General features: G+C 40.1%; 2 protein-coding genes and 1 non-coding gene across 4 annotated transcripts; 1 reads left to right on the forward strand and 2 right to left on the reverse strand.

The window, feature by feature from the left end:
* Positions 1 to 30925: 30925 nt before the first annotated feature.
* On the reverse strand, positions 30926 to 97110 carry RMDN2 (regulator of microtubule dynamics 2). Of its 2 annotated transcripts, XM_065927389.1 has the most exons (11): positions 96809 to 97108; positions 91354 to 91821; positions 73758 to 73932; positions 71936 to 72038; positions 69809 to 69869; positions 60852 to 60927; positions 57844 to 57921; positions 50171 to 50269; positions 43846 to 43899; positions 43679 to 43759; positions 30926 to 31288 (listed from the first exon to the last, which is right to left on the reverse strand). In XM_065927389.1, exons 2-11 carry the CDS (start codon positions 91803 to 91805, stop codon positions 31235 to 31237), a joined length of 1233 nt encoding a protein of 410 aa, XP_065783461.1. In that variant the 5' UTR covers positions 91806 to 91821; positions 96809 to 97108; the 3' UTR covers positions 30926 to 31234. The 2 variants fall into 2 exon arrangements, with proteins under 2 accessions (XP_065783461.1, XP_065783462.1); XM_065927390.1 differs by lacking the exon at positions 50171 to 50269 and having other exon boundaries at positions 96809 to 97110.
* On the reverse strand, positions 89269 to 89601 carry LOC136162973 (large ribosomal subunit protein eL27-like). Its single transcript, XM_065927387.1, has one exon. It carries the CDS (start codon positions 89599 to 89601, stop codon positions 89269 to 89271), a length of 333 nt encoding a protein of 110 aa, XP_065783459.1.
* Positions 97111 to 127233: 30123 nt separating the features above from the next.
* On the forward strand, positions 127234 to 127306 carry TRNAC-ACA (transfer RNA cysteine (anticodon ACA)). Its single transcript has one exon. It is a non-coding gene; the product is annotated as a tRNA-Cys (tRNA).
* Positions 127307 to 144179: the final 16873 nt, after the last annotated feature.

Consider the following 144179-nt stretch of genomic DNA (forward strand, 5'->3'; position numbering starts at 1 on the left):
GACTACTACCAGCAGCTATATGCCAATAAAATGGACAACTTGGAAGAAATGGACAAATTCTTAGAAAAGTATAACTTTCCAAAACTGAACCAGGAAGAAATAGAAGATCTTAACAGACCCATCACAAGCATGGAAATTGAAACTGTAATCAGAAATCTTCCAGCAAACAAAAGCCCAGGACCAGATGGCTTCACAGCTGAATTCTACCAAAAATTTAGAGAAGAGCTAACACCTATCTCACTCAAACTCTTCCAGAAAATTGCAGAGGAAGGTAAACTCCCAAACTCATTCTATGAGGCCACCATCACCCTGATACCTAAAACAGACAAAGATGCCACAAAAAAAGAAAACTACAGGCCGATATCACTGATGAACATAGATGCAAAAGTCCTTAACAAAATTCTAGTAAACAGAATCCAACAACATATTAAAAAGATCATACATCATGACCACGTGGGCTTTACCCCAGGAAAGCAAGGATTCTTTAATATCTGCAAATCAATCAATGTAATACACCACATTAACAAATTGAAAAATAAAAACCATATGATTATCTCAATAGACGCAGAAGAAGTCTTTGACAAAATTCAACATCCATTTATGATAAAAACTCTCCAGAAAGCAGGCATAGAAGGAACATACCTCAACATAATAAAAGCTATATATGACAAACCCACAGCAAACATTATCCTCAATGGTGAAAAATTGAAAGCATTTCCCCTAAAGTCAGGAACAAGACAAGGGTGCCCACTCTCACCACTACTATTCAACATAGTTTTGGAAGTTTTGGCCACAGCAATCAGAGCAGAAAAGGAAATAAAAGGAATCCAGATAGGAAAAGAAGAAGTGAAATTCTTGCTGTTTGCAGATGACATGATCCTCTACATAGAAAGCCCGAAAGACTCCACCAGAAAATTACTAGAGCTAATCAATGAATATAGTAAAGTTGCAGGATATAAAATTAAAACACAAAAATTCCTTGCATTCCTATACACTAACAATGAGAAAACAGAAAGAGAAATTAAGGAAACAATATCATTCACCATTGCAACAAAAACAATAAAATACCTAGGAGTATCTACCTAAAGAAATAAAAGACCTATATATAGAAAACTATAAAACACTGATGAAAGAAATCAAAGAGGACACAAATAGATGGAGAAATATACCGTGTTCATGGATTGGAAGAATCAATACTGTGAAAATGAGTATACTATCCAAAGCAATCTATAGATTCAATGCAATCCCTATCAAGCTACCAACAGTATTTTTCACAGAACTAGAATAAATAACTTCACAATTTGTATGGAAATACAAAAAACCTCGAATAGCCAAAGTAATCTTGAGAAAGAAGAATGGAACTGGAGGAATCAACCTGCCTGACTTCAGACTCTACTACAAAGCCACAGTCATCAAGACAGTATGGTACTGGCACAAAGACAGAAATATAGATCAATGGAACAAAATAGAAAGCCCAGAGGTAAATCCACGTACCTATGGACACCTTATCTTTGACAAAGGAGGCAAGGATATACAATGGAAAAAAGACAACCTCTTTAACAAGTGGTGCTGGGAAAACTGGTCAACCACTTGTAAAAGAATGAAACTAGAACACTTTCTAACACCATACACAAAAATAAACTCAAAATGGATTAAAGATCTAAATGTAAGACCAGAAACTATAAAACTCCTAGATGAGAACATAGGCAAAACACTCTCTGACATAAATCACAGCAAGATCCTCTATGACCCACCTCCCAGGATATTGGAAATAAAAGCAAAAATAAACAAATGGGACCTAATGAAACTTAAAAGCTTCTGCACAACAAAGGAAACTATAAGCAAGGTGAAAAGACAGCCTTCATAATGGGAGAAAATAATAGCAAATGAAGCAACAGACAAAGGATTAATCTCAAAAATATACAAGCAACTCCTGCAGCTCAATTCCAGAAAAATAAATGACCCAATCAAAAACAGGCCAAAGATCTAAACAGACATCTCTCTAAAGAAGACATACAGATGGCTAACACACACATGAAAAGATGCTCAACATCACTCATTATCAGAGAAATGCAAATCAAAACCACAATGATGTAGCATTACATGCCAGTCAGGATGGCTGCTATCCAAAAGTCTACAAGCAATAAATGCTAGAGAGGGTGAAGAGAAAAGGGAACCCTCTTACACTGTTGGTGGGAATGCAAACCAGTATAGCCACTATGGAGAACAGTGTGGAGATTTCTTAAAAACCTGGAAATAGAACTGCCATATGACCCAACAATCCCACTCCTGGGCATACACACTGAGGAAACCAGAACTGAAAGAGACACATGTACCCCAATATTCATAGCAGCACTGTTTATAATAGCCAGGACATAGAAGCAACCTAGATGTCCATCAGCAGATGAATGGATAAGAAAGCTGTGGTACATATACACCATGGAATATTACTCAGCCATTAAAAAGAATTCATTTGAATCAGTTCTAATGAGATGGATGAAACTGGAGCCTATCATACAGAGTGAAGTAAGCCAGAAAGATAAAGACCAATACAGTATACTAATACATATATATGGAATGTAGAAAGATGGTAACAATAACCCTATATACAAGACAGAAAAAGAGACCAGATGTATAGAACAGACTTTTGAACTCTATGGGAGAAGGTGAGGGTGGGATGACCTGAGAGAATAGCATTGAAATATGTATATTATCAAGTGTGAAACAGATCACCAGTCCAGGTTGGATGCATGAGACAAGTGCTCAGGGCTGGTGCACTGGGATGACCCAGAGGGATGGGATGGGGAGGGAAGTGGGAGGGGGGTTCAGGATGGGGAGAACATGTAAATCCATGGTTGATTCATGTCAATGTTTGGCAAAACCGACTACAATATTGTAAAGTAATTAGCCTCCAACTAATAAAAATAAGGAAAAAAATTTAAAAAAAGAAAGAGAAAAACAAATACCATACACTAACACATATATATGGAATCTAGAAAAATAGTACTGGTGAAGCTATTTGCAGGGAAGTAATCTCTATTCCCGCAGATGTAGAGAATGGACTTGTGGACACAAGGGGGGAAGGAGAGGGTGGGACAATTGAGAGAATAGTATTGACATATATACACTATCATGTGTAAAATAGTTAATGGGAAGCTGCTGTATAACGCAAGAAGCTCAGCTCAGTGCTCTGTGATGACCTAGAGGGGTAAGTTGGGTTGGCTCTATCTTGAGCACTTCCCTACAATTTGGATTTCTCCAAATTGGGGTAGGGGTGTGGGAGACTCAAGATGGAGGGGATATGTGTATACATATGGCTAATTCACATTGCTGTACAGCAGAAGCCAATATATCATTGTAAAGCAGTTATCCTCCAATTTTAAAAAATGGGAAAAGAAGAATTACTAATCAATTTCAAATTGCAATGCTTCTCTTAAAGAACATGAGGAGCAAGTCATAAATAAAAATCATAGGAATAATCATCCCACATGAAATAAGAACTTATTTCAGTTTCTTAAGCTCATGTCTTTTAAGCAGTATCTTGCCTTCATAGAGTGCACCCAGCTTTTTAAGGTCTTTTTACTTTTATTACCTGGCTTTCTATTTATGTAGATCCTACAGATAATAACATGTATGCCTGCATGCTAAGCTGCTTCAGTCGTGTCCGACTATGCAACCCTATGGACTATAGCCCCCCATGCTCTTCCGTCCATTGGAGTCTCTAGGCAAGAGTACTGGAGTGGATTTCCATGCCCTCCTCCAGACAGATAATAACATAAATCATCATAATCCAACAAAATAACATGTTATTACAGCAATTCGATAGATGTGGAGGTCAAAGCAATCATTTAGAGCTGTACAGCGAAATGATTCTTTGTTCTAACATTAAGAAATAAATGTGGATTTCGTACAGAATCATGTTTTCTTTTGGTCCCAAGTTCTTAATGAGAAGATCAGGAGGTTTGTTAGAAATTGATCCATGGTAGAATATCCTGGCCAACTTTTTGCCCAACTAAAAACTAGCTTGCATTCCAGGCAGGCAGGGCATAAGCACTATGGACTTTTTAAGATTCCACAAAAATATCTGAGATCTGAAAATAATGTGCTGGGTGGGTTACATTGCTGGCTTTTTCAGGAACATTCTAGGGGAATCACAGAGATTTGGGCTATGTGAGTGGATACAAGTTAGGAGGTGTACAGTCGAGGGAGACATTTTTTCAAAGCAGGTGATTCTTAAGGATGTGTGTTTGCAGGACACAGGGGTCCAACAGGGAGTGAGGAGAGGGTGAAGCAGGACAGAAAGGAGTTGGTTGTAGGAGTCACTCCCTGAGAAGGCACAGGGGGTTAGGGTGCACGGGACCAGGGATGCTGTGCTAAGTACACAAAGTATATGTAATGTGAGGTGAAGAGGTTTCTTCAAATCTTTTCTCTACCAGTTTGTAGAAATGTGTGGAATCAATGCAAGTTAACCTTTGTCAGTGGCTGTTCCCACATGTGTAAGATGGAGGGAATAAGCTTTCAAATTCAATGATTATGAATATTCAAGTAAATAAAGCATGCAACCAGTTTAGCACAGCTTTTGGAATAAAGTACCACGTGTAGATGTTAGCTCCAATAGGAAGAGTAGCTATTATTATTGCTAATATGAGGCTGGGGAAGCAAGATGACAAGACGTATAAATCATGGTGTCTGCCAACAAGGAATTAAAAAGTTGTGAGAATTATGAGAAAAATATATAAACCACAGTAATACAGAGCAGAATTAAGTCATTGTTGCCACAGCCTCCACATTTTGCTCTCATCAGGGATGTCAAGGCCAGTGAGGACTGGCCGGGGTTGGGGGGCGGTCATTTCTGAGGACCCAGGACTGAGTCCTTAGGTGCCCACTTGTTATTCCTCTTTTTTCCTTTGCAGCAGGAGGGATTGGTCCACTGTTAGGGCTTCATGACTCTCGCCAGCCTCTAACCTATGATCCTACCTTGCCCTCCCCCAACTCTTCTTTCCACTGCTCTCCTCTTCCTTCCCCACAGAGGGAGAGGGCAGCTGCTCCTAAGAGGCTGACTTTCCAGGTCTGATTTGCCCAGGGCACCAACTCACAAGCAACATCCCCTCTTGCTGTGAAGGAACTGGCTCCGTTTGATAAGCAGGTTTCTGGGTAGGAAGATGAGTCCGTGTTCTCTATATTCCACAGTCTAGGGGAAAAATACAAAACACCCGCAAGGTACTTAATGTCAACGAGCAAGCTACTCAAGATCATCAGCTAAACTTTATTTATTTTATATCCTTCTCACTTAACATCAAACTTTCCTGATAGCTCAGTTGGTAAAGAATCCGCCTGTAATGCAAGAGACCCCTGTTCGATTCCTTGGTCAGGAAGATCTGCTGGAGAGGGGGTGGGCTACTCACCTTGTGGCTCATCTGGTAAAGAATCTGCTTGTAATGCAGAAGACCTGGGTTTGATCCCTTGGTTAGGAAGATCCCCTGGAGAAGGGAATGGCTACCCACTCCAGTATTCTGGCCTGGAGAATTCCATGGACTGCATAGTTCATGGGGTTGCATAGAGTTGGACACAACTGAGCGACTTTCACTTTAACATCATGCCTGAGAGGAAGCAGGTCCTCACTACCTGTTTGTTTAATCAGAATGAGTTAATTAGTCTTTGTGTTCAGTCGCTCAGTCATGTCTGACTCTTTGCAACTCCACAGACTGCAGCACGCCAAATTTCCCTGTCCTTCACTATCTCTCGGAGCTTGCTCAAACTCATGTCCATTGAGTCAGTGATGCCATTCAGCCATCTCATCTTCTGTCATCCCCTTCTCCTCCTGCCCTCAATCTTTCCCAGCATCAGGGTCTTTTCAAATAAGTCAGTTCTTCACATCAATTGGCCAAAGTATTGGAGTTTCAGCTTGAGCTGAAACTGTCCCTCCAATGAACACCCAGGACTGATTTCCTTTAGGATTGACTGGTTGGATCACCTTGCAGTCCAAGGGACTCTCAAGAGTCTTCTCCACGGTTCAAAAAGCATCAATTCTTTGGCATTCAGCCTTCTTTATGGTCCAACTGTCACATCCATACATGACTCTGGAAAAACCATAGCTTTGACTAGATGCACCTTTGTTGGCAAAGTAATGTCTCTGCTTTTTAATGCAATGTCCAGGTTTAAGGCCAGATATTAAAATCTACCATTGCACTGCAAATTGATCTCAGGCTCCCAACTCATAGCTTTGTACTTGCCCTTGAATCTTAAGTTGCAATGGATTTGGTGATAATAAGCTAATGCATAACATTTTCTTACATTTTTTGTGAAAATTAAGTAGTGTAGTACATAAAACATGCTCATTATGAAGCTTTTGACATAGTATGCAATCATAGTGGTTATACCAACTGTGTGACTTCAGCCAATCTGTTCATTAACAAAATGAGAATAATAATACCTCTCTCACAACTGTAAAGCATAAGATCATACAGGCCTAGTGAATTTAAATGAATGGTTCAAGTTCATACAGATGGTTATTAACGGGCCAGAACTCAAGTCCAGACTTAGATTATAAGTGTTCAAAACATGATGACTATTAATTATAGCTATTATTTCTCTCTATGTCTCTTCCCACTCACCCACCTGAATCACACACACACACACACACACACACACAGAGTTATTCACAGCAGTGAAAAAATTAGATCCTCACTCTTCCTACCAGCTTGCCTTCCCATCCCTGGGCTTTAGGGCTGGCATTCTTTGTCTTCCCACTCCCCCAACTTGAAACGGCTTCTTGCTCTTTGTCCACTGGGTGCCAGAACATAATTCTTCAGTGAAGAGAAGGGAGCCTGTGGGGAGAATGGCATGAAGGTCCAGCAGAGAGAGACAGAGATGCTAAGAAGCTGAAAGAGGGGACACATAGGGATTGCAGTCTGTGTGATCAGGCACTGTGCTGGGCACCCTGCTGTTCCATTTAATCCTCATAACAAGGCCTGACCTTTGACATCCTGGGGCACATGGTGACACTGGAGATGTTAGGGCCGTGGGAGAACAGGACCAGTCCAGCATCCTTTTTTGCTGTCCTTTCTAACCCCTCAGGTAACCCACACGTCCGCCTCAGACACAGGATGATTTTCTGGCAGTGGAGGAAGAGGAAGTCTTCCCTAATCTGTCCTCAAACTTAATTCCTCCATGCGTGGAGGCCAGGCCTTTTAGTTAACAAGAGTAAAAGGGAAGGTGGATGCTTCCATCAAAACAAAAATAGTAATAATATATCAGAGGAGCAGAGCATGTAGATAGGAGGGACAGTGTCTCTTAGTAAAGGAAGATGTCAGGGCTTCCAGTGAAGAAGTGAGAACATGCAGTGCCCCCAGGGGTGCTCAAGAACAATTTAAAGACCTCATGCCAGCCTCCATATATGGCCAGTCAATGGACTTTGGAACCAGACAGGTCTGAATAAGAATCACATTTCTGTGATTCTCTTGCTGTGTGACATTAGATCAGTTAACTATTCACTCTGGGCAATAGTTTTCTCATTTGTATGATATAAGGACAATCTCAAATGACTAAAATTCTAAAAGGCAACTCTAAAATGAACACTGTCCTTTGCAGGATTAAAGTGATATATATAAAACATTGAATAGCACCTGGCTTTTAACCCTTGCTGAGACAATATAATTATTTCATCATCACTTACAAAGGAAAGTTACACGGCTCAAAATAGCCTGGAGTTAAAACTCCCCTCCAGGTCCTCCCCACCATTCTATGCAAAACAAAGAACTCTCTCATGCGAAGGAAAAAAATGGACATTAAGGTTGATTACGCTTCCAGCGGGTCCCAACCTCTGGCTGATCTCCAGAATTCCTTGCCCCAGCCATTTAAGAGATAACTACTCCGAAAAACCTTGGAGAAGAACAGGTCCCCTTAAGACAGTAGATTTCCACATATATGCCTGTATATACTTACTCTTCTCTTGGGTTAATGCAGCAGTTCACTAATCCGACTGCTGCCCCTTCTCACCTCATTAAAGGTGATCTGTTCGTGTAAAGTGCCGGTCTCGTTCTTTTTCCAAACCTCGCCTTCTCTAACTCCCTTACCCTACAACTTATGAAACTGAAGTCAAGTTGAGCTCAGAGGAACTCCATGCTCTGTTTGGCATCCAGGGGGCTTACCTCAATGGGACCCATGGGCCTGGCCCTCCTAGTGCTGGGAAGGGCAGGGTGGGTACGCAAGATGCCAAGGCATGTCCACAGATATGGACTCCAGAGTAGGATCAGGTGAGACCAAGGTGTGTCTGCTCCTACCTGTCGAGAGTATACCTATTGGTCTCAACCCTGTGGGCTTATGAGAATTCCAAGTGTAATGAACTGCCCCTCCATACCGATTCCACAGGACTTGAGGCGCCTGCTATACGGCAGATTTTATTCTAGAGGCTGTGGGTACAAAGATGTGTGGCTTCTGCTTGGCGGCACCACAGCTCAGGAAGATGAAAGGTGGACATAGACCTTGCTCCCAAACGCTGAGGCTCTGACACTAATGGCGCAGGCGGCCCTGCAGCACAGACAGTGGTGAGCAGCCCTGAACCATGCAGGAGACAGTCCCGAATTTTCCAGAAAACAGTGTACACAATGCGGGCATCAGTTTTCTTCTTGGCTGTTTACCCTAGGTACCGAAACCACTGAACCAGTAACACGGAACTGGACTTACTTGATTGTCGGGAGAAACCAAAAACACCCTGAAGGGGAGAGGGGCAGAGAGCCTGGTGCAAAGAAAGATTGAAATTGGCAGCTGCCCTGCCTCGCCTGATGCTCCCAGGGCTGCTGAAGGGCGCCCACCACTAAGGCAGACCCGGCTGAGGCAAGTCCCCAAGGTCCTCCTCTGGGCTTGGGGGAAGGGGTTGAGGGATAGCAGAGATGGGAAGAGGGCAGGGAGGCAAAAAGAGCCCTGGGCTATGCTTTACTTGGACACAACAAGTAAAGGCAACAATTGCCAGTTTTCAGAGGCTTCTGAAGCTTACAAACGCCTGAAGGTATTACATTTTTAACTTTTCTTAAAATTCTCCTTCTCTCATCATCTCCTAAAAGTGCCGGATGTGACTCTCAGTTTGGGCAGCCCCTATAGTCCAGTCAGATCACCCTCAGGGCACTCATGTCTCATCACCTATAAAACGGGCATAGTGACCCTGTGAGAGGAGGATACAAACCAAGGGCTATAAAGCATTTCACACAGCATCTTCTACCAGCAGTTTGTAGGATCCCTTCCTTGGGTTTCTGCCAAGCTCTCCAGACCCAACAGGAAATGGAAAACAGATAAAACAATAAATAAAAATAATCAGATAAAACAATGTGAATTCAGGAACATCTTACTCGGGTTTGGAACTATCTTTTAAGATCTAGTGAAACCAAGAAAACTGGCATGGGTTCACTCTCTGGTGTGTGTGCAGCACAGTGCTGGGGCAATAGAACATGTGAAGGATTGGAAAAACAGCTCCTCTCCCAGGATTCACAAAAAGTCCTCTGCGTGCTGCCATGCACTTCTTTGGGGGATTCTGGGCAGTGAGCTCAGGGCTGGGCCTGTTTCTAGAGACAGTCACTAAACAACCAGAATCATCAGTCAGCACTTAACCAAATTCTTATCTGTGGGCAGTATCAGTCGTGACACAGGGATGCAGGGATAAAAAACAATGTGGAAACATCTAGTGAAGATATGGAGAGCTGGAAGATTCTCTGTCCCTCCAGGAGAGAAGCTGAGAAATATTCTCCATTTCTACACGCTTGTTATTTTATGCACGTTTATTTAATCTTTCTAACAAAATCCTGCAGAGTAGGAATTTTTATCACATTTTACAACAAAGAAACTAAGGCTCGAAGAGCTTAAGTCACTTGCCAAAGTCTGGATTTGAATCTGAGTCTGAACACAGAACTTTTTTCTCTCTCCTGCTTCCTTTCCCAAGAAGCCTGTATTTCTGGGAAATAAATGAGCTCCAGGGATAAGGCAGCACTTTCCCCATGTTTTTTTTTTTTTTTTTGTGTGTGTGTGTGCATGACCTCTTCCTACTTTTTCTCTATAAATAGATAACAACGCCACAAGAATCCTAGAGGCAGCCCTGGTCATCCTTGCACTTGGGTCAGCACGGTGGATTTTTGGCTGAGTTGCTTTCCCATCAGGCTTTTCCAGAAAGAGTCCTGCATCTAACAGCTCAGTACAACACATCTCTCAGGCTCTGATTTCTCCCCACAGGAACCTGAGATTCTATCTCTCTGTGTGTTATCAGACCACTAAAGAGTTACATGTGTCAGCAGAGAAAAAGAGCGTTTGATGTGAGCTCTACCCTGTTCTGGCTTGAGCCTTGTGTCTTTCATCAAGTTCCACAGGACACCTCGCTGCCTGCCAAGATCAAGGCAAATGAAGCAGAAGGCTCTCTGGGTAAATGCTCCTTTCCAGGACCTGAATTTGGACAGCAGCAAAAGATGCTGATTATTCCATGGTTCTTACCCTTCACTTGCTTTGGGAGAGGGTATCTGAATTCTTGCTGGGTCTGATAGTCTGTGGCTCCTTTGGAAATAAACAGTGATAACAGCAAATTGAGTGCACATCACAAGTACCAAAGTGAACGATTACCTCCCATCAAAGTTTGCAAACTGTACCACACTTGTCATTTTACCTCCTTCTTATGTGAACTCTATGAGCTGGGGACAGCAGGCAGAAGTGTCCCCAGCAACAGATAATTGGCTTAATCAAAATCAGGTGGGAGTCACACTGGGCTCCTGGCACGGATGTCCTAAAGGATATGAATGTCGCCGGATGACATAGCACATCTCTCCGTGATGAGATCTCCATGGTTCTCTAGCATAGGCAGCTCTTTATCTTCAAGTTGGGTGTCCATCAACAAGGGTCCCCTGGGTGTGTGCCCTGCTAGGCTATTCTTTCCCTCCCTTCTCCTCTCTTTTTCTACCTGTCCTTTTCAATTCAGAGCCTCGGTTTCCTTCCTGGTTGGTATCTTTCCCAGTTGAGTTATTCAGAGCTAAAGAGCGTGTGGACTTTTCAGGAAGAGTTACAGTGTGTAGCTGCAGATGCAGCCGTGCACACTCGGAAGGTAAGCCTCTGTGTAACACGGCTGGGACCCTGAAGAGGCTCTGAGCATCACGCCGCTGCGCGAGGGCAGATCTCAAGATGCTGCTGCCTCCTGCTGGTTAAACTAGATCTAAACCAGCCGCTTAATTTTACAGTCTATCTTCACATACTCCTTTTTCTTCCAGGGACTCTTTTTTTTTTTTTTTTAATTGAGGTAATGTTGATTAATAACATAATATTTCTACTTCTGTATACCCTACCACATGCTTACCACCCAATGTTTATTTTCCATCCATCACCATGCAGTTGACCCTTTTTACTCAATTTGCTCTCCTTTCCCCTGTTCCTTCCCCTCTGGTCACCATTGCTCTGTTCTCTGTGTCTACATGTTTTTGTTCAGATTGTTCCTTTATTTTGTTTTTATTTGTTTATTAGTTTTTAAATATTCAACATATCAGTGAGATCATGTGGTATTTGCCTTTCTCCATCTGACTGGTTTCACTTAGCATAATAACTTTAAGGTCCATCTGTGCTGTCACGAATGCAAGACTGCATCGTTTTTCTGGCTGAGTAGTATTCCAACTTCTTTTTTTTTTTTTTATTTTTCAGTGGGTTTTGTCATACATTGATATGAATCAGCCATAGGTATTCCAACTTCTTTATCCATTTATCTGTTGATGGCCTGGCGGTCATTTTTGAATGATCCATTTTACACACCACTTTTATCACATATTAAATTTGAATGTGTATTTGGATGTATTTATGACCTTTCACTTCTGTTTCACTGATCTGTTTACCTACTCATTCACAATACTGCATTAATTATCATAGATTTATCATTTTTCACATCTGCATGGTATGGTTGCCTTTCCTTGACTGTTTCAGAATTTGCACAAAGATGCTTGCTGTTTGTTTTTCCGTTTGAATTTTAGAACACAAAAAAGAGTCTTGTTGGTGCTTTAATTGGAATTACACTAAATTTGTAGGTTTACTGAGGAATATTTGTTGACTCTTAGGATGTTATCTCCTTAGTCAAAATACACTATATCTTTCTATTTATTCAAACCTTTGGAATGCTTAGACTTTTACTTATGTGAAAGTGAAAGTCACTCAGTTATGTCCAACTCTTCATGACCCCATGAACTATACAGTTCATAGAATTCTCCAGGACTTTATACTGGAGTGGGGGGGGATAGCTGGCCCCTTCTCCAGGAGATCTTCCCAACCCAGGGATTGAATCCAGGTCTCCCACACTGCAGGCGGATTCTTTGCTTTTGTATCAGGTATGAAACTTATATATTCCTAGATATTTGATTTACTGTGGTACTGGTAAATGAGATATTACCTTTTATTACATCTTCTATCTGCTTTTTATTTGTATTGGTAATGGCTATTGCTTCCTACACATTAATGTTTTAGTGTACTAGCTCAGTAAATTCTCTTATTACTGAAAATAGTTTTGAGCTTAATTTTCTCACATTTCTCATGCATAGAAGTTTATTTACCTACATAAAGGATGATATTTATTATTCCTTGTTAATATATTAATTTCAAGTGTTGTATTGTAATTAAAGTATCTTTTCTAATTAGAGATAATACTTCCAAAACAATATTAAATAGTAGTAGTGATAATGTCATCCTCATTTTGGTTGTGGCTTCTGTACAAATGCTTCTAAATTCTGTGTTCATAAGCACAATGTGCTGAGATAAATATCTTTCATCCTGTTAAGAAAGTATCCCTTTATTTATGCTTTGCTAAGAATTTCTCTTTTAATCAAGAAAGGAGGTACTCTTACCCTTTAAAATGTTCTGTATGCTCTGTGCTTTATCATGAACATTTCAGTAGAGTATATATTACATAATTAATTAATTACATAATTCAGTTCAGTTCAGTTCAGTCTCTTAGTCATGTCCGACTCTGTGACTCCATGGACTGCAGTACACTAAGCCTCCCTGTCCATCACCAACTCCCGGAGCTTGCTTAAACTCATGTCCATCGAGTCAGTGATGTCATTCAGCCATCTCATCCTCTGTCGTCCCCTTCTCCTCACACCTTCTATCTTTCCCAGCATCAGGGTCTTTTCCAAGGAGTCAGTTCTTCACATCAGATGACCAAAGTATTGGAGTTTCAGCTTCAGCATCAGTCCTTCCAGTGCATATTCAGGACTGATTTCCTTTAGGATGGACTGGTTGGATCTCCTGGCAGTGCAAGAGACTCTCAAGAGTCTTCTCCAACACCACAGTTCAAAAGCATCAATTCTTTGGCACTCAGTTTTCTTTATAGTCCAACTCTCACATCCATACATGACTACCGGAAAGACCACAGCTTTGATTAGATGGGTCTTTGTCGGTAAAGTAATGTCTCTGCTTTTTAGTATGCTGGCCAGGTTGGTCATAGTTTTTCTTCCAAGGAGCAAGCGTCTTTTAATTTCATGGCTGCAGTCACCATCTGCAGTGATTTTGGAGCCCCAAAATCTGTCACTGTTTCCAACACTGTCACTATTTCCATTGTTTCCCCATCTATTTGCCATGATCTTAGTTTTCTGAATGTCAAGTCTTAAGCCAAATTTTTCACTCTCCTCTTTTATTTTCATCAAGAGGCTCTTTAGTTCTTCTTCACTTTCTGCCATAAAGGTGGTGTCATCTGCATATCTGAGGTTATTGATATTTCTCCCAACAATCTTGATTCCAGCTTGTGCTTCATCCAGCCTGGTATTCCCGCATGATGTACTCTGCATATAAGTTAAATAACCAGGGTGACAATACACAGCCTTGACATACTCCTTTCCCAATTTGGAACCAGTCTGTTGTTCCATGTCCAGTTCTAACTATTGCTTCTTGACCTGCATACAGATTTCTGAGGGGGCAAGGTAGGTGGTCTGGTATTCCCATCTCTTGAAGAATTTTCCACAGTTTGTTGTGATCTACACAGTCAAAGGCTTTGGTAGCCAATAAAGCAGAAGCAGATGTTTTTCTGGAACTCCCTTGCTTTTTCGATGATCCAGCAGATGTTGGCAATTTGATCTCTGGTCCCTCTGCCTTTTCTAAACCCAGCTTGAACATCTTGAAGTTCATGGTTCACATACTGTTGAAGCCTGGCTTCATGTACTGTTGAAGCCTGGCTTGGAGAATTAATGTAATTCTTGGAGAATGAATGTAATTTTAAATTAAATTTATATTATATAAGTATCCGTTAGAAATTATATTTATGTATTTTATATATGTTATAAATAAATGTAAGTATATTGGGAGATGTCAATTTTGTTAAATGTTTCAAACATGATTTTCATTATTCAAGCATTATATTAAAATATTAACATTTAACTCATATGATTTACTCTTTTATTTACTCTTTCCCTTTTTTTTTTTTTTTGGTCTCAGCACACAATTTGTGGGATCTTAATTCCCTGACCAGGGATTGAACTTGGACCCTCAGCAGTGAAAGCTCAGAGTTCTAATCACTGGACTGCCAGGGAATTCCCTACTTTTTCCTTTTTAATGCAGAAGGGACTTCAAGATCTTGAAGGTTTTATGGATCATTATGGATATTGATTATTTTATTGGTTGATGGAAGATCAGTTAACTGAGGCTCAGTCTTTGAAAAGCCTTAGTTTGCCTGTGAAAAAGTCTAAATTTTGTGGTCCTCTCAATGTCATCCTCTATGTCAGACAGTAACACTGTGCTCAAAATCCTTCAAGCTAGGCTTCAGTGGTATGTGAACCAAGAACTTCCAGATGTACAAGCTGGGTTTAGAAAAGGCAGAGGAACCAGAGATCAAATTGCTAGCATTTATTGGATCATAGAGAAAGCAAGGGAATTCCAGCAAAATATCTACTTCTGTTTCATTGACTATGCTAAAGCTTTTGACTGTGTGGATCACAACAAACTGTGGAAAATTCTTAAAGAGATGGGAATACCAGACCACCTTACCTGTCTCCTGAGAAACCTATATCCAGGTCAAGAAGTAACAGTTAGAACTGGACATGTAACAACAGACTTGTTCAAAATTGGGAAAGGAGTACAAAAAAGCTGTATATTTTCACTCTGCTTATTTAACTTCTATGCAGAGTACATCATGAGAAACGCTGAGCTAGATGAATCATGAGCTGTAATCAATATTGCCAGGGGAAATAGCAACAGTTTTCGATATGTAGATGATACCACTCTAATGGTAGAAAGTGAAGAGGAACTAAAGAGCCTCTTGATGAAGGTGAAGAGGAGAGTGAAAAAGCTGACTTAAAATTCAACATTCAAAAAACGAAGATTATGGCATCCAGTCCCATCACTTCATGGCAAATAGAAGGGGAAAAAGTGGAAACAGTGACAGATTTGATTTTTCTTGGGCTTTGAAATCACTGCGGACCATGACTGCAGCCATGAAGTTGAAAAACACTTGCTCCTTGGAAGGAAAACTGACAAACCTAGACAGTGTATTAAAAAGCAGAGACATCACTCTGCTGACAAAAGGTCCATATAGTCAAAGCTATGGTTTTTCCAGTAGTCACATGTGGTTGTTGAAAGTTGGACCATAAAGAAGGCTGAGGGCCAAAGAATTGATGTTTTTGAACTGTAGTGCTAGAGAAGACTCTTGAGAGTCCCTGGACAGCAAGGAGATCAACCCAGTCAATCCTAAAAGAAATCAGTCCTGAATATTCACTGGAAGGACTTATGCTGAAGCTGAAACTCCAATACTTTGGCTACCTGATGTGCAGAGTCAGCTCATTGGAAAAGACCCTGATGTTGGGAAAGATTGAGGGCAAGAGGAGAAGGGGGCGACAGAGGACAAGATGGTTAAACTGCCTCACCAACTCAATGGACACGAATTTGAGCAAACTCCAGGAGATAGTGGAGGACAGAGGAGCCTGGGGTGCTGCAGTCCATGGGGTCACAACGAGTCAGACATGACTTAGTGACTAAACAAAGACAACAAAATGTCAGATGGTGGTAGTGAAGCAGCAGGACACTGGGCCCCCTGGACCCACAGCTCCCCACCATGTAGGCACCACAGAACGACAGAGGCCAGTTTAGAGGGTGAGCTGTGGGTCTAGGCCCAGCCCCTCTGGCTCACGTGAGACACAAGTAGTGTTCCAACTGAAAGATGCTCTTCCCGGCAGTGTCTGGGTGGGAGCTGATACACCTATGTGCAGACTGAAGAGTGGGAAGCAACCAGGTCTCATAATGACCCACAGCTTTAGCACAGCGGGACTTCCTGTTGGAGCCACTGCCAAAAGTCTTCCTGAGCAGATGATTCTGAAAAGTAAAGAAACACTAGTATTCTCTCTGGTCATAAAAAGGAAAAAGATAGCTGGAGGGATAAACATCTCAACCAACAAATTCTTTTTATGGGATGTCTGGCTTTCTGCAAATTGTTACTGAACCAAGACACATGTTCTTTTTGAATTAATACATGCGGAGCAAAAACTCAAAACAATACGCTGATTTATTTCATAAAGATAATTTCCAGGCTAACTGGTTTGTTTTACACTGTCAACAAGAGAAGGGAGTGGGTGGGGAGGAATCTCGTAAAGTGCTGGGGATAAAAAGTTTGGGTTCACATGAAATCTAGAGTAAGTTCAATCTCTGTCTCTCTGTCTCACTCTCTTTAACGAAAATCTCCAGGGGATCTTCCTGACCCAGGAATTGAACCTGAGTCTCTCGCACTGTAGGTAGATTCTTTACCATCTAAGCCACCAGGGAGCCCCATGAAAATCTAGTTTATTTTTGGAAAGTATTTATCGAGCACCATGGAAACACAAGAGCTTCCCTTGTAACTCAGTCGGTAAAGAATCTGCCAGCAATGCAGGAGACCTGGGCTTGATTCCTAGGTTGGGAAGAGTCCTGGGAGAAGGAAATGGCAACCCACTCCAGTATTCTTGCCTGGAGAATCCCATGGACAGAGGAGCCTGGCAGGCTACAGTCAATGGGGTTGCAAGAGTCTGACATGCCTAAACCACTACCATGGAAACACAGAAGCAAGATAAGATGTTCAATTCAGTTCAGTCCTTCAGTTGTGTCTGAATCTTTGCCACCCCATGGACTGCAGCACGCTAAGCTTCCTTGTCCATCACCAACTCCCGGAGTTTGCTCAAACTCATGTTCATTCACTTAGTGATGCCATCCAACCATCTCATCCTCTGTTGTCCCATTCTTCTTCCACTTTCAATCTTGCCCAGCATCAGGGTCTTTTCCAAGCAGTCAGTTTTTTGTATTAGGTGGCCAAAGTATTGGAGTTTCAGCTTCAACATTAGTCCTTCCAATGAATATTCAGGACTGATTTCCTTTAGGATTGAATGGTTGGATCTCCTTGCAGTTCAAGAGACTCTCAAGAGTCTTCTCCAACACCACAGTTCAAAATCATCAATTCTTTGGTGCTCAGCTTTCTTTACAGTCCAACTCTCACATCCATACATGACTACTGGAAAAACCATAACTTTGACTTTACAGACCTTTGTTGGCAAAGTAATGCCTCTGCTTTTTAGTATGCTGTCTAGGTTAATCATAGCTTTTCTTTCAAGGAGCAAGCATCTTTTAATTTCATGGCTGCAGTCACCATCTGCAGTGATTTTGGATCCCAAGAAAATAAAGTTTCTCACTGTTTCCATTGTTTCCCCATTTATTTGCCATTAAGTGATGGGACCAGATGCCATGATCTTAGTTTTTTGAATGTTGAGTTTTAAGCCAACTTTTTCACTTTCATCAAGAGGCTCTTTAGTTCTTCACTTTCTGTCATAAGGGTGGTGTCATCTGCATGTCTGAGGTTATTGATATTTCTCCCAGCAATCTTGATTCCAGCTTGCGCTTCATCCGGCCTGGCATTTTGCATGATATACTCTGCATATAAGTTAAATAAGCAAGGTGACACTATACAGCCTTGACATACGCCTTTCCCAATTTGGAACCAGTCTGTTGTTCCATGTCTGGTCCATGTCTGGTTCTAATTGTTGGTTCTTGACCTGCATACAGATTTTGGAGAAGGCAGGTCAGGTGGTCTGGTATTCCCATCTCTTGAAGAATTTTCCACAGTTTGTTGTGATCCACACAGTCAAAGGCTTTGGCATAGTCAATAAACAGAAGTAGATGTTTTTCTGGAACTCTCTTGCTTTTTTAATGACCCAACAGATGTTGGCAATTTGATCTCTGGTTTCTCTGCCTTTTCTAAATCCAATCTGGCTTGAACATCTGGAAGTTCATGGTTCACGTACTGTTGAAGCCTGGCTTAGGGAATTTTGAGCATTACTTTGCTAGTGTGTGAGATGAGTGCAATTGTGCGGTAGTTTGAACATTCTTTGGCATTGCCTTTCTTTGTTATTGGAATGAAAACTGACCTTTTCCAGTCCTGTGGCCACTGCTGAGTTTTCCAAATTTGCTGGCATATTGAGTGCAGCACTTTCACAGCATCATCTTTTAGGATTTGAAATAGCTCAGCTGGGATTCCATCACCTCCACTAGCTTTGTTTATAGTGATGCTTCCTAAGGCCCACTTGACTTCACATTCCAGGATGTCTGGCCAAACTCCTTATTGCCAAATTCAGACTTAAATTTAAGAAAGTAGGGAAAACTACTAGACCATTCAGGTATAACCTAAATCAAATCCCTTATGATTATACAAAGTGGAAGTGACAAATAGATTCAATGGATTAGATTTGGTAGAGAGAGTGCCCAAAGAACTATGGATGGAGGTTCGTGACATTGTACAAGAGGCAGTGATCAAGACCATCACCAAGAAAAAGAAATACAAAAAGGCAAAATGGTTGTCTGAGGAGGCCTTACAAATAGCTGAGAAAAGAAGAGAAGCTAAAGGCAAAGGAGAAAAGGAAAGATATACCCATTTGAGTGCAGAGTTCCAAAGAATAGCAAGGAGAGATAAGAAAGCCTTCCTCAGTGATCAGTGCAAATAAATAGAGAAAATAATAGAATGGGAAAGACTAGCGATCTCTTCAAGAAAATTAAGAGATATCAAGGGAACATTTCATGCAGAGATGGGCACAATAATGGATAGAAATGGTATGGACCTAATAGAAGCAGAAGATATTAAGAAGAGGTGGCAAGAACACATAAAAGATAAGATGAGGCATATTTTAATTTATTTAGGGAATGAATACATGTGCATATGGAGTAGGTAACAATTCAAAAAAATTTAATATTGAATAACATTATCAGTGGCATTGGGTTTCCCCCCCCGGTGGCTCAGAGGTTAAAGCATCTGCCTGCAGTGCAGGAGACCCGGGTTCAATCCCTGAGTCGGGAAGATCCCCTGTAGAAGGAAATGGCAACCCACTCCAGTATTCTTGCCTGGAGAATCCCATGGAGGGAGGAGCCTGGTAGGCTACAGTTCATGGGGTCACAAAGAGTCGGACACGACTGAGCAACTTCACTATAAGTGGCATAGACTGTATTGTGAGAGGTCACAGAAATCAGGAGTAGTCATGAGCTTGTATCAACAGTGGTTCCTATAAGCAGAGAATAGCAATGGAGGAAGAGGGATGGACACATGGTTTATATTTCCCTTTTCCCAGCAATGTGTCAGTGCCATAGGCTCAATCTACCTGCTCAACATTCAATGCAGGCAATTTCTGAAAGTCTGCTTGGATGGTCTCACCCTGGGACAAGAGGGAAATCACAGCTTCTGTCAGATTTATTATGTATTGCCAGCATTAAGGCAAGAAAGAAAAAGTAACAATCTGCCAGCAACTTACAAGGATACTTTTGGCTATGGTATTATTGAATTTAGTATCATGAAGCTAGTCAGAGTGATTGAGTCACAGAAGGAGATACCCAATGAGCACAGAATTGCGGCTCAAATCACTAGTCATGATTAAAACCACAATGAGATGCTGCCACACATCCATTAGAACAGCTAAAATGCCAAGTATTGGTGAGGATGTAGATAACTGAAACTTTCAGACATTTCAGTGGGAATGCAAAATGGTGCAAGTGTCTGAAAAACAGCACGGCAGTTTCCCTTAAAGCTAACAGACACTTACCAAGTGACACAACTATTCCTATTCTAGGTTTTTACCCCCACCCTCCAATAAAACTTCCCTGGTGGCTCAGACAGTAAAGCGTCTGCCTACAACGCGGGAGGCCCAGGTTCCATCCCTGGGTCAGGAAGATTCCCTGGGGAAGGAAATGGCAACTCACTCCAGTACTCTTGCCTGGAAAATTCCATGGACGGAGGAGCCTGGTAGTCCATGGGGTCACAAAGAGTCGGACACGACTGAGCGACTTCACTTTCCAAATAAAAACACATCCTTAGAAGGACTTCTACATGAATATTCAGATCAGGTTCATTCATAATAACCCCAAATTACAAACAACCCCAGAGAGGCTGCCCACTCCAGTACTCTTGGGCTTCCCTTGTGCTCAGCTGGTAAAGAATCTGCTTGCAGTGCAGGAGACCTGGGTTCCATCCCTGGGTTGGGAAGATCCCCTGGAGAAGGGAAAAGCAACCCATTCTAGTATTCAGGCCTAGAGAATTCCATGGAGTGACTTTCACTTTCAGACAGGTGAATTGATAAACAATTTGCTGCATATTCAAGCTATGCAATATTACAGCAACAAAATGGAATGAACTATTGATATACCCACTCAAAAAAAAATATTATAGATGAGTCTCAAAAATGTCCTCGATGAAAGAATGAGCTCATTTATTCATTCATTGTTAAGAATAAGTAACCTATAGTGACAGGAAGCAGATTTGAGGTTCCCTAGCCCTGGGCCAGGTGAGATTGAGTGGGATGGGACACAAGGGAACTTTCCTGAGCGATGCACATATTTTATACCTTGCTTGTGGTAGGAATGACACTGGCATAAACATTTGTCTAAACTCAGCAAACTGCACTTGAAATGATTGCATCTGGTTGTACATAACTTATACCTCAATAAAGGACCGAGGCTGAGTCAGAGGCTGGCAGCAGTAGGTCACTGTGTGCGTGGTTAGATGATTCTTTTGAGACCTGACTCAATCCACTGGCTCTTCCCTTGATCTAGAAACTTCAGCTGGGGTCTAGCTAATTAGATTCAGAAGAGTATTCTCTCCCAGGGCCTGTATGTCCCCAAGAGGGTCCCTGCTCCGAGAGCACACCCAGTCCGAGAAGGAGGAAGAAGGTCAGGAGAGGATGTGCCGCTGTCTCTTCCACATCCCAGCGAGCTGGTCTCTTTATAAAGGAAACCAGTGTTAATGGTATCTAGCTGAGTTTGGGAAAAGTCCAAATAAACTTACCCCTCACACTGAGATTATTTGGCCAACTCAGTGAGCCAAATAAAGCAGTCCATGTTTAGGGGGGGGTTGCAACTGTGAGATAGGTCATAATCTCCATTAAGTAAGCTATGAAATGTAAATTATAGTTATGGAACAGTGAAAATTCACATATTTGCATCAAAATTAAAAGGGAAACAAACTATGACTATGAGCATCATCTTTTGGAGAAATGACCACAACCAGATGTAAGTAAATTATACCCTAAGGAGAAGAAGGCATCTTTCCAGGCCACTGCCATGAATTTATCTTAGACCCTAAACTCCCTCTCCAAAGCCCATCTTAAATAACTGTTTTCCCATCCAATGAACCATCTCCTTCACTGTGGGAAATTCGTGTACATTTTTGGCAAGTTAGCAATTAAACAAATTTTAAGAAGTCTATCTTTGTAGACATCTACCTTTTTAGCTGCTTTAATCACTTGGTTGGTAAATGAAAACAAAAGGAAATAGAGTTAGTTCCTGCAGGATGTTAAATCTTATGTGGTTTAAGATGGATTGTGTGGCTCCAATTATGATGTCTTTCATCACTGCACAGGCCCAGGCTGAGAGTCAGGACACAGGGGTCTGGTCACTGCTCACTCTTGAACTCGGTATGTGAGCTCCATCAAATCTAACCTTTGTTCCAGTTTCTTCCATGGTCAGAGGAGGATGGCAGCATTTTCTCAATCTATCTCAGCAAGTAAAAAGCTTTCATTGAAATATTAGGCATGAGAACACTTAGAAAAATTAGAAGTTTAATATGACTATAAAGCATGGCTTGTTTTGCATTTAAAAGAAAACTTTTAAAATGTTATAAACATGATACGTGTGCTATCACTATACATATATGTTGTAAGACCACGTCTCTCAAGCAATAAAAATAATAGGTCAACTTTTTATTTTTCCAATCCATTAGCAATGAGCCCAGGGGCCAAATATTCTCCAAAACAATAGGTACTTCTGCCATGCTGTCAGGGATGGTACTTTAAATCATTTTAAGCTCCAGTTCCTAGTCCCATCACACCCCAGCCATGAGGAGGTCCCAGGAAGCCTTGAAACCCAGATCATGATGGGCCCTAAGCAGGAGACCAAGCAGCTGAGGAGTTACTTTATTGCTAAAACAACAGACCAGAAACTAATGTCTAGAAATAAAATTAAAATTAAAAAAATAATAATAATTGGGTCATAGAAATGCCACAATGCCTAATCCTAGTATGTGGTCTGTATTTCATTGAATGAAGGTTAGGGCAACCAAAAAAAAAGAAACTAAAATTTAAAAAAATTCTGTACTGTCTTTAGGAAAGTGAGAGCACCTTAAATTTGTAGTAGAAAGGTTGGTCTTGGCATTGCCTGAGGCTTGCTGCCTCTTGTCTGGTCCTTGACCTGCCTCCTCTCTTTGCTGGCTTCTTCTCTCTTTCCCTGCTCTCTCCCGTCACTTCATATATGAAGGCAGAAATTTTTTCCCTTTTGGGAGCACTTTGTCAACCCATCTCAGCAAGTAAAAAGCTTTCATTGAAATGTTAGGCATGAGAACACTGTGATGGATGTGGTGGGCGGGAGGGTCAATGGGCGACTTCCAGCCTGCACGTCAGTGGCCCCAGTGACAGCTCGCTCCTGGGACCTGCACTGAGCTTCAGACCCTGGCTTGGACTCCAAGGAGAGGATGTGAACAAGGTGCTGCTTGGTCTCCTGTCTAGGGCCTACCGTGATCTGGGCTTCAAGGCTTCCTGGGACCTCCTCACGGCTGGGGTGTGATGGGACTGGGAGCTGGAGGCACCGAGGCTGGGCAGAGATGGGCCACCCACTGCCACGGGGCCCCCCAGGCCAGCTCACAGCGCTTCAAGGGTGGGAGTCCTCCCAAGGCTCACTCACCCTGGGGAAGCTGTGCCGCCGAGGAAGCCATCGCATGCCATTTGTAACAAGAAAGGAGGCTGAGAGGGGCATTTCTAAACCATCCAAAAGGAAAAATATTAATACATGTCAATCACTCATGCTAGGCGAGAGACCAGTGTAACTATCCTATACCCTTTCTACAGACAACGACATTAAAAATTAACATCTTATGACAAAAAGAACAGAGTATGTGACAAAGTACAGGGAACAATATCCCAGAGATGTGCCTCAGAGTTCATAAATAATAATGACATGTTATTTTTCTCAATTTTTTATATTTGTGGCATTTGTCAGCTTTTAAAAGTTCGTAATTTGTTGTGATGTCTCTTTCATTCTAAATAAAGTTACTTTCATACCTAATTTTGTATTTTTCTATCCTTTTCCTTGGGCTTTCCAGGTAGCGCTAGAGGTAGATACCACATTGCGCAAACTTGAGGCACACAAACTTGGATCAGTCCTTGGATAATTCCATGTTAGCTCAATGTACATGTGATTAATTACGATTATTGGGTACCTTGAGCTCCTAGGGTTGAAAAACGTTAAGGAACTAAATGCATTTCAAAGAGACAAAATAAACAACTAAATGGTAGGTTGGCTGGAAAATCACTATGTTCATGACTGGTATCTTTTAAAAATGAGAACAGACTGTGTTAGGCACCAGATGATTTCCACACTACACCACAGTCTGCCAGATTGGAAGGGGCTGGCTGTCCAATGAGGGCTCTGCCAGAGGCAGAGTTATGTGGCATTAATAATTTCTAATGCCGTTTCTACCTGCTGTTTCAACAGACTATTTTCCCAATCAGGTTTCCCAATTTAAATTAGGAAATGTAAATATAAAGTATTTAAGAAGGAGGAAAGATACAATTTAATTATTCATATGAAAACTTTATGACCAAAATTTAAGAATGTTATATAAAAACAAAAAAATTATCTCAGAGTTCTAACCAAAGTCCAATTAATTAATTTCATAGTGCAATTGCTCAGTTTGCTTTATTTTATAGAATAGACATATTTGAATGTTATAGAAACTTCTTTAAAAAAATAAAGTCAATATATTAGAGTCTGAAAAGTGCCACAGTTATTACTTGCCAAATTAACAATTTCTGTCTTTCAAAATCCAATACATGGACAATGGATATGAATGAATCAGTTGTTTTCAAGATATTAGTCAGCAGGAAGAAAAGGACAGTGGTTCCTGAGACACAGGTAATAAAGTTAAGCCCTACAGTTGCCCCAGGTCACTATCTGGGGAGAGTTTCCAGGCAATGGTGCATAGTAGCTGCATCTCCTTGAGTTGAGGAGACAAATTAATCAACAGGATGCCAATCAAAATTCTGGGTAGATTTTTTGTAGAAACTAAAAAAAAAAAAAAAAAAAGAAATCTAAAATTCATATGCAAATGTAAAGAACTTAGAGTAGTCAAAAAGAGTTAGCAAAGGAACAAGCTTGGAGGAATATCTGATTTCAAGACAATAGAAAACTAGAGTAACTAACCAAGGGTGGTATTGGCATTATTACTGATAACAGATCAGTGGAACAAAATGGAAAGTACATAAATAGACCCACATATATATGAAAGGCTGATTTTTGACAAAGGAGCAAAAGCAGTTCAGTGGAGAAACAATAACCTTCTTAGATGGTGATGGAAGCATTGCAAATCCATTCACACAACAAATGAACTTCAATCCATAACTCAGGTCAGATACAAAAATTAACCTAGAATAGGTCACAGATTTAAATGTAAAACCAAATAATAAAAAACTTTTAGAAGAAAATGTAGGAGAAAATCTTTATGACCTTGGATCAGGCAAAATATTTAGATACAGCACCAAGAACAAGATATATGAACATATAAATTGTCTTATCAAAATAAAAAACATTTGTCTTGTGAAAGACACTAATAGGGAAGACAAGCTACAGGGAGAGAAAACACTGGTGAAATCCGTATCTAATAAAAGGCCTCCATTCAGAATAGCTAAGAACTCTCAACATTCAACAAAAAAGAAAACCAGCAACTCAGTTAAAATAATGGGCAAAAAATATTGAATGACACTTCACCAAAGAAGATATACGAATGGCAAATAAGCACATGAAAAAAAGCTCACTATAATTTGTCATTAGGGAAATGCAAATTAAAATCCCAAGAGTAGCAGCTAAAATGCAAAAGACTGACTCTATTGTACAACACAGGGAACTGTATTCAATATCCTGTAATAATCTATAATGGAAAATATGTAACTGAATCACTGTTGAATACCTTAAACTAATATAATATTGTAAATCAACTATACTTCAGTAAAAAAAAGACTGACCATAGCAAGTGTTGTCAAGAAGCTAGAAAAAGTGGAACTCTCATACACTGCTGATGAGACTATAAAATGATACTTTGGAAAACAGTTTGACAGTTTTTAAAAATGCTAGATATAAATCTACCATATAATTCAGCCACTCTCTGCTTAAATATTTATCCAAGAGAAACAAAAGCATATGTCCATTTTAGTAATTTATATGAAGATTCATAGATGTATTTCTAATAATCAAATACTGGCAACTGCCCAAATGTTCATTAATAGGTGAATGGAGAAAAACAACAACAAAACTGTGGCACATGTAACAAAATACAAGTCAGGAATAAAAAGGAATAAACTATTGTTACACACACTTAGACAGCATATTGAAAACAAGAGACATTACTTTGCCAACAAAGGTTTGTCTAGTCAAGGCTATGGTTTTTCCAGTGGTCATGTATGGATGTGAGAGTTGGACTGTAAAGAAAGCTGAGTGCCAAAGAATCGATGCTTTTGAACTGTGGTGTTGGAGAAGACTCTTGAGGGTCCCTTGGACTGCAAGAAGATCCAACCAGTCCATCCTAAAGGAGATCAGTCCCGGGTGATCATTGGAAGGACTGATGTTGAAGCTGAAACTCCAATACCTTGGCCACATGATGCGTAGCGCTAACTCATTTGAAAAGACCCTGGTGCTGGGAAAGATTGAAGGCAGGAGGAGAAGGGGATGACAAAGGATGAGATGGTTGGATGGCATCACCGACTCAATGGACATGAGTTTGGGTAGACTCCAGGACTTGGTGATGGACAGGGAGGCCTAGTGTGCTGTGGTCCACGGGGTTGCAAGGAGTCAGACATGAGTGAGCGACTGAACTGAACTGAATGACATCAGTGAATCTCAAAGTAATTATGTTGAGTAAAAGAAATCAGACAAAAATGAGAGTACATAATATACAATCCAGTTATATAAAAGCCTAGAAAATGCAATTACTAGTGACAGAAAACAGATATGTGGTTGGGGATGAGGGGGCGGTGTAGGGAGAGTCAGGAGAGAGGGGTTGCATTATCTTGCAGTGATGGTTTCATAGTGGTATATACATATATCTCAAAACATATCAAATTACACACTTTGTGCATTTTTTTGCATCTCAATTATACTTCAACAAAGCTATGTTTAAAACATGATTTGACTTTAGGCATGTAGAGCAAAATATAGGTTTGGGAACTGTAAAAAAATCATAGAACATCAAGATATTAACCATATTTGGTTCTACAACGTGACCTTATCTTTAACTGTGAAGTGAAATATTCTTGTTAACTGCCCAATCAGAAGTTCATGCAGTCCATAAGGAGGCTCTCCCCCTACACACAGAGCAAGTGGAATGAGTCATTTAAAATAAGTTTCACCACTCCCCCCTGTTTCTCTTTCCTTATCTTGTGGGAGAAGGTGGAAATATAAAACACAGATTTAATATAAGTCAGGATGCACAATGGGCTTCCCAGGTGGCTCAGTAGTAAGGAATCCGCCTGTCCAAGCAGGAGATGTAGGTTTAATACTTTGGTCAGGAAGATCCCCTAGAGAAGGAAATGGCAACCCACTCCAGTATTCTTGCCTGGGAAATCCCATGGACGGAGGAGCCTGGCAGACTACAGTCCATGGGGTTGCAAAAGAGTCAGACATAACTAAGCAATTAAACAACAATATGCACAATAGGTTGTTGGGTACTTAACGATGATACCAGAAAATGGGTATCAATACCCAAAAAGTAAGTACAAGGAAAGATTTTTCCTTGCTCTCTTCTTTTCCTTCTTTTAAAAAAATTTTTACTGTCCCTCTGTACCATCCTTTTTTAAATACCCCCCTTTTCCTTTCCCTTTCTTTCTTTTTTTTTTTTTTTTTTTTTCTGTTCTCCTTCCACCTTCTTTTATTCCCACATCCGCATGTTTGTTGGCAGGATTGTTCAGTGGCTCAGACCACTGCTCGGACTCGAGCTGGCTGCCCAGTTCATATCTAGTACTGTGTCAGGCATGGTATCTAGAAAAATGGCACTGATGAACCTATCTGTAGGGCAGGAATAGAGACAGAGACTTGTGGACATAGTGGGGGAAGGAGAGGCTGGGACGAACTGAGAGAGTAGCATTAACATATATACAGTACCACGTGTAAAACGGATCGCTAACAGGACGCAGCTGCATAGCGCAGGGAGCTCGGCTCAGGGCTCTGTGATGACCTAGAGAGTGGGAGAGAGGCCCAAGAGGGAGGCGATATATGCAAACTTACAGCTGATTCATGTTGTTGTATAGCAGAAACCACCACGACACTGTAAAGCAATTATCCTCCAATAAAAATAAAAATAATACCCCATGCTTCAGATCCCCCATCTGTAAATGGGCTGTTTTTAAAACTAACTGTTTTTAGCAGGGCTGCTGTGAGGATGAAATGAACTAACACAGGGAAAACACTCAGAACAGGTAAAACCGTGCAAGTGTTACCATTTTCAAAACTCTTTCCCTCCCTCCCACTTCCCTCTTCCCCGCCATCAACACCAGACACATTGGACTCCACTCAGTTCAATGGAAAAGGCCCTGAGCTCAAAGAAGTGTGCAGAAGGCATGAGGTTCCAAGACCTGGAACCTGGTCCTGACTCAGCCACTCACCAATTTTCTGGCCCTGTCTGTATTGCTTATGCATCAGAGCTAAACTGTTTACTGGTAAAATGAAAAGGCAGGTCTAGAAGATCTATGGTCCCATCCACCTAACACATCTTTTTATCATTTAAAAGTATGCAAAGATTAAGTGAAAACCTTTTTGACAACTCTCAGGCACAACAGAGATTTTCATTTACAATGAAGGATATCCAGTACTTAGTAAGAAAGATAACATGGCAGATTACCCAGACACGACAATTGTTAAAATTTTAGCAGAACACTGAGTTACATTAATGTTTTACAAGAAATTATAACATGCCCCTTAATATCTGCAGAAATTGAAAACATTCAAATGTTCTGGATTGGAACTCCCCCTTTCCAAATCTGTACATGAAGTCTCTTGAAAGTATAGGAGTTCGTGTACTTCGTGGTGGAGGTTATATCATGGCCTTGGCCTTAGTGACCTACCAGGAGAAATCATTTCAGAAACTCTCTGTAGCTATTCTGTCTACTTCAAGGTCAGTGGAATGAGTGGTGAGTGAGCAACTACAGAAAGGAGAGTTCATAATGGTTCACTTTGTGTGAAATTCATTGGAGTTTAAGTGTAATAACCTACATATAATGTCGCCATCCAAAAATACCACTCAGCTTTTAAAAGTGGGGGGAGGGTGGATTTAATGTGGAAATTGTCCTTAGCTGGCTTCACACATACATGCTTTGATTATAAACCTGATGAAGACTAACTATGATCAGGCAGCAAGGCTCTGATATTAATTGGAAGAGGATATGGTATTACCACGATGAGGAGAGAAATTTCCTCCATTAACATCCTACTGAGAAATTTGTCAAATGTAGCAGAAATTCACAATATTTTCAAAATTCAAATAACTTTCAGAAAAGTTACACTCCTGTTGGGTCAAGTCCTTATTCAGAAACTTATCACTCAATTGAGAGACATCAATTTGTCCAATGAAGGCATTATGGACTACAGGGACCAAATAGGACTTTTGTTAAAACAAGTGAGATTGATTAGGCCTTATGTTTCAATTATGATCCCAAGTCCAACCATTACCAAAGAGTGTTCTTGTAGTTTCTCGTAATTCTTAGCTGAAGTCTCTGTACCACTTTCTGCTGGCTTCCCAGGTGGCGCTAGTGGTACAGATCCTGCCTGCCAATGCAGGAGACATGAGACATGGGTTTGATCCTTGGTCAGGAAGAGCCCCTGGAGGAGGGCATGGCAACCCACTCCAGTATTCTTGCCTGGGAAATCCCATGGACAGAGGAGCCTGGCGGCTACAGTCCGTAGGGTCGCAGAGTCGGACACAACTAAAGTAACCTAGCACACACACGTTGCTTGAATGAGCTGCTCCAGCAAAGCTTACAAAGTGACTAATTCTACATTATTTTCTGCTGCTAGAATCACCTGTCTCAACTTGCACATTCTCCTAGCTGTTTAGAGACAGCCAGTGGTAGCTTTTGTGGACATAAGTGTACCTGCAAAACTCTTGTCTCTTCAGCTAGTAGTGTCAGTGTTAAACTAGTTGTCAGAGTTTGGGCACGAATCAGTTGGGCTGATTTAGGTATCTTGATGGGTTGTTACAGACGATGAAAGGGAGAAACTAGCTCAGTTTGATGAACTGGTATTACTAGAACAAGGCTTGAAATTTAGTGTACAAGTGTGTCCATGCATTTGGGATAGCAAACAAGCAATTTTTGACCTGATTTCCAGGATAAGGCTGGTTAAAGGGTAGTGGGGAATCTATAGATCACTGCTAGTTAAGTTCAATTGAAAAATCCTTTTAACTATTAAAAATTGGGGAATTTAGAAATAAAACACAACTCCACAAAAATATGAACGTTTTCAATAGATGAATTTCTATGCACATTTTCATAGAGTTGAGATCATGTGCATGTATTATTTTGTCTTGTACTAGAACTTAAGATGCTCTGCGCATTTCCCTGTGTCATTTTTGAAATTATTTTTAATGTCAAAAATATTCTATTGTAGTTATATTCTAATACGGTTAACTGCTTTATTGCTGTTCTGTTCAGTTCAGTTGCTCAGTTGTGTCTGACTCTTTGTGACTCCATGGACTGCAGCACACCAGGCTTCCTTGTCCATCACTAGCCCCAGGAGCTTGCTCAAACTCATGTTCATCAAGTCGGTCATGCCATCCAACCATCTCATTCTCTGTCATCCCCTTCTCCTCCTGCCTTCAATCCTTCCCAGCATCAGTCTTTTCCAATGAGTCAGTTCTTTGCATCAGGTGGCCAAAGTATTGAAGTTTCAACTTCAGCATCAGTCCTTCATTGAATATTCAGGACTGATTTCCTTTAGGATTGACTGGATTATTACCATTATACATAGGGTTTTGCTGTAAAAAATAATGCTGTTATGAACATTTGTGCATAAGTGTACTTTTTCACTTTAAGATTTTTTCTGTAAAATAAAATTATGAGATAAAGAGTTTATATATTTTTAAGGCTCTGGTTAAATTTTACCAAATGTTTGGTCAAAATGCTCTCCCAGCAGCAGTGTATGAGAACGGTCCAACTTGTGGCATCATTGTCAGTACTGAATGTTTCTTTAAAGGAAAAACAGTCCTTACTATTTTGATGATAAAACAGTAACCTATTATAATTTTCTTCACATTTTAAAAATTACTAGTTATAGTTCCCCCTTTGTTTTCTCTTATCAACAACTTGTTTATGTCCTTTGCCTTTCCCCCCTTTTTCTACCACATTAATAAAATTGTTTTGTAAAGTCTCCATTGAAGCAGCAATAAAACACTCACTAGAGTTCATTTTATTGAATTGATTTAAATATTTTATTTAAGGAAATATTCTGAAGACTATAGTTCATTATTTATAGGAAAACTATAAAGCATACATGTTTAAGTAGTGACATTATAGGAAATAGATTTCTCCAAATAACATAATTAGTTTTATAGTGCTACCAGTGGAATGCATCCTGCAGAAACATGGTTTTACCTTCAGATCTGAGCACACTGCCCTTATATCAAAAAAGAAAAAAGGATAATAAAAAAAAAACACAACCTTGATTAAACTTTTAGTAGACCACATCTGATTTGTTGAAGAGCAAGTTCTTTTATTTACCTCTTCAAGGAAGTGCTTATTTTTTTCACCTCTTTCTGAGCATCTTTATCCTATAAAGAAAATACAAATACACAATAAAATTTCATACTTCACCCTGATAATCTAGGTACTTTGAAATAGACTTGTTGAACAAGGGGGTACTTTTTCAAAGACCATCACAAAGAAACCGTGCATGTCTTAGGACCAGGTATGACTTGCATCTCTGAGAACATGATAGGGAGAGCTATTTCCAGGCTCTTTCTCCAGCTGGTCTGGGGTGGTGGATACAGGAAGCAGAGCCCCTTCTGCGTAAGCTGACACGCTGCATCCATCACCGTGTTAATGATAACATTGTTTTCTTCTTCAACTATAACGTGTGGAAAAGGTCTGAGTCTTAGCAGCAGAATTTGAACAACTCTGAGATTCCTCTGTAAGATCCAGACAAGATTCCATGGTAAGATCCAAACTACCTATTTTTTATCAGGTAATTTAAGATTTAAAATCATGTAATGTGTTTTATAGGACTCCATGTGTGTTATTATTTCCTTAAAACAAGTGTGGAAGTTATGAAGAGTGGAAATAAATTCAGATGATAGGGTGCTCCCATGCATTTTTTGTGTTTAACAGACACCAACCACCTATCAGAAAGGGTTTAAGGAGTGTAACATATTTAAAGAAAACAGAGGAGGAAAAATTGGACAAAGTAGATTTTGGAAGCAGTTGTTGGCTATATTTTTTTTTTTAAAAAACTGGAAGTTCTTCAATAGTTTTAATCATAAGCTTTAATACAGTGATTCTATTGCAGTGACTGATAAACTAGAAGTCTACCTTTTATCAAATCAGTATTTTTGAAGACTGTGAGAAAATATGGCTAATGAATCTAGGTGAGTGATGCATTATTAAAAAGAACTAACAGAAAAGCCATAATTCAAGGTTAACTTTGTGATCCTTGGGGTAGCTCAATGCCTGGCACCAAGAAAATTCTAGTGAAGTGAAGTCGCTCAGTCATGTCTGACTCTTTGCGACCCCATGGACTGCATCCTCCCAGGCTCCTCCGTCCATGGGATTTTCCAGGCAAGAATATTGGAGCGGGTTGCCATTTCCTTCTCCAGGGGATCTTCCCGACTCAGGGATTGAACCTGGGTCTTCCACATTGCAGGCGGATGCTTTACCCTCTAAGCCACTAGGGAAGCTCATTTAGAAGATTCTAAGTAAGTGCCTATTAAATAGGCAGTTGACTACCAGAGCTCAGTAACAATTTCTCAAATCTAGGAACCAATTTCTTACAGACAAATGATGTAGATGAAAGAACTGTTTCAATTAAATGCCTTAAGAAATAAATATACTCAAACTATAATAAAAGGTTTAAAATTAAGACCATGGTTTAGCAATATCTGCCCTCTGGGGGCATCACAAAGAATTCCTCTAATTCCTACCCAATCCAACTGCTAACACACTCACACACACACACACACACACACACCCCTTCCTTTTTTTTTTTTACCTCTTCCCAGGGCTTCCACCCCAGTCTTTAATTAATTTACTTTTTTTGGTGTGTGGATAGAGGACACTGGCAGGGCCTCTCAGCTAAAACAAACAAGAAAACAAAACAAAACCCCAGCTAAAACCACCACCTCCAGTCATGCTTTCTTGTCACTGCCTAAAATGCACCCTGTTCAGACCATTAATCCTCTTTGGCACTCACCCCAATACTGCTCTTCTATGCGCTCTCTTTCCTGACTCAACCTCTCACTTCTCCCCCTTTTCCCAGATAGAGCTCCCTGGAACTCCTGTTAGAAAACTTGCTTTGAGGTCATATTTGCATAACCAGCAATGTATTTGCTCAGAGAATATTTTTGAGGGGAGCTCAGGAAGAGAATGAGGGAGTGGTTAGGGCCAATGGTAGAGGGTAATTGCCCTTGATTGTTTCTCATATTTGTTAACAAACTCCTGATCACTCTCTTTTTATTTTACTTTTGATGACTTTAGCATCTTGGTCACTCTCTCCACACTGAATTCTACCACCACTGTTGGAGACTTCACTGTTCCCATGGATTGTATATCCCAGTCTTGCAGAAGGGTGCCTCTCCATATTTTCTTCCACTCCCCATGAGCACACCCTGGGATGTGTCAGACCTAAAACTGCTCCATCTCTGAGACAGGGATCTTGTTCTCTAAACACTGCTTATCCTTGAGGGTCATTTACCTATCCATCTCTTCTCTCAAGAATCCAACATTTCAGTCATACTATACTTGCTGAAGCTGAAGTTCCAATACTTTGGCCACCTGATGTGAAGAGCCGACTCACTGAAAAAGACCCTGATGCTGGGAAAGACTGAGGACAGGAGGAGAAGGGCATGACAGAGGACGAGATGGTTGGATGGCATCACCGACTCAATGGACGTGAGTTTGACCAAACTCTGGGAGATGGTGAAGGAAGGACAGGGAAGCCTGGTGACCATGGGGTCGCAAAGAGTCATACACGAATGACTGACTGAAGAACAACAATACACTTGATAGAGTGCTTTTTCACATCATAGTTATCAGTTCCAAGCCTTTGTTAGTTTTCTAGTATTTCATAAAATACGGTGTGTATACCACCCACACTGGTATCATCTGGGATATTTTAATTACTTATAAAGTATGCATATTTGTCCATGTTTTCATTTACCCTTGCCAAGTAGGTATGTATTTCAACAATAGAGTAATGAGAACACATTTTTTTATAGGCTTCATTTTTCAGTCACATTAAAAGGTGTTGTCTGATTAAACAAAGTCTTTGTAAATATGTTTAGAGTTGTATAAAAAATGGAAACTGATTAATTAACAGTGATATAATAAAGGAAAACATCTCATACTCAGCATAATGTTTCATGACTTTTAAAAAATTTATTATTTATTTTATTTTTTGGCTGTGCTGGGTCTTCGTTGCTGCATAGGCTTTTCTCTAGTTGCAGGGAGTGGGGGCTACTTTCTAGTTGTGGTACATGGTCTTCTCATTGCGTGGCCTCTCTTGTTGCGGAGCTTAGGCTGTAGGGAGCAGGGACTTCAGTAGTTGAGGCTTCAGGATTCAGAAGGACAGGCTCAGTAATTGTGGAGCACAGGATTAATTGTTCCACGGCATGTGAGATTTTCCCCAAGCAGGGATCAAACCCATGTCTCCTGCACTGGCAGGCGGATTCTTTACCACTGAGACACCAGGGAAGCCCCATTTCATGATTTTTTAAAGACAAACACCCATGTATTAGAATTTTCATCAAAAACTCTTATTAATTTCATTGTTTATTACATCTCACCAAAATCTGTATTCAACATTTCTAAGAATGCATCATAGTTTTACATCTTTACATGGCATTATTTTCAGTAATACATTTGGCAAAAGTCTAATTATATGTTGAATTTTGTACTAAGGTTCCTGACAGGTTCCCCCCTTCCCGAGTATGAATTTTCTTAAATAAAATCCAGATGAAGGCATTTCTACAATGACTTGAGGCCTGAGGAATTCTCAAGTGTAAGAACTTGAAGGCTGACTAAAGCATGATCACCTCATTCATAACACTGAGAGTGCCTGACACAGTGAAAATCTTCCCATGTCCTGGAGCGTTGCTTTATGAGTAATGGGTTTCCCATGTTTATTTCACTGAATTGCTTCTCCGACATGAACTATCTTGTAGTTTCCAAATGGCCTTCTCCTCCTGGTAAAGACTTGTTGCTTCCCTTCCTGCTTGACGCTGAGTTTTCTGTAAGGCTTGAGTGTTGGCTGACGGCTGCAGGGTTTCTCCACTCTGTGAGCTCTCTGCTGTTTATAAAGGTTGGTGCTGAGACTGAAGATTCCTCAACATTCATTATATCTCTAGGGTTCCTCTCCGGTGTATGTTGTTTCATGATAGCTAACGTTAGAGCATCAACTAAAGGCTTTACCACATAGATGATATTCATATGGTTTCTCGGCAGTGTGAGTTCACTCATATCATTTCAAAGAAGAATTATTACTAGAGGCATTTCCATAATGATCACAAAGGGTTATTCTCTGGTGTGAGTTCTCTGGTATGAACAAAAGGTAACTCTTTGGCCAAAGTGTTCCCCACGTTTGTTACAGTTACAGGGTTTCTCTAATGTCACCTAACATGTGTTGTTATTGCTGAGCTGTGAGTGAATACTTCCCCATTCTCATTATGTTCAAAGAACTCCTTTCCAGTGTGAAATCTCTGCTATTGATGAGAGGTTGTTAAAGGTTTGCCCACATCCATTCATCAACTCATTCATTCACATATGAATTCTATGCTGATCATTCAGTGATAACTTTTAGTTAAAAGTCTTTGCCACACTGGTTACATTCAAAAGGTGTGTTATTCTCCTGCAGGTACACATGTCTTCTCCTTTGGATTGAGGCATGTTCACTGCACAGCTATTTGATTAATTGTGAGGCCTTCATTATGCTTCAAGCACTTGATATTTGCCCATATTTATGCAAATGTCCTTTTATAAGAACCCAGGTTATTGTTTTGAGTTCAGGTTACTCCTTTCTTCCTCAAATTCAAACTATTTACTCTGACAGTGGAGGTGAAAATTAGCTTTAAGGGACTAGATTTGATAGAGTGCCTGAAGAACTATGGATGGAAGTTCCTGACATTGTACAGGAGACAGGGATCAAGGCCATCCCCAAGAAAAGAAATGCAAAAAAGGAAAATGGCTGTCTGAGGAGGCCTTACAAACAGCTGTGAAAAGAAGAGAAGCGAAAAGCAAAGGATAAAAGGAAAGATATATCCATTTGAAAGCAGAGTTCCAAAGAAGAGCAAGGATTAAGAAAGCCTTCCCCAGTGATCAATGCAAAGAAATAGAGAAAAACAAAAGAATGGGGAAGACTAGAGATCTCTTCAAGAAAATTAGAGATACCAAGGGAACATTTCATGCAAAGATGGGCTCAATAAAGGACAGAAATGAAATGGACTTAATAGAAGTAGAAGATATTAAGAAGAGGTGGCAAGAATACACAGAAGAACTATACAAAAAAGATCTTCATGACCCAGATAATCACACAATGGTGTGATCACTCACCTAGAGTCAGACATTATGGAATGAAAAGTCAAGTGGGCCTTAGGAAGCATCACTACAAACAAAGCTAGTGGACGTGATGGAATTCCAGATGACCTATTTCAAACCCTAAAAGACGATGCTGTGAATGTGCTGCACTCAATATGCCAGCAAATTTGGAAAACCCAGCAGTGGCCACAGGACTGGAAAAGGTCAGTTTTCATTCCAATCCCTAAGAAAGGCAATGCCAAAGAATGCTCAATCTACCACACAGTTGCACTCACCTCACGTGCTAGTAAAGTAATGCTCAAAATTCTTCAAGCCAGGCTTCAACAATACATGAATCATGAACTTCCAGATGCTCAAGCTGGTTTTAGAAAAGGCAGAAGAACCAGAGATCAAACTGCCAACATCCGCTGGATCATCAAAAAAGCAAGAGAGTTCCAGAAGAACATCTACTTCTGCTTTATTAACTATGTCGAAGACTTCGACTGTGTGGATCACAACAAACCGTGGAAAATTCTTCAAGAGATGGGAATACCAGACCACCTGACCTGCCTCCTCAGAAATCTGTATGCTGGTCAAGAAGCAACAGTTAGAACTAGACATGGAACAACAGACTGTTTCCAAATAGGAAAAGGAGTACGTCAAGGCTGCATACTGTCACCCTGCTTATTTAACTTACATGCAGAGTACATCATGAGAAATGCCAGGCTGGATGAAGCACAAGCTGGAATCAAGACTGCTGGAGAAATATCAATAACCTCAGATATGCAGATCCCACCACCCTTATGGCACAAAGTGAGGAAGAACTAAAGAGCCTCTTGATGAAAGTGAAAGAGGAGAGAGAAAAAGCTGGCTTAAAGCTCAACAGTCAGAAAACTAAGAACATGGCATCTGGTCCCATCCCTTTATGGTAAATAGATGGAGAAACAGTGGAAAACATTATTTTTGGGGGCTCCAAAATCACTGCAGAGGGTGACTACAGCCATGAAATTAAAAGACGCTGACTCTTTGGAAGAAAAGTTATAACCAACCTAGACAGCATATTAGAAAACAGAGACATTACTTTGCCAAAAAAGGTCCATCTAGTCAAGGCCATGGCTTTTCCAGTGGTCATGTATGGATGTGAGAGCTGGACTGTGAGGAAAGCTGAGCGCCAAAGAGTTGATGCTTTTGAACTGTGGTGTTGGAGAAGACTCTTCAGAGTCCCCTGGGCTGAAAGGAGATCCAACTAGTCCATCCTAAATGAGATCAGTCCTGAGTGTTCTTTGGAAGGACTGATGTTGAAGCTGAAACTTTAATACTTTGGCCACCTATGCAAAGAGCTGACTCATCTGAAAAAACCTTGATGCTGGGAGGGATTGGGGGCAGGAGGAGAAGGGGACGACAGAGGATGAGATGGTTGGATGGCATCACTGACTCGATGGACATGGGTTTGAGTAAACTCTGGGAGTTGGTGATGGACAGGGAGGCCTGGCGTGCTGCAGTCCACGGGGTCGCAAAGAGTGGGATACCACTGAGCAACTGAACTGAATGAACCCTGACACTAGATGGCTCCTTCCCACAGATATTCTGCATGGAAGTTAGGTCCTAGCTTTTAAGACTTCAGCCTAGACTCTGGCCTTGGGCAAGCCCTTTCTCTCCCCCACCCCAGCTCTTCCCCTTGAACTAACTGGGCAGGCATATCTTATTTTCAGAGCTCCTCCCCCAGGGAGATCCAACGACTGATGTTCTCCATCAGTCATGTCTCTGTATGGCTTCCTCTGAGGTGGGTCCAGCAGGCTACTCTCCCTAAGTCCACAGCCATGTCCTCAAACGTCCTCATTTCCTGTGGCTGCAATGCCAAGAACTCAGCCACCACCTGCCTTTCTCTGTTCTCTCACCCAGGGGCCATTGGAGCGCGAGGCCCGCAGGGCAGAACCCAGTGGACAGACTGAGCCACACTGATAGTGAGTTTGCTGTCAGCACCCTCTGCAGCTCGGCACTTTTTTCTCTAGAAAAAGGCCAGGAATTCATATTTTTAACAAGCCTCCCACAACTTAAGAAAGTCTTAAAGATTTAAATGACTGGGTTTAAATTCTAAATCCTTAGAATCTCAGTTACCTACCAGAACCTCAAGAAGTCTTTTCTTAGCCCCTGGTTCAGGTTGCAGGCCCAGTTTTATTTTCTCATAAACTCCGTGCTTTCATCTCCACTACACTCATCATACTTTATTGCCATTACTTGTTCAGTGCCTGCCTTCAGACTATAGAATTCATGGTGGCAAAGAAGGATCTGCTTTATTTCTCACTGTATTCCAAGCTTCTGACTGAGCAGCACCATATTTATAATATAAATGAGTAAAGGTAATTTTTTTCACTTACTCAAGCACATACATTTAAAAATACAGATTTGTTTGATCTGAAAGTGTCAGAAAATATTACACTTTGAGGAAATACATCAATGCTGTCTACTAAAGACTTCGGATAAATAAGAGAGAGACTTATTTATACTAAGCCATTATACTCTTGGCATTTGAATAATGATTTATCAAACATCAACTTTACTAGACTGCATACTGGTTAAAAATGACTGATCCCAAACTGATGCTATATCAACAGTTATTTTAAGAAAATTAATTACAGTTCAGTTCAGTTGCTCAGTCGTGTCCAACTCTTTGTGACCCCATGGACTGCAGCACGCCAGGCTTGCTTCTCCATCACCAACTCCCGGAGCTTACTCAAACTCATGTCCATCAAGTCATAAGTTTCTTTTTTTTTTAAGACAGCATATTAAAAAAAATTAATTACAAGGAAGGCTAAAAAACTTCTTTAAGGTGTTTTTTATATAGCTAAGGCCATTAGATACTGAGAAAGCTTAAGAAATTATATATATATATATATATATATATATATGGAGAATCCCGTGGACAGGGGAGCCTGGTGGGCTGCTGTCCATGGGGTCGCACAGAGTCGGACACGACTGAAGCAACTTAGAACAGCATAGCATACTTTAGAAATAATATATTTTTAATGCAGATAAACAGAAGGTAAGAGACAAAAGAGAACAAATTGGAGTACGTAAACAGAGTGACACTTCCTACCTACAATTCAGGAAATGTCTGTTCAGATAGTGGGAAAGTATCCACTCCAAAATGGCCTTATCAAAAAAAAATTCTTAATGTACAAGGAAGAATATATTCTCCAGGCAAGAACAGCACAGAAGGTAATGTACAAGAAATACACTTACATGAGAAAAAGATAGGCAAATACAAATTTCTAACAAATGAGACCCTGGACAACATTGCTGGATTCCCTACAACAGGAAGACAGGTTAGGAGTTGAGGACTAACTATACTTTCTAAACTTATATGAAAAACCGATAGTCTTAACTAAGATAATTAAATATGAGATCTTAATTAAAACAGAACTTAGAACTGAAGATATTTAAAGTAGAATTAGGATTTTAGGGAATTCTCTGATGGCCTAGTGGTTAGAATCAGTGCTTTCACTGCCAGGGCTCTGGGTTCAATCCCTGGTTGGGGAACTAAGATCCCACAAGCTGAGTGGTACAGCCAAAAACAAAAAAAATTTAGGATTCTTTTTTTACTAAGAGTGGTTACTAAGGAAAGTGATGATTATCAATCTATAGAGCAGGTTGTAAATAAAGCCCAGGACCTTAAACTACAAGTAATTTCAAAGACAACTATATCACTTGCTTTAATTTCTTCTTCCTGTGGTTGTTTCTGGTACATTGTATTTATTGTCTAAAAAGAGTTTGTCTTAGAGGAGCAATGAATGTCATTTCAAAGTTTTATAACATTGTTAGTTTTTTTTTCTTTACTGAATTAGCACATCCCTCACTGAAACACAAAATCTTACACAATGTTTTTTACAGAATGTTTTTTGAGCTTTCTCAGGTTGCTCTGAGCCAGTAACTTGGACACTTCCTCTGGGCAAACAACTTTCAGGCCACTGAGGTCATCATTATTTCACTCAGTGATCATTCTCACACTGTCTCAGACACAGGAATCCCTTTTACTTTAAAAGAAGGAATGCTTCCCAGGACCTGACATTACCTTTCTAGGGTCAAGAAAAGTCCACATGAATAATAAAATACCATAATTTCAGATCCTGGAAACATAAAGCAGCTTACATGCACGAATCTGGGCTCCAGAGGCCCGAGAGCTGACAGTCCCAATATTAAGTGCTGTGTGACGAGCTCCAGGCTCCTTGATAAAGACAGAAGTCATTTCACGAATATCTGTGATGCCAAGAAGAGGGTAAGAGTGCCACGGAAAGAACCACAGATGCTATGCAAGTTCACAACAGGGAGAGAAAAACGACGGCTGAGCTGCCTTTGTTGTAATGAACGCCAAAGCTAGATATGTCGGAAATAAATAACTGGGCCAGCGAAATCACTGATGGGATATACTTCAACTTAGAAAACCTTTAGAGAGAGTGGATACTACAGATAACTTGCCTCATTCTAGTTTCTAACTGAAAAAGAAATTGAGATATTCCTGACAGTATCTGAACCATGTTAAAAAAAAAAACAAAACTAGGAATATAAATTACTGGAAAAAATAAGTAATGTGGGAGATATTTGCTAATGCTGTTTTGCTTATTACATAAGTAGTTCCACATGGCCCAGCTTTCTTAGCTACATTTATTACTAGCTCAGCTGGTAAAGAGTCTACCTGCAATGCAAGAGACCCTGGTTCAATTCCTGGATGGAGAAACTCCCCTGGAGAAGGAATAGGCCACTCACTCCAGTATTCTTGGACTTCTCTGGTGACTCAGACAGTAAAGAATCTGCCTGCAATGTGGAAGACTTGGGTTCGATCCCTGGGTTGGGAAGATCCCCTGGAGGAGGGCATGGCAACCCACTCCAATATTTTTGCCTGGAGAATCTCCATGGACAGAGGAGCCTGGGGGGCTACAGTTCATGGGGTTGCAAAGAGTCGGACATGATTGAGTGACTCAGCACAGCACAGCTATTTAGTATTACTGTTAGCACTACTCTTTTTCTTTTGTAAGGTATTAGTCTTTGGAGCCTTCCTACCAATACTTATGGAGTCCTTGTTATATGCCGGGCACTACATTTAGCACCAGGAAGAGAGTGATGAATGAAAAACACCTAGTTGCTACTTTCATGGAACAACCACGCAAATAGCTACAGAATCACAACCATGCCAAATGACAAGAAGGAAAAGCATGAGGTACCTTCTTGCCTGAGAGTGCCAAGGGAGTCTTTCCTGAAGAAATGCCATTTATGGTGAGGCCTGAAGGATGAAGGAAGTGTGGGGGTGGTTTGTAAGGGAATGTTTCAGAAAGAGGGAACAACATATGCCAAGGGAGCAAGGTGGGAGGAACACAGCGCAGAGGAGGAGAGAGGGAAACTATGAAGCTTGAGAGACTGGGAGGTGCCAGCCCCGAAAGGGATGCTAAAAATTCTGAACTGCATCCTAAAAGCAAAGTGTGTTCAAGAAAGGAAGTGACGTGTGAGGTTTATGTTTAATTTATGGCTTTGGCTGACACTGAGAGCCAACAATGACGGAGCCGGGGCAAGAGGCTATGAGACCAGCTGGGAGGTTTACATGATTGTAGCTCAGGTGAAAGAGGACGGTATCCTGCTTGGAGGGCTGGCCGGAGAGTGAGATGCGTAGAGAGAGAGAGCACACATGTAGCTGGATGACTCAAGGCATGTTTTAGAACGACTCTGAGAACTTGGTGACAGGGGAGACATCTGGTTTGGAGGGCTGAGAGACAAGGAAGAGTCAAAGAGAATTCCCAGCTTTCCTAGTTAGGGGGGTGGAGGTGCCACTTGCTAAGAGGGGCAGATGGAGGAAGAGCGGATGCAAAGGCCTAATGATGAGTTGAGTCTGAGATGTCTGTGAGTCTTCTAAGCGGAGATGTCAAGCAGGATGTTGGATAATCAGGTCTAGACTCAGAGGGGAGGTCTAGAGACACAAATTTGAGGATCCCTGGTAGGTATGTAGCATTTGAAGCCATGGAGGATAAGTTTGGCTGGCAGGGAGGAGGAAAGGGAGAGAAGACTTAGCAACCAAGGATCAAACTCTGAAGCTCATCAATTTGGCCCTCTTGTGAGAGCCCTAAATGTCATGCATAGATACTTGCATTTCACACCATTATCATATTGCATTTTAATCTTGTATTCTAATAAGAATGCATAGGCTTCCCTGGTGGCTCAGCTGGTAAAGAATCACCTGCAATGTGGGGGACTTGGGTTTGATCCCTGGGTTGGGAAGATCCCCTGGAGAAGGGAATGGCTATCCACTCTAGTATTCTGGCCTGGAGAATTCGATGGACTGTATAATCCATGGGGTCGTAAAGAGTAGGACATAATTGAGCGACTTTCACTTTAACATTCTAATAAGAATACATAGACACTTAGTTTAAAATGACTGCATGTAACCCAAACTGGCATTGCTCAGGAGAGATGTGAAAGACAGTAGGGTCCTGACCACTAAAAAGGAGCAAGCAACCCGGGGGTACACAATCTGTTTTCTGCTGAAAAAGTTACACAAACTGTCTTCTGGAGAAAGAGGGCTGTTTTCTTTCCAGGTGGCTCAGTGGTGAAGAATCCGCCTGCTCATGAAGGAGACACAAAAGGCGCAGGTTTGATCCCTGGACTGAGAAGATTCCCCTAGAGAAGGAAATGGCAACCCATGCCAGTATTCTTGCCTGAAAAATCCCACGGGCAGAGGAGCCTGCCCAAAGGGTCACAAAGAGTTGAATGAGAACAGCACAGCACATGAGATGGGAACCGGAAACATTTATCTGTTTCTTTTTGTTCCCACAATACCTGTATACAGGAACACAGACCGAGCTTGTTAATGCTGTGAAATCCCTAAAACTTAGAGCACATCCAGAATTCTGAATTAGTGGGAAAAAAGGCAAGAAGTAATACGACTGCTTCTTTTTCATTAATGGTGTTCAAAGACGGAGAAAATGTTAGTACATATTTTCGGTCCTCTCCACGGCCTCGGACAGTCAGAGCCTGCTGGGCCCTGGGGACTGATGGGACCACTGCGTGGACCCTCCTCCTGCTGTTGGGGCGGTGGCCTGTCTAGCTTGCTTGCTGCCTCCCGCAGTGTCATCACCAGCTCTGCAGAATTACACCTTCCTCCAACCTTTCCCTGGAGCCTGTCTTACTCCCTGCTGTGTACCACCCAACGAGCATCACGGTATCTTAACTGCTAGCCCACACCTGATTTTCATGCCTATTAAAGATACAAGGGGTCTCCTGGTGAAGGGTTATCTATAGTAGTTTTTAAAACTTCACAGTACATGTTAAATCCAAGTTAAAATCTTCGAGGATAGGAAAAAAACCTCCAGATGTATCTGAGCCACTTACTGATAGTTGAGGCTGGAACTGTACTAATAAAATAAACAGTACTCCTTGTTACTGTGTGGACTTACCTCTTTGGTAATACAAGGAAGCAACACCGCCAAATTACAGAACTTCACAGCATCGTCGATTTGATTAAGATCGGCATAACACTAGAAATGAAAAAAAAATAATATGAAGGGCAACACATTTTTGTGCAATGGATTCAAAGTGATCTGAAAACAGTGATCTTCATTACCTTGGCCATGAACATGTAATTGGACTTAGAAAATGCAGGCTGTAGTTCTTCAACCTGATTTTAAGAGAAAACAGAAAAGAGACTATCAGGGAAATATTAGAATAAGTAAAAGAGATATATTTCAATAAATCAGACATTAACCAAGTTACCCTAAGAATTTAGGTTGGTTGTGTCACATCTGAATCATTTTATCAGCTCAAGTATCTTTTGGGTGGAAATACAGCTTTTGAGCTTACCCATTGAAATGGGATTATTACTGTGGTCATAAAGCTTACAAAGCAATGAGATACTTTAGGATTTGGGGATCACCTTGTATCATCTTCCTCACTTCCCCTTCTCTATCCTTTCTTTTTTTTCTTCCAGGGGCCAAACAACTGGTGGTACAGTCTCCTCAGGACAAGTCCCTACAATCTCCTTAGGAAGCAGGAGTGCAGTGTGACTGGTATTTCACGGCAAGCATCTTCCACTACATTAATATTTGATTTCTGATGATTTCAACACATTCTGTACGAGCTGAATAATAACAGGCCCAAGTTCTTTTAAATAAAAGGCAGATGCTTAAAATAACTAGTTGAAGTGGCAAACCACCTTGCAGATTTTAGTTACTGGGTATTATAAAGTTCTTTACGCCTCATCTGCTAGTGTCTCATGTACCAGTTTCTTTTCTTTATCTCTGGTAAATAAGAATTTCGCCAGATGTGTGGTGTTGCTACTAGAGAACTCTTCTTAGAACCTAAGTCTGTCTTTGCATTGGAGCCAAATTTTGCTCTTATGAAAGTCTATGCCAGAGGCTCCCAGGCTGGGACCCTGACCCCCAACACAGAAGAAGGCAGAACCCAAAAGGAGGATGCTTTAAAAAAATTTTACAAATACATGCTTGTTTTACAACTTATAAATACTTCAGACATATTCAAAATTAAAAAGTGAAAGCTTCTCTGTTCCAATTTTATTCTCAATTATGATCTATTTTCCCAGGGGTAACCACTATCAACAGTTTGACAAATGCATCCTACAGACCTTTAAGTAGAGGAACTCCCTGCCTCCCACCTCCCACCTCCCCACTACTCAAGATGACTGATTTCTGAAAAAAAATTTAAACAGGACCATTTCCTACTTATTGGTCCCAAACTTTTTTTTTCCCTCAACGTATCACAGATACATTTTTGTGTTCACATACACAGATCTACCTCATTGTTTCAATGAGCTGTATTTCATACTGCATATACACTATAATTAAATTAAGCATCACCATTAGACACTTAGACTTATTTTTCACTATTACTAACAATGATCAATGTACATACTTGCTCCTATATGCCCATGTGCATGTAATTATGTGTGCAGGAGAGATTCCCAGAAGTTGGATTTCTGAGTCAAAAGATACATACATTTTAAGGATGGATAGAGGTGAAAGCAAGAGCTAGGGTTCTGAGGAGTGTTCCAATACCTTATGAGAGCACATCCCTTGTAAAGGCCACTTATTCTCTCCAGAATCCAAGAGAAGGGTCCTGGGAGGAGGAGAAGGAGGACAAAATCTTTTGGGCTGGGAAGCCAGACTAGGTGTAACTCTTTAAGACTGAGCAGATGAACAGTGTGTGGATCTGGCCTAGAACCTGCTAGTGAAACACCGGAGTTGCCGACAGACTGAAGGAAGTTACTGTTCATCCTGGCCAAAGCCTTGAAAGTTCAACAAAGCCATCCATGGTGCCAATGGGTTCTGGTCCTCCTGCTTCTTCTCTCTTGTCCAATTATTTCCATTTTAACACTTTGAGTTAAAACAAAATTATGTAAAGCATTTATCTTTCAACTAAAAAATAAATAATTTTTTTTAAAAGCTGTGGTTTTTCCAGTAGTCATGCATGAATGTGAGAGTTGGACCATAAAGAAGGTTGAGCGCTGAAGAATTGATGTTTTTGAATTGTAGTGTTGGAGAAGACTCTTGAGAGTCTCTTGGATAGTAAGGAGATCAAACCAGTCAATCCCAAAGGAAATCAACCCTGAATATTCATTGGAAGGACTGATGCTGAAGTCGAAGCTCCAATACTTCGGCTACCTGAAGGGAAGAGCTGACTCACTGAAAAGACCCTGGTGCTGGGAAAGACTGAAAGCAGGATGAGAGGGTGAAGGACAGGGAAGGCTGGTCTGCTGCAGCCACGGGGTCGCAACGAGTTGGACACGACTTAGTGACTGAACAACAACAAAGGAACACAGGCAGGCTACTAACAATACTTACATCCTAAAATGGAGCAGATTCTGACCTTTGCCAAAGGCATTAGCTGCATAACAAGGAAAGCTGGGTCATTCAATAGAATGTTTTAATTAACGGGCAGTTTCTATCATGTTCTTTGAACTATGCCATAACATCTGGCAGAAAATACTGTACTTGCTTACTTCATCTTGGTCATCCAAGTTCCCCAAAGGCAGGAGCTGTGATGGTCATTTCTGTGTTCCCTTCATTTGGTATTAGGTATATGCTTAAAAAACATTGCTGAATAAATTAGCTTTGTTTTAAAACATCTCATTAACTCATGCAGCAGCTCTCTGTCATATCAAGTCACAGAAGACAGCTCGGGAGCTGGTGAAACCACTAAGGAAGATTCGGGGATCTTGTGACTGCAAACAGTGGGTGACATCAGGATGGCCAAAATTGCCACACCTGTCTTCTACACACACCCCCATCCAGGAGTCTCCAACACACCATGGGCTGCACATGAAGGACCTTGAGAACTTTAAAAACAGGTCAAGCTCTAAAACCACGTTATACCACAATTCCAATCACAGGTATTTACCTAAGAAAATTTAAAACATGTCTACATAAAAGTTTGCCTATGAATGATCATAAGAACTTTGTTCATAATAGCCCTAAGCTGGGAACAACTCAAATGTCCATCAATAGGTAAATGCATAAGTAAATTGTTGTAAATCCATGTAATGGAATATTACGAGGCAATCACAAATACATTCAATAAATTGACTGCATCTCAAAACATGTAGAGCAAAGGAAGCCAGATATACAAAGTACTAAAGCTATGATTCCATTTATATACAATTTTAAAACAGGTAAAGTGGTGTATACTAATTACATAAGTATACAAATTTGTCAAATTTCGCAGAACTGTACACATAGAATGGGTGTATCTAACTGTATATAAACTCTATCTTAATATATTCAGATATTCTGAAATAATTAGTCTGGGTTGTAGCCTGGGTTAGCATTTTTTAAAGCTCTCCAGACAATTCAAATGTATCAGCTCTGTTCAGTTCGCCTGGACAAGGTTATAAACCACTGACTGAGGGAATCAGAATTTTGGATGAAGTGGGAAGCATGCTATATCTTAAAAGAATCCCAACATGGAATTTGCAGATGACTCTTGGTCTCAAACCACCTCCCTAGATGTTTTGGGGCTATGGAGAACCAGATTTCGCCAGTTATATGCAAAAATAACAGCAATATCAGCAATATTTACTTTTAGTCAGAGCACTTAGTGTGTGAGACCATGGGCCAAGAAAACTACATGTATTATTTCGTGTAATTTTCACAAAAACAAAATTAGGTATTATTATGCCTATCTTACTGATAAAGAATTTAAGGTTAGGAGAAATAAACAAACAGGTCCATGTCATATTAACAGTAAAAGTCTCAGGTCTTAAACTGTCTGATTCTAAAACTAGAGCTCTCTCTCTACAGGAGCGCATTGCCTGGCTCTGGAGCTGTACCCCTGTGAACCTCTTTGGAGGCATGGAGTGGGGCAGGACTTCTGTTCGGACTAGGGGAGTGCAGAAACATGGAGTGTGGGAGCCACGGTTTGTGCTGTTTCTTTTTCCCCGCCTGTCCCCCCAGGTTTCTCAGGTCCCCCACAGCCCTCAGCCCTCGAGGCTCGTCGGTACCCTCGTGTGCCGCAGTAAACATGGGGTGACGCACTCCTGATGCCTTCTCACCGTCTGACAAACGCTGTGGAACGCATTTCAGACCATATCCAAGTCATAACTGAAGGATGAGGTCCTCAAGACGGTTTGACGAGGTGTTGACAATGAGGGCTTCCCTGATGGCTCAGACAGTAAAGAATCTGCCTGCAATGCAGGAGACTCGGGTTCAACCCCTGGGTGGGAAAGATCCCCTGGAGAAGGGAATGGCTACCCACCCCAGTATTCCTTCTTGGAGAATTCCATGGACAGAGGAGCCTGGCGGGCGACAGTCCATGGGATCTCAAACAGACGGACACAACTGAGCGACTAACTTTCTTTGCTTTTACATTTTAATGAAGTTAAAATTCTTTGAGCCTTTATTTAGCACTTATGAGGTCCTGGGCACTCTCTAAGCAATTTGCTTGGATTAACTTATTTAAGCTTCACAACAACACTATCATCTCCATGTTATTGATTAAACTGAGAAAGATATTAAGTAACTTGCCCAATGTCAGTCAGCCAGTAAAAAGCAGAACTGGGATTTAACCAGGTGGTCTGGTTTCAGAGTTTATACCTCTACATCATTGTGCTTCTTACTTACTTTTGATTTTATCTGTGTAATACTTCAGGTGCAGAAGCACCGGAAGAACTTTCGTTCCATGTCCTGAAAACCTGACCCTCTGATTATAACTCTGATACCATCAAAAATGGGTTTAAAGCTCAAGTGAAATTTTTGCTAATGAACATGTGATTAGTCACTTAGTTGTGTCTGACTCTTTGTGACCCCATGGACTATAGCCCTCCAGGCTCCTCAGTCCACGGGGACTCTCCAGGAAAGAATACTGGAGTGGGTAGCTGTTACCTTCTCCAGGAAATCTTCCCAACCCAGGGACTGAACCCAGGTCTCCCACATTGCAGGCAGATTCTTTACCAGTTGGGCCACCAGGGAAGCCCAAGGATACTGGAGTGGGTAGCCTATCCCTTCTCCAGAGAAACTTCCCAATCCAGGAATTCAGCCAGGGTCTCCTGCATTGCAGGCTGATTCTTTACCAGCTGGGCTACCAAGGAAGCCCCATGAACATAGCACCTTTTATAAATCATTTTAAATGCACGATGATCTATATCCTTATAAAATTTAACAAGGGAGAACTAATTCTTGATGTTAGAAAGAAGCTGAAGTGATAATACATTATCAGACTTCATTCATGTCTTTGACCTGCCATTGTGTGACACTGGAAAAAGTTACATTCCTGATGTCTTGATTCCCTTTTTTATAAAAGAAAAAAGATCATACTAAATAAAAAAGAAGAAAAATACAGCCCTTGTACTTGTATATCCATACTTTATCCCACTGGGTACAGGCTTGATTTCAGAATATTTATTTTTTCAAAAACTACTAGCCATTGTTCAGAGAAGTGCAGTATATTTGCTATCTTAGAATATATGATTTAAAAACTCCTTCTTGGTTCTACAAAATTGAGCCCTAAAATATACCAAAAAATACTAGCCTTTGAAATATATTTGACAACACTGTTCGGAGCCTGATTTTCTCTATATTGTTACAAATCTCAAGTAGGCAGGAGGGAAAAGAAAAATCAGTAAGATTCCATAATTGGTTCCAGAGAAAAATGAAGAGATTAGCTCAACAGCAAGTTGGTTAAATGTGTGGATATATTACACATTTTCATGTGTGCACATATACATATTACTATTTAGAATTTATCAGCAGAGCAATTGTACATTTTAGGATGGTAATGAAAATCCTGGTTTGGTCTGATGCCCCACGAAGGTTCCATAGAACTGTCTACAACTCAAACAGTAACTTTTAAAATAACTCATCTTCTTGGCAATTTCTAGTTCTTTAAGATTAAACTGGTTCTATGTTAGGATAATCAGGAGTATTTTGGACCAAGTCTAATAATCAGGAGGGCTTCCCAGGTGGGCCCAGTGGTAAACAATCCATCTGCCAATGCAGGAGATGCAGGAGACACGGGTTTGATCTCTGGGATGGGAAGATCCCCTGGAGGAGGAAATGGAAACCTACTCCAGTATTCTTGACGGGAATATCCCATGGACAGAGGAGCCTGGCAGGCTACAGCCCATGGGGTGTCAAAGAGTCAGACACAACTGAGCAACTGAGCATGCATGCTTTCTAAAAATTAGGGCATGAATGCTTCTGTACATAAACAATCTGGAGAGCTACACTGGATTTGGCAGTAAGGGCTGCCATACCTAGGACTTACCACATAACTATCCTCTAAGAAGTAGTTTGAACATGTCAAAATGAGGACACAATCTGGGGCTCCAGTTAGAGGTCTACACATGGAGAACAGAAAGATTTCCTTGACAGGAATGGTAGGCGGGCCTGATGAAGACAGGAGCCAGACTGACATTGAAATAATGGATAGGCAAAACATACCTTGAGGAAATTTTGCAAAGCTTCTTGTACAGTTGAGGATGGTATATTTCCAAACAGAGTAGCAGCCATTTTTCTCTCAATCCAGCTCAGTTTTGAGACCTGCAAATATACAGCAACATCACTCAGACAGTTGACCACCTTTTGAATGAATAACCTCTCCTCAGATGCATGCATGTATGCACATATGTAGGGTATGCATACAATATCAGGCTGTCAGTTTCAGTTCAGTCATTCAGTCATGTCTGACTCTTTGTGACCCCATGGACTGCAGCATGCCAGGCTTCCCTGTCCTTCACCATCTCCTGAAGCTTGCTCAAACTCATGTCCATAGAGTTGGTGACACCATCCAAACATCTTATCCTTTGTTGCCCCCTTCTCCTGCCTTCAATCTTTCCCAGCATCAGAGTCTTTTCAAATGAGTCAGTTTCTTGCATCAGCCAAAGTATTAGAGTTTCAGCTTTTTTCAGCTTCAGCATCAGTCCTTCCAATGAATATTCAGGACTGATTTCCTTTAGGATTGACTGGTTGGATCTCCTTGAAGTCCAAGGGACTCTCAAGAGTCTTCTCCAACACCACAGTTCAAAAGCATCAATTCTTTGGCGCTCAGTTTTCTTTATAGTCCAATTCTCACATCCATACATGACTACTGGAAAAATCATAGCTTTGACTAGACGAACCCATGTCAGCAAAGTACCGTCTCTGCTTTTTAATATGCTGCCTAGGTTGACCATAGCCTTTCTTCCAAGGAATAAGCGTCTTTTAATTTCATGGCTGAAGTCACCATCTGCAGTGATTTTGGAGCCCCCCCAAAATAAAGTCTCTTACTATTTGCATTGTTTCCCCGTCTATTTGCCAAGAAGTGATGGGACCAGATGCCTTGATCTTAGATTTTTGAATGTTGAGTTTTAAGTCAACTTTTTCACTCTCCTCTTTGACTTTTATCAAGAGGCTCTTTAGTTCTTCACTTTCTGCCATAAGGGAGGTGTCATCTGCATATCTGAGGATATTGATATTTCTCCCAGCAATCTTGATTCCAGCTTGTGCTTCATCCATTCTGGCATTTTGCATGATATACTCTGCATGTAAGTTAAATAAGCAGGGTGACAATATGCAGCCTTGACATACTCCTTTCCCGATTTGGAACCAGTCTGTTGCTCCATGTCCAGTTCTAACTGCTGCTTCCTAACCTACATACAGATTTCTGAGGAGGCAGGTCAGGTGGTCTGGTATTCCCATCTCTTGACGAATTTTCCAGTTTGTTGTGATCCACACAGTCAAAGGCTTTGGCATAGTCAATAAACAGAAGCCGATGTTTTTCTTGAACTCTCTTGCTTCTTTGATGATCCAGCAGATGTTGGCAATTTGATCTCTGGTTCCTATGCCTTTTCTAAATCAGCTTGAACATCTGGAAGTTCACAGTTCATGTACTGTTGAAGCCTGGCTTGGAGAATTTTAAGCATTACTTTGCTAGCATGTGAGATGAGTGCAATTGTGTGGTAGTTTGAACATTCTTTGGCATTGCCTTTCTTTGATTGGAATAAAAACTGAGTTCTGTGGTCACTGCTGAGTTCTCCAAATTTGCTGGCATATTGAGTGCAGCACTTTCACAGCATCATCCTTTAGGATTTGAAATAGCTCAGCTGGGATTCCATCACCTCCACTAACTTTGTTCATAGTGATGCTTCCTAAGGCCCACTTGACTTCACATTCCAGGATGTCTGGCTCTAGGTGAGTGATCACACCCTCATGATTATCTGGGTTGTGAAGATCTTTTTTGTACAGTTTTTCTGTGTATTCTTGCCACTTCTTAATATCTTTTGCTCTGTTAGGTCCATACCATTTCTGTCCTTTATTGAGCCCATCTTTGCATGAAATGTTCCTTTAGTATCTGTAATTTTCTTGAAGAGATCTTTAGTCTTTCCCCTTCTATTGTTTTCCTCTATTTCTTTGCACTGATCATTGAGGAAGGCTTTCTTATCTCTCCTTGCTATTCTTTGGAACTTTGAATTCAAACAGGTATATATCTTTCCTTTTCTCCTGTGTCTTTCACTTCTCTTCTTTTCTAAGCTATTTGTAAGGCCTCCTCAGACAACTATTTGGCCTTTTTGCATTTCTTCTTCTTGGGAATGGTCTTGATCACTGCCTCCTGTACAATGTCACAAACCTCCGTCCATAGTTCTTCAGGCACTCTGTCTAACAGATCTAATCCCTTGAATCTATTTGTCACTTTCACTGTATAATCATAAGGGATTGGATTCAGATCATGCCTGAATGGTCTAGTGGTTTTCCCTACTTTCTTTAATTTAAGTCTGAATTTGGCAAGAAGGAGTTCATGATCTGAGCCACAGTCAGTTCCCAGTCTTGTTTTGCTGACTGTATAGAACTTCTCCATCTCTGGCTGCAAAGAATATAATCAATCTGATTTCAGTATTGACCATCTGGTGATGTCTATGTGTAGAGTCTTCTCTTGTGTTGTTGGAAGAAGGTGTTTGCTATGACCAGTGCGTTCTCTTGGCAAAACTCTGTTAGCCTTTGCCCTGCTTCATTTTGTACTCCAAGGCCAAATTTGCCTGTTACTCCAGGTATCTCTTGACTTCCTACTTTTGCATTCCTGTCCCCTATAAAGAAAGGACATCTTTTTTGGGTGTTCTAGAAGGTCTTATAGGTGTTCATAGAACCGTTCAACTTCAGTTCCTTCAGCATTACTAGTTAGGGCATAGACTTGGATTACTGTGATATTGAATGGTTTGCCTTGGAAATGAATAGAGATCATTCTGTTCTATTTTGGTCATGAATCAAGGTAAATTGGAAGTGGTCAAGCAGTAGATGGTAAGAGTGAACATCAACATTTTAGGAATCAGTGAACTAAAAATGGACTGGAATGGCAAATTTAATTCAGATGACCATTATATCTACTACTGTGGACTAGAACCCCTTAGAAGAAATGGAGTAGCCCTCATAGTCAACAAGAGTCCAAAATGAATACAATATAATATATATAGATATAGATCCATGCTATATACACGAGAGATATAACCTTTATGGTATTAGTATCTTGCCTTCCTTTTTCAATAATTCTAACCATGAGCTAAAAGCACTGGTCACCAAACCAATTTGAAATAACTCTTAAGCAGGTTTGTGTCCAAAGAAAGGCAGGAGGGTGGGGGTGGGGAACAATGCTGATCCTGTTCGTTCACATGATTCTTGACTGTGAGATGATGAATAGTATTTCTTTGTACACAATACAGTAGCTGCAGGACTCTGCCTTTGCCATGCTCCCAACCAGACCGGAACGCAGCAGCTCAGAAATGTAAACAGGCCAGGGTTCCTCAATCCAGAAGGAGTGTGCCGTGAGGGCCTGGTGTATGTATTTACAATTCAGGGGAATTTTTTAAAAAGCAACAACCACCAGAATTAAATCTCATGTTGTCATTTGTTTTTTGCTTTCTTTTTAAATTTTTTCACTTTTAACAAATATGAAGAGCAAATATATAATATAAAAGATTAAAGGGATTCAGGAATGAGTACTTAAAAGGGGAGCTACGCTCTCCACAACCCCATCAAGTGCCTTCCTTCGTAATGCCATCTTCAAGGGTTCCAGGTAGCCATTGTTTTGTTGTTGTTCAGTTGCCCAGTCATGTCTGGCTCTTTGCAACCCTATGGACTGCAGCATGCCAGGCCTCTGAGGTAGTCATTCAGTTCAGTTCAGTTCAGTCACTCAATCGTGTCCGACTCTTTGCAACCCCGTGGGCTGCAGCAAGCCAGGCCTGCCTGTCCATCACCAACTCCCGGAGTTTACTCAAACTCATGTCCATTGAGTCAGTGATGCCATCCAACCATCTCATCCTCTGTCGTCCCCTTCTCCTCCTGCCTTCAATCTTCCCAGCATCAGGGTCTTTTCAAAGAGTCAGTTCTTTGCATCAGGTGGCCAAAGTACTGGAGTTTCAGCTTCAGCATCAGTCCTTCCAATGAATAGTCAGGACTGACTTCCTTTAGGAAGGTAGCCATTAACCACTATTTTTTTAAAAAAATTATTCTATAAATATTTTATAATCACTTCAAATGGAATGTAACCTTTAAGAAGTGTGAATTACTATGTTGTACATCTGAAACTTACATAATATTGTACATCAACTATAGCTCAGTTTTAAAAAAAGAGGTACAAACTATTGGTATTATGTACCTATTAACATATGTAAGCTATAAGGATACACTGTATAGCACAGGGAATATAGTCAACATTTTATGATAACTTTAAATGTAGTATAATCTATACAAGCGACTTCCCAGGTGGCGCTAGTGGTAAAGAACTTGTCTACCAATGCAGGAGACGTAAGAGACTCTGGTTAAGTCCCTGGGTCAGGAAGATCCCCTGGAGGAGGGCAGGACAACCCACTCCAGTATTCTTGCCTGGGAAGTCCTATGGACAGAAGATCCTGGTGGGCCACAGTCCATGGCATCACAAGGAGTCTGACATGAACCAACTGAGCATACACGCACAATCTATAAAAACTACGTTCACCATGTTCTACACCTGAAACTAAGACAGTAACTGTAAGTCAACTATACTTCAAAAAGAATACTTCCCTCCCCCCAAATTATTCCCTGGCTTTTCTACATAATGTTACTTTATTGCTATGCTTATTTTTGCACTAGAAAAAGAAGTTATGTTGTTCATCTTCTTTGACTTGTTTTCTCTTAACATTATAGGTTTTAAGAGTTCATCTAGAGCAATTGAAGTTCAGTTATTTAAACAACTGTGAGACAGTCCATCATTTAAACATACATCAATGATTTTTCATCCACCCTTTTTTTCAGTGGACATTTGGGTCTTCTTCCATTTTTTTGCTCTGAGAAACAAGGCTGCTACAGCCATTCTTAAGTATCCTTCTAAAGCACATTTGTAAGAGTTTCTATAGGGTGGGTACCAGTGTCACACAGTAAACAAGCAATCAAATTCAAGAGATAATACCCAATTGTTTCTAAGATGGTTATATCAATCTGTGCTCCCACAACAATGTAGGAATTTCTGTTACTCCATATTTTTGCAACATCTCATATTAATAAAGTTATCAAATAGGAATAAAATGGCATCTCCTTATTTATCATTTCCTATTATTTCTAATTCAAGATTTATGGTTTTTAAGCTGTTTTATTTCTAAATTTCTAATACTGATACAATTGCTTTTTGATCAGAAAACCTGTATGATATCAATTCTGACTTGCTTCATGATCTCATGTAAGGTCAATTTTGTAAACATTTTGCATATGCTTGAAAAATGTATGTCCTCTTTGGCTAGATACATGGTTTCAACTATGATTACTAGATCAAAATTATTAAATGTAAGGCTCCAATCAGTGTTTTAGATACTTACTAGTACTTTTTTGTCTCTTGTTCTATTAATTATCAAAAGATAATTTCTTTAGCAGTGCCTATCTGCTACTAAATCCTTCCACTGAATTTTCTTTTAAACACAAATAATATGCTTCTTTTTAAAATTTATTTTTAACTGGAGGATAACTGCTCTACAGTGTTGTACTGGATTTTGCCGTACAACAGTGTTAATCAGCCACGTGTATACACATATCCACTCCCTCCTGAGCTTCCCTCCCACTCCCCCACCCCATCTCACCCCTCTGGCTGTCACAGAGCACTGGGTCGAGCTGCCTGTGTTACACGGCAATTTCCCACTAGCTATCTACTTTACATAAGGTAATGTATATAAAAAGCTGTATGTACAAGTGTATATAAAAATGTTACATACAAAAATATACATAAAAATTGTTTCTTTTTTTCATATCTACCTGATCATTTTTGTAGTCTCATGTTCTCTATCCATTTTCCCCTGATTCATTTTATTTTTAGGAACACATTATATGGGGCTTCCCTGGTAGCTCAGCTGGTAAAGAATCTGCCTGTAATGCAGGAGACCCCGGTTTGATTCTTGGGTTGGGAAGATCCTCTGGAGAAGGGACAGGCTACCCACTCCAGTATTCTCGGGCTTCCCTGGTGGCTCAGCTGGTAAAGAATCCACCTGCAATGCAGGAGATTTGGGTCTGATCCCTTGGTTGGGAAGATCCCCTGGAGAAGGGAACAGCTACTCACTCTAATATTTTTGATGTACATAGATATATCAAAAATTGTTCCATCTTTTTCATATCTATCTGATCATTTTTGTAGTCTCACGCTCTTTATCCATTTTCCCCTAATTCATTTTACTTTTAGGAACACAATACATAGATAGCTGTTGAATACTCTGCTTAATACTCTGTATTCCATGTTTCCAAAATCTGAAGTCCTTTCAGATGTACCTCTCTTCTTTCTGTTCATTTGTTCTGTTGACTGCCATTTATGATGGCTTGTTTCCTGTATGTATTCTGTTATTTTTGACTATGATATGAGCTCAACTCTGTAGGAATGTTCTAAGGCTTGTGTGTGAAGGTACAATCCTCCAAGGAGGATTAGCATTAGCTTCTGCCATTTGCCTGTGGCATGAAGATCAGGTTCCATTTGGAAATAAAATTTTCCTTCTTGAGTTTTTGGGTTTTTTTTTAAGCCTAATCCAATAGTGTACATTCTAGCTCCAGGCTCCTTTGAGTCTGGGTCAATGATTTTTAAATCAGGGGAGTCCCTTACCGTCATGACACTATTTTTAAAAAAATATTTAAAACTGGCACAATAGAAACTGCTTACTCTTAAAAGGATGAAATGTGATAAGAAATATAAAGTATAAAATGCACACATGGCATACACAGCAGGTGCTCATTAAAAGTAAAACCTCCTGCTTTATTTCTAATCCTCTATAAGCCACAATTAAAAACCTTAATCTTCTGCCTACCCCAATTTTCTCATTCAGAAATAGCATTTCTCTTTGGGGCAATTTTTCATGCAGCTGTTAAGATACACTTTCACATTCTGTTAACTTTCTGTAAATGAGTGTCATTTAACCACACTGGGTCTCAGACTTACCAGCTGCTTTTATTTACTTCTATACATCTTAGGTTCCCATGTAAATTAAGTTCCTTGAAGATAAGGATGTTTTTTTATTTACCTTCTGGCCAGTGAGAACATAATATATGCTCAGTAAACTCGGATAAGTGAAAAAATCCTCTCACAAAACAGAGAGCAGTGCATCAATATAGGGTACACGGGTGTAGGTGGCTGATCACCATCTGAGAAAGCGCATATAAAGGGAAACACTGACTACTTCTAGGGAAAAGGGAAAGGCAGTAAAGAAAAAAGACATATACATTTACAAACTCAAACAGTGTATGTGGCCTTTCCTACTGGCTCAGCAGTAAAGAATCTGCCAGCAATGCAGGTGATTCAGGAGATGTGGGTTCAATTCCTGAGTCAGGAAGATATCCTGGAGGAGGGTATGGCAATCCGCTCCAGGATTCTTGCCTGGAGAATCCCATGGACAAAGGAGCTTGATGGACTACAGCGCATGGTGTCGCAAAGAGTCAGACACAACTAGAGCAACTGAGCATGTTGTATGTAATGCAACATATATTTATATAATACATTAAATTTATCAACTCATAAAATATGCATTGATTTCACAATTTTCTCTATAGCAGACACTAGGTAGAACAAGCGTAAGCCACTGAAAATCTATCATATAATCATAGTATATTCATATAAGATTTATAGATAGAAGCAATCAACTTACAGCATAACAGTATCTTCCCTTGAGGTAATACAAAAAGGGTTCTTCAGGTAAAAATTCGATTGCTTTATCTAGATGTTCCTGAAAGAAAATTAAAAAAAAAATGTCATCTCCCAAGTCTCAGGCAGTGTTGAATGACACTCTACCTAGCAATTTCAAAGGGACTTTATGATGCTGTTTCCTCCCCCTCTTTATCATTAATACAATTAAGCTTATCAATAATTCAATCATCAAAATGCTCACAACTACAAGTGTGATTATGATTTAATAAGGTTACAGAGGAAGTCACTTTAAAAAGAGAAAGCAGCCAAGTTGCATTTTTGTCTGCCCATGACTTGCTACCCAATACTTCAGTTCAGTTCAGTTCAGTCGCTCAGTCGTGTCCAACTCTTTGCAACCCCATGAATCACAGCATAGGCCTCCCTGTTCATCACAAACTCCCGGAGTTTACTCAAACTCATGTCCATCGAGTTGGTGATGCCATCCAACCATCTCATCCTCTGTCGGCCCCTTCTCCTCCTGACCCCAGTCCCTCTCAGAATCAGGGTCTTTTCCAATGAGTCAACTCTTCGCATCAGGTGGCCAAAATACTGGAGTTTCAGCTTCAGCATCAGTCCTTCCAATGAACACCCAGGATTGATCTCCTTTAGGATAGACTGGTTGGATCTCCTTGCTGTCCAAGGGACTCTCAAGAGTCTTCTCCAACACCACAGTTCAAAAGCATCAATTTTTCAGCACTCAGCTTTCTTCACAGTCCAACTCTCACATCCATACATGACCACTGGAAAAACCATAGCCTTGACCAGACAGACCTTTGTTGGCAAAGTAATGTCTCTGCTTTTTAATATGCTGTCTAGGTTGGTCATAATTTTCCTTTCAAGGAGTAAGCGTCTTTTAATTTCATGGCTGCAATCACCATCTGCAGTGATTTTGGAGCCCCCCAAAATAAAGTCTGACACTGTTTCCACTGTCTCCCCATCTATTTGCCATCAAGTGATGGGACCAGATGCCATGATCTTAGTTTTCTGAGTATTAGGCTTTAAGCCAACTTTTTCACTCTCCTCTTTCACTTTGTGGGTATAACGGAAAAAAGAAGAGCAGAACTAGGTGATAGAAGAATCTACCCACTTGACATTGTCAAATGGTTATAGGGAGCTGGAAAACAAAAAACTCTTTGCCCATCCTTACAATTATTGACCCTGAGGGGTTATTTACTGAGTGAATATAACTATTTGTTGTTGCTGTTCAGTTGCTAAGTCATATCTATGCTTTGTGGCCCCATGGACTATAGCATGCCGGGCTCCTCTGTCCTACACTGTCTCCTGGAGTTTGCTCAAATTCATGTCCATTGAGTTAGTGACACTATCTAACCATCTCATCCTGGGCTGCCCTCTTCTCCTTTTGCCTTCAGTCTTACCTAGCATCAGGGACTTTCCCAATGAGTCAGGTCTTCGCATCAGGCAGCCAAAGTATTGGAGCTTCAGCTCCAGCATCAGTCCTTCCAGTGAATATTTATGTTTAATCTCATTTAGGATTGACTGGCTGGATCTCCTTGCAGTCCAAGAGACTCTCAAGAGTCTTTTCCAACACCACAATTCAAAATTATCAATTCTTCAGCACTCAGCCTTCTTTACGGTCCAACTCTCACAACCACACATGACTACTGGAAAAGCCATAGCTTTGCCTATACAGACCTTCGCTGGCAGCGTGGTGTCTGCTTTTTAATATGCTCTCTAGGTTTGTCTTAGCTTTTCTTCCAAGAAGCAAGCATCTTTTCATTTCATGGCTGCAGCCACCATCTGCAGTGATTTTAGAGCCCAAGAAAATAAAATCTGTCACTGTTTCCATTGTTTCCCCATCTATTTGCCATGAAGTGATGAAATCAGATGCCATGATCTTAGGTTTTTGAATGGTGAGTTTCAAGCCAGCTTTTTCACTCTCCTCTTTCACCCTTATCAAGAGGCTCTTTAGATTCTCTTCACTTTCATTAGAGTAGGTTCATCATATCTGAGCTTGTGTATATTTCTCCCAGAAATCTTGATTCCAACTTGTGATACATCCAGTCCAGTATTTCACATGATGTACTTTACAAAGAAGTTAAATAAGCAGGGTGACAATACACAGTATTGATGTACTCCTTTTCCAATTTTGAACCAGTCAGTTGTTCCATGTCCAATTCTAACTGTTGCTTCTTGACCCACAAACAGGTTTCTCAGGAGACAGGTAAGGTGGTCTGGTACTCCCATCTCTTTGAAAATTTTCCAGTTGCTGAACCACACATTCAAAGTCTTAAGCATAGTCAATGAAGCAGAAGTAGATGTTTTTCTGGATCTCCCTTGCTTTCTCCATGATGTAACAAACGTTGGCAATTTGGTCTCTGGTTCCTTTGCCTCTGCGAAACCCAGCTTGTGCATCTGTAAAGTTCTTTGTTCACGTATTGCTGAAGCCTTAATTGAAGGAGTCTAAACATAACCTTGCTAGCATGTGAAATGAGTGCAATTGTATGGTAGCTTGAACATTCTCTGGGATTGCACTTCTTGGATTGGAATGAAAATTAATCTTTTCCAGTCCTGTATCCACTGTGACTATAACTACAGGCACATTATAAATAATGAGTACACTCAATACTTATTTTACTCATTTATCATGGCAAACTTAAGTCCTACATTGAATTCTACTCCTCCTAACAAATTAATTTGTAGAAAATGTTAATGAATTAATTCCAGCCATGTTTATGATGTAGGTGAGCTCACGACCAAAAGGCTAGTAAGACTCTGCCTTTAGAAAAACAATACTCATCTATTTTGTGATTTCAGGTTCTATAATAATAATAATGATTTTTAATCAATCAAAGAGCTTGATTCTTTTTGGCACAGTACTTTTAAAGACCGACATTTCATTTAAGTAAAAAAGATGAATTCCTAGAGATAAATTTGTTGAATAATTTGATTTATACTTGTTAATGGAACATTAACAAGCTACATTAAAACATTTTTAATATCAAGAAATACCTTGAAGCGATATCCATAGTTAATTTTGTTTTGTAAGCCCTCAAACTCAGATACATAGCCACACAAAACTGCATACCTGAAAAGGATAAAAACAGTGGACACTGTGTAAACTTTTAATGAAATATGAAATTTAACATTTAAAAAATATATCTAAACTATTCATTAATATTTAACAAAAGTATTCATATAGATATGAATGGAAGGACCCTAAAAATAATAAATACTTGACATAAACATGAGGCCAGTTTCCTCATCAATAACTGGGGATACTAACACCCTCTATCTTGTATATGTGTTGTGAGGGTAAAATATCTAAAACGTAATTGCTTAGAATAGTACCTGGCATGAGTGAGTTTCTCATGATGAGCTGCTGCTATCACAATCATCAACATCAAAGTCACAAAGAGACTCTCAGGAAAGTCTAATCAAATTAAAAGTACTAAACTGAAAAATATACTGTGTCAACAGATTCCTGTTTCTTTTTCATAAAAATAAAAAGTTCACGGTTCCCTTTAATGTCATTTGAAAATTAAAATAAGTATCATCACTAAAAACAAAAACTAATACAAAATTTTTAAAAATACTAAAATCAAAAATAATTTTAGATTATGTTTTTTCAAAAATTTCCCATGCCCTTCAATCCTTCCTTGGAAACACATTACTACAATATTGCATCTCATGAATTCTTTCCTTTTTTTCCATTAGGAATATAAAATTTACATCAATAATTACATGACTATAAATTGGATACAATATTTGTTCAGCAAACTGCTTCCTCTAAAAATTGGGCATATATTACTTTTTACATTCAGACTATTTCTGTACAAAAGTATTTAGAGTTTTTCTGTCTGAGGCAAAATATTCATTTACTTAAATATCAGTATTTCAAAAGTAGGTCCTAATTTTCATTTGCATTTTCATAACTGAAGTGGAAATGCAATTTTGGGTATTATTTATCTTGATTGTTTCTGTGTATACACATGTGAACTTTAAAATAAGAAGGTGAAGAGAACAATTTTCTTAATTTAGAATAGTCAGACCATTCCTGGACACAGAAGATCACACAATTCACAACAACTTATGCACAACCAATAAAATGGCCACTTTTCAGTTATAACTTTTTTGACCTCTTAATTTTCATTAGAAAATCAATAATGTCCTAACAGTAAAAGCAAGAGTTAGGACAAAAGCAACCTATTAAAGGTGAGCTGAGAACTTACCTATGTTAGGAGATACTACTTAAATTACTATATTTTAAAACTATCTTAAATTACTATAATACATTTATCATAACTGTTGTTGTTTAGTCACTTAGTCGTGCCTGACTCTTTTATGACCCAGGGACTGTAGTTCATCAGGCTCCTCTGTCCATGGGATTTCCCAGGCAAGAACACTGGATTGGGTTACCATTTCCTTCTCCAGGGGATCTTCCCAACCCAGGGATTGAACCTGCATCTCCTGCATTGGAAGGCACATTCTTTACCACTAAGCCACCTGGGAAGCCCAACACAACTGTAGCAATATTGATATACAATACTGAAAAATTTTATAATGAACCAATATTAATACATTATTGTTAACTACACTCATGCTTCCTTCTAATTTCCAGCTGTTTTTTCCTCATGTCCTTAAATTTTGACATTTTTGTCTCCATCCCTCCTTTCATATTTATCCCTGTTAATTCACATATTTTTTAGTATCTCTTTCCCATGTGAAAATCTTTTAGTTACTCCTGTCATCCATCATCCACCCTGTTTCTCCTAATTTTGTGCCAGTTGCAACCTTTATAAGAATACCTTCCATATCTTCACCCACTGAAAAAAATGACTGAACATACTAGTGTCTAAGATTCAGATCTGGAATGATAGAATAATTATATTGTCAACAGATATTCTGTTGAATAATTGAGGCTCAAACCATTCTCACACCACAGGTAACCCAGAATCTTGCCTGTATTTTAACATTGTCTCCAAGAAGATTACAGGTGAACTTGTTTTCATGCTTTCCTTAAATCCAGACAATTAGCTTAATTTCCCTACTCTATCCACTAGCAAAGAAAAAATAGATCATGTCACATTTTTAGAAAAATCTATGTTGGATCTACTTGAACTTCATCATTCACAGAACACCCAACCAACTATTTGTGCTGGAGTCAAAGGAAAAGATTCGATGTTCACTGATCTACAGTGGTGGAATAAATCTTCTGTTTTCTGAAAAATCAGTAAAGCTTATGCACATCTGATCTAGCTTTTACAGAGTTCTTTCAGCACATTCTTTACAAGTCACTCTAAGTGAAGGGGAAAAAAAGGAAAAAACATGACTTATGAAAACCATAATATGAAATATGTGCATTTTCTCTTATAAATAATCTGTCACCAGAGTCTTATGCTTTTTTAAGTCTGTTTCTTTAAAGTCTAAAGTATTATTTATCTTCTTACAAACCATAAATTCAAAGTTCACCTGACCACTTTTCCCAAAAGAATCATCATTTCTTTTCTGGCAATCAATTCCACCTATAACTACATGTATGTGGTATATATGTTGTTCTTTTTGATACTGTTTATCTTGAAAAATGTAATTTAAAATTTTACTTTGTAAACTCTTAGATTGATGGGAACAAGTAAGCAACTATACACAATATGGTCTATGGCCTCCATCTAGAGGTTGTTCTAACTATATTTGCTTTAACAAAAATTCTATATTTTCTTTGCATCTATAGCAAATATTTTAATAATTGACAAGCAGCCCTGTCTCAACAACTAGTAAGCAACTATTAACTCAACTCCAAGAAGCTTCTGATTTAGGGCCAATGCTCTTTATACTGTGAAAAAGCAGAGGAAGAGTAATGTAAAAGATGAAATACTGAGTATATACAAATATAAGATCTGGCTTTTATTTTCCCCACTTACTGTGTGACCCTTGGTTACTAATCACAACACCACATGGCACACACATATACCAGCCTCCACACACAAACACCATACACACAGACTGCTTTGTTTACACTTTCCATAAAATGGAAACAGGTTGTTCTGTGAAACACATGCATGTGGATATAATTTGTGAACAGTAGAGCACAATGAATATGCAAGACATTATTTATAATTAAGGTCAGGCCTGATTAGCTAACAAACTGCGAATCCATTGGTAATTTTGCTCTCTTGATTCTAGAAGTATTTTAGACTGGTACAACAAAAAGAATAGAATTTTACAGAAAGCTTATGTAGCTTTAAAGTTACAAGGCAATTTCATTTGGAAAATATGAAGATGAAAAACAAATTTTTAAAATAACATTTGTTTTTTAATTATTCCCTTGATATCAATCCTTTATGAAATTATTCCTAATGATTGCTCTTTTATTTCAAATTGAAGGCTTATAAACCATCACAGTGGAGAAGGCGATGGCAATCCACTTCAGTACTCTTGCCTGGAAAATCCCATGGACAGAGGAGCCTGGTGGGCTGCAGTCCATGGGGTCGCACAGAGTCAGACATGACTGGAGCGACTTAGCAGCAGCAGAAACCATCACAGAACCCTGTAAACCATGGGTCAACAAACTTTCGCTTCAGGGTTAGGTAACAAACATTTTAGGCTGTGGGATCAGAGAGTCTGTTACAACTATTCAATATCATTGCTATGTACAATGCACAGGGATGGCTGTGCTCCAATAAAATTTTATTTACAAAAGCAGGCAGTTGCATTTGGCCTGGAGGCCATGGTTTGTCATTTATACTAAATGAATGAGAAAAAGTCTTTTTTTTTTTTCTTCATTTTTCTTTTGTTTTTTATTTTTTAATTTTTTTTAATTTTTATTAAATTTTATTTTATTAGTTGGAGGCCAATTACTTCACAACATTTCAGTGGGTTTTGTCATACATTGACATGAATCAGCCATAGAGTTACACGTATTCCCCATCCCGATCCCCCCTCCCACCTCCCTCTCCACCGGACTCTTCTGGGTCCTCCCAGTGCACCAGGCCTGAGTACTCGTCTCATGCATCTCACCTGGGCATGAGGTGATCTGTTTCACCATAGATAATATACATGCTGTTCTTTTGAAGCATCCCACCTTTACCTTCTCCCACAGAGTTCAAAAGTCTGTTCTGTACTTCTGTGTCTCTTTTTCTGTTTTGCATATAGGGTTATCATTAACATCTTTCTAAATTCCATATATATGTGTTAGTATGCTGTAATGTTCTTTATCTTTCTGGCTTACTTCACTCTGTATAATGGGCTCCAGTTTTGTCCATCTCATTAGAACGGATTCAACTGCATTCTTTTTAACGGCTGAGTAATATTCCATGGTGTGTATGTACCACAGCTTCCTTATCCATTCATCTGCTGATGGGCATCTAGGCTGCTTCCATGTCCTGGCTATTATAAACAGTGCTGTGATGAACATTGGGGTGCACGTGTCTCTTTCAGATCTGGTTTCCTCAGTGTGTATGCCCAGAAGTGGTATTGCTGGGTGATATGGCAGTTCTATTTCCAGTTTTTTAAGAAATCTCCACACTGTTTTCCATAGTGGCTGTACTAGTTTGCATTCCCACCAACAGTGTAAGAGGGTTCCCTTTTCTCCACACCCTCTCCAGCATTTATTGCTTGTAGACTTTTGGATAGCAGCCATCCTGAGAAAAAGTCTTAACATATTGAGGAAAATTCCAGCAGAATAAGATATTTTCATGATATTTTATTACAATTGACTATGGAATCAATCAACCTAAATTTCACCCATTGTTTCTCAAACCAAAGTTTTAATTTTTCTTTTCCATCAGCCTAAACCTCTACTACTGTATTTAATTGAATGAGAATTCTTAAATCTAGTAGGTACATCACAATAAATTCTAAAAATTAAGATAAAATTGACTTTTGAATTTATTAAATTTTATTAACTGACCAGATTTTAATTGTTTTTTAATTAAAAAGTCATACTGAATAAAAAAATCATGTGAAACACAAATGGATCAGTACTCTGTGTGTTTCTGTGTGTATATGGATAAGATTTCCCTCATGGTCAAATATCACCATTATAAATAAGGTATTTGCGTGTGAGCTAAATTGCTTCGGTCATGTCCAACTCTTTGTGACTCCATGAGCTGTAGCCTGCCAGGCTCCTTTCTCTATGGGGATTCTCCAGGCAAGAATAGTGGAGTGAGTCACTTCCAGGGGATCTTCCCGACCCAGGGATCGAACCTGCATGTCCTGCAGCTCCTGCACTGCAGGCAGATTCTTCACCACTGGTCCACTGGGGAAGCGCAAATAAGGCAGTGAGTACACAACAAAAGGACTTCTCTAGTGGCTCAGTGGTAAAGAATCCACCTGAAATGCAGGAGCTGCAGGAGGCATGGGTTTGATCCCTGGCTCGGAAAGATCCCCGGGAGAAGGGCACGGCAACCCACTGCAGTATCCTTGCTGGAGAATCCCATGAACAGAGGAGACTGGTGGCCTACAATCCACAGGGTGGCAAAGAGCTGGCCATGACTGAAGCGACTTGGCAAACATGCACACACACAACAAAAGTGAAAATAGATGAACAAAGGAGAAGCAGCCAGATTAGTGGAAGACAGGTTGGGAAATACACTAAGGAAGAGTTAAGCGTAATCTGTCCTCACACAGTGAATTTTAAAGTGTTTATGATGCCTTCAGGGAAGATTCAGGATTGTTCTTGTATGGAAATTTGGAAGTTCACACTGATAAGTGTCCTCAAGTTGAGGATTAACATCAAATGTACCTTTTTAATGTGATTCTTCACTGACACAGATGGCTGCATGGAAGAAGGAGGCCTTCCCTGGCGGTTCAGACAGTAAAGAATCCACCCACAGTGTGGGAGACCTGGGTTCGATCCCTGGGTTGGGAAGATGTTCTGGAGGAGGGCATGGCAACCCACTCTAGTATTCTTGCCTGGGGAATCCCCATGGACAGAGGAGCCTGGTGGGCTACAGTCCATGGGGTTGCACAGAGTCATACATGACTGAGCGACTAAACACACACAGCACATACGACAAGGCAGAGGACACCAGAGAAAGAGGAAGCAGAGGCTCAGAGTTAAGAGTAGGGCTTGAGTATTCTTTCTGCATCCAAATCTGGCTAATCAGCACCCAAACATTTACAATACCAAAAGAGATGAAGACAGTGTAGCTTGATCAGTAGAAATTCCTTATGGTTATACTAAAAACGGAAGAAGAGAGTACCTTAACACGTATTAATTTATTAATATTCAGTTCAGTTCAGTTCAGTCGCTAAGTTGTGTCTGACTCTTTGTGACCCCATGAATCGCAGCACGCCAGACCTCCCTGTCCATCACCAACTCCTGGAGTTTACCCAAACTCATGTCCATCGAGTCGGTGATGCCATCCAGCCATCTCACCCTCTGTTGTCCCCTTCTCCTTCTGCCCCCAATCCCTCCCAGTTCAGGGTCTTTTCCAATGAGTCAATTCTTCACATGAGGTGGCCAAAGTATTGCAGTTTCAGCCTCAGCATCAGTCCTTCCAATGAACACCCAGGATTGATCTCCTTTAGGATAGACTGGTTGGATCTCCTTGCTGTCCAAGGGACTCTCAAGAGTCTTCTCCAACACCACACTTCAAAAGCATCGATTTTTCAGCGCTCAGCTTTCTTCACAGTCCAACTCTCACATCCATACATGACCACTGGAAAAACCATAGCCTTGACTAGATGGACCTTTGTTGGCAAAGTAATGTCTCTGCTTTTTAATATGCTATCTAGGGTGATCATAACTTTCCTTCCAAGGAGTAAGCGTCTTTTAATTTCATGGCTGCAATCACCATCTGCAGTGATTTTGGAGCCCCAAAAAATAAAGTCTGACACTGTTTCCACTGTCTCCCCATTTATTTGCCATGAAGTGATGGGACCAGATGCCATGATCTTAGTTTTCTGAATGTTGAGCTTTATGCCAACTTTTTCACCCTCCTTCACTTTCATCAAGAGGCTTTTTAGTTCCTCTTCACTTTCTGCCATAAGGGTGGTATCATCTGCATATCTGAGGTTATTGATATTTCTCCCGGCAATCTTGATTCCAGCTTGTGCTTCTTCCAGCCCAGCATTTCTCATGATGTACTCTGCATATAAGTCAAATATGCAGGGTGACAATATACAGCCTTGATGTACTCCTTTTCCTATTTGGAACCAGTCTGTTGCTCCAGGTCCAGTTCTAACTGTTGCTTCTTGACCTGCATATAGGTTTCTCAAGAGGCAGGTCAGGTTGTCTGGTATTCCCATCTCTTGAAGAATTTTTACAGTTTATTGTGATCCGCACAGTCAAAGGCTTTGGCATAGTCAATAAAGCAGAAATAGATGTTTTTCTGGAACTCTCTTGCTTTTTCGATGCTCCAGCAGATGTTGGCAATTTGATCTCTGGTTCCTCTGGCTTTTCTAAAACCAGCTTGAACATCTGGAAATTCACAGTTCACATATTGCTGAAGCCTGGTTTGGAGAATTTTGAGCATTACTTTACTAGCGTGTGAGATGAGTGCAATTGTGCGGGAACTTGAGCATTCTTTGGGATTGGAATGAAAACTGACGTTTTCCAGTCCTGTGGCCACTGCTGAGTTCTCCAAATTTGCTGGCAAATTGATAGTGTTATGCAAAAAAAGGAAGGTTGTTGGCTATAGAAATAATAGCCAAGACCCTCATATACTGGAGAAATGACCTTAAAGATATCTACCAGGATGTTAATTGCAAAATAACCTTCCTCCTAGAATTCTGGCAGAGGCACTAAGGGTACAGAACAATACTTTATCTATTAGGTACGCCAGTTCCTAAAGCAAGATGTTCATCCATGCATGACACATGCACGAGTGAAATGACTCACAAGTTCTGCCAGGCTTAGCTCTTCATCCATCTCCAGGCCATCTAAGAGAAGGCAAAGAATTCTCTATAGCAGAAGAGAGCTGGAGGGGGGCAGATTTCTTCAAATAGAATTGCTAGTGTACTTGGGAGTCTTGTCCCACCTTTCATGGGAGAAAGAACGGGCTAGGCTTGTATCTCATTTTAAGCCATGTGATAGCAGCTTCAAAAGATTTGCTCTTATTTTGGCATGTCCCTTAGAGTTTGTCCTTTAGTGTTTGGGGGACATAAAAAATGTTCTGATTCCTGCCCAGGGAATTTTAAAATGAGAGTTTGTGAGTGGTGCTCCCCCTGCTGGTGGCAATATAAAGAAACAGGTCTGTTTTGAGAAAATGGATTGCAATTTTGAATTGGTGGAGGAAATAAGAATTTCCAGGATAATAAACGTGGACCTGCAGAAAAGAAGTCATTTTAAGAGAGATTTTGCCTAAAGCATCTCAGAATAATAAAATAATACCAAAGAGGTGCGGATTTCTGAAAACCTAGGTCGGAGAGAAGGGTCATAGATAAATGTATTACTAGCACCTAACATACCTATATTGCTGGGGAGAAAAAATAATTAAGGAACTGAGAAATGCTGCAAAAATGCAACTGTGAGTAAAATGAAGTGCTAATTAAAAGCAATCTATTTCTTCTTGTGTTTTATAATTCTAAATATACAAAGGATACAAAACAAAACAATACTCTCAAGAATAATTTTTTTGTCCCAAGGATACCCACCTACAACCATCCAACTAATTAAATTTCCTTTGTTTGAGTTTTCTTATACTAGAAATGGCTTTTCTTTCATTTATGGAATGTGTATACCTTGTCATCAAGGTATAATAGCTGATGTGCTTTTATTCTTTGAAGCATTCTCCCTACATTTCATTTAGAAACATGACATCATTTTAGCATTTGTTTCCAAACAAAATCTTATATAAATATAATTTAATTAGAATTTATCATATTCAAAGTTATTGGACTTGGTAGATTCAGTTATGAAATATTCAGTGAAAGTTTATCTTAAAAACATTTAAAATATACATACTGAAAAATACATGAAAAGAAACAGAACAAGAACAATTACTGCATAAATTCTATGTACTTACCATAGATGACAATATCCATTCTTGGGTGCTCTCATAATAGCTTTTTCACCTAATGTCTTTCCTGAAAGATAAATGTACTTACAGTTTGGTACCTTCATGTGAGTTGGTAGGGGGTAAATTATTGAATTAAGTCAGTAGTTTCCAAAAGTATGGTCCCAATACCAAAAGTCATTACCCAGAATCTTGTTATAAAAGCAAATTTGGGGCCACATGGAAGATTTACTTGATCATAACCTCTGAGACATAGCTATCTGCATTAACTGGCCTTTAGCGGTTCTGATGCAAATTCAAGTGTAGACTCACTGGACTAAGTGATTTGACCAAATGCAAAAGAAGTCATTCAATCATTATTAATAGCCATTGCTTTATAATTAACTCAACCAATATTTATTGAGTACTTTCTAAATGTCATATTATGTGAGCCAATAAAAATTCAAATAAAACACAATTCTTGACCTCCAAGAATTCACTGTTCAGTAGGCAGCCGGTATATAAACAAAAAAATTATGTGTAAAGATAAAAACAAGGTTAAAAAGAGCATAGCAGAGAATGGAGACAGCAACTCTATCTAAAGAGGTAAGGGAAGGTGTCCCAGAGAAGCTCTTATCTAATCATTCATAACAGTGAACACATTCAGTGCATCAATAATTCCCCTAAATAATTTTACTTCATTTTAGAATAACTTTTAATAATCTGTTAATTTCTGGATAGAGGTTTGTTTAAACCACATTCTCAAAATCTTTCTCAAAAAGCTGCTATTTTATACAATCTCCTTTTCTCTGCTCTATTATTTTTTTTGCTTGAAGAGCAATGATGTGATCCAATGATCTGAAAAACGCTCTTCTAAATAAGCAGTTTAGATAATCTTTATAAATAAAAATCTTTTATTCTAAAATCATTCTCCTATCTGTTAATTTGTTAAGGTGGTATTCTATAGCTCTCTCCATTAAGAGAACTACCTGGAGTATAAATCTACATAAATTGGAAAAAATTAAAAAGCAGTCTTTTAAAATAACAACTGATATTACATTGTGGGCATATATTAGAAGAGTTAATAACTTGATAACGAGTGCTTGAAAAACATAAATATTTTTAATGTATAAACATTAAAAACTAAATCAACATCTTACCTACATTACCAAGTGAACAAAAATAGCTTTGAGGGCACTGCCATAAGCCTAAAATAGAGGCGATTCCACGGCTCTGAAAGTATAAAAGGGAGCCAGGTAGTATACATACTGGTTTTGTAACCTCACTGATGCAGCTTCAGCCTGAAAAGAAACCTATTTCCCTTAAAAAAATTTTTTTATTTTGTGGTCTATTTGTGTCCATCACTTAATCCTGAAAGTTACAAATATGTTCTTTTAGATATAAGGTTCATATTTGATTTGCAAGACAGTCATAGGACTTCAACAGATGTACTGCAAAAATGGGACACCACAGATAGCAGGTTAGGAAAGAATTTTGTACTCTCCAGGGATCAAATCTTCCCTCAGTATAACAAGTTCAAATATACTGTCATGAGGAGCAAGAGTCAGCAAACTCTTCCTCCTTCATACTGAGTGCCCATGCCCTTCAACTCCAGTCTCCAATTTCCTGGCTCCTGGGTTCTTTGCCAGGCACTTATTACCTGTACACTGAATTACAATTGCCTGTCTCTGTATTGATCTTGTCAAATCATTTGGCATTCTGGCTGTTATTCTTTTGTTGTTACTTTAGAAAACAGGATGGCAATAATGAACAATCATGGCCTCATCACTCTGCTTAAACAATTGTCAACTCAAGGCTTACCTTGTTTTACTGAGATAAATTTTGAAAAAACATTAAAGTCTGAGTAGTTATTTCTTTGTGGCACCTGGAGTTCTATGTTATAGGAAGCAAGAAGGATTATTTTAATTTTTGGTGAAAGACTACTATTATTATTGCTTCTCAAATTATTACCACTTAATGTATCATCTTTCTATGATTTTATAAATTTTGAAAGCATGGAATTTGAGTTTTTCAGTTGCCTATCCTAATATGCTCAAATATTTTTAGAGACCATATACTGTTATCTAAAAATTCATTCGTGGTTTACTATAATAATGATTACTACCTGAGAATAATTAATATTCACAAAATACTTACCAATATTAGCATAATGCTTCTTTTCTTGTGTATTTGTAGATAGTTCATACATGTCTCCATAAGCACGAGCAAACCGCCAAATAAACTCTATTTCATCTCTAAACTGAACACACAGAACTGCCCATTAGATAAACTTTGTAATGTGACTAAACTACTGCAACATTTTAAAAAATTAGGTAGGTAAACTGGTACTTAGAAATGACTGTATTCATGGGCATATCACACTTTAAATTCAAATATTCATGGCTATAAAAAAATGTAGATCACTATATTCACGGTGATCTAATGTAGTGTTACATTTGGGTCTTAAAAACCAATGAATATTATGTAGACACTAGCTCCACACTATGAAGAAGAGAAAATTGATAGGTGTTAGAATTTATAAATTCTCTCTGGGTGGTAGTATCCTCTCCTTGCTCTCCTTTCTAACTTATCTACTATCAATATGATGCCTCAATGGGCATTTCAGATAATATCTGTAAGTTACTAGAGATTATATATATTCAAAAGAGCAGTCACTTTTTTTTTTTTTACCTAAATTACCTAAAACACAACCCTAGAGATTTAAAAACTTTTGAGTTCATGTGTTTAGAGTTTCTAAATCCTTAAAAGTTAGCCTTAAATTTCTCATGGGAAAGAAGATTTATAGATCTTTGTGATATTGCAAAATCCTTTTTTCCCCTTTGGTGGTTGTGGTGGTGGTGGGAAGGATGAGCTTTGTCAATTCAGTCCAACATTAAACATTGAAAAATGATTACTGGTAGAAATACAGTGGAATACTAATGACTTATATTAATAACTGAAAGATAGTGAGCTTAAAGTGTAGCTTTTCCTCCCTTGAGAAGCAGTACATCTTGTTCTTTATCTGTTATAAAATATTTAAGAAATACATCAAATTGATAAAATCAATGTCAATCTGTATAATCAACGGGATCTCTGGTTCTCATTTTTATGACCTTTGAGCCTAATGAACCCTTCGTTGTTGTTGTCGTGTCTGACTGTTAAGTTGAGTCCAACCCTTTGCTACTCCATGGGACTGCTGCAAGCCAGGTTCCTCTGTCCTCTACTATCTCCAGGAGTTTGAACAAATTCATGTCCATTGTGTCGATGATGCCATCCAACCATCTCATTCTCTGTGGCCCTCTTTTCCAACATCAGGGTTTTTTCCAATGAGTCAGCTTTTCCCATCAGGTGGCCAAAATACATATTGGAGCTTCAGCTTCAGCATCAGTCCTTCCAATGAATATTCAGGGTTGATTTACTTGAGGATTGACTGATTTGATCTCCTTGCTGTCCAAGGGACTCTCAAAAGTTTTCTTCAGCACCACAAGTTTGAAAGCATCAGTTCCTGGATGTTCAGTTTTCTTTATAGCCCAACTCTCACATCTATACATGACTACTGGAAAAACTATAGCTTTGACTATATGGACTTTTGTCAGCAAAGTGATGTCTCAACTTTTTAATGTGCTGTCTAGGTTTGTCATACCTTTTCTTCCAAGGAGCAAGCGTCTTTAATATCATGGCTACAGCCACCATCTGCAGTGATTTTTTAGCCCAAGAAAATAAAATCTGTCACTGTTTCCACTTTTTCCCCATCTATATGCCATGAAGGGATGGGACTGGATGCCATAATCTTAGTTTTTTGAATAAACTTTTTTATTTACTTTTAAAACAATTTTAGTAATATTATAAAAAAAAATTTACACCAGTCATTTAGCTTTTGTAAACTGTGACACAATTGCTGTGATCATAACATGAATGGAAGAGTAGATTAAATAAAAATTAAAACTATACAAACAGGTTATTACCACATATATCTTACCTTTTCTTTGTGGTCACAAAGCAGCTCAAAACTCTCCACTTTTCTGGACTCATTCACTCGTAAATTATCAGCCATCTGAATAAGGGCATCTAAATTTAATTCCTCCACATGAGTGTTAAATGCCTTAGGGACTGGAAAACTCTGTTCTTCAGTGTCAGTATTAGCTGTAACATACCTAAAATTGCAGAAATAATCATCAACTCTCTAGAAAGTTATACTCTAATGGCCAGAGAGATCCTTTTAAAATGTAAGTCAAATCATTCCACTCTGAGGCTTGAAATCCTGCAATGGTACCTCATTTCACTCAGAGAAAGCTCATGTACTAATCCCCGGAGGAGGGCATGGCAACCCACCCCAGTATTCTTGCCTGGAGAATCCCCATGGACAGAGCAGTCTGACGGGCTACAGTCTGTGGGGGTCACAAAGAGTCAGACATGACTGAGCGACTAAGCACATTTTCTAATAACCATCTACAAAACTGGATGAGGTTTGCCTCCCACCTCAATCGACTCTCTGATCTTGTTTCCCAGCACATTTCTCATTCAGTCAGTTGCATGCTGGCTGCCCAGCTACTCCTTAAACAAGCCAGGACATTCCTACATGAAGACCTTTGCTTTCTGTTCCCACTGATGGGATGATGATGCTCTTCCTTCAGTGCTCTGCTGCACTCAGTCGCTCAGTCGTGTCCGACTCTTTGCAACCCCATGGACAGTAGCCCACCAGGCTCCTCTGTCCAGGGGGATTCTCCAGGCAAGAATACTGGAGTGGGTTAGCACGCCCTTCTCCAGGGAATCTTCCTAACCCAGGTCTCTCGCATTGCAGGTGGATTCTTTACCATCTGAGCCATAACTCACACCCTCACCTCCTTCAAGTCTCTGTTGAACGTCAACATCTCAATATAGCCCATCCAGACCACTTTATTTAATGTTGCAACTACCACTTCACAACCCACATGCATTTCCTTCACCAATCTCCCTTATCATGCTTGACATTTTTTTTCTGTAGTACATACTGTCTTCTGATACACTGTATGTTCTACTAACCTACTACATGTATTATTTTTGTCAGGATCTCTCCCACTAGAATGCATGCTCCCTCACAATATGATCCTTAAAACAATTCTTTGTTTTATTAATTGGTGTCATCAAGTGCCTAGAACAGCACCTGACACATAATGGATACTCACTGGATATTGCTGAATGAATGATATAGAGTTGGAGGCAGTCAGTATATATATATATATATATATATATTAAACTTGGAGGCAGTCAGGTATATATATATATATATATTAAATTAAATTAATTAATTTAATTATATAAATATATATATCATGTATTTATATATACATATGTATATACACACATATATTCACATACACACACATATATATGTGTGTATATATATATATATATATATATAAAAATTTGTGGTTCAAGATTATATTCTAACCCTCAGCTTAGTTGTTAAAAATTCATGCTACCTCCCACATTTCCTTTTTGGTGGCATATAATGCAACAATTTATTTTCATTTATTCACACATTGCCTTGTTCTAAAAAAGATCTTAAGGAACTATATAAGGATATATAACACAGAAAAGAATGAGTTAGAAGTGGTGAGAAAAGATAAAAACAAAGTCAAATGTGAATGAGGCCCTTGCTAAAACACACATAAATGTGATTTTACATCTTCTAATAGCTGAAGCAGTCACAGTCTCCAGCAGATACTAACAAAGAGAAAGGAAGCAAGTTCTTGAGAGAACTACACCTATTTTCAATGCTGACTCAAATAAATTTCCTTCAAAGTCCTTATAAAGAAGACACTGTATAAATGATACTCAACTTAACAACATTATTAATGGCAACTTCATTCTTCTAATTGCTCAAACCAAAAATTTAGAACCATCCTTGACTTCTTCGTCTCTCCTAAGCAACATTCAGAAATGTCTGTTGTTTCTGTCTTCAGAATACATCCAGGATCCAGCTACCTCTCCCCACCTTTACCCACTACTCCCCTGGTCTAGACCAACACCAGGTTGCCTGTATTAATGCAATGGCCTCCTATCATGTCTCTCTGCTTTAGTCCTTGACCATTATAGTTTATTCTCAACATGGGAGCCAGAATGGTCCTCTAAAAAGCTGAATCAGATCATGTAACCCTTTGCTCAAAACCCTCCAATGGATGACAAAATCATAGTAAAAATGCTAAGTCCTTAGAGTTATCTATAGGATCCTTTATAATTGAGTCCAATACCTCTGACCTCATCTCCTATCACTCTCCTGCTTGATGAGCACTCCAGGAACACTGGCTTCCTTCCTGCTTTATTATCTTTGTGTTTGCTGGTCTTTCTGCCTGGTATGTTCTCCACTGAGTATCTATGTTAATTTACCTCCTCACCTGTTTCACACCCTTATTCAAACATAATCTTCATATTATGGCAGATGCTATGGTTACCTACATAGTGCACATTAAGAAACCTACAAATTGTGGGAGTAACAGAGTTTAGCAAGTTGGCTGCATATAACACTAAAATATGAGTCAGTTTCATTTCTAATATATTAGCAGCAAAAAGCCTAAAAAACAAAATTAAATAAAATATTTCACTTATGATGATCTCAGAGAATGTCAGACACCCAGGAATAAACTTAATAAAACATGTAACAATTCTATGGAGATGATGATAAAAGATATATTAAAAACTGTTTATAAAAGAACCTAAATTCATGAAAAAATATATCATGTTCATGGCTACAAACAACTGATATTGTAAATGAATGAATTCTCTCTAGATTATAGATTCAGTGTAACTCAAATTTTATAAACCTAAGAAGAAATTTCATACAATTTAATGAAATGATTCTAAAAGTTACAAGAAAAGGTAAACAGCCTAGAATAGTCAAAGCACTGTTAAGAAAGAGAGCAGGGAGAGAAGACTTATCTCACCAGATATTAGACCTATCTTTGCAGCTACAATAATTAAAGACAGATTTAAACTGGTAAAAGGATAGATGAGTAACTGAAAACAGAAGAGTCAAGAAACAAACTCATACGCAAATGAAAAGTGTGCTACAAGACAGATATGGCATTTCAGATTAGTCTTGCTTTAGCAGGTGGTTTCACAGATGTTTAGTATACTGTTTATAATAGCAAACTAAATAAATGAGTTAAAGTGGCATATGCATGGACCATTAATCAGAGTTTGCATAAGCTAGACACAGTTTTTAGTATAATTCTATGCACCTGAGATACAGTAAGAAAATAATAACCAAAAGAAAGTAACTAGTTTAATATCAGACACTATTATTTAAACTAAAACCCACCAACAGTACACTTTAGAAGGGTGAATTTTATGTTATATGAATAATATCTCAATAGAGATGCTATTTTTATAAGAAAAAATTGAATATTCTATATCTATTAAGTCAGAACTTGTATGTTTATTCTAATAGCAAGAGAGAGGGAAAACAGAATAGCTATATAGAGAGCTCCATCAATATATGCAAAGAATTAGATTTACTCAAATTCTAAGGAATAAAAAAAGAGGAAACATTATTTAAGTAATTTTATGAAGCTAGTAAAACTAGTGCCAAAACCAAATAAGTATAGTAAAATAAGAAATAAAAATTATAGGCCAATTTCACATATAAATTTTGACACAAAAATCCTCCAGAATATCAGCCAAAAAATTTCAACACACATGAGAGAATGCATCATAACCAAATTGAGTTTATCTCATGAATTACAAGGACAGATAAAGAAAATTTCTCTAGTATAACAGATAAAATGAGGAAAACTATATGATCTTTACAGTAGTCACCAAAATGTTTTTTCAATAAATTCAATTCCATTTCAAGACAACAGAAATACCAAACCCATAAACAAGGAACAGAACTTCTTATAATAGAATATAAACCCCAAACCATGATACAGTTCACATATAATGATGAAACATTATAAGCATTCTCTTTAAAATCAGAAATAGAGGATATCCAATATTGTTGCTTCTATTTAACAGAGTACTGCAGGTTCTGTTAGCACAATATTAAAAGAAAAACAAAAAAATATGTAAGAATTGGGAAATAAGAAACAGAACTGGTATTATTTGAAGATTATTCAATAAAAATAAAACCTAGCTCCCTTCACCCAGCAAGAACACCACAAGAAGCTGTCTGTGAACCAGAAAGGAGGTTTTCACCAGATACTGAATCTGCTGTAACCCTGATCATGAGCTTCCCAGCCTCCAGAACTGTGAAAAAGAAATTTCTGTTGTTTATAAGCCACCCATTCTATGGTACTTGTAGCAGCTCAAACAGACAGACAGTATTCAGTATTTAAATTGAAGGAAAATCTAACAGAATTTACAGATGAGTAAATAAAACTAACATATATGATCAATTATCCCCATGGACAGAGGAGCCTGGCAGGCTACAGTCCATGGGATAGTAAAGAATCAGACACGACTGAGTGACTAAGCACACAGGTTCCTATATCTATAGAACAAGTTTAAAAATGTAATTTTATAAAATATAGCTTTTATGTACTATAGGACTATAACAGGAAAAATACACAGTATCCAGGAAAAAGTTCCACAAGAAGTTTGTAAGATTTTTCTATAGAAAATTATAAAATATCATCAGAGAACATTAAAACATGTTTAAATAGATGGGAAAAGATGTCATATCCACTGACAGAAAAACTTAACTTTAAACCAATTTCATATGGTACCAAGTGAATCTATAGTTTTAACATAATTCCAATCAAAACCACAATGGTATTTTCCTATGAACTTACCTGACTCTAAACTTAATATGGAAGCACAAGTGTAAAAAGAACCAAACCATAACTCAAGGAAATAGACAGATTCAATGCAACCCCAATCAAATTACCAATGACATTTTTTACAGAACTAGAACAAAAAATTATAAAATTTGCATGTAAACACAAAAACTCCCAATAGCTCAACCAATCTTGAGAAAGAACAATGAAGCTAGAGGGATCAGGCGTCCTGACTTCAGAGTACACTACAAAGCTACAGTAATCAAAACAGTGTGTTACTGGCACAAAAATAGACATATAAATCAGTGGAACAGAACAGAAAGCCCAGAAATAAGCCATGCACTTATGGCCAATTAATTTACAATGGAGGCAAGAATACAAAATGGACAATAACCAGTCTCTTTAATAAGCAGTGCTAGGAAAACTGGACAGCTACACGTAAAAGAATGAAGTTAGAACATTCTCTAACACCATATACAAAAATTAACTCATAATGGAATAAAGACCTAAATGTAAGACCAGATACTATAAAACTCCTAAAAGAAAACATAGGCAGAACACTCTTTGACATAAATTGCAGCAATATTTTTTGGGAGGATGTATCTCTAAAGTAATGGAAATAAAAACAAAAATAAACAAATAGAACCTAATTAAACTTGAAAGCATTTGCACATCAAAGGAAACGATAAAGAAAAATGAAGAGACAACTGATGGACTGTGAGAAAATATTTGCAAACAGTGCTACTGACAAGGGATTAATTTCCAAGATATACAAATAGCTCATTCAGCTTAACATAAAATAAAATAAAATGAAATAAAAAATGGGCAGAAGACCTAACTAGACATTTCTCCAAAGAAGATATACAGGTCACAACAGGCACATGAAAAAATGCTCAATATCACTAATTATTAGAGAAATGCAAATCAAAACTACAATGTGATATCACCTCACACCAGTCAGAATAGCTATCATTAAAGAGTCTACAAGTAATAAATGCTGGAGGTGGTATGGAGAAAAATAAATCCTCCTACACTGTTGGTGGAGACTTCCCTGGTGGCTTAGAGGGTAAAATGTCTGCCTGCAACGCAGGAGACCCAGGTTCAATCACTGGGTTGGGAAGATCTCCTGGAGAAGGCAATGGCAACCCACTCCATTACTCCTGCCTGGAAAAATCCCATGGACGGAGGAGCCTAGTAGGCCACAGTCCATGGGGTTGCAACAAGTCAGACACGACTGAGCGACTTCACTAGAGAGATTACACTGTTGGTGGGAATGCAAATTTGTGCAGCCACTATGGAGAACAGTATGGAAGTTCCTTAAAAAACTAAATATTGAGTTACCATATGATCCTGAAATCCCACTCTTGAGCATATATCCAGAGAAAACTCTACAGCAAAAAATCACTTTACTATACACTTGAAACAACCACAAAATTGTAAATTAACTGTACCTCAAAAAAAATTTTTTAAAGAGAAAAAAATAAGAAGAGCCAACATAATTTTAAAGAACAGATATCAGGACTATAATATAGAGAATAAAGCAATGGTAAATCAGTGTGGTATTGGCATGACAACAAACAAAGTGGCCAAAAAATCTAAGAAAGAAAACAACTAGCCTAGTCTCTTCTCCACATTAAAAAAAACCCACTCAAGTGCAAAAAAATTGTTTTCCTACTGTGAACAGGAATCATCTACTTATAATTGGGCATTATTAAAAATTATGAGAAAGTTTTAAAAGCAAATTTTAAAAATAGGGCCTGGGAAATAAACATGCCTGGGAAAATACACAACACACATACTGACTTTGTGTTAGAGCTTAGGTATCTACTGGGGGCCGAAAAAAAAATGCATTTCATAGGTTATCTAATGTCTAACAATCTTTTAACACTTTCAACAGGCCTGGAAAAAGTCTGCCCTCAAATGTCAAATTTACTTACAAACATTCATCTTCTAATAGGACTTTTCTGGCTTATTTTCTGCTCCAAATTTGACTAAGAATTGTGCCATTTTATGTATCTCTTCATTGTTGCACAATTGACTCCTTGCTTTAACAGCAACAATAACATATTTGCAGGCATAGTTGTATTATTTAAACAGAAAATGACATTATTTGCTGTGAAAATAGTGTATTTATAGAAATATATCAGTAGTGAGCTGCATTAGAATATGCAAAAACATGCCTGCCTTCAGTACTGTGGCCTCTCTCCATATCAGGCATTCTGATTTAGTTCCCTTTGCCTAACCTTACCCACACACACCTCACTGCTCCCACTTTTTTTTAAAGATACATACTAAGAGAGACAGATGTCAACAAGATGATAAACTGGAAACTTTAGGCCCTCATCCCTCCATGCAAACATGAAACAAACAACAGACAGATTGAAACAGCTTTGCAGGAGATCTAAAAAGTACTCAAGGATTTGCAGCCATCAAGAAAAACCCATACTCAAACGGCAGAAAACTTCACAGTGTTTTCACTCACCCTTGCTTCACCCTTCCCTGGTATGGCACAGCCTGGATGGGAAAAAGTCATGCAATTCTCAGCTCCTCAGCTCCTCTCAGCATTGTTTGCAATGCTCTGGCATGTTGAAGGGCTTTCGAGAAAACTAGTTTCTGTTTAGCTTTCCTTAGAGTTCAGGCAGAAATGAAGGCATAATATGGGCATCACATTAGAGGTCAGTGAAAGCTGTGGCAATCACTGTGACACGTGAGAGCTACAGAGGGACCACAGACTAATGGATGCCTGGGCACAAGAAATTATGGGGAGAGGAATATTATAAGACACCTAAGCTGCCAAGAAGAACAGAATGAGATTCTTATTGAAAAGATATTTTAAAATAGTTACGTATTTGGGGGAAAGCACATACTCAGGCCCACAGAAAATTAATGCCAAGGAAAGACCTGAGAAGCCCATAAGCCTTCGTATTGGGCTAATGAGTGGGTCTTCCCGGTATACAACCAATCTGCAAATCTAGAATAGATGACTATTTTTGCAAAATGTACAATTTTCAACAAAGGATCACAAAGAATACAAAGTTCAGGAAAAGACTGCCCTTCAAATGAACAAAATAAATTTCCAGAACCTGACCCTAAAGAAATACAGCCTTTGTGCTTATGGAGACAACAATTTTTAAAACAACAGCCTTAAATATGCTCAAAGAGTTAAAGGAAAAAAATGGAGAAAGAACAAAAGGAAATTGGGAAAATATATGAACAAAAAGAGAATAAAAACAAAGAGCTAGAAATTATTAAAAAGAGGACCAACAGAAATTCTGGAACATAAAAAGCAGTAAGTAGAGAAATCCACTAGAAAAGATCAAGAAAATACTTGAACAAGCAGAAGAAAGAAGTAGCAAATTTGAAGACAAAACACTTAAAACTATTGAGTCTGAAGAGTCAAAAGAAAAAAAGAATAAAGAAAAGTGAATAGAGCCTAAGAGACTTTATGGAACATCATAAATCAGGCCAATATATATATAATAAGGGTCACAGAAAGAGAAGAAAGAAAGATGCAGAGAGCTTATTTTGAAGAATAACAGTCAAAAACCCCCCAAATTTGAGAAAAGACATGGATAAAGAAACACAAGAAGTTTGATTAACTCCAAATAGGATGAACTCAAAGAGATTCACACCAAGACACATACTCAAACTGAAGGACATTAAGACAAATCATAAAATTCTTGAAATCAGCAAAAGAAAAGCAAATCATTACCAAAAAAAGTGATCCTCAATAAAATTACCACCAGGTTTCTCAAAGGAAACCTTGTAGACCTAAAGGCAGCAGGATGATATATTTAAAGTGCTGAAAGAAAAAGTATCAGCCAAGAAGTATATATCCTCTTAAAGGAAAACTGTTCTTGAAAACATGATAGAGAAATTAAGGCATTCCTAAATAAACAAAAAAATGAGGATGCTCATTACCTCTAGATCTGCCTTACAAGAAATGGTAAAGGGAGTTCTTCAAGTTGAAACAAAGGATATTAGGCAGTACTAACTTGAAGTCATGTGAAATTACAGTTTTCCGGTAAAGGTAAATAAATATGTTGTTAAATATAAAAATTAACATTATTGTAATTCTGGTTCATAACTCCATTTTTATTCCTTTACAGTATTTAAAAGAGAAAAGTATTATAATAAAAAAGAAAAGTATAAAAATAATGATAAATCTAGCTAACAGCTATACAACTATATAGATGTAATTTGTGATATCAATAATATAAATGGGGGAGTGAAGATGTAAAGGAGAAAGCTTTTATATACAGTTGAAGTTAAGTTGGTATCAGTCTAAAACAGATTGCTATTACTTTAGGATGTTATTCACAATGCCCATGCTAAACACACAAAAATATCTATAGAATATATGCAAAAGTAAATGAGAAAGGAATAAAAAATGTATCACCATAAAAAAATTAAGTCAACACAAAGGATGGGAGTCAGGAGGGGAATGAAAGGACAACAGGGTATAAGACATATGAAAAACAAATAACATAAAGGCAGCTACTAGGAATTACTTTAAATGTAAATGGATTAAATTCTCCAATCAAAAGACTCAGGTTGGTAGTATGGATGAAAAATCAGGATCAACTGGAGTCTATAAAAGACTCACTTTAGAACTGAGGACACATATAGGTAGAAAGTAGAAGGATGAAAAAAGATATTCAATGTAAAATAATATCCAAAAGAGAACACGGGTGGCTATGTTAATATCAGATAAAATCAACTAAGTCTAAAACTTATGAGACAAAGAAGAACATTTTATAATTATAAAAGATTCAATTTAACAAGCATATATAACAATAATAAACATATATGTAATAAACATTAGAGCTTCTAAATATATGAAGCAAACATTAGCATAATTGAACCAAGAAATAGACAGCAACATAAAAATATAAAACTCTTAAGAGAAAACATAGAGGAAAAGCTTCATGGCATTGTATTTGGTAATGATTTCCTGGATATGACATCAAAAGCACAAACAAAATAAAAAATAGATAAACAACTTCAAAATGTGTCAAAGGACACAATCAACAGTGAAAGGCAACCCACACAATGGGATAAAATGCAAATCAAAACCATAAAGAGATACCACCTCACCCTCATTAGGATAGTTATTATCAAAAAACCAAAATAACAAGTATTGACAGGGATGTGAAGAAACCTGAGTCATTTTGCATTTCTTAGAGAAATATAAAATGGTGCAGTTACTGTGGAAAAAAGTGGAAGTTCTTCAAAAAAATTAAAATAGATTTATTATATGATCTAGTAATTCCATTTCTAGGTGTAAATCAAAAGAACTGAAAGTAGGGCCTGGAGGAGATATTTATACACCCATGTTCATAGCAGCATTATTCATTATTCAAAAGGTAGAAGCAATCAAAGTAAGCATCAATAGAATAAGCAAAATGTGATACATACATACAATGGAATACTATCAGCCTTAAAAAAGGAAATGCTGACACATGCTACAATATGGATGAAACTTAAGAACATTATGCTAATTGAAATAAGCCAATCACAAAAAGACAAATATTGTATAACTCCACTTATAGGAGGTACCTAGAAGAATCAAATTTACAGAGACAGAAAGTAGAATAGCAGCTGTCAAGAGGCTAGGGGAAGAGAGGATTGGGGAGCTATTGCTTAATGGGTATAGAATTTCACTTTTGCAACATGATAGATAATGATGGTTGTACAACAGTATGAATATATTTAATGCCACCAAACTTAAAAATGGCTACAAAAATGAACTTTGTTGTGTGCACTTCACACAACAAAAAAATTAAAATAGAAAAAAAGTATGATACATTAAAAGGTAAAAAACATGAGAGTAAAATTATCTTAGTACAAATGATATTAACTTAGGGGGCATTTTATTATAACAAATAATTGAAAATAATTCAAATTTGTTCCCTCTACAAAAAACAACCATTTTCTACATATTTTTAATTCTTATATGACTTTCCATTTGTTATTTTGATAAACCTATTTATAAACTTTATCAATAGAATGGAAAAAACTAAATATTCAATTCAAAAATAAAATTTTGGAGACATGTTTTAAAATAAAAATTTTATTAAATTTTTTTTAAAAATAAAAATTTTGGAAAAAATCTAAAAATTTTCACTTTAGAAAATAGTCATAAAAATCTCTGATTTAGAGTTTTCTGAATTCTCATATACATACACAAATGTGTATTAAAACTATTTAATTAAAATATCTCGTTTCAATATATTCTATTTCTGACAGTATGTTTTTACTTATGATCTGATCCTTGTGTAGTATAAAAACACTGTCTATCAGTGGGATGTCTAGCATGAGAAATAGGGCTAGGAAGGCCGATATAAATAGGAATTAGTAAACTAATATAGATATATAGATTATATAGGAATACTATTTTAATGACTAAAGTAGAATAAAAGAAGATGTTAAACTCTCTAAGAATGTAATACATTTAGAAGACCTATTATCAAAACTTGATGTTATTTTCAGACCACAAAAGCATTACAACAGCAACTCAGAAAACTGGGACTAGGCAGTTGGTAAGCAGTAAATCTTTTAAAAGCCTGAAACAGATGAATAATCTTTGACTTCCATATTCCAATGTTAATAAACTATCTTTAAAAAATACAGAAAATAATGTTAAATTTAGACTGAAATGTAGAAATCTTTTTCAGAAAGTGCAGTGACGCTTAGCAAGGGAGACTTCTTGAAACCTGAGCAGTGATTTCTACAGCCTATATACTCTGCCTGCAGGGAGAGCATCTGGTTTGAGCTGCCCTTCCAAGAGAGGGTGAAGTCTAAGGTGACCTTATTTTAGGAATTTCATTAAGTGAAGATTTGTCTTCATCTTTAAATGAGAGAGCATTGTTTTCGTCTTCAAAGGGATCTGAGGTAACTTCATTTTGAGGTAGTGCAAAGCCACTAGCGTTTTTTATAAAATGAAGTAAATTCAACGTTATTGAGAACAGGACAAGTTACACTTTGAGAGGGATGCTGTTGAACCATAGCTGGAGAAGTGTTTCTACTGTGACTTTGAGAAGTGGGATAAACAGAATTGCTCCTTAACTGGTCTCTATCTTGAATATCATTGTCAATTCCATGTTGTTCAGAGGAATAGGAAATAATACTTGGAAGAGTAAGCATGGTTCCTTTGCTTTGATGCAAGATAGCAACAGTGTCCCAACCAGCAGAGGAATTCATTTTTGATTTGGAATTCATAAAATAGGTAGTGTTACATTCAGGAGGATAAGAGTGTATATATTTTTCAGCACCAGTAATATTCGAGTTTTTAGAAATGATTTCAACTTCATTTGGATTAAATATGCATGAACTACTTGCATCAAAAGTACTAGCATTCTCATAGCAGGAAATTATGCTTAGTTTCGGGGTACAGAAAATACTTCTGGATCTAAAGCGAAAGTGTTCTGAGGGCAACTTTAAATCACTGAAGCTTCTTTTTTCTTCAGAATCAAAGTTAGCTCTACTTTGTACAGAATGAAAGGACATACTGCTTTTCTGAAATTTAGGAAATAAAGAATGTCTTCTTTCAAGGAAATCTGGGTAAAAAGGCATATTTGATGAAGACGAGGAAATTTTACTTCTTTTACGTGAAATGCCTTTAAGCATCGGAGAAGGACGAGCTGCTTTAAAATCAAGAAATTTTGTCGGTTGAATAACAGAAGAGGCTCCACGATGCAGGAGGTCTGAAGTAAGTTGATCTGCGGGACATTTTGGTTGGCAGTTCTGGTCCTCTTTGCAGCAACTGGAGTGAGAAAAGTGTCAAATGAGGAAAAAAGAACAGGGAACACAGGTGGAAACCTGCCAAGCGTCCTGAAGAATAATAGCTACCTTATCAATATGGAAACAGGGAATAAGAAATTAAGACAGGTGAAGTTGATGGTTACCCAGATGTACCCCCAAAGAATGCCTAAGTCTAAAAGATTATTTCTAACTACTTACACGGTACCTGCCCACTCTACTAAACCTTGGGAAGATAAATGGAAAGACTCAGGGTGGTAGGCAGAAAGAAAGGTCAGGGAAAAACATAATAGAGGGCACCACAGCAAAAGGGTTCCCTGTAGGCAAACGGAGAATTTCCTGTTTTGAAAATAATTAAGTCATAATATCTGTTTGAGACTACTGAACTAAGAGATTTGAAGGAGTTGATAAGCACAATAAACTTATACCCCACTGGCTAATGCTATTTTAAAATATTAATCATAGATAAAGCAGAACTTCTCTGGAGAGAATATTTCAGATAAATATCCAGATATTCAGTCACTGTGGGAAACTAAAGGAAGCATTAAAGTTTGGTTTATGAATATTTCAATGTTCTTTAGCACATGAAACATATGAAGACGTGTTTTGTTTTCTTTTTAAAGACTTACCTTAAGCATTTTCCCATATTGAATTTAATACAAAGCAAATCTTTCCCTTCCTTTCTAAGCCATCATCCTTAGCCATAAAAATGTCCTGTGTAGGTGGAAGAGGTTAGATGCTGAATGCTTAAGCTGCATATAGAAGTAACATGGCAATAACACAGAATATGATGATAGCAGATTCTAGAATCTAATGACATCAGTTTAAAATAAAATTGTTCTATGGCTCATCTTTCTGAAAAACTGCAATTCATGTGACTGTGGAATGTGTATTCTAACTTGAAAGCTAAATTTATCTTGGCAATAAAGCATGGCATCTGATTACATGGACCACATGCACAGATTATGGAGATCTGCTGTTATATTGTAACCCATTTAAAGGCAAGATTAACAAAACTATTAGAATACCATCCTCTTCCTTTTGCACCTATGACATAAAACACTCCCTCAACAAGCTTCTCCATATCCTGTATACTGTAATACTATATCTTGCTTTTGTTCCCTTTCTAACAACCTTCTTTGGGAAACCCTTGAATAAATCCCTTTCAAAGCTCTCTAATTCTCACCATACCACTGTCAGTTTATAACCCAATTTTACCCAACATTCAAATGAATTGATCTGTTCCTGTTTCATGGTTGCTGGCAGGAGACACACGATTCTTGCATAAGAGACAGAGGACTTTGTTACTCACAGCAAATTATGCAATGTGATCACCCGCTTATTTATGTTGGTTCTCCTTGACCTCAGGACCCACAAGGGCAATGCGGAGAGCCCAGAGACTCTTAATATCAAGTGAGCTGCGTTTCAAAGAAGGCACCACCATGCTCAGGGAATCCCCCACTTTCAGAGCAAGCAGTAACCAAATCTGTTCAATCTGCTGTTAGTCCAGGAGGGAGACACTGCCTCATTCTTCAGTTTCTCCTCACAAACCAGAGAATGGCCTGGAGACAGAGGCCACACCGACCTTACACCCATCACAAAAATGAACTCAAAATGGGCCACAAGCTTAAATATAAAATGTGAAACTATGAAGCTCCTGGAAGATAACATGGGAGGAAACCTAGATAAATTTGGCAATGACTTTTTAAATACAATACCAAAGGCATGATCCATGAAAGAAATAACTGATAAGCTTCTGCTCTGAGAAAGATAATGTCAAGAGAATGAGAGGCTACATACTAAGAGAAAGTATTTGCAAAATACTTGCAAAGACTATTTCCCTTGAAAAGGGACTGTTATCCAAAATATACAATGACCTCTTAAAACTCAGCAATATAAAAATGAACAATCTCATTTAAAAAAGGGCCAAAGACCTTAACAGATACCTCACCAAAGATGCACAAATGGTAAATAAGCATATGAAATGATGTTCCACATGATATGTCATTAGAGAAATATAAACTAAAACAACAATGTAATGTTACTACCTACCTATTAGAATGGCCAAAATCCAGAACCCTGACAACACCAAATGCTTATGAGGATGTAGAGCAGCAGGAATTCATTGCTTATGGGAATCCAAAATGGTACAGCCACTTTGGAACACAACTGGAGGCTTTCAACATAACTAAACATATACTTACCATACAATCCAGCAATTATGCTCCTTGGTATTTCCCCAAACGAGATGAAAATTTATGTCTACTCAAAAACCTGTACATGAATGGTTATTGCAGCAGTTTTCATAATTACTAAAACTTGGATGCAACCAAGAAGTCGTTCAGTGGGCAAATGGATAAATTGTGGTATATCCAGACAATGGAACATTATTCAGTGTTAAAAAGAAATGTGCTATTAATGCACTATGAAAAAGTATAGAGGAAACTTAAATACATATTACTAAGTAAAAGAAGTCAAATTGCCTACATACTGTATGATTGCAACAATATGACATTCTAGAAAAGGCAAAACAGTAGAGAAAGTATAAAGATCAGAGGTTGCCAGGGGTTAAAGGGGAGAGAGGGATAAACTGGCACAGAGGATTTTTAGGGCAGTGTAAGACCAGCAAGAACAAATGGTTCTTCTAGAATACATGAGTTTAAAAACTAGATAATTCTATTAAGTGAGCAAGGCTGTATGGCCCATGTAGTCTCTTAAAGCCCAAAAGAAATGGACAAACAATGAATTTTATTATGGGGTATTACTTTAACCTAAACTGAAATAAAATCTAATTTTTGAAAGGGAGGTTTCTAAAGCTTTATATAACACTGTGATACAAATAATACCTTTTTTCTGGCCTGGGGTGGGGTGGGATTTAATGACTGAAGAAGACAGACAAAACTGAAGCTTCTGGGAAAACTATTTGTTCTTGCTGGTCTTGTATCTAGCCTTGAACTTGACCTTGGCCTCTCATCAGGCTTTGCATTTGATAGCGCGGTCTCTCAAGATATCCTTGTTGCTAACCGTTTTGTCCAAGGGGATACCCACAGAGTACATTGTGGGCCTGAGGTGATTATAATGATAAACTTTCACGGAAGACTTGATCTTTGACCTCTTGGCGATTTTCTTCTTGGCCATGGCAGCTGTCCCTTTGCAGGGAGAGCGATTAGTTCCAGCCACCAGAGCACGGCTGTGGGGTGTGTCTGAGCTGCTGTCATCAATGTTCTTCACGACGACCACTTTGTGTCCTTTGTAGTGACTGGCCAGGGCCAGCATCGCGTTCCCAGGTTTCATGAACTTGCTCATTTCGGCAGCTAGCACTCAGGACGACAGCAGAAAACTAAATAATTATTTTAAACCCATGGTTTGATAGAGCAATACAAGTAAAAGATTGACAGCCTGGGATATTGCAGTCCAGGGGGTCACAAAGAGACGGATACGACTCAGGGACTGAACAACAACAAGCATTGATCTCAAAAGACTTGATCAATCATTTACATTTCTTCTTGTATGAAATCACCTTTAAATCCCTTCTCCTTGTTTCCTTTCTCTAGATCCCTCCTCCTTCTCCAATTCTATATTCAGCAGATCGTCTATTAATTTAAGTAATAGTTATTGTCATCTGCTCAGCTTTCCCAGCGGTTCAGCAATAAAGCATCTGCCTGTAATACAGGAGCCACAGAAGATGGAGGGTTCGATTCCTGGGTTGGGAAGATTCCCTGGAGAAGAGAATGGCAATCCATTCCAGTATTCTTGCCTGGAGAATCCAAAGGACAGAGGAGCCTGATGGGCTATAGTCCACAGGGTCACAGAGTCAGATATGACTGAAGTGACTTAGCACATACACATGGTGGTCGGCACAAAAACAGGTGTTAGGAATACGATGATGAAAACATAGGATCCTTGCCCTAATGAATTTCAGACTATGTTACATTCACTAGTGCATCTTTACTTACTTTCCTATTTTACTCCTTAGAAACACTCAGTCAGTCAGTCAGTTCAGTCGCTCAGTCATGTCTGACTCTTTGCAACCACATGAATCATAGCATGCCAGGCCTCCCTGTCCATCACCAACTCCCGGAGTCCACCCAAACTCATATCCATCAAGTCGGTGATGCCATTCAGCCATCTAATCCTCTGTCACCCCCTTCCCCTCCTGCCCCCAATCCCTCCCAGCATCAGGGTCTTTTCCAGTGAGTCAGCTCTTCACATGAAGAGGTGGCCAAAGTAGTGGAGGTGGCCAAAGTACTGGAGTTTCAGCTTCAGCATCAGTCCTTCCAATGAACACCCAGGACTGATCTCCTTTAGGATGGACTGGTTGGATCTTCTTGCAGTTCAAGGGACTCTCAAGAGTCTTAGAAACAACAGTCAGGCACAATTCCGTTTTTTCATAAATCATTTGTTTTTCCCCCAAAGGATATTATTCATGCCTTGACTTTAGAATCCAATGAATTGTCCCATGAAAGGATGGAACTGAGTCACTTGTACATTCTCAACTCTTTTTAGGTCTGTACTGCCCAATTCAGTAGCCACTGGTGTCATGTGTCTGTTCAATTTTAAATTAATTACAATAAAATGAGATTAAAACTTTTCAGTTCCTCAGCTGCACAAGATACATTTCAAGTGCTTAAGTGTTACACATGGCTTGTGGTTACCATACTGGGCAGACAGATTTAGATCATTTCTATGATCACAGAAAATTTTATTAGACCACTTATTGGACAGTTCTTAATTACATAAGGGGTCAGAAACTGGTCACATTTAAAAACAGGTTACATGTTTTGGCAAACGATCACTGTCTTCCTCATACTCATGTGACACCACCAGCACTAGTAAGTTACTTATATTCTCTTTGTCAAAGAACTCTAAACTAAAATACTGACCTCCATTGAATATGGTTTTAATTATAACATAGCCAAAATAATCACTCCTTTTTATGGCTTGTTATCAAATAGTAACAGCATATGCGACTGCGAATGTATAATGAAAGTATCTAAATAATAGCAATACTGCAATAAAGAATCAATTTAACATAGAAAACATTTTAAAGAAACTTACCCTCCCTCACTTTCCGCTTCCTCTGAACTATTACTTGTTGCTGAACTCTGAACTGTGGCAAGCCTTCTTTTTCTAGCTCTGTGCTGAGGACTTATTTTGTGAACAGTTACCTTCCCTCCAAGTTCACCTTGTATATACTCCTCCAGCTTTGGAATGGCTTCTTTAAGAACTCTGATTTCCTCTTTGAGTTCTTCCATATTTGTCAGTAATTCATTTAACTTCTCCAGTATCTGAAGCTGCCTTCCTTGAAAGATCGCTGTTGTTCCTTGGCCACTAGGCATTTCATCTTGCAAAGTCATCAAATCAAGTGAATTACCCAGAGAAAGAAATTTAGGTAAATCCACTGCTGTCCTTGGTTTACGAACCTTGTGAAACCACAAAAGCAGCAAGCTGATTCCAGCAGTTCCCACCACAATGCCAAGTATCATTTCTCTATTTATGGAATGAGGCATTTCTCAGGTTTTGTTTCTAAAATTAAAAAAAAAAAAGTAAATGAACGTTATTTTTGTCTTTGTCGAGGACGAAAATACTAGTTTTTTTTTTTCCCATCAACAAAAATCAAGTCTGCATTCTCACAAAAAATTTAATAACACTTGATAAATCACAAACTAAAGTAAATTATGAGTAATTGCCTCTATATGGCAATTACTATCTGGGTTTCCCCAGTGGCTCAGCAGTAAAGAATCCACTTATAGTGCAGGAGATGTGGCAGAAACCACGGGTTCGATTCCTGGGTCGGAATGATCCCCTAGAAAAGGAAATGGCAACTCACTCTAGTATTCCTGCCTGGAAACTCCCATGGATAGAGAAGCCTAGCAGGCTACAGTCCATGGGGTCGCAAAAGAGTTGGACACGACTTAGTGACTAAACGACAACAAAAAACCAAATTGCCTCTATAATGTATGCGGGTGAGTAGAAATACTACCTTTAAGGATATTACTGACAACCAGTATAAAGTATCAACTTTAATTCAGAATCTGTATTCTATACATCTGATCTGAAATTTACTCTTTGTCATGTATTTTTAAAGGGTATGATAGAGGTAAAAGCATCATTATAAATTTCTGAAAAAAACTATTTAAGAATTCAAATTATGCCTAACTGTATCTGAACCTCTTATTTGTATAAAATTAACTTCGTGACGCTACGCACTGTAGCTAGTGTGCTAACATCTAGGTTTTACGTAATCTTTCAGGAAAGCCCAAGAGAAAGCTTTTCCTTAGCATCTAGTTCACATTCTGTACTCCAATTTAGAGTGATCAACAACATTTTAAAATGGGCTTTGGGATATATAATATAAAGTTTTGGCATATGTGTACCCACTTCATCTCTGCTTTATTCAACGTGGAAAGCAGAGACACTAATGAATGTGCAGGCTTCACCTCCTTTCTTCTTCTGACCAGGAATTCTTCTGCTTCTCAGTCATAGTTCTACTTCTGTCTGAGGCCTTAATGCTTTTATTTTCTTTCAGATGTTCACTTCTTTTTAAAGTAACAAAAAACTCATTTCTTTGACTCCTTCCTACTTATGAACTTTCACCATTTTGCATCAAAGGCCTGAGCTCTGGCCCATCTAATTCCACATAACATCAGCTACTTTGACAAAATGCACCATAATCTTTCTTTACTTTATCCCCTCTTCACTAGTTTTATGACTTATCACTGTTCTTAAAGTCAGAAGGCCCCTAAAGGAAAACAACAATATAAATCTTTCTGCCACATAAAGTTACAGCAAGAAGTTGTCATCTCTAAACCAGGAAGCAGGCCCTCACAAGATACTGAATCTGCCAGTGCCTTGATCTTGGATTTCTTAGACTATAAAATAATGAGAAATAAATTTTTGCTGTATATAAGCCACCCAATCTACAGGATTTTGTTATAGCAGTCTAAATGGACTAAGACATGATCCAAAAAAAAAGGACTAAACAAAAAACCCAAGTAGAGCCTATAGGGTAGTATCAAGCAGTCTAAAACATATATAATTAAAAGGAAGCAGGGGTACAAAAAAAAAAAAAACCTTAAAGGAAAAATGGCCAAAAAAAATTCCAAGTTGGCCAAAGCCTATAAACCCAAAGATCCAAGAAGATCAACATAATCCAAGAAAAATAAAATTAAACCAAGGCCAAACATTATTAAAATGCTGAAAGCTGGTAATAAAGAAATCTTAAAAGTAGCCAGTGATGGGGGTGGGGGGAATTACTTACAGAGAAAGAAGATAAGATTACAGCAGACAGTGTCTCAGAGATGTCACCTCAGAAACTAATCAAGCAAGAAAACAATGGAGTGACCCTTTGAAAGTGCTGAAAGAAACTTTCAACTTGCATTTCTATACCCAGTAAAATATTTTTCAAAAATGAGGGTATTTTAAACAAAGAGATTTTAATATACTATTTTAAATATTATTTAAAATAATATTTATTTTAAATATTGAACTATTTTAATATTTTACAAGACTATTTTAAATAAAGAAAAGTTGAGAGAACCCATTACCAGCAGCCATTCACTATAAGGAATGCTAATGGGGTTCATCAGGCAGAAATAAAATGATAACCACAGAAATTTATGGTTCTATACAAAGGATGAAGAGCACCAGTTGTGGCAAACATGGCAAAATATAAGTCATTTTTTTCTCATTTTAAGATTGATTCATTAAACACTTGCTTATTACAGCAAAAATGACAGTAACATCCTGAGATTTTTATCAGATGTAGAAGTAAGAAAGTAGCATAACAATGGCACAAAGGATAAGGGAATGCTCAGTCGTGTCAGACTCTTTGAGCCCCCATGGACTGTAGCCTGTCACGTTCCTCTGTTCATGGGATTCTCCAGGCAAGAATACTAGAGTAAGTTGCTATGCCCTCCTCCAGGGGATCTTCCCAACCCAGGGGATCAAACCCAGGTCTCCTGCGTTGCAGGCCATCTGAGCCACCAGGGAAGCCCATCACTATCTTTTTAAGCAAAAAGTATTTTTACCTAATCATTATAAATATGAACTCTAATTCTAACCATCTGTCCACTCCCATCCTATGTAGGAAACATGCCAGCAGCAGATTCACACCAGTTTGTAACTTTACCTAAAGTTGGAGGTAATTATTATCAGCTGGTCGATTTTATTTCAACAAAAAAATATATCATAAACTAAATTATTTTAAAAGTGTATTACAAAAAGGCAACAGATGCAAGAAAAGTCACTATATGTTCATGATTTAATATTTACATCACATCTAATAATCACTGGGCGTCAAGCTTGACCATTTTAGCTCTTTCTTGTCAATACAAAGATTAATGCAGGCTGTTCACATGCTGACATTGAGGTCTATTAAAAGAACTCTTCTTATTGATTGCTTTCTTGACTCATTCCTGCTGGGCCTTCTTTGAACTTTACATTAAAAAAACATAGCCTCATTTGAATTATTTTTTAATTTAATAAGTAAATAAATGGAAGTCAAGATCTACCAAGGAAGATCTTATTCCTGAGATGGTACCAGGTTTTAACAGGTGAGAAAGAGTTATCAAATTCTGTTTGACCCTTTCTTTAGAAATTATACCAATCCCACATTATCTCTTTGAGGCAGGTCTTACTATTATCTCTTCTGTGCAGATAAGCAAATGGAGGCACATAGCTGTCAAGTCATTTACCCGGAGGCTACCCAGCTAGGAATGAGAACTGTTACCCTTGATAACTCCCGGTCCTGTTGCATGATGAAGATTCAGAAAGCATCCACAAGGACATAAAGGAGAATTGCTGAGTGGGCAGAGATGTTCAGAACTGAAATACGACTTCAGAACCATGAAAATCAACTGGGAAAAAAGCTAGAATCAATGCAGCAGGTATTGGTTTCAAATAACCACAACTAGAGAATAATAGTTCACACTATGTCAGAGTTTTATATCAGTATAAAATGAATGTGCTAAGTCAATTAATTTGAAAAAAGGAGCTCATTAAAAAGAGTAACAGAGGAGAGTAATAGAACACCTGCTTGCCTGCAGTATTTAATTTCAAAGTTAATATTACATCATTTATATAACTTTAATATTTAATTATCACATTAGTAGTAGACACTTGCAGTTTATTATAAAAACAGAGTAATTTCAAAATATGTTGACTAGGGAGTTGCCTAGCTGTCCAGTGGTTAGGACTCAGCACTTTTGGTCCAGTGGTGACGACTCAGTGCTTTCACTGCTGGGGCCTCCCCTGGTCAGGGAACTAAGATCGCACAGAAGAAAGAAAGAAAGATAAAGAGAGAAAAAAAGAATAAATCTTGGTTTAAAATACAGATACACATATATAGAGAGAAATTAGACAATCAGATTAATCAGATGCTAAGTATTATTCCTGCCACATGTTTCAATTTGTAAGGTGCTAATAATAATGTACAATAAGATATAATTTAATTATTCGTATTTAAAATTAATAAGTAATACATAATCAAAGATTATTTGCAGAGATGAGAATTAAGAATTCTGTTTAAATAGTAAATCATCAAAATGTTGATTCTACAGAAACTTCTACATTAAAATTCCTTTGTAGAACATGTCATAAAAAATTAACTTCAGAAAACATTTAATTTTCATGGTCTAGTTTCAATTAAAATTAACCTTCAGATATGGAAAGTATGCTTTACCAAGTTATTTACAATGCTTTCAAACAATATTTAGCATATACATTCACTTAGTTCATCAGCAGATGTAGCGGGGAAATACATAAAATACAGAACTCTGATAAACTCGGAAGATGGATGAAAACTTGTGCAAATCAGGTTAAAGTACACAGTACGGGTTACAAGTGACCACGAGTTTTAAGCTTAAGGGAATTCTCTGAGACCTTGAATTAGCGATTAGATTCCCCACAGCGACCTGGATAACTCGATACTTCTTAAGTGAATTCTAATACTCCTATTTCATTCGGCTTTCACTTTTTTTCTCCTATTTAATAATTCTTTATTTCGGGCTCCCTGATGTTTGGCTTATTTGCAAATGTTTGTCGAACAAAAAATCTAGCCTTCATTTTCTGTAAAACAAGTAGAGAATCCGAGTTTGCCAAAACAAAACAAAAAACGTTTGCCGAAGGCTGAAAGATAAGAAAGACCCAGGGAGCTCAAGTGAGAGGAAGGCAAGTGTCTCCGGCGGAAACAGCTGGGTCTGCTGCCTCCGCCCGGCTGCCCGCTCCCCACGCACCCCAAGCCGGGGGCCCGCGCGGAAATACTGGCGACCTCTGGGGTCGAAGGCGGCGCTGGAGGAAGCCGCTGTAAACCCGCTCTGCGGCCCCCAACATACACAGCACCGCGGGCCAGCGGGAGAATGCCCACCAGCAATGCGGCGGCCGAGAGGACGCCTGCACGACCCGGAAGTGCGGTGGCCGCCGCCGGAAGTGCCGCCTGGGCCCTGGGCTCTCGGCCCTTGCCCGCGTCCTACCCCGGCCGGCAGAGACGCACACTGCCAGGCGGCTCACGCACCTGTTTTCGCGGCGCTGGTCTCTCTGCCGTCGGAGACCTGGGACCTGCTGGCGGGGTGGTCGGGAGCGAAGCGGCGGGCGGACAGTAGTCCGGGAGCTTCTGAGTCCCAAGGTCCAGCGCCGCGGCCGGGGCGTCCTGACCCAGCTACCGGAGGCGCCGGGGGAGGGGCCGGCTCCACTCGCCCCGCGGGCTCCCGCCTCTTCCCGCTGGCGGTCAACTCACCGGAGCGGGTGCCCGGCGCATCTTTTACAAAAGGAGACAAGTGCGCCCCACCGGGCGCCTCGACTCGCATGGACTTTGCCGTCCAGTTGTCGCCTCCCCCAAAACTCATCTCCCCGCCCTGACCACCGCGCCCTGGCTTAGGACCACCCACGGAGGTTCGGCGCGCTCTTGCAGCCCCCGGCGCGCTTTCGTCCGTCACTGAGGCTTCCCAAACCCACCTCCTTGCCTTAGTATCATCCTTTTTCTCTACCGTTTTCTAGATATAATCTTGAACCTTCCACATGACAGAGTCAAACATGGATGTCTTGTGCGAATTACTGATCAAGTTATCCTAACTTTAACTCACTTTCTATTTTTTGTTAATTCGGGGACAATTGTTTTGCAGTGCTGTGTTGGTTTCTGCCATACATCAACATGAATCAGTCACAGGTATGCATGTATCTTCTGGGTCCTGAACATCCCCCCATCTTCCTCCCCATCCTTCCCGTCTAGGTTGTCACAGAGCAGTGGGTTGAGCTCCCTGTGTCACACAGAAAATTCCCTCTTGCTATCTATTTTACATATGGTAATTATGTATTTTCAGTTAATTCTCTCAGTTCTTCCTACCCTCACCTTTGTCCTTCCCCCAGTCCCCACCATGGTCCTGAGTTGCCTTTAGGTAAAAACCGTTTTCTTCTCAGATGCTTAACAATAGAGATTTTATCCAGCTTCACCTTCTGTGGTTTGTGTCAATATAATGAAAATAAAATTCTGTCAAATGAACTATTAAAAACTGCACACTCACTCTTTCTGTATTGTCCTTGCTTTGAGCTTTAAATTTAGGCTTGCAGGAAACATGGTCTTGAGTAGTAGATTTCCTGCCAGTGTGTTGAATGGAATTAAAAATGGATGCACTCCTATTTATCAAAAAACCCCCACAAAAACAACCAAAAAACTGCTCTGTAGAGTCAGAAGACTAATTTCACAATCCATATGAAACTATTTACTAATGGAGCTTCTATAGGACCTTTAAGACTATAAAATGTTTTTTGAGCTTTGAAAGGGAAAAGTGAAAGGGAAGTCGCTCAGTCCTGTCTGACTCTGCAACCCCATGGTCTGTAGACCACCAGATTCCTCCATCCATGGGATTTTCCAGGCAAGAATACTGGAGTGGGTTGCCATTTCCTCTCCAGGGGATCTTCCGGACTGAGGGATTGAACCCAGATCTCCCACATTGTAGGCAGACACTACAGTCTCAGCCACCAGGGAAGTTTTTGAGCCTTAGGCAAGCTATATTCAAGAGTAAGTAAAGCCTAGCCAAGTCATTTAAATAAAACTAAGTTATGCTTTGATGCTTTTGAACTGTGGTGTTGGAGAAGACTTGAGAGTCCCTTGGACTGCAAGAAGATCCAACCAGTCCATCCTAAAGGAGATCAGTCCTCGGTGTTCATTGGAAGGACTGATGCTGACGCTGAAACTCCAGTACTTTGGCCACCTCATGCGAAGAGTTGATGCCTTGGAAAAGACCCTGATGCTGGGAGGGATTGGGGGCAGGAGGAGAAGGGGACGGCAGAGGATGAGATGGCTGGATGGCATCACCGACTCGATGGGCATGAGTTTGGGTAAACTCTGGGAGTTGGTGATGGACAGTGGGACCTGGCATGCTGCGATTCATGGGGTCGCAAAGAGTCGGACATGACTGAGCGGCTGAACTGAACTGAGCTGCACTGAAGTTATATTTTGGAAGACAGCGAACTAATGTGTGCTCAGTCTCTAAGTTGTGTCTGACTCTTTGTAACCCCAGAGACTGTAACCTGCTAGACTCTTTCCATGGGATATTCTAGGTTGCTCAGTCTCTAAGTTGTGTCTGACTCTTTGTAACCCCAGAGACTGTAACCTGCTAGACTCTTTCCATGGGATATTCTAGGCATGAGTACTGGAGTGGGTTGCCATTTCCTCCTCCAGGGGATCTTCCCAACCCAGGGACGGAACCAGCCTCTCCTCTTGTGTCACCTGCATTGGCAAGTGGATTCTTTACCACCGAGCCACCTGGGAAGCCCTAAAGTCATTATATTAAAGCAATGTTATATTTTGGAAGACTACAGACTAATACTTAGCATCTAAGATTTGGAACTGTAAAGCAGTCCCTTCTAAGAACCACTTTTGTTCACATCTTGTGGTTTGCAAGGATATTACAATATAATGCTAATGTTTGCTTTATGTAAACAGAATACAATATAATGTAAACCTGTTTAGCAGGTTTACATAGATTTCTCTTTTAACAAGATTTTTTTCCTAAAGAAACTCAGCTGTCTCTTTGATAACACTTAAAAGGTTTGAAGCACCTTGAGATTTAAGCTTTTCCAGTAGTCCATTCAGTTGTTCACCACTGTTTCCCTAGCATACATCACAGAAGAGGTCTGCAACAAAAAAGTGGAATATGGGCTGAGAACAGTGCCTTGCCAACCCTCCGCTCCAAAAGAAAGTGCTAACTTGTTCTTCATGTTCAGGGAGTAGGGTAAAATAGCCATATTCTTTCATATGCCTGTGTGGCACCCGTTTCCCCTTGATTATGTTTCCTGAGCAGTAAAAACTATCTGAGAGGTAGAAACTCACATAGTGGTAGCCATTGATCTTTGGCAAAGTTAAAACTAAATAGTAAAACAAGAGGAGCTGTATTTGCCAGGCATTGTTGTAGGAATGCCTTGAAAGAGAAGGAATGACTCCACCTGCCTCTACTAGGAATGAGGTCTGAAAGAAATGTCTGAAGGGAAAAAGAAAATCACTAGGAGTCTTAGTCGACTCAATGGACATAAGTTTGAACAAACTCTAAGAGACAGTGAAGGCAGGGAAGCCTGGGATGCTACAGTCTGCGGGGTCACAAAGTGTGGAACACACCTGAGCAACTGACCAGCAACAGCAAAGGAATCTCAGAGACGTTGTTTGTCACGAACTGAATGTTCCTTTTCCTCCAAAATTCATTGTATTTAATCCCCAATCCCCAGTGTGGTGGTATTTGGAGGTGAGGCCTTTGGGAAATAATTAGGTTATGAGACTAGACCTCTCTGGAATGTGATTATTGCCCTCATAAGAAGACATGGGGGCTGTTTCTTTTTCTACCATTTGAGGATATAACAAGAAGCCAGCCATGTGCAACCCAGAAGAGGACCTTCACCAGAAACCAATGTTTTTGGTGCTTTGATCTCTGATATCCCACCTCCAGAATCACGAGAAATAAATCTTGGCTATTTAAGTCACTCAGTCTATGGTAATTTGTTACAGTAGCCCACACTAAAGACATTCTTATTCATCACCACTAGCACGGAATTACAGTCAGCTAACACCTCTTCTCTACAGGCCTTCAGAATTCGTCCCCACCTACTTTTCCAGCTTTTCTCTACCATTTTCACCAGACGTCAATTCTTCACTTCAGCTATAGGCAAACTACCGTGTTTTCTATCCATCAATCACACATTTCCCCAGCGCCTGTGTCCTTTTTAGGCTGCTCTCTGTGTCTGTAATACCCTGCTCTTTGCCACCTGTCAGAAAACCAATTTATCCAATTTAATCTGCTTCCCTTGAGAAGCTACTTCACACGTTCTCCTCCTCCCCCTAAGAAGTACTCCTCCACTCCCTGCTGAAACTCTGTGGAAGGGTGAGGCGTTCCCATGAGCACAGACCCGCTCCACGCTGACTTTCTGCGCCCTGCTCTCCGGTACACGGGTTATTATTACCACCTGCTCAGTGACTGCTGCATCCTGGATTCCGAACATATTCAAGGCAAGGATGTATTCATCTCTGTATCCCCAGCGCCTGGCACAGTGCTCATATTCTATATTGATAAATGTTTGAAAAGCTTTTTTTTTGAGTATTATTTATTCTCAGGAGAAAAGCAATACGAAATGCGTAGTGTTTTAGATGGTGGAAACATGAGAAGTGTAAAGGGTATGTGGTGCAGGGGTTAGTGTTTCATTTTTATTTCTTGGGTTTTACCTACGTGATTTTATTTCCAAGAAGAAATTGAATGACAAAGTTGGTGGATGAAGGAGCCCTCTAGGCATAACTGAAGCTCCAAGTTCCCCAGCTTAGGTCTGTAAACTGGAGGGAGATCTAATAGCAACTATAGCCACAACAGAAAGCTTGATTGACTCCTACACTCAGTTCCTGCTTTATTCTGTATATGAATTATCTTAGTTCATCTTCCCAACAGTCTTGTGAAGTAGGTTATTATACAAATGAGGCTTTGCTGCCTGCGATGGAATGTTGGAAGGGAACTCTTCATAACACCTTAGGTAAGCACATCATTAGCACTTCTCAAGTAATACTGTTCTGTCTGCGTGTCCTGCTTCAGTTACTTGGCGTTTAGCCTTCTCTGCTCCCTCTGTGGGGATTGAACCTCCAGATCAGAGCACTTATCCCATGGAAGGCTTCCTCGTTTGGGCTCTGCCACTATCTCTAAACCACAGGGTAGAAAGTTATGGTGGGTCTATCATGTTCAGCATAAACTAGGAATAGAGTTTTGGGGAAAATAACCCTGTGTCTAATATAAACAGTTTGGGGCTTTTTTTTTTTTTAATTTCAGGGATCTATAGAACACAAGGAAATTATTCCCAAAATTTCTGGAAAAATACCTATGACTAAAATTGGACCTGCCAAGGGAAAAAATACTTTTATTGAAAAAAATATAAGGATAAGTTTATTAACTATTGCCATAAGACTAAGACTAATTAATATAATAAATCATCAGTCACATCATACAATAAAACAGCCCACTATTTTGGTACTGAATGAATATTAAATGGCATTTTTAAAAAACATGTATAAAAAAGAAGTTAGCAACAATATTTGTGTAATACAATGTAGCAATTCAATATTAATCAATTTGTTAAAAATATAACCACCTCATTAAAGTATAGAATTCTTATAAGAAAATTTTTGTTGTGTTAGAAAAATTAAGTTTTTTTTCAATGTCATATAAGTTGCCTGATTGATGCTAACTTTGGCCAATGATTATCAGCAGTTTTTCCATGACAGATAAAGATAGGGATGAAGATTCTTCAGATATTATAGGAGTTTTGTAAGTCACATTCTTACACTGAGTTTCTGAGTACAGCCTGTTCAAACAACTGCTTTAGATTTACTCTAAAATGGAACTCAACCAATTCAGAGCAACAAATCAATTTGTCCCTCCCTTCTGCATTCTTTCTTTATCTTCAGAGCAAATGTTATGGGACATCTTTGACAGTATGTATGTCAACTTTATACGTCAAGGTCAGTTTCATTGTTTGTGGAAGATAGCAAAGAAGTCAAATGTTCATCAATTAGAAAAATATTGTTACAATATATGTATGTACAAATTAGGCAAAATAACTGAATAGTTTTAATTATATATAAAACTAAGACAGAAGATTTCATTTAGGACATGCATAGTAAGTAAATTTTGTGTATGGTTCTCCTGGGAAAATTAGGGTTAGCAATTTTCCAGACCTACTATCCTCAGACAATCCAAAGAAAACTTATTATCCCTTTAGGAACAATATCTCATTCAGGAAATCTTTCAGTAGACAGAGGCAGCCTCTTGGTGTGCAAATTAGCTTATAGAGACAGTTACTGTCCTAATGCAATAGAGACACATTGACTAGTCAACCACTGTTAAAACTTTTTCCATTTTATAAAAGTTGTGTTCCTAACTTTATAATTAAGGTGTGTATTTGGACTCTCATTCAAAGAGTGAATCTAGAAAAAGAAGGAAATTCACCACCATTATGATTTTAAAAGAAAGCTTGTCTCATTAAGCAAGTGACCAAGTCATTTGTATTGTAATCAAAAATAACTGTAGTTTGACTGCTTAGAACTGGAAACATATCATAAAAGTCATTCTATAGAAATTGTGGTTTGTTACTTAAGTAACCCCATAAAATCTTAATCCATATGATAATATGCTCAATGGTTTTCAGCTGAATGCTAACAGAACTGCTGATGTCAGGAAATCATCTTCTGTACTATGGCCTTGGCTGCTTCCATTAAAAAAAAAAAAGTACCCTTGACTTTACCAGCTGCAGCAGCTAATAACTGTCCAATGAAAGAGAAGCACCCATCCTCCAGCTATGATGTCTGCTTACCAGCTAATGCTAATACACCCCATGGCCAGTCAGCCTCTGCCAGGTTTTTAGCAATGAAAGAACTACCTATTCAGTAATGGAGCTCTTTGACTTTCTTGCATGAAGCAAAGCAACCCTTCCTATCCTCCCTAAAACAAAAAAATTTCTGACAGTAATAAAATTTACTCTCTCTCTTACTAGTGCAAACCTCTCGTTTCTCAAAACAAATAAAAGGGTGCTAAGAGGAGCGTCTCTTCCAGACGTGATGACATCATATAGGAGACACAACTCAGAAGGCACAACTCATTTATGTATTTCATAAATGAAAGACTGTTGACAAAACTAACTCGAATAATTTAGTTATTTGCATGCAGAAATTTTGCAGAGTGAAAATAGCTTCAAAAATCTTCATAAAGCATTTAATTGTGAGAATCCAACTTTAGACGTAAAGGCACTTCCCTTATTTTCCTCTGCTAAATGTTTGCTATTATGGAGACGTGACCATAATTATGTATCACGATTTTCTCCTCTTTTTAGGAGGTAGAATATATAAAGATCTTTCATCAAAATAATTTACTACTACTGTGGCTTAAGTCATGGCTTTAAAGGCATCAAACATCTAAATAAAAAATGAAAATTTCAGTTGATCCAAATGCTTTTAAATATTTTGGTACCACCCATTATCTTTCCTAAAACCCTGCCTCTCCTCTGTGTCTCTACCATATCTCAAAGCTATTGCTATCAAAAACTTTAAGAGAAAAATTTCCACTCACAGCCTTCGCTTCCTGGCTTCTTACTCACGTATCAGCTTGCTGCAGAAACCACTAAAGCTGCACTGATACTGCTCTCACAAGAAGGACAAGTTCCCTTCATTTCCCCCAGACAGTGGCTTTTTGTCTCTTTAGAGAGTTTCTCAACTTCAGTACTATTGATCTCTGTTATTGTTTTTGGACTGGAGAATTATTTGGTGTAGGGAGAATTCTCTTTGGGGATATTTGTCAGCATCCTTAGCCTTGACCCATGAGTTAGTATGAGTGGGCTTGTGCTCAGCCATGTCTGACTCTTTGTGACCCCATGGACTGTACCCCACCAGGCTCCTCTGTTCATGGGATTTTCCAGGCAAATACTGAATTGGGTTGCCATTTCCTCCTCCAGGGGATCTTCCTGACCCAGGGATCAAACCCACGTCTCTTGCATCTCCTGCATTGGCAGGTGGGTTCTTTACCACTGCACCACCTAGGAAGCTACCAAGTGAATATAGTAAGTACATTTTCCTAGTGAGATAAAACAAAACTTGCTAAGCAATGCCCCAGCATTGAAAGAGGATGCTATAAACTCTTAATTTCTAAGTTTTGGATAACTTTTCCTTAAAAGCATGGACCATACTTTATTCGTTTTTCTACCCTCAGTACCTGATGTTCAGTGATATAGATTGCAAATGAATAAATAGATTGATGGGTAAATGAAACTATCTAGGTATCTAAAATTTTCACTTTCAACCAGAAATTTTGGCAAGTTTGAACTTTTGTGATCAGCCTATGTGATTGCTTAAAAAAATTGTTTTAATTTGCTAATTCCAAGTAAGGTAACGTAAAGGGAGATAGTCCCCTTGGCCATGGAATTGTAAGGAAGCTGAAAAAGGAAATTTCCAAAATTAAGTAGAAATTTTTGATTTCACCTCAGATACCTAAATCTTGCCTAAAGTCAGCTTTGTTTATCAAAAAAGCTTTTCTCATCAGAATTATACTATCGAGTTTGGAATTCTTTCAAAATATATGTACTCTTTGAAATGTTTTAGTGTCACTGGTTTCTGGTTTGCAAAGTGCACTAAATTTTTTAGTCATTTATAACTAAGTCATTTATAACTAAGGAGACGAACGGAAAGACTGGGATGTGGAGGTGCATACAAATCAACTGAACTGCTTGCCGATAATGTACAGTCTCTGCGTACCAAAGCTTCCGATTCTTATTTCCAAGATGGGGTCCGGGAATTTGTATTTCAAAATATTATCCTGAGTTGATGTTGCATGGACCACCCCTCAAGAAACATAGCATGTAGCCGAATTTCTAAAGTTAAAAAAAGAATCAGGCAGCCTTATTCGGGAACAACTGTTGAATCTGGTTTTTATTCACTTTTGCTCTTTTATGCAAAAAGGGGTTCAAAGACCATGCTGTAAGGAACCAAATGAAATTCTGGTTTTGGAAACTAAGTATTTCATTAGGAGTTTTCTTCACTATTTCTCCTGCCAGAGGGAGAGTGGTAAGAAAAGAGTCCTCTTTCTCCTGCTGAGAAAATAGTCCCAGCAGGAGGCTAAGTGGTCCCTGCTTCTCCAGCCTCTCCTCACAGGTGCACACCCCTGGCTTGGGGCCTGGGGGGCAGTTCTCAGCCATGCGTCCTAGCATGCCTGCAGGAGATGAGATGAGGCAACCCTCACATGAGCAGCACCTGCTCTTTCATTCTTGGCCCGCAGGTTTAGAGCTATCATCCGAATCAATCATTTATGTCACAATCATTCTCTGCTCGCCAAATTCCTTTGCTCCCACCAGTTAATTCCTAGATGTGTATAACCTGTGAACACAATTTCACACAAGAGGTGTGAGAATGCTTTCTGCCTCCTTTATCAGACACAGGACGCTTCACAATCGTGGGGCACTTGGGAGCATTCAAAGCTTCTACATATTAGTGTTTGATGGTCATCCCGACCTCTGAGATGGACACAGCAGGGATTTTCATTTTCACTTCACAGATGAGGAAACAGCCTCTCAGAGATTAAGTCACACAGTGGAAAACAATAGGCATTTCTCTAGAATAAGGCTGCCCGATCTCATCTTTACTTTAGAAATTCAGCTACATGTGATGTTTCTCAAAGGGTGGCCCATGCAACATCAACTCATGATCTTATTTTGAAATGCAAACTCCTGGACCCCATGTCAGAACTAAAAGACTTGGTGTTCAGAGAATCTACATAATCAGCAAGTAAATTCATTGATTTATAAGCAAATAAATTTAAAAAGCTCAGTACTCTTGACTTATTATGAAGGACTCTTTCTTGCCTCTCCTACTGAAGCCCAGCTTTGCATTTCTGCTCCTTGTTGACTGAATTGTGAAAGCAAGTTTAGGCCCAGATGATGAGTGAGCAGAAACATAAAGCAGCGGTAGTTAATTTTTCATTCACAAAATCTGACGTTCATTAATGTTTCCCACTTGTGCGTTACTTATTTTAATCAGCAGGGAAAGAAAACTTAAAAGTGTTAAAGAGTATAAATAGTACCCTTTATTGCTGAGAGACTAGAGATATACTATTCGTTGCTTCATAAAGTTTTTATGAAATGTCTTTCAAGTCTTGATCTTAGAGTTGATAAGCCATGTTCATTATCTTCATCTAGCACTGATTTCCCATTTCCTTTAGATTATTTCCAGTCCAGTGCTTTTGTGGAAAACACAACTTGTTCAGATCTTTGCTACAAGGTTCCGTAGTGTGTTTGTGAATTCCTAGACTCAAAATTAGAAGGGACTTAAGGAGGTCACTTAGGTGATATCTAAAGGAATATTTCTAGGGTTCTACATATAAAATCAGAGGTGTTGGGGTTGACACAAAGTCTTGTGACCTTTACTAGCACAAACATCTGTTGTATTTTACTCAGAAGGAGTAAGCAAGTAAACAGACTTTCAAATGAAAGCTTGGAATAACTGACAAGGACAACTTAAATTTGCAGGTTCAAAACACTTGAGCAGTTGGAAATTTACTTCTCCAAATAGTGCGTCAGTTTCTAACAACCATTGTCACAAAAAGTAAGAGCCTCCTGAAGTATATCTCAGGAATAAACAAGTGATAAAATTTGGCAGCTTTTGAACTTATGCAGTAACCAGCAAAGATAACACAGGCTTGCATTCATTACATGAATTGCTGAAAAATCATTCTTGTGATTCCAGGGAAATGGTGCCTCTAAGTACTTTTGGTTAATCCTAAACATAATGCTTTTATAAGACTTACTAGATTGGGTTTTAGGGATCATCACTTAGATCATTGAAAGTAATCAAACAGGGAATACATTCATGAAGAGTTGTGGTAGGGAGAGGGAAAATGTAAAAAATGAAAATCTAGGAGTAGATGGGGTCACAAAAGAGCAGTAAAGAGGCCACATCCTCTGTCCACGTGTATACTTATAATATCTAAATATTCATGATAGTAAATCTTTCCTTTGATCTGTCATGGTATTATGCAAAAGCCACCTAAAACACCGAAGAGAGAAACGCATATCAGGAGCAGAACTAGAATTATAAGCAAGGCACTAAGAGGATGTTTCCAAGAGGGCATAGTCTTCTCCTGTTGGATGTAAACATCTCACACAACATCCAACTCAGACAAGGATACCACAACGAAAAGGCCAAACACATGCCTCTCTTGCTAAATGAGTAACTTCGAATTCTTCACTGGTTACAGTTTTCTCTTACCTCTAGTCTGCTCTCCTTATACATAAGATTTATTGATACCCTTCAGGAAGCTCCCCTGGAGAAGGAAATGGCAACCCACTCCAGTATTCTTGCCTGGAGAAGCCCATGGACAGAGGAGCCTGGCGGGCTACAGTCCATGGGGTCACAAAGAGTCGGACATGACTGAGCACATACACATTCACTTCCTAGAATTGCTCCCTCTTTCTGACAATGCACACTTTAGAGCATCCCTTATATCCTCCCTAAAACTACACAAGCCAAACTCCAATCCTGTATGTGCATTCTAATAATCTTTTATGAAACATCTTGCTGTCAATTGCAAGTGTGCTCCTGGTGGTCTTTGGCTGGAGAGTATTGACAGTTAAAGTATTCCTTAAAAGGTAGGTAACTTTTTTTGAATTGGAACTCCGAGATCAAAGGGACTAATGTTTGAAACTGTGATCAATATTGCCTAATTGCCCTCAAAATAATATTCATTTCAAATGCTCATCAGCAGTTTTTCTATTGGTTGTTAGTTTTTTCTTATGGTTGTGCAAGATTTTCTTTGTTATAATGATAACATCAGTTACAATAAAGCAGACATTCTTCTAAGTGTTTTCCATGCTACAGACTCATGTTAATCCTCATACCAAACCTGTGAGGTAAGTTCTATTATTCCCATCTTACAAATTAGAAAGCTGCGGTAATTAGAGGTTATGCAGTTTGTACGTGGTCACATGACTGGGAAGTGCTGGAGCTGGGATTTGGATCCAGAGCCTCTGCCTATAGCCACAATATCATGGTGCTTTATTGCAACAGTGGAAAATTAGCAGCATTCACATGAAGTAGTTAAAGCCCCAGGGAGAGACATAAAAATCATCTGGAATAAATGAAAAGCCATGCCGCGTTCCTAAAGATTTACTATTTTAAGAATGTTATGTGTCCTCATTTTAATCCACACAACTTCAACTCAAAGCAGGCCATTCTGGGGTGCTTTACAAAAGCATTATTTTAATGTTCAACTGGGAAAATAAACTGTATGAATAATAAAAAGCAACTCTGAACAATAATAATGAAATTAGACCAGCTCTACCAATTATTAACATTTACTATAAAATAGATACTACAGCACAGAACTGGTACAGGAACAACATAATTAGTCCTGACTGTGGGCTTTTCACCTTAATAAGTCCTAGTGACAATTTGACCTCTGGAGGAAATTTGGCTATTTCTGGAGACACTTTGGTTGTCACCACCAGGGAGAAGCTATTAATATCTAGGGGACACAGGGCAGGGAAGCTGTCAAATGTCTTTCAATGTCTGAGACAGCCCTGTATAATGAAGAATGATCAATTCCAAGTGTCATAGTGCTGAGGCAGGAATTCTGCCTGAGATGAACTTTGGAGTAGAAGGTGGTATCATAACCCCTTAAATCACATCATTTAGGCACCTTTAAAATTTTTTTAAATTTTACTTCTATAGTGACTTACTATTGGATCTTTTTCATGAAAATCATTTCCTGATTTTTTTGCGAAGACCTAAACACATTGGAAGAAAATTTATGACCAACCTAGACAGCACATTAAAAAGCAGAGATATTACTTTGCCAACACAGGTCCATCTAGTTAAAGCTATGGTTTTTCCAGTAGTCATGTATGGATGCCAGAGTTGGACCATAAAGAAAACTGAGTGCCAAAGAATTGATGCTTTTGAACTGTGATGTTGGAGAAGACTCTTGAGAGTCCCTTGGACTGCAAGGAGATCCAACCAGTCCATCCTAAAGGAGATCAATCCTGAGTGTTCATTGGAAGGACTGATTTTGAAGCTGAAACTCCAATACTTTGGCCACCTGATGCGAAGAACTTACGCATTTGAAAAGACCCTGATGCTGGGAAAGATTGAAGGCAGGAGGAGAAGGGGACAACAGAGGATGAGATGTTTGGATGGCATCACTGACTCAATGGACATGAGTTTCAGCAAGCTCTGGGAGCTAGTGATGGACAGGGAGGCCATGGCGTCCATGGGGTCGCAAAGAGTTGGACATGACTGAGTGACTGAACTGAACTGAAACACATTCCATAGTATGCATTTTGGAGCTTTGAAAGGAAAAGGTCTATATGAATAAAAAGATTTTGCTGCAAGTCTATAACTAAGGCTGTATATTTACAACCTAGGCTATATCCAAGCGTCCACTGTGCACCTACTATATGTCTAGCGTGGTTCTGGAACCTGAGAATGCAGTGAACAAGATACTCAGGGTGATGCAGGGTGGTAGCATTCTCCTTGGGGAGAGATGACAGACAAATCATCAACTCTAAAGCATACTGGCAGAGCTAAGGGCTATGGTAGGTTTAAACAGGGGAACACGGACTTCCCTGCTTGTCCAGTGCTTAAGACTCCATGCTCTTAATGCAGGGGGCATGGGTTTGATCCCCAGCGGAGGAAGATCTCACATGCCACATGTACTAAGTTGCTTCAGTCGTGTCCAACTCTTTGCGAACCTATGGGCAGTAGCCCACCAGGCTCCTCTGTTCATGGGATTCTCCAGGCAAGAATACTGGAGTAGGGTGTCATGCCCCCCTCCAGGGGATCTTCTCCACCCAGGGATGGAATCCGTGTCTCTTAAGTCTCCTGCATTGGCAGGTGGGTTCTTTACCACTAGTGCCTCCTTGGAAGCCCTTTGGTGGTGGCCAAAAAAAGAAAAAAAAGAAATAGGGGAACATATCAGAGGGGCAAGTTTAGACTGGACAGTCAGAGAAAACCTTGTGGAGAAGAGTGCTCTAAGCCTCTAAGCTGAGATTCAAGTGAAGGACAATAGAAACAGGGAACGGCTGGGCAAAAGCATTAAGCTAGGGGTGAGCTTGGCCACTAGATGAATGAGAAGATGGCTGGCATAGTGCACCATAGTGATGGAGAGACAGTGGGTCCAGGATGAGACTGGAGGTGTAGGCAGGACCACATGACGGACACCAGGTAAGAAGTGTGAATTTCATTCTGAGTAAAATAGGAAGTGGGAGGGTGTAAGGATTTGGTTTTCATTTTTAAAGGATTGGCCTGGATACTCTGAGCAGGAAATGGAAGACAAATGTAGAAGCAGAGAGTCCAGCTGGGAGGGATGTTAGTTCATCCAGTGGAGAGGCAGTGGTGGTGTGGACAGGGGAAATAACACGTGACATGGAGAGAGAGTGTCTTGGGATTTGGGTGTGGCTTGGCTCATTTTGTGAACTCATAGGGCAGGCCCTGGATGGCTTACTTACATTGATAATAAAATTCTGTTCATATAAAGTAGGAGTGATGAGGTTAGGGACCTAGAGAAAGAAAACGAGGTGGAGAGTATGACCTAATGTCCCAATAAGATCTTCTAGTGGAGGGCTTCATACGAGAGGTGCAAGCAACATTTTTTTTTGTCCTGGGTGACAAATGAGATACAGGAGGAAGGGTATGAAGGTTTCTTTCCCACTGGGAAGACTAATGTATGTAACGTAAGGTCTGGAAGACCAGGGCTGAGTCCTGGGGAAGCCATGGTGTCCACTGGGAAACAGCAGGTGGTCAGTGGATACAGTCATACACAGAGAAGGGTTTTTCTAAAAGCAGAACTGATGTGTTTGTGAGGACATATAAGATGCTTGCTGGGGACTTCTGAAAATGCATGAGGCATCTTCATTTTTGGGAATCAAGATCCTATATCAGTGATTGGGGACAGTGAGTCAGCAAATATGAGCTAACATTAATGTGATGTTACATATACTCACCCTCTGGGGCATCTTGGTGAAATGTGGGTTATATTTAAGCTATTAGGTTGAGTCAACAGATCTACTTCATTGTCTATATGGGACAACCAGCGCTGCCAAGTGTCTTAAAATTCAGATAATGAAGTGTTTTCTGCAGCATGTGGAACTTACTGCTTCTTAGTTTAGTGGTTAAAGTACTTTTTCTTCCACCTTTGAATTTTATGTATGCAGAAAATATCACTGGTTAAAGTCCATACTCACCATTAGCCATTATAAATCTCTAGATAAAGGATGATGAGACTAGAAGGAAAATGGTGCATAGGAAGGGGTACATAAAGTGAAAGCAAGGAATATATTTGATACTTTTGTGTGTTTGATTGGCCACATGCTCTAAATGTGATGATCTCTAAGAATTTTTGCCCAAAGGAGAAAAGTGGAAAATATATATCACACAGGAATGCTTTTTAAAAAAATAATTGTATTTATTTATTTTTGGCAGTGTTGGGTCTTTGTTGCTGTGCAGGTTTTTGTCTAGTTGTGGAGAGGGGGGGCTACTTTCTAGTTGCAATGCTCAGGCTTCTCTTGTTGCAAAGGACTCTAGGGCATAAAGGCTTCAGTAGTTGCAGCACATGGGCTCAGTAGTTGAGGCTCCAGGGCTCTAGAGCACAAGCTCAATAGTTGTGGCGCATGGGCCTAGCTGTTCCATGGCATGTGGGATCTTCCCAGGTCAGGGATTGAACCCATGTCTCCTGCATTGGCAGGCGGATTCTTTACCACTGAGCCAGTGGGGAAATCCCACTCAGGAATGCTTTTAACCACAAGTAACAATAACAAAATAATCCAACTAACAGTAGCTTAAAAAAAGGCAAGTGCTTTCTGGCTTTGATTTACCAGTCAATGATGCCATCAAAGGCCAGACTCAATCTTCCTGCACAGTCATCTACAGCATTGGCTCTTGGTCCTAAGGCTTGTCTTTCTGATGGTGGGAAGAATGGAGACAGAGAGACAAGGTACCAGTTGTCAGGAAAGAGATGCTGTCGCAGAAATCCTCATGAAACGTATGCTTGTAACTCCTTGGCCAGAAATGGAACATGTAGCCATTTCTAGTTGCAAGAGAAGCCGGGAAAGGGGTTTTCTGACCTCCAGAGTTGAAGAACAGAAGAGTAAAGGATACCGCAATGGTTTTGGTTAATCAGCCAACAAGGTATGCTATTCTGATCAAGAGGGAGGTGGAGTGTGTAACTGAGATCCAGACACTGAGCTCTGCACTACACAGCAGGGGATCGCAGCCTACTGTGTACACTGGCTGTCTTCTCGGTCTCTCCCTTGTCTTGATAGAATACTGTCTCAATACTTACATCATGTGGTAACATATTAATGCAAATATTGAGAGATCTCTTGCATTGAAGAGTTTTTAAGCAAAATCATTGTCTCATCACCTGATTTTTAGTTGCCATTCAATGCTCTATTTTCATACAGTATGGATTCTAAGAATATTTTTATACAAACTGCCAATTGCTGGCAAACTCAGGCAAGATTTCTTTCTGAAATAAGAATTCTTATGTACTCAGTGGTCTATGTAAGAGCCTATGGTTTGAGATGCCTTCAGCAGAATGGAGGAGGTGAATTGGAAGAAAAAGAACAGAAGACAGTAACTAGGTGGTGAGGACTTTGAAAGAAGGGAGTTCTCAAAAATATTGTCTTAAGGATATTATAGAGGTAGCTACCGTAAAGCTGTAAGGAAAGACATTGGGCCTGGAAAGTATGGTTTTTGCAAAAAAGGAGAAATATAAATATTAAGACTAGAAAGTTAAAGAATTAGGAATCATTAAAGATAAACTAAAATTTATTCTTTATCTTTTATCTTTAAATGTTTAAAATGATTGAAATGAATGTCTAATCAGAGTGTCTGGATTCTAATCAGCCTAATTTTCCCTGTCTAATTTTTCTACATCCAAAGAATCACAGCAGGAAAATTAGAATACAAACTAAAACGTTTTTATTCCATCTTCACAGCTTATGGGAATTAGTTCTGCCTTCTATGATTTTTAATATATTGCTTGGACATCTCTGGTTGCAAGTAACAAAAAACAACTTGAAGTGCCTTAAACACTCGAGATTTTTCTTATCCCACATCTTAAAAAGTCTAGAGGCTAGATTGATTCAGCATCTCAACACTGTCGTTAGGAGCCCAGACACTTTCCACATGTCCGTGCTACTAGCCACAGCATACTGACTTTCAGTCAAGGCTTGTATTCTCATGGTTGCAAGATGGCTGCACATCTCTAGGAATCATGCCCTCTCACAACTGCTTCCAAAGGCAAGAGAGAAGACAGAGGCTCTCCTCATGCATTACTTTCTCTCTGAGAGCGAAAAAGCTTTCCCCAGGTGTTCCTTATGTCTCAATGGCCTTAACAGATCATTCCTGTGCCATAGCTATTTTAGAAAAGTACGTGACTGTTATCTTGCATCCCTTTTGTGTGAGGTAGTCTCTGTCAAACAGCAGGAAAGGGAGGGGAATGGCTATTGTGCAGGGAACCTTGTGAGTAAGGAAACAAAATGGTAAATACTTCATTGACAGATTTGGTATCTTTCCTAAGACATTTCAATAAAAGTGAGTCAGATTTTAAACCTGACTTCAAATCAGAATAGTTCAGTCTCGAGTGTTTCCTATCTCCTGAGAGTAATTCTAGTTAATTAACCACCTTCAGAAAACAGAATACTCATCATGAACCTAAGCTAGCCTCCTGCTAATACTTTTGCACTTTAAGGAGTAACGCGTGCATGAAAAAGGAGGATGTGTTCCAGCAATATATTACATTGCCAAAAGCATCATTAGCAGAGATCTATATAATATAGGAAGTCAAGAATCTTTAATTCCTTAATCCTGGCTAGCAATGAGATAGGAGAAATCAAAATTGCCTATTCAAGGCAACTCAGTTATTTTCAGGTTTTAAGTCTGGGATTCTCTCTGTTCCCGTTCACTTTCTCTTTCTGGGCTCATGCTCTGGCTTCAGCTGCTGAGTCCGGCCATGTCTATGGCCTTCAATGTCAAGGTCTAGCATTTTGTTTCTTCTATGGCTTGATCATAAGCATTTTCTGGTCTCTGGCCTTCTCAGCACTCAGCTCCCCGCTCCTACTCCATCCCTCAGGGTTTCAGAAACCTTTGTCTGCTTTCCTACCTGGGCGGGGTAGCAGAGTTTTCGGAGACAAACTGGCCTATTCATAAAAAAATAATAGTGACACAGTTAATCATTAATATCTAAAGAGACACTTCTTGACCATGAGATTCTACAAAATCTCTAGTTTCCTTTTACCTGTGTGCTTGCAAGTTGCGATTATGATAGAGGAAAATAAGAAATAAGCATTGTTTCACAAGAGCTGCTCTGGGAAAGCAGGAAGAATTCAATCCTTTCTTTTTCAATAAGGGAACAAAGTCAGAGATAAGATAGTGTTGCCTTGGGAAAAAATGTTTGCTTTCAGTGGTTTACCTCCTGGGACCCTGACTGGCATTTGGGGATTCAGTACTCAGAACTGTGTGGGTTTTTGTGCTAGTGACCTTCACTTATAAAGTATTCACCTTCTGGAATGAAAAGCTGTGAGATGTTAAGCACTCCCATACTGGATCAGTGCTTTGGGGCATGAGTGGCATGGGGGCTGTGGAATGAAACTGATATTTTTTTTTGTCTTAAAAAAAAAGAAAACATGGAAAGAAAGAGATGACTGCTGTAGTTTTACCACCATCTTTATTTTATTTTATTTATTTATTTATTTATATTAGTTGGAGGCTAATTACTTCACAACATTTCAGTGGGTTTTGTCATACATTGATATGAATCAGCCATAGAGTTACACGTATTCCCCATCCCGATCCCCCCTCCCACCTCCCTCTCCACCCGATTCCTCTGGGTCTTCCCAGTGCACCAGGCCCGAGCACTTGTCTCATGCATCCCACCTGGGCTGGTGATCTGTTTCACCCTAGATAATATACATGTTGTTCTCTCGAAACATCCCACCCTCGCCTTCTCCTACAGAGTTCAAAAGTCTGTTCTGTACTTCTGTGTCTCTTTTTCTGTTTTGCATATAGGGTTATCATTACCATCTTTCTAAATTCCATATATATGTGTTAGTATGCTGTAATGTTCTTTATCTTTCTGGCTTACTTCACTCTGTATAATGGGCTCCAGTTTCATCCATCTCATTAGAACTGATTCAAATGAATTCTTTTTAACGGCTGAGTAATATTCCATGGTGTATATATACCACAGCTTCCTTATCCATTCATCTGCTGAGGGACATCTAGGCTGCTTCCATGTCCTGGCTATTATAAACAGTGCTGCAATGAACATTGGGGTGCATGTGTCTCTTTCAGATCTGGTTTCCTCAGTGTGTATGCCCAGAAGTGGTATTGCTGGGTCATATGGCAGTTCTATTTCCAGTTTTTTAAGAAATCTCCACACTGTTTTCCATAGTGGCTGTACTAGTTTGCATTCCCACCAACAGTGTAAGAGGGTTCCCTTTTCTCCACACCCTCTCCAGCATTTATTGCTTGTAGAATTTTGGATAGCAGCCATCCTGACTGGCATGTAATGGTACCTCATTGAGGTTTTGATTTGCATTTCTCTGATGATGAGTGATGTTGAGCATCTTTTCATGTGTTTGTTAGCCATCTGTATGCCTTCTTTAGAGAAATGTCTGTTTAGATCTTTGGTCCATTTTTTGATTGGGTCATTTATTTTTCTGGAATTGAGCTTCAGGAGTTGCTTGTATATTTTTGAGATTAATCCTTTGTCTGTTTCTTCACTTGCTATTATTTTCTCCCAATCTGAGGGCTGTCTTTTCACCTTACTTATAGTTTCCTTTGTAGTGCAAAAGCTTTTAAGTTTCATTAAGTCCCATTTGTTTAGTTTTGCTTTTATTTCCAATATTCTGGGAGGTACCACCATCTTTAAATGTTTCATGCAGTTTAAAGGAAGAGTTTTGAATGATGACAATCTACATGTTTCAATACATACCATTTTGCAAGTTAACATTTAAGTGAAGTTCCACACAGATATAAATCTATCAAGGAGTTTTCCTGTGGGTGGTGGTGGCTGGGATTTTAGCCTTGGGCTGTCTTGATGAAATAAACCTTTGAGGGAGAACTGGCCTATTGTTTTGACCTCTGAAATTGATTTATTTTGTGACCTCAAGCAAGTCACCTCAAAGGATTTTTGTCATAGTGAGTCAAGGACAAAATAGTCCACTGAAGAAGGGAATGGCAAACCAGTTCATTATTCTTGTCTTGAGAACCCCATGAACAGTATGAAAAGGCAAAAAGATAGGACACTGAAAGATGAACTCCCCAGGTCAGTAGGTGCCCAATGTGCTACTGGAGATCACAGGAGAAATAACTCCAGAAACAATGAAGAGACAGAGCCAAAGCAAAAGCAACACCCAGGTGTGGATGTGACTAGTGATGGAAGTAAAGTCTGATGCTGTAAAGAGTAATTTTGCATAGGAACCTGGAATGTTAGGTCCATGAATCAAGGTAAATTTGAAGTGGTCAAACAGAAGATGGCAAGAGTGAACACCAACATTTTAGGAATCAGTGAATGAAAATGGGCTGGAATGGGTGAATTTAACTCAGATGGCTATTTTATATACTACTGTGGGCAAGAATCCCTTAGAAGAAATGGAGTAGCCCTCATAGTCAACAAAAGAGTCTGAAATGCAGTACTTGGATGCAATCTCAAAAACGACAGAATGGTCTCTGTTTGTTTCCAAGGCAAACCATTCAATATCACAGTAATCCAAGTCTATGCCCTGACCAGTAATGCTGAAGAAGCTGAAGTTGAATGGTTCTATGAAGACCTATAAGACCTTCTAGAACTAACACCCAAAAAAGATGTCCATGTTCTTTTGATTATAGTGGACTGGAATGCAAAAGTAGGAAGTCAAGAGATACCTGGAGTAATAGGCAAATTTGGCCTTGGAGTACAGAATGAAGCAGGGCAAAGGCTAACAGAGTTTTGCTAAGAGAACGCACTGGTCATAGCAAACACCCTCTTCCAACAACACAAGAGAAGACTCTACACATGGACATCACCAGATGGTCAACACTGAAATCAGATTGATTATATTCTTTGCAGCCAAAGATGGAGAAGTTCTATACAGTCAGTGAAAACAAGACTGGGAGTTGATTGTGGCTCAGATCATGAACACTTTATTGCCAAATTCAGACTTAAATTGAAGAAAGTAGGGAAAACCACTAGACCATTCAGGCATGATCTAAATCATATCCCTTATGGTTGTACAGTGGAAGTGACAAATATATTCAAGGGGTTAGATCTGATAGAGTGCCTGAAGAACTATGGATGGAGGTTTGTGACATTTTACAGAAGGCAGTGATCAAGACCACTCCCAAGAAAAAGGCAAAATGATTGTCTGAGGAGGCCTTACAAACAGCTGAGAAAAGAAGAGTAGTGAAAAGCAAAGGGGAAAAGGAAAGATATACCCATTTAAATGCAGAGTTCCAAAGAATAGCAAGAAGAGATAAGAAAGCCTTCCTCAGTGAACAATGCAAAGAAATAGAGGAAAACAATAGAATGGGAAAGACTAGAAAATTAGAGATACCAAGGGAACATTTCATGAAAAGAAGGGCACAATAAAGGACAGAAATGGTATGGACTTAATAGAAGCAGAAGATATTAAGAAGAGGTGGAAAGAATACACAGAAAAATTGTACAAAAATTTTCATGACCCAGATAATCACAATGATGTGATCACTTACCCAGAGCCAGACATCCTAGAATGCGAACAAGTGGGCCTTAGGAAGCATCACTACGAACAAAGTTAGTGGAGGTGATAGAATTCCAGTTGAGCTATTTCAAATCCTTAAAGATAATGCTGTGAAAGTGCGCATTCAATATGCCAGCAAATTTGGAAGACTCAGCAGTGGTCACAGGACTGGAAAAGGTCAGTTTTCATTCCAATCCCAAAGAAAGATAATGCCAATGAATGTTCAAACTACCACACAATTGCACTCATCTCACACGCTAGTAAGTAATCCTCAAAATTCTTCAAACCAGGCTTCAACACTATGTGAACCGTGAACTTCCAGATGTTCAAATCGGATTTAGAAAAGGCAGAGGAACCAGAGATTAAATTGCCAAAATCTGCTAGATCATTGAAAAAGCAAGAGAGCTCTAGAAAAACATGTGCTTTATTGACTATGCCAAAGCCTTTGACTGTGTGGATCACAACACACTGTGGAAAATTCTGAAAGAGATGGGAATACCAGACCACCTGATTTGCCTCTTGAGAAATCTGTATGCAGGTCAGGAAGTAACAGAACTGGATGTGGAGCAACAGACTGTTCCAAATCGGGAAAGGAGTACGTCAAAGCTGTATATTGTCACCCTGCTTGTTTAACTTATATGCAGAGTACATTATGTGAAATACTGGGCTGGATGGAGCACAACCTGGAATCAAGATGAAAGTGAAGAAGAGTGAAAAGGTTGGTTTAAACCTCAACATTCAGAAAACTAAGATCATGGCATCTGGTCCCATCACTTCATGGGAAATAGATAGGGAAACAGTGGAAACAGTGACAGACTTTATTTCGGAGGGCTCCAAAATCACTGCAGGTGGTGACTGCCGCCATGAAATTTAAAGATGCTTGCTCCTTAGAAGAAAAGCTATGACCAACCTAGAGAGCATATTAAAAAGCAGAGACATTACTTTGCCAACAAAGGTCTGTCTAGTCAAAGATATGGTTTTTCCAGTAGTCATGTATGGATGTGAGAGTTGTACTATAAAGAAAGCTGAGCGCCGAAGAATTGATGCTTTTGAACTGTGGTATTGGAGAAGACTCTTGAGAGTCCCTTGGATAGCAAGGGGATCCAACCAGTCCATTCTAAAGGAAATCAGTCCTGAGTATTCATTGGAAAGACTGATACTAAAGCTGAAACTCCAATACTTTGGCCACCTGATGTGAAGAACTGACTCATTTGAAAAGACCCTGATGCTGGGAAAGATTGAAAGTGGGAGGAGAAGGGGACGACAGAGGATGAGATGGTTGGATGGTGTCACCGACTCAATGGACATGAGTTTGAGTAAGCTCTGGGAGTTGGTGATGAACAGGGAAGCCTGGCGTGCTGCAGTCCATGGTGTCGCAAAGGGTCAGACATGACTGAGTGACTGAATTGAACTGAACTGAGTCAAGGACCTATCCTTGACATTCACTGAGGAGTGAAGCAGACAGACATGTTGGCTCAACAACTGGAGTTTCTCAGAAAGGCGCCACTGCACGAAGAGTTCATATGACTTTCCTGTGCAGCAGTGAACCTGGTTTTGACCCATCAGAGCTGGAACAGACCTCTTAGGCCATCCAGTTCAGTCTTCTCATCTACAGGTGAAGCACCCATAGGGGAGAAAATAATTCTTAGCAAGATCACATAGCCAAGAAGGGCAGAGTTGGGCTCATAACTTAGGTCTCATGGTTACTGTGAGGTTTTCATTTTCCCTAGTGTCTAATTATGAATAAAGACTTTGTTTTATGGTTAAATGCATGGCGAGTGAAGTCACCGTACTCTCAGTAACACTACAGGTTCTATGTCTTAGAAAATAGAGGTGTGGCTTAAGGGAACGTCCCCAATGAATCAGGCAGAGGTTGCTTTAGGCATGAATTCTAGTCAATACCACAGTCCATAGGAATAAGCTATTGAGGTGGCCCTGGGTTGCTGTCTTCAAGCAGGAGGTAACCCAGGGAGTGGTCTGTGCTCCCCACCACCGAGACTTGACCAGCCAGGGCAGCGTTGAGTAAGCAAGTCAAAGTTGAGGGTAGGGTCAGAGGCCTGGGGTAGGTGGGTGGGGATGGAACACAGGAATAGAGCAGTATCAAGTCTAAGCTGGGGACGAAAGCAGAGCAAAATGAGTGGGGACTCCACACACTTAAAATCTTCCCCTGGTTCAGGATCCTCCTTTGACTTATTCCAACTCCATGATTTTTTTTTCTGAGCCAACCTGCCCATTCCAAGCTCAATGTCAGGAATCAGAAATTCTAACCATTTGAGGAAGGAAGAGAGAAAAAGGAGGAGGAAGGATGCTGGAGGTGGGAGAAGCAGCAGGCCCAGGCCATGTTCATTTCCACCTCAGAGGCTTCCTCTGCCTCAGGGCTGAAGTTCCCTGTGGCTTTGGGTCTTACCCTCTTTACAGCTCTGGTCTTATGGAAGTCACAGGCAGGAGAGGATCCTGCAGGTGAGTACAGCACCAGGGTTTGGTTAGACCACAGATACTTGTTCAGGCAGAATAGTAGACCAGGTAACATAAGACAGATGTGTGTATGAAAGGTGGGTCCAGATGGGAGGCAGGATCCAGAATCAGAGCATAGGGCAGGAGTGTCTGGAGCCAGGTAGGAAGGGTCTGTGGGGCCCTGAGATCATCACTGTCAGAAGGAGAGCACAGATAAGATTCAGGAGAGTAAGTTGGACGAGAGCACTTAAGACTTCAACAGAAACGCTAGACAAGCTTGTGGGTTCTAGGTGCCATGTTTTGGCAAAGTTCTCAGAGCCACCCCCAAACCAGAACAGACCGCTGATCCAGGGCAGAAGGGGTCTCTTGCTTCTTGTGGCTGGCTCCTCTGTTCAGGTTGGGTGGGAAAGCTGGCCACAAGAGGGCAGTAGGGAGCCACAGACACTCAGGTTTTGCAGAAGAAGACCTGCCCCTTGAGAAACCTGTACGCAGGTCAGGAAGCAACAGTTAGAACTGGATATGGAGCATCACAACAGACTGGTTCCAAATAGGAACAGGAGTACGTCAAGGCTGTTTATTGTCACCCTGCTTATTTAACTTATATGCAGAGTACATCATGAGAAACACGGCTGGAAGAAGCACAAGCTGGAATCAAGATTGCCGGGAGAAATACCAATAATCTCAGATATGCAGATGACACCACCCTTATAGCAGAAAGTGAAGAGGAACTAAAAAGCCTCTTGATGAAAGTGAAAGAGAAGAGTGAAAAAGTTGGCTTAAAGCTCAACATTCAGAAAACTAAGATCATGGCATCTGGTCCCATCACGGAGGATGGGACACGGAAGATGTGTGCCAGCACACATCTAAGTGCTGGGGCTTCTGAAGTTCTTTCTATCCTAAGAAATGTTTGCATAGCTCTTTGCTTTATGATCTTCTTTGAAATGAGAGTCTGCTTTATGTGGTCATTGTTATAGGATCTACTTTTACAATGAAATACTTCAACAGATATTATTCTCCTAACAATTGTATTTGTCATTTGGTTTAAGGGAGCTGAATAGAAGATTCTGAATATTTTAAGGGAGCAATTCCCAAAAGCCAGCTGTGGAGTTGTTACATCAGAATCTTGTGGGATGTGTATTAAAACTACAGACTGCCAGCCCCTACTCAGGTGACAGAATCTGAATGTCCAGGGTGGGACTGAGAATGAGTGTCAGTTTGACCAGGTAATTTTGTGCTGAGCCACCCCATAGGACTTCACTTCAGTCGCTCAGTACTCTTCAACTCTTTGCAACCGCATGGACTGCAGCATGCCAGACTTGCCTGTTCATCACCAGCTCACACCGTGTGCCCCTCTCCTTTCACATTCCCTCCTTCTCCCCAGAGGTTACCTTAATCCTGAGGTTTGGGAAAATGCCCAGCCCCCTTCCTTTTCTTTAAAGCTTAGCATGTCTGTTTTACCCCCAAATAACATATTTTTTTAACTTAGGCTGACTTGGAACTTTAATGATTTTTTTCTTCAGTTACTGGTATGTTGTTATTCAGTTGCCAAGTCACATCTGACTCTTCATGACCCCATGGATTGCAGCATGCCGGGTTTCCCTGTCCCTTACCATCTCCTGGAGTTTGCTCAAGTTCATGTTCACTGAAATAAATCCATGTGGATATATGCATTTGTAGTTCATTACCTTGTATGGATATGCCTACATGGATTTATCTCTTTTCTTGATGGACATTTAGGGAGCATCTGAGTTTGGGTTGGTTTTTTTTCCTATTAGGAACAATGCCACTATGAATGTTTTTACCCCTGGAGAATTTTGCACAAGTTTTTCTAGGACACATATCTAGGAGTAGAATTGCTGGGTTTTAGTGTATGTACTAAAAGTACTTACCATTAAAAAAGAACTGATTAAATTTGATAACATCAAAATTAGGAATTTTTTAAGGATAGTGAAAAGACAAGCTCATCCTGGAGCAAGATTTTTGTGATACATATAATTGAGGAATACCCAGAGCATGTAAAGAACCATGAATCAATAAGAAAATGTTTGTAAAGTCACTAGTGCTTCACAAACAAGCAAATTCAGAAGGATACTACAAATATTAAAAGATGTCTAACCTCTGGTCCCATCACCTCATGGGAAATAGATGGGGAGACAGTGGAAACAGTGTCAGACTTTATTTTTTGGGGCTCCCAAATCACTGCAGATGGTGACTGCAGCCATGAAATTAAAAGACGCTTACTCCTTGGAAGGAAAGTTATGACCAACCTAGACAGCATATTAAAAAGCAGAGACATTACTTTGCCAACAAAGGTTCGTCTGGTCAAGGCTACGGTTTTTCCTTTGGTCATGTATGGATGTGAGAGTTGGATTGTGAATAAGGCTGAGCACCAAAGAATTGATGCTTCTGAACTGTGGTGTTGGAGAAGACTCTTGAGAGTCCCTTGGACTGCAAGGAGATCCAACCAGTTCATCCTGAAGGAGATCAGTCCTGGGTGTTCATTGGAAGGACATGCTGAAGCTGAAACTCCAGTACTTTGGCTACCTGATGCGAAGAGCTGACTCACTGGAAAAGACCCTGATGCTGGGAGGGATTGGGGGCAGGAGGAGAAGGGGACGACAGGGCATGAGATGGCTGGATGGCATCACTGACTTGATGGACATGAGTTTGAGCAAGCTTCGGGAGCTGGTGATGAACAGGGAAGCCTGGCATGCTGCAGTCCATGGGGTTGCAAAGAGTCGGACATGACTGAGCGACTGAACTGAACTGAACTGAAACTAATTATCAGGGAAATGCAAATTAAAACCTCAAGCTTATATCTGTTTTGTAAATAAGTTTATTTGTAATATCATTTTTTAGTTTCCACTTATAAGTGATATCATATGATATTTGTGTTCCTCTGTCTGACTTACTTCACTCAGTATGATAATCTCTAGGTCCATCCATGTTGCTGCAAATGACTTTATTTTGTGCCTTTTTATTTGCCACAGTTTTAAACAAAAGGATATAACAGTGTTTTTTAATATTGAAGTTAAAAATTAGGCACAATGTTAAAAACTAATGAAGGTTTTCAAAAGACCCTTTCTAAGAATGGATTTCTTAGCCAATCCTTCCTCAAATTATTTGGTAAAAATATGTCTCAGCCCTGAACTTCAAAGCTGAGTAGTTACACTATTAGAAATAAAATTAAACATGAGGGTGATGTGGCCAAGATATCCCCCCGTTGTGGTCAAAAACGAAATTTCGAATGTTTAGGATCAAGATATTTTCTCAGTTGAAATATCAGTTTCAAATAGCTGTTTTAAAGTTTCTCAAAGTGGTTTGATTTCTTACTGTCTTGAAAGTGTTTGACTTAACTTCATCTCAAATAAAATTTTTAGACTGTAAACCACACTGAAGGAATCCTTTGGACCACTTATCTCAAAGCTTCTGCTTGCAACCACAGAACACACACACACGCACACATGCACACCACACCATTTGAAGTGTTTGCCTAGCATGTAACCACCTCTGTGGTTTTAATTTTCAAATATCTATTTCTGTACCCTTTTATGGAGAATTCAAATCTCGAGCAGAATATACTCTTCAAACAAACCCTACTCATTGCATTGGGCAACCACAGACTACCTGAAGCGCCTTCAAAGACCACATTTTCAGAAACTGTAATATAGAGCATAAAGGGAACCATGGTGTCTTGAGTTGAGGAAGACTGAGGAGATACCTGGTACCACCCACCCCCCAAACTTAAAAACCAGTAAAGCAAGCAATCTGCATTGATTCAGATAAAAAAAATGTTTGAAAGTGATCAACTATGGAACTCCAGTGTGACCTGAGACCTCCCAGCCCTCAGGGATTTAGGATACTTCCTAATGGAACATGGCTAAGCTCCTGCATTCACAAATGTTTCTCTCTTTTGCCTTCCCTCAACCTGGACACTCAGGCCCTTGGAGGTCTCTGGAACTGGTCATTCTCCTCTCACAAAGTTAATGATGTCAAAGAAGGGTTATAGGGGTCAGATGACACCACTCCATATTCTGCCATCTCCTACAGCTTCCCTCCCCTCCTTCCCTCGTCCACTTCCTAACTCCACCTCCATCCTTCCAAAGGGAATGGACAATGTCACCTTTTTGCACTGTATGCTCTTCCTGCATGGCCTTGACAGTAGCTCACCACCACTCCCTGCCCCAATCATCTCCCTTCCCTGAGACCAGCCTTCTTTGAGAGGCCCTATTGAGTATTTTCCTAATGAGGATGACACTCTTGAAGAGGAATTCACCTATCAGCTGCTGAAAGAAAAAAAAAATCTTTGTCTCCTTATATTGTGTTGGCCATAACATTGTATGGAAAAAGCCCAAATGAAATTTTTGGCCAACCTGTTATATGTGGCAGGTGCGCATGCGTGCGTGCTATGTCACTTCAGTTGTGCCTGACTCTTTGTGATCTAGGTTCCTCTGTTCGTGGGATTCTCAAGGCAAGAATACTGGAGTCAGTTGCCATTTCATCCTCCAGGGATCTTCCCGACCCAGGGATGGAACCTGCATTTCTTATGTCTCCTGCAACGGCAGTTGGGTTCTTTACCACTTGCTCCACCTGGGAAGCCCATATGGTACAGGTATGTGCGTGCGTGTTAAGTTGCTTCAGTCATGTCCAACTCTTTGTGATCCCATGGACTGTAGCCCACCAGGTTCCCCTGTCCAAGGGATTCTCCAGGCAAGAATACTAGAGTGGATTGCCATTTCCTTCTCCAGGTATAGTGATCAAATCATGAAACTACACGAAAAGTGATTTAGTCTCACCCTCCACAGAGAAAAAACCATACAGAAAAACCCAGACAGATAGGTGAGAACAGATGAGAGGGTGTCTAAAGGCTTCACCTCATAACCAACTCCTTTCCTCAGCAAGTTCAGCAGATATGCATTACCTGAAATTATGCCTCTCCGGGTGCTACAGTCAGAGTAGGTGTCTCTCCCAAAACTACAACCAGAATAGGTTGCTGTTCCTCTGCATTCTTTTCCAACCCTGGGATAGCCTTCTTCCTCATTAACTAAATCTATCATTCGATTCGTTCTCCTTGTTTATAGGAACACATCCACAAAGTAAAATTCCCACTTCTCGGTTTTGTACTTATTTCACTTGCTGTTTAAAAGACAATGTTACGGTGAACTGAACTCATCTGATATTTCATATGTAGAAATCAATAAGTTCTTACGACAAAAAATAAGATGGAGTCTTATATTTTTCTTTAAGAGTTTTGTGCATACATGTGTTGTTTTCCTGGCAAGGCAGCAAGCTCCTGAGACCCTGTCTTATATTTTCTTTCAACCTTCACCTAATCTAGCATGCTGCCACCTACTTGCTTTGGAAATGAACACAAATCGCTGAGCCTCGCTGGGCTGCTTCCTACGAAATCAGACAAAAGAGGGCACTGTCTGCATTCAAAGCGGACTTGAAGGAGCACCGTGATGTAATAAGGAGCACTGGAGTTAAAGTCCAAGGGCCTGACGTCAAAGTGGTGCAGCAGGTTACTGAGCTTCTCTGAGTTTCTTTGGTTTCCTTGTTTATAAAACAATTAATCATAATCACCGCCCAGCATAAGGCTGTTGTGAGAATTAAATATGATTGGGCATATTGAATGTCTGTGTAGACTGTAAAGCATTTTATGATATTGAGATATCAAGCAGGGTTTAGCCCTCAATACACCACATAGGATGTGAAAGGAAAGAAATATGGATCCAGGAAATTATGAGTCCTCAGGTGCATTTCCTGGACTTAACCCTCAAATCCCTTCCTCCAGCTCAATTTTTCATACAAATCTTTCCTTCATCTCCAACAGTAGCCTTGGGTTTGTGATGCATTGGTTGTGGCCTGGGTCAACAAAATAAATCTGTATAAACAGGTAAACTCAGCCATCATAAAGCAAGGTCCCACTGCACCATGATTGTCCAGGAATGATCCATTTGTCTTTCCAGGGCTGCAGGCTTCCAAGCCTGCCTCTATGGGCTGTGCCTTTTCCTTCTTTCCAGGACTTGTCTGAGCAGCACTCCAGGGCATGGAGTCAGACATAATCTGATCAGCCAGGCTGGGTCATTCAGGCTCAAGCAAATCTTCATCTCTCTGACCCAACCAAATCCTCCAAGAAGGGTCTACCGAATATTCCTCTTGTGGACTCCAGGGGACTCAATAGCCAGATTTGGCAGAGACCTGACTAGGGTGGGCACAGAAATATTTTACCAAGCCTACAAGGTTAGGTAGGGTCTGGAAGACCCCTGGTAGGTCAGGCATTCACCAACACCACCTCCCCTTTTTTTTGGAGTTTCCTTTTATTTATTTATTTTATTATTATTATTTTAAATTTTGGCTGCCTTGGGTCTTCATTGCTGAGCCCAGACTCTTCACTGTGGTGCTCAAGCTTCTCTTATTGTGGAGCATGGGCTCTAGAGCACGGGTGCTCTCTAGTTGCAGCTTGAAGGTTTAGTTGTGTGGTGTGGGATCTTAATTCCCAGACAGGGATCGAACCCTCATCCCCTGCATTGGCAGGTAGATTCTTGACTACTGGGTCACCGGGGAAATCTCAGGCATTCATTTTTTAGTTTCTAGATCCAAGGGGAATGGAAAGGGACAGAGTCTGGAGAGTGAGAGTAGGGAGGAGGAGGTTGGAGGGGAGCCCTTAGGGAAATTGGGCCAGCAGCTATTTGCCACTCTGCAGGAAAGTATTTGTGGGCTTCCCTGGTGGCTCAGATGGTATAAGCGTCTGCCTACAATGCAGAAGACCTGGGTTCGATCCCTGGTTTGGGAAGATCTCCTGGAGAAGGAAATGGCAACGCTCTCCAGTATTCTTGCCTGGAAAATTCCATGGACAGAGGAGCCTGGTAGGCTACAGTCCATGGGGTCGCAAAGAGTCAGACACAATTGAACGACTTCACTTTTTTAGGCCTAGTGTTTTGATGCATAATGCTATTTTAAATAACTAAAGCTGTTATTCTAATATCAGTTTTTTTCCACTTTGCATTCTTGCTGTGACAATCTTTTTTTTTTTGGCTGTGTGGCATTCAGGATCTTAGTTCCCTGACCAGCAATCGAACCTGTGACCCCTGCAGTGGAAGTGCAGAGTCTTAGCCATTGGACTACCAGGGAAGTCCCCCTGCTGTAACAGTATTAATCTTAGAGACAGATGATGCCTCAGGCTGCCTAGGGAGAAGGGCATGTCCACGCAACAGTGTGAATCGCAAACACGCTAATATCTTGCAGCCTCTTTCTTTACAGACCTTGATCGGTTGACTGCTACGGAAGGCTTCACAGAGTGTTCTACAGAACGTGGTTTGCCTGCCTGATGTCTGAGCAGCACTGGCTGTGTGGTGTTGCAGTTTGCAGTTCTCTGAGGATTCCGTCTGGGTTCTCTGTCATGATTAGTGTTTCCCCCATCATGCTCCAGCTACGGCAGTTCTGGGCTTTGCTCTTTAATTTCTTCCTGTCCACTGCCCCCAGGGATGCTCTGACCCACCACAGGAAGTCTCCAATTTGTGAATGGTCTCTGTTTGGAATGCCTCAAAGTGTAGCATTTGAAACCCAGAACTCATTTTTCTGTAGAGAGAATGTTAGACGTGTTTGTTGGGTCTCCAGGTCAACCCACAAAGGCCCATTCAACCCCTAGTACAGGTAATGAATTTTCCCTCTGCTCCTTTTATATATCACAGCCGGACAGAATGTCAGAGCTGAAAATGAAATTTAGAACATTGTGTTGTACACTGGTAATAGAGTTGTTTTCCACTGTATTCTATTACAAATACCCCACATTCCATCTACATTAGACTTAAGTAGGGTCCCATGATCTAGCCTAGAAACCCATCACCCTTTATAGCACAGTAAATCAAAGACTTATAAAGCAGGAAATAGTCTTGCCAGAGAGAACATCACCTTGCCTCTCTTTCTTTACAACCTTTGGAGCATACTGCAAAACTAGTCTTTGTCAGTGATGTTGTTTTTTCGAGGTACACAGATGTGATGTGGCCTGTCCTTATGTGGCCGCTGATCATTCCTGTCCTCTTGTTTGAAATACTTTCTCCCAGACATCTGTGTAAGATGTCATCAGTTCTTAAGTGTCTCTGCTCTGAGATGCCTGGAGTACCTGTGCTATCTAGATCATTACTTTCTCGTGCTCTGGTCTCCTGTCCCTCTGTTGCTCTTCTCCATAGCATCTCATCTGGTTATTTGTCAGATTCCTTGCTTGCTCCTCCCAATCCCCATGTAAGATTCATGAGGGTAGGATTTTATTTGTTTACTCAGAACCATCACAGCTTAGAACACTGCCTATCCAACACACAGGAGGAGCTAAGGACATTTATTTTTGAGTGAAAAGATGAAGTGAGTGAGAATGAAGTGAGCAGTAAGTGCTAGTTGCTATTTCATTTTAAGCACTTTAATGGGGACTTCCCTGGCATTAAGACTCCACCTTCCAATGGAGGGAGTGCAGGTTTGATTCCTGGTTGGGGAGCTAAGATCCCACATCCCCGGTGGCCAAAAAACCAAAACATAAGACAGAAATAATATTGTAACAAACTCAATAAAGACAGAAAAGACAAAAAACTTTCTTCCAAAAAAATTTTTTTTGTTTGTGGTTAAGTTGCTGCTTCTCCCTGCCCCTCTCCGCCTCCACCTTCTTCTCAAACGAGAGACAAACCACCTTCAGTTTTAAATGCCACTTTAGCAATATAATTTGTGATTTGCATATGCATTTTTTGCAGTTTCTAATTATTGATATCTTGAATATCAGTAAAATCCTCTCACATTTCATACAGGATAAAGTTGAAATAAAAAAAATTTTCTTTGGATTTAGTTATTAAAAAGAGGAAAGGAGAGCAGCCCTCAAGTGATTTGTCTGTAAGGATATACCCTAAGGACAATTTTTAGCCAGCCCGATTCAATTCAAGTCAATAAATCTCACATGAGTAATTAGTATATGCTGGACTGGGGGGAATTTGAAGGTCCCTATCCATCTCTTTATCCTGGGAGAAATGATATGTAATCATTTCCCATTCATCCATTCATTCATTTAACAAGCATGAATTCTACCCTTGAGAAATTCAGTTGCAGAGACAAAGCTCTGTAAAAATCGATTAATAATGCAGTGAGATGATAGTAACAGAGAAGTTTGTACAAAATGCTCCAGGGACTTGTGGCACTGTAGGTTCATCCTCCTTTTCATCCTCGGTTATGATCGAGGTTGCAAATCAAACTCTCTAAGAGTCTATATTACTTTAATACACACACACACACACACATACACACACAACATGAACTAAACTCAGTTCAGTTCAGTCGCTCAGTTGTGTCCGACTCTTTGCAACCCCATGGACTGCAGCATGCCAGGCCTCCCTGTCCATCACCAACTCCCGGAGTTTACTCAAACTTATGTCCATTGAGGCAGTGAAGCCATCCAACCCTTCTCCTCCCGCCTTCAATCTTTCCCAGCATCAGGGGCTTTTCCAGTGAGTCAACTCTTAGCATCAGGTGGCCAAAGTATTGGAGTTTCAGCTTCAGCATCAGTCCTTCCAACGAACACCCAGGACTGATCTCCTTTAGGATGAACTGGTTGGATGTCCTTGCAGTCCAAGGGACTCTCAAGAGTCTTCTCCAACACCACAGTTTAAAAGCTTCAATTCTTTGGTGCTCAGCTTTCTTTATAGTCCAACTCTCATATCCATACATGACTACTGGAAAAACCACAGTTTTGATTAGACAGACCTTTGTTGGCAAAGTAATGTCTCTGCTTTTTAGTATGCTATCTAGGTTGGTCATAGCTTTTCTTCCAAGGAGCAAGCATCTTTTAATTTCATGGCTTCAGTCACAATCTTCATTGACTTTGGAGCCCCCAAAAATAAAGTCAGCCACTGTTTCCACTGTTTCCCCATCTATTTGCCATGAAGGGATGGAACCAGATGCCATGATCTTAGTTTTCTGGATGTTGAGCTTTAAGCCAACTTTTTCACTCTCCTCTTTCACTTTCATCAAGAGGCTCATTAGTTCTTCTTCATTTTCTGCCATAAGGGTGGTGTCATCTGCATATCTGAGGTTACTGATATTTCTCCTGGCAATCTTGATTCCAGCTTGTGCTTCTTCCAGCCCAGCTTTTCTCATGATGTACTCTGCATATAAGTTAAATAAGCAGGGTCATAATATACAGCCTTGACAGACTCCTTTTCCTATTTGGAACCAGTCTGTTGTTTCATGTCCAGTTCTAACTGTTGCTTCCTGACCTGCATACAGGTTTCTCAAGAGGCAGGTCAGGTGGTCTGGTATTCCCATCTCTTTCAGAATTTTCCACAATTTATTGTGATTAGGCCGACTGGGCACACTTATATAATACAGCAGATCTAATGTATTTACATAAGCATCAGACCATAAGGAAGGAGCCTGAATCAGTACATGAAAAGCAGGTTGTCACTGAAGGCTCCAAAGCGAACATCCACAGAAATACATTGGAAGGGAATTTAGAGCCATGTTTCCTGAGTTAATAGGAATGAGAACAACTTTGGAACCAGAAGAAACATTTGATTTAAACTTGGCTCTCACTTAGTTGTGTAATCTTGGGAATGGTACCTACTATTTCAAAATGTTTCCATCTCACAGGATTGCTGTGAAGAAAGTTTCTAGCACAGTCTGACACTAAGCAAGTGCTCAGTTAATGTGGTCACGTAACCACCTTGTTCTGCTAGCCTTGGGTTAAATTTTGCATATATTACTTAATCAACAAAGTAACCTTAAAATTATTCATATTTTATAGTTGAAAAGACTAAGGGTAAGAGAAGTCACATATCTACCAAGTGGTTTAGCTGAGACTCATCATCCTTTATCCTCTTTCAAAGTTAGTTCCTCTTCCAGTATTCTTGCCTGAAGAATCCAAAGGGCAGAGGAGCATGGCGGGTTACAGTCCATAGATTGGCAGAGAGTTGGCCACGACTGAAGCGACTTGGCATGCAGCTCGCGGGCTAGCATTACATAACTGTATTTTAATTTCACTTGGTTCTTTCTGTAAGTTGCTTAAGGATGTCATGTATATATACAAACCTTTGTCAATTAAGTCCCGGGATTATCAAATTGTCTTTCCATCATTAAGCCTTAATTTTTGTTGACAAGTTATAACGCTTCATTGCCTTATTTACTGACAGTAGATGGCGCTGCTGATTATCCAAAGTCACAAAGATGCTCCCATACACCCTACCCCCACTCCTTTCCTCAGAGCCTTAGCTGCAACCCCGGCAAAAAACTGGTGAAATGAAAGCAAAATTTTCATTCTAATGAAAGGCTGAAATTAAGAGTTTGGAACCACCATGTAATTGATTTAGATGTGTGTATGATGCATCTGTGTTTTATTTGGGACTCTAGGGGAAATCTTCTGGGCTATTTGCAAAATTTCATGAACATGATTAAAACAAAATATAGTAAAATTTAACTAGCCAGACAAACAATAAATTTACAGTTCTTTGTTAGACAGATTTTATTTCCTGCCCATAATTTCTGGAAGAGATGAATATTAAAACAACTATGTTTAGATATACATAACTTCCATTCCAGAATCCTAAAACCAGTACAGAGGAATATAGTGGTCAAGATGAAAAAACAAACAAATTAATGATCTGGTCTTTCAGTAAGTTACTTAACATCTCAGGACATAAATTTCCTTATCTGTAAAAGTGAAATAGTTTTTTCCTAGCCCCTAGGACAGCTGCATGGATCAAATGTAGCAACGTAGTATAAAGACCTTGGGAATGATAATGTCCTATATCCAAATAAGTATTTATCTTTTTCATACATTCACTCTAACTTCCTGTAGGTACTGTCACATGTGTGTGTGTGTGTGTGTGTGAGAGAGAGAGTTGCTCAGTCGTGTCCAATTCTTTGTGACCCCATGGACTGTAACCTGCCAGGCTCTTCTGTCCATGGGATTTCCCATGCAAGAATACTGGAGTGGGTTGCCATACCCCTCTCCAGAGGATCTTCCCAATCCAGGGAACAAAGCCAGGTCTCCTGCATTGGCAGGTGGATTCTTTACCATCTTAGCCACCCCAGGAAAGAGTGAAAACTGAAATTCGGAATAAAAGACTTGAGGATTCAATCTCCTCATTTGTCCACAAACAACAATAATTTTGGTGTTTAGATTTATGTAAGAAAAGAGACTAAGGTATTTTCAACCATCAGAGGAAAGCTTAACTTAATATTCAGAAACCAGAAAATTAAATAAAAGAACCCTTGAATCCAAGGTATATAACTGAATTGATGTAGCCTGTTTTCACTGTCCTCTCTGTAAGAGTGTTTGTGCTATGTATGGAGGCACTGGGGAACGTGTCTGTTGGGTATGTGTGGGCTACAGACCAAGCCGACTAGCTGGGTATACTTCAGTTGCAGAGATGGGTGCAACCCTGAAGAAGCCTATGTTCCATGTGTCTCTTTACTTTCACACGAGGCAAAGACATTCCCTTTGCTCTCCCTATTTTAAAATAGCTTATGGAAATACCTTCAGTATACATATGCAATATATATGAAATAGACACTTCTCAAAAGAAGAAATTCAAATGGCTAACAGCCATGAAATTAAAAGACGCTTACTCCTTGGAAGGAAAGTTATGACCAACCTAGATAGCATATTAAAAAGCAGAGACATTACTTTGCCAACAAAGGTCCATCTGGTCAAGGCTATGATTTTTCCAGTGGTCATGTATGGATGTGAGAGTTGAACTGTGAAGAAAACTGAGCGCCAAAAAATTGATGCTTTTGAACTGTGGTGTTGGAGAAGACTCTTGAGAGTCCCTTGAACTGTAGGGAGATCCAACCAGTCCATCCTAAAGGAGATCAGTCCTGGGTGTTCATTGGGAGGACTGATGCTGAAGCTGAAACTCCAGTACTTTGGCCACCTGATGCTAAGAGTTGACTCATTGGAAAAGACCCTGATTCTGGGAAGGATTGGGGGCAGGAGGAGAAGGGGATGACAGAGGATGAGATGGCTGGATGGCATCACTGACTCAATGGACATGAGTTTGAGTAAACTCTGGGAGTTGGTGATGGACAGGGAGGCCTGGTGTGCTGCGATTCATGGGGTTGCAAAGAGACAGACATGACTGAGCGACTGAACTGAATCGAACTGAACAGGTATTCAGCATCTCTAATCATCAGGGAAATGCAACTGAAAACCACAAGAAGATAGATATTGCTGTATTATCAAAAGGACAAAAGATAAGTGTTGGCAAGACTATGGATAACAGGAACCCTGTGTGATGTTGGTGGGAATGTAAGCTGGTGTAGCCACTACAAAAAATAGTATGGAGTTTCCTTAATAACTTAAAAATAGAACTACCATATGATTTTCTGCACTTGTTTCAACTATAGAGTCAGACATTTTTGCTGACCATGTTACGTATTGTCATTTCTGCCTCAGGAAACCCAGGCCTCTCATGACAGTGGCTGCTGGATCCCAGGCTGCTGCCCCGAGGGGTGAACACCCTCCACATCAGCAGCCCTAGGCGGCCAGGTGCAGCTTCTCCATTCCTGACAGGAGTAACTGTCCTGCTTTCATGCTCCACTATTTCATCTGGGCTTTGGGGACCTAAAGCATCATCGCCCTGGCCTAACAGACTAGCCAGCTTCTAAAAGCACAGGGAGCAGTTTCCTGTCCCCTCCCTGCCCCCTCCCTCCTGCTTTTGCAGATTTTATCACATTCTGCGGCAGGAATCTCAGACTGGTATCCATCAGGGCTACATCATATACCCTAGGAATATGCCTGTACAGGCCCATTGAGCTTGTGATTATAGAAGGGTTAGTGTGGGCTGTTTAATTTCTCCCGCTAGACTTTAAGTTCGAGGGAGAGTGAAACACGTCTGTCCTTTTGATGCTGTGTCCCCAATCCTGGCACAAGCCTAGCACAAAGTAAGTACTAAGTAAAGAGCTGCTGACTGTGTGAAAGAATCACTGGCTTTAACCTTCCCCAAAAAGGGCTGGCAGGCATCTAAGGGTTAAAGGTACCCACTTGCTAGGTGCCCAGACTGGCTGCCTTATGTCATTTCTCAGCCCTTTAAGAGGACAGGCCTATGGAGAGGAGGGGAGAGTTTCTGAGAGAGGCTGGCTTTGCAGCTGGCAGCCCCCCATGCGCTAGGCTCTCCGGAGCCTCTCTTGCTAACCTGATCCCCCCAAACATGTGTCTGCCCGCCCCGTCCCCCCCTCTCCTTCATTGCTCCCTGTGGACTTGGGGTTGGCACCGACCTTGATCCTGAGTCAGTCTGTTCTAACAGGAAACGAATAGTGTTCCTGCCCGGATGGAGGTGTTTCCTTCCTACAGAAGTTACAAAGGGCTCTTTTCACAGAGCAGGGGCCAGGCCTGTGTGTGGCCACACGGCTGTCTGCCCTGTGCTGAGCAAAGCAGGTTCTGGACTCAGGGGCCCCCTCTTCCGGAAGAGGTGCCTGCCTGAGTCCTGAAACAGGGTGCCCAGGTCTCTTTGAGCCTCGGCCTGTAACCTGCTGCCTACCAGCATCCTCTGGAAGCCCCCACCCCTGCCTGGGGTCCCTGTGGATTTTTTCTCTTCTTGGCTCCCAGGTCACAGCAGTCTGGGTTTTGTTGCAATCTTGTGGTCTCCTTCCTGGATCCTCTTCATCTTTGTAATCTCATCATCCTATCGTCCCGGGGTCCCCAGAGTTCTGTCCTGGTCTTGAGGCCCCTCTTTTCCAGCCACACTCATTCCCGGGTGGGCACATCAAGTTTCATGGTGACAGACTCCTCCGTGTGCCAAGGAATCCCACATGCTTAATTTTGGCTTTGCTCTCAACTCCAGGTTCCTGCAACTGACTGTCAACTCTACATTCCCCACTGGGGTGTCTAATAGGTGTTTTATGATCACTGGAGTTAAAGCTGAACTCTTTTTTTTGGAAGACTATATTAATACTTCTTTAGTAAGTGACAGAACATTAATGTAGACCTATGTAGTCTATACCAGCAGTCCCAACCTTTTTGGTACCAGGGTCTGGTTTCATGGAAGATGGTTTTCCACAGAGCGGGGTCTGGGCTGGTGGGGGGAATGGTTCAGGTGTTAAGTCAAGTGATGGGGAGCAACAGATGCAACTTCGCTTAGTAGCCCGCTGCCCACCTCCTGCTGTGCAACCCAGTTCCTGACAGTCCATGGACTGGTAGTGGTCCATGGCCTAGGGTTTGGGTACCCTAAGCTATAGCATGTATAATAGTGGAAAAATAAGGGCCTTCATGTTAAAGATCAAGAAGACTGTAAGGAGTTGGCTGTATTGCTGCTATTTTTACAATGAAGAGGAGGTTCTAGTCAATTAAACGCAATGAAGGGAGCGGGTAGAAGAAATGAGAGTGAAAATTATTGTTTGCAAATGGTATGATTGTCTTCACTACATACCAAAGAGAAACAATTGACAAAGAAAGTAATCTAAAAGAGACATCAAATAATAGTCAGTTAGAAAATAACTCTACCTATATAAATACCTTGTTCACGCAGTAACAAATTCAAAATATAATAAAAAGTTCCCATATCCAGTGCGGGCTAAGCCTCTCAATCGTGTCCAACTCTACAACTCTACGGACTGTAGCCCGCCAGGCTCCTCTGTCGATGGCATTCCCTCCTCCATGCCACGCCCTCCTCCAGGGGTTTGTCCCAACTCAGGGAATGAACCTGGGCCTCCTGCTTGGCAGGCATATTACTGTCTGAGTCGCCAGGGAAACCCTGGGCCATCACAACACTCAGATCTTTCTGCCTCCACTCCTGTCCTGCTACAAGCAGCTTTCTATACAGCAGTCAGAGTCACCTTCTTATCTATGGAATCAGGCCTCCCCAGATTGAAACCACCCAGGGGATTCTCTTACACACAAATGAAATGCAAACTCCACACAGTGGGATAGTCAACTTCACTGGCTCCAGCCTCTGATTGTCCTTCTGACTTCAACCTATATCTGTGCTCTTTCCATGGCCTTCTTGGAATTCCTGACTCGCAAGCTTGTTACTGCCTCATATTTGCACCAGTGTCCTCTCTGTGCCTCTTTCCCCAGGTCTTGATGTGCCCTTGCTTTCTGGAGAGACTTACAAGTCTCACCCTGAGAAAAGCTGTGTTGATCACTTAAATAAGATAGTCTCCATCACTGAACACTCCTCACGTGCCTTTGTTTTTACCACGTTACCTGTGTCGGGTGTTACCTAGCTTCAGGTAAAGGCATGAGAAACCCTGGCTAGTTTAAGTGCAAAGGCGATCTATTAGTAGACTCTGAGACTTTGTCTTTTACCATCTTTGTCCTCAGAGCCCAGAACAGTGTGTCCCCTTCTCCATAACTATGTGTTGAATGAATATCAGACACTGTGTCGGAAGTCTTGCCAAATGTAAAGATGAAACAGTCTACTTGTGTGATCATTCTTCCTTTTGGTGGTTGATGTTCCTGACTCCTCTTCCAGCCTTTCCTCCCCACAGACCCCACCCCTCCACACACACCCCCCCCCCCCCCAGAGCAAAAGCAAGCCAGTCTAGACTGATGAGGCTAGAAAGCAGACAGAGCGGGGCCAGGTGCTCTGTGCCGGGGACAGTCAGTAGCAACAAAAGAGAACCCTAGGGAATTTGGAGGAAGGAGGGTGGCAGGAATCATCGGTGAAAGCCAGAGCACAAGCAAGTGAGATTTGGGTGATGAGAAAGCCCTAGCCTGTAAGCAACTTCCTGGAAAAGGTCAGAGCCCCAGGAATTAGGGCTTCTTTGGCTTCCCTGTGCTTTCAGACTCAGCAGGCCAAGGGAGGAGGTGAGACTCCTGCACTGTCCCAGGGGACAAGTTTGCTTACCCTCTGTGGGCTGTGCTTCAGTGTCCCATGACTGCATTCTTCCTCTAAACCTTTCAACATTCTGCATGTAATTGGGGGTGGGAATGGCTGGTGGTTTGTCCTGCGGCAGCTCTGGGGGAGCTAGGAGAGGAGTAGGCGTGCTGTAACAGCGCAGGGTCACTTGTCTTGGCTGCAGCCTTACAGTCCTGGAGCAGGAGTTGGAGTTAATGCTCTCATGGGACCTAGGCCTCCCAGCCAACTGGTTGCCTCTGTTTCCACCCCCCTTGCTCAGCCTCCTTCCTTCCTGCCTCCCCTCCCCATCCTAGAGTCTAGACACCGTGGTACCTCCCACCCCAGCTAGCCCCAAGTCACCTGGACTCCTGGACCCTGCAGCATGGCCGGGCTGCCCTTTAGGGAGGCTGTAAGAAAGAAGACACGGGGAACTCTGATCACTTGGTGGTGGGGGGAGGGTGAGCTGCAAAATGTTTCTCTTCTAATAAAAAAGAAAAACAGAGTGAGAAGGAGTGTCTGGGCTGGATTGCCTGCAGGAGAGGGCTAGGTGGAGGAAGCAGAGAGGAAGGAAGCAGAGAACAGAGGAAGAGAAAGAAAGGACCCTTGGAGGGGAGAGTGTGACTGACTATAAGGTGGGGAGTGCGTAACATATCCTATTTATAGATTCTAGAGACTTCTAAGAAGAGATGCCAGGAGCTGGTTTGGCTGTGTTAGATGAAGACTAATTACAGTCATTGATGGGAATGGCTGCTTAGCATTCTAGCTAATCACTGTGCAGGCTGTAAGGATTATCTGCATTGTGAATATCTGTCAGAGCATCTTTTGTGGTAAATTTTATTCTATTGTGACACCTGCTTGTGAAGAAGATTCCCTCTGTTCTTAGGCAGCATTGCTGCTTGCTCAGGACTGAAACAAAACCTGGAAGGAATGCTTTCTAAGAACAAAGAGGGAACATGCCTCTAAATATATCACATTATTGCTTTTTGTTATTTGGGGTGTAGGTTGGCTGGTAGGAGAAGGTCGACAAAGTATTGAGATTTCTTTTTGCAGTTTCTTCTACCCCCATTCCCCATCCTCACTAGCATCACACACACACATACACATATGCACACACACACACACACACACACACATACACACACACACACACACACCCCAGTCTGAACATAGGATTTATGACAGTTTCAGAAATGCTATCCATTGTGGTGCTTTGCGGATGAACAGAAGTTGTTTCTCCCATTTTCCAAGAAAGAATACAAAATGCTACATGCCTGTGACTCCTAATGCCTGGGTCACTCAGGAAATCTGTGTCATATCAAGCAATATGGAGTTGGATCAAAAGAAAAGAAGGTCAGGTTAAATCCACGCAGAAATATCTGATGTTCTGCTTAGAAAGGCATGTAGTTTCCTGCATGAGATTCAGTTTTGTAAAATAACTTTCCAAAATGCATTTTGTGTGTGTGCATGTAAGTAAACCTGTCAGCCTTGGAGCAGTTTGGAAAGAAGCAGGTCGACGTGGCCCCCACTGTCAACCTCCACCATCTCTGTGCAGAAGCGATAACTCCACCAAGGCTGGAATGCAGACGGGGAATTGCATACATAGAAAAAAGGAAAACAGATTGAAATTGCTCAGTTCCTATATAAATTCATCAACTTCTATCCAGTCAATGCTTGGCTTCGGCACCGGGGGATCAACCTTTCCAGGCCTGTTGTTCAGATGAAGACATTACCGAACACAAAAGGCACGTCAAGTCCTGCAGCACGGCAGCACGCCCGAGATAAAAACCAGACCCTGGAGTCAGAGTGGGAACATGCTACACAGTTTAAAAATGTTACTTACTGTAAAAAAAAAGTAAGGGATCAGAATCCCTTAATTAAATTTAAGAGCAAGACTTAAAAAAATCAAGCATTTTCCCTTAAAAAAAAATACTACTTCCATGTAAAATTGTGATTTGGCCCTTAGTCCCCACGACAACTGGGTTATTGAGTAAGAACAAGATGATGAAAACTTAGAAGCCGTTCAGTGTGATTCTCAGTTGCTATTTGAATTCTCTCTTTGTGCCCCAGTATCTTGTCATCCTGCTTCTGCCTTAAAACTCTAAGCGACAGCGAACCCATTGCCTGTCGGGGCACCCGTCTGTCTCAGAGTGTCCTGAAGAGACCCAGCGCACTCTGCTACGACCTCACCCTGTCATCCCGGCATTGCCTTTGGAGACACACAAATCCAGTCCCTCTTGCGTGTGCAAGCTCTTCCTTAACCATCAGGAATCCTCAGTCATGTGCGTTGGGGGCCGGCTTTTATGTCTCTGAATATGTCTGAGTCACAGGGTCAGGCTCCCTCTTTCAATGTGCAAGTGTGTCTCTTCAGTGGGACGGTACTGGAAACAGAAACCCAGCCAAAATCTGGGGTTTGGCTAGGTTCCGTAGGTATCTGTCATCTTTTTGACCACTTAGCAACTTTTTCTGAACCTCTTCTCTTAGGAACCTGCTTATCCTCGAGGAAGAGGCCAGAACCTGCTCTCCAAGCCTCTTTTGCAGCCAAGGTTTGGGCAGTGATCCAGGCTCCCCTGATCACAACCAACTGTGATTTGAAAGCTCTGGGCAGAAAGAAGGCCTGTGCTGAGGCCATTCTGATAAGGGTGGGTGTGGTGACACCCAGTGCTTTACAGACAGGGGTGCTGAGGTCCTTCGAATAGAGGCCTGACCCCAGAATTTGAGGGAAAATTCTGTGGAAGACAGAATAACGGCCTTCTAAAGATGGCCATGTTGAAATCTTCAGAACCTGAATATGAGTATGTGATCTCATATTCACATATGAGATCACAGATTCATATGTGATCTCAGATGTGATTGCACTCAGAAGCCTGAGACAGGAGGTCCTCCTGGATTGTGGGGGTGGGCCTACATATTCGCAGTGCTCCTGCAAGAGGGAGGCCAGAGGATCAGTGTCAGGGAAGGTGATGGGATGACAGAAGCTGAGGGAGAGAAGATGCGACGACAAAAGCGAAGACATTTGGGACTTCCCTGGTGGTCCAGTGGCTAAGACTCCACGCTTCCAGTGCAGGGGGTGCAGGTTCGATCCCTGGGAAATTAGATCCCACATGCTACAGGGCATGGCCAAAAAAAAAGAAAAGGCAGAGAGTTTTGATGATGTCCCTCTGCTGGCTTTGAGATGTTGGAAGAGGGCGTGGGTCAAGAAGTGAGGTGGCCCCTAGAAACTGGAAAAGGCAGAATAAGTCTCCCTAGAACCTCCAGAAAGGAATGCAGGCCTGCTGGCACCCTGAGTTCAGCCCCGTGAGATCCATTTTGAATTTCTGACTTTCAGAACTATAAGAGAATAAATGTGTGTTGTCTTAGACTATAAATGTGTGGTAATTATTGTAGCAGCAAGAGGAAATGAATACTAGGTGCCTAAGTTCTTGGACTACTCCGATACTCAGCAGGTAAAGAATCCGCCTGCAATGCAGGAGATACAGAAGACCTGGGTTTGATCCCTGGGTCAGGAAGAGCCCCTGGAAGAGGCAATTGTGACCCACTCCAGTATTCTTGCCTGAAAAATCCCATGGACAGAGGAGTCTGGAGGGCTACAGTTCAAAAGGTCCTAAGAGTCAGAAACAACTGAGCAACTCACCATGCACTAAAGGAGTAGCCCAGGGAAGTTCTTAAGCCCAGTGATGGGAGTGGCAGGGTCCCCACTAGAATCGTTTGGCACAACTCAACATCTTCTCTGAGCTTCAACACTTGCAAATCTGATTCTCTGGCCCACCCCACAGACAATGTAGGTGTTCTTACATCGTTTAGTAAATTCATTTTCTTCTTAAACCAGATGGAATACACAGGTTCCATGACTTTCAGCAAAGAATCTGGTGACCATGGCCAACTGTCACTCTACATGTATATTTTCTATTTTATTTCTGACTTCTCTCTCAACTTTATCTTTGCTGCTCTATCACTCCTACCTTAGTTCAGGTCTTCACTATTCCTTACCCAGATTATTTTCGTGCCCTCTTAATTGGTTTCTCTGCTGTATTTTATCTTTTTGAAACAGTTTAACAGTGATTCATTGCCCTATTACAAACACAATGATGGCATCCCATTGCCCAAAGTTTTTACATGGCATGGGGAGACCTTCATCACCTTGCCTGAACCTGCTCACACAATCAGTTAAGTTCAGTTCAATTGCTCAGTTATGTCTGACTCTTTGTGACTCCATGGACTGCAGCACACCAGGCCTCCCTGTCCATCAAAATCCTGGAGTTTACCTAAACTCATGTCCTTTGAGTCGGTGATGCCATCCAACCATCTCATCGTCTGTCATCCCCTTCTCCTGCCTTCAATTTTTCCCAGTATCAGGGTCTTTTCAAATGAATCAGCTCTCCACATCAGGTGGTCAAGGTATTGGAGTTTCAACTTCAACATCAGTCCTTCCAGTGAACACCCAGGACTGATCTCCTTTAAGATGGACTGGTTGGATCTCCTTGCAGTCCAAGGAACTCTCAAGAGTCTTCAACACCACAATTCAAAAGTATCAATTCTTTGGCACTCAGCTTTCTTTATAGTCCAACTCTCACATCCATACATGACCACAGGAAAAGCCATAGCCTTGACTAAATGGGCCTTTGTTGGCAAAGTAATGTCTCTGCTTTTTAATATGCTGTCTAGGTTGGTCATAACTTTCCTTTCAGGGAGTAAGCGTCTTTTAATTTTGTGGCTGCAGTCACCATCTGCAGTGATTCTGGAGCCCCCCAAAATAAAGTCTGACACTGTTTCCCCATCTATTTGCCATGAAGGGATAGACCAGATGCCCTGATCTTAGTTTTCTGAATGTTGAGTTTTAAGCCAACTGTTGGAGAAGGAAATGGCAACCCACTCCAGTAATCTTGCCTAGAGAATCCTGTGGACAGAAGAGCCTGGTGGGCTATTGTCCATAAAGTTGCACAGAGTTGGACACGACTGAAGCGACTTAGCATGCATGCATGCATTGGAGAAGGAAATGGCAACCCACTCCAGTATTCTTGCCTGAAGAATCCCAGGGACAGAGGAGCCTGGTGGACTGTCGTCTATGGGGTCGCACAGAGTCAGACCCGACTGAAGCGACTTAGCAGCAACAGCAGCAAGCCAACTTTTTCATTCTCCTCTTTCACTTTCATCAAGAGACTCTTTAGTTCTTCACTTTCTGCCATATGGGTGATGTCATCTGCATATCTGAGGTTATTGATACTTCTCCCAGCAATCTTGATTCCAGCTTGTGCTTCATCCAGCCCAGCGTTTCTCATGATATACACTGCATATAGGTTTAATAAGCAGGGTGACAGTATGCAGCCTTGACGTACTCCTTTTCCTATTTGTAACCCAGTCTGTTGTTCCATGTCCAGTTCTAACTGTTGCTTCCTGACCTGCATACAGGTTTCTCAAGAGGCAGGTCAGGTGGTCTGGTATTCCCATCTCTTTCAGAATTTTCCACAGTTTGTTGTGATCCACACAGTCAAAGGCTTTGGCATAGTCAATAAAGCAGAAATAGATGTTTCTCTGGAATTCTCTTGCTTTTTCGATGACCCAGCAGATGTTGGCAGTTGATCTCTGGTTCCTCTGCCTTTTCTGAAACCAGCTTGAACATCTGGAAGTTCATGGTTCACGTATTGCTGAAGCCTGGCTTGGAGAATTTTGAGCATTACTTTACTAGCATGTGAGATGAGTGCAATTGTGCAGTAGTTTGAAAATTCATTGGCATTGTCTTTCTTTGGGACTGGAATGAAAACTGACTTTTTCCAGTCCTATGGCCACTGCTGAGTTTTCCAAATTTGCTGGCATATTGAATGCAGCACTTTCACAGCATCATCTTTTAAGATATGAAATAGATCATCTGGAATTCCATCACCTCCACTAGCTTTGTTCATAGTGATGCTCCCTAATGCCCACTTGACTTCGCATTCCAGGATGTCTGGCTCTAGGTGAGTGATCACACCATCGTGATTATCTGGGTCATGAGGATCTTTTTTGTATAGTTCTTCTGTGTATCCTTGCCACCTCTTCTTAATATCTTCTGCTTCTGTTATGTCCATACCATTTCTGTCCTTTATTGTGCCCATCTTTGCATATTGTGCCCATTTGCCATGTTCCCTTGGTATCTCTAATTTTTTTGAAGAGATTTCTAGTCTTCCCCATTCTATTGTGTTCCTCTATTTCTTTGCACTGATCACTGAGGAAGGCTTTCTTATCTCTCCTTGCTATTCTTTGGAACTGTGCATTCAAATGGGTATATTTTTCCTTTTCTCTATTGCTTTTCACTTCCCTTCTTTTCACAGCTATTTGTAAGGCCTTGTCAGACAGCCATTTTGCTTTTTTACATTTCTTTTTCTTAGCGATGGTCTTGATCCCTGTCTCCTGTACAATGTCACGAACCTCCGTCCATAGTTTATCAAGCACTCTGTCTATCAGATCTAGTCCCTTAAATCTATTTGTTACCTCCACTGTATAATCATAAGGGATTTGATTTAGGTCATACCTGAATGGTCTAGTTCCCTTCTTTCTTCAATTTAAGTCTGAATTTGGCAATAAGGAGTTCATGATCTGGGCCACAGTCAGCTCCTGGTCTTGTTTTTGCTGACTGTATAGAGCTTCTCCATCTTTGGCTGCAAAGAATATAATCAATCTGATTTCGGTGTTGGCCATCTGGTGATGTCCGTGTGTAGAGTATTCTCTTGTGCTGCTCACACAATCACTGAGACCAAAAGCTTTCGTGTAGTGACACTGAATGGGCTCTCGGGTCTTGGGTCAGTCCCTTCACCATACGGAGTCTTGTCTCTAAAGCAACAACCATAACACCATCCTCATTTACAAAAGAGTGATTAAAAAATT

Source organism: Muntiacus reevesi, chromosome 3, assembly GCF_963930625.1.
Source record: "Muntiacus reevesi chromosome 3, mMunRee1.1, whole genome shotgun sequence".
Taxonomy (NCBI): Eukaryota; Metazoa; Chordata; class Mammalia; order Artiodactyla; family Cervidae; genus Muntiacus; species Muntiacus reevesi.

Coding starts and splice junctions, on each gene's coding strand:
- RMDN2 (XM_065927389.1), bottom strand. CDS start 91,805: ATGCCTCATTCCATAAATAGAGAAATGATACTTGGCATTGTGGTGGGA. Junction 60,928..69,808: donor AATGGATATTGTCATCTATG/GTAAGTACATAG, acceptor TATCCTTTTCAG/GTATGCAGTTTTGTGTGGCT. Junction 43,900..50,170: donor CTTTGCAAAATTTCCTCAAG/GTATGTTTTGCC, acceptor TCTTAAAATCAG/GTTGAAGAACTACAGCCTGC.
- LOC136162973 (XM_065927387.1), bottom strand. CDS start 89,601: ATGAGCAAGTTCATGAAACCTGGGAACGCGATGCTGGCCCTGGCCAGT.